General features: G+C 37.2%; 3 protein-coding genes across 3 annotated transcripts; 2 read left to right on the top strand and 1 right to left on the bottom strand.

The window, feature by feature from the left end:
• The first annotated feature begins 3396 nt into the window (after positions 1-3396).
• On the top strand, positions 3397-29105 carry tbc1d2b (TBC1 domain family, member 2B). Its single transcript, XM_073831718.1, has 13 exons — positions 3397-3749; positions 7627-7771; positions 13166-13331; positions 16565-16737; positions 17217-17440; positions 20196-20585; positions 21419-21529; positions 21718-21914; positions 23635-24129; positions 24212-24329; positions 24813-24998; positions 25242-25363; positions 27438-29105. The coding sequence occupies exons 1-13, from the start codon at positions 3411-3413 to the stop codon at positions 27631-27633; spliced, it is 2862 nt and encodes a 953-aa protein (XP_073687819.1). The 5' UTR covers positions 3397-3410; the 3' UTR covers positions 27634-29105.
• Positions 29106-34412: 5307 nt separating this feature from the next.
• Positions 34413-72882, top strand: LOC141301418 (death-associated protein kinase 2-like). The gene is made up of 3 exons (XM_073831650.1): positions 34413-34535; positions 35087-35280; positions 72657-72882. The coding sequence occupies exons 2-3, from the start codon at positions 35204-35206 to the stop codon at positions 72880-72882; spliced, it is 303 nt and encodes a 100-aa protein (XP_073687751.1). The 5' UTR covers positions 34413-34535; positions 35087-35203.
• A 24070-nt stretch (positions 72883-96952) lies between these two features.
• On the bottom strand, positions 96953-107610 carry LOC141301419 (1-acyl-sn-glycerol-3-phosphate acyltransferase epsilon-like). Its single transcript, XM_073831651.1, has 5 exons — positions 106098-107610; positions 105769-105838; positions 105506-105621; positions 105293-105382; positions 96953-97117 (listed from the first exon to the last, which is right to left on the bottom strand). The coding sequence occupies exons 1-5, from the start codon at positions 106314-106316 to the stop codon at positions 96953-96955; spliced, it is 660 nt and encodes a 219-aa protein (XP_073687752.1). The 5' UTR covers positions 106317-107610.
• Positions 107611-144179: the final 36569 nt, after the last annotated feature.

A 144179-nucleotide genomic window follows, 5' to 3' on the forward strand; every position in this document is an offset into this window, starting at 1 on the left:
CAGACGGCTGTTTACAGCGGAGAATGTCAAAATGACGGTTACGTCTGTTTGCTGCAGATTTGCTGCCAGCTTTAAAGATTTGAATCTGTTAAGACAACCGCAACAAGAATAAAAGGAAAAACATATTGGCCATTAGACGTTAGTATTTAAACTATGCGTTTACAACAAATAAATAAATAATCACCATACGTTAGCCTATATTTTGATATTTTATGTTATGTATTAAAATTCACATTTTAATTATTTATTTTATTGTTTTTGTGTTTTTTTTTGTTTTGTTTTGTTTTTTCAGCTGATGAACGATAAAAACAGCCAATCAGAATCTACTGGCTTTGCTGCTCTGATAGTTCTTGGTGAACGCGCATTTATAGCCTATGTGACTGTTTATGCAAAATAAACATTGCCCGTTTCCCATTTTTTAACATGGGTTTCTATTACTGTTTTTCCGAGGTCGAATGAACCAGTTTGTACTTTGTCTTGCGTCAGTAGTGAGTGACAGATGTCACCTTCTTCAGGAAAGCTCAGAGAGCGTCTTGTGGTGCAGGAAACCAAAGTGTTTCCCTTTCTCTTTTCATCTCAGACAAACTGTTAGAGCGGCAGCCATGGCAACCGCAGATATTTCGGCGACATGATGGAAACACGCAGTTGAACTGATTACGAGCTAAAGTTAATGTTTCATCATTCTGATAAAGTGTGAAGCCGAACATCAGATATTGAGACACGAACCTAGGCTCGGTTGTACTGAAAGTATGTCAGACTTTTTTGTCAACGGTCAAAAGCATTAAATAGTTTCAGTCACGTGAAATGAGATCCTGGTGTGATCCTGTATACAGGATCACATCAATCTTTTCTTCTCATGTATTTTAGAGGTATTATTAGGCTAATGTTTACAGTAATTCCAATAGATGGAATGATGTAGGAAAGTTTGATGTGACTGACTATATAAATGTTATTCTGACTATACTCCAGGTGGAACATTAAACATACATATCTCTGTATCATATAATCATAATATGCAAAACAAGCATATCGGTAAAATAACAAACACACAGCAGCACCTAAAGGTAAAATAAAACCATACAGCCTAATGAAATATATGACTCTTGTGCGCCGCCTAACGGTCACCCTGAGAGACAACGGAAAATATGCTTGTGATGCCGAGCAGTTTAATAATAATAATAATAATAATAATAATAATAATAATATTTTTTTTTACCCCTAGACAGGATATTAAAAATAAAGCAATCCCGTCAAATAGATGTATATGAAATATGTATGTAGGCATATTTTATGGTAATAGCTCTGTATATTTATTATTTTACCCCCAGAGAGGATATTATTAAACAATGCTCAAATATTTTAAGTTACATATCTAATGTAAATTACATGAATATTATATTAATTTTATTATATTTTATGCCAAATAATGTTTTTTTTTCTTAAGGTGATATATCATAATATACTTTGTCATATATATTAGTGTTCACACAACATTTCCCAAACTAACTACAGCAAAACCACATTTTGCCACAAGTAGATGTTTTTAAATTAATGTTCACAAATACTCCAGACATTACATTATCTGTTTATTAATATTCCAAACCATTAATTTTCCCAAATTTATATATATATATGTATATATATATATATATATATATATATTAATATGGCTTTTACAGTCTTAGTGTCACAGCATATAAGGAGGCAGAGACGGAGGTAAGTATAAAACATAAAAGGTGAGTTTATTGACAAACGGTAAGTATATTGCAGCAGGTTTTGAGGTGAGTATTCTTATCTGAGAAGTTCCAATGTCCTGGTAAATAGATCCAACAGAGGTGACAGGGAAACACAGAGTCCAAAACAGTCATGGAGATTCAGCGATCGTTAGGGATGTGATCTGTGGACCAGACACCAGTGAAATGAACAGTCCAGGTATAAGTGGAATCAGGTGTGCAATCAAAAGTCAGGTGACTGGGACCATGTGTGTGTGTGTGTGTGTGTGTGTGTGTGTGTGTGTGTGTGTGTGTGTGTGTGTGTGTGTGTGTGTGTGTGTGTGCGCGTGTGTGTGTCCAGGGGGCGTGGTTTGTGGATCTGGCTGTGGTAGGACTCTGACACTTAGTTGTTGTTGTTATTATTATTATGAATTGTGATTATTTTCATGATATTTTTCCGCCTATAATGTTTCTTATGAACCAATAGCTAAAATCTTTTTTTTTTTTTTTTGGCCAGGTCTCGAAAAAAAAAGAAAGAAAGTTAATTAATGCATTTTTTTAAAGTTGGAATATTATCCATCCATTCATATTCAAACAATTTTCCAAAATTTATATTATATTATATTGCTTTCACAGTCTTAGTTGTTGTTGTTATTATTATAATTGTTCTGCAATATAACGTTTTTTTTTGTTTGTTTATTTGCTTTTTACTAAAATAAAAATCTTTTTTTGCTGTTTGAATTGCATGTTTGAAATTTTTAATATTACTTTTTTTTTGTTAGTTTTTTTTTCATTTTTAATATTATCCATCCATTTATATTCCAAACCATTTTTCAAAACGTATGTTATATTATATAGTCTTAGTTGTTGTTGTTATTATTACTATGTATTGTGATTATTTTCATGATGTTTTCCCACCATATAATGTTTCTTATTAACCAATAATTATTAAAATAATAATTGTAATAATTTCTTTGGCTGGGTTTTGAAATAATAATAATAATAATAATAATAATAATAATAAAAAACTATGTTTTAAATTTTCTATAGTATTTTTTGAAATTTGTAATATTATCCATCCATTCATATTCCAAACTATTTTCCAAAATTTGTATTATTTTATATTATGCTTTTAGTCTTAGTTATTATGTATTGTGTTATACTATATAATTGTTTTGTTATATTTTTCTGCCATATAATGTTTTCTTTCTTTCTTTCTTTCTTTCTTTCTTTCTTTCTTTCTTTCTTTCTTTCTTTTAATAACTAAAATAAAAATCCTTTTTAGTCAGGTTTCAAAAAAACAAAACTTATACAACTATATACATATAAAATAAAATGATGACTTTGTATCTAACGTCTAAATAAATAAATAAAAATTTAATTCAAGCATTTTTTAATTTTTTATGTTTGATATTTTTAAAACCAATATTTTGTTAGAATCTGTCATTATATTATCCGTCCATTCATTTTCCAAAAAATGTATTATATTGTATTATATTATATTATGTTTCTTATGAGCTAATAACTAAAATAAAAATCCTGATTTTGGACACAAACACTTGAATATTTGAAAATTATACAGCAGAACCACATGTCCCATCATCCTCCGCGGAAGCAGCACGAGAATGGAAGTCACGTGACGTCATGCGGATGGAAACTTTGTATCCGCTGATAGAGGAGAAGAAAGTCCAGAGAAAGATGCACGAAGAGGATGACAGCGCTGCCAATCCCAGCAGGAATTCTCGGATCCTGGCGGCCAGGTCTTTCGACGTGTCCGACTGCGATGGCACGAAAGACCAGAGCGCCAAATTATGCGGCTACCTGAACAAACTGACAGGGAAAGGGCCCCTGAGAGGCTTCAAAACGCGCTGGTTTGTGTACGACCCCAGGAAATGTTACTTGTATTATTTTAAGACGCCTCAAGACGCCCTTCCATTGGGACACATTGAAATAGCGGACGCTTGTTTCAGCTACGATGTGGAGGTTGAAGAGGGGCTTTTCGAGATCCACACCGAGGGGAAGGAGTTCGTGCTGAAGGTACGTTGATTTTATACATCTGCCGAAGCTAATAAAAAGTCAAATGTATCAGATCTTTTTCCATATAAATATCAATCACATTGAAGTTATCGTCTTCATTTTTAAAGATTATTAATGCACTTAAATATTGTGAACTGTTATACTTGATGCAACAAGTGGTTACAGACCATCCTTAGACTGTCAAAAGCTTATTTTAATGTTAGAGCGTAAATTAATATTTTTTCATAATAGGTTAAATTATGCATGTACGATTTATGTGCATCATGCATGCATGCATAAATTGACTATATTGCTTTTTTAAGGGTTGTTATAGTTAACCAAAGCTAAAACCATAAATACAAATTAAAAGAAATCTAATAAAATACAATTAAAAATATAAAGTCGTACTTAAAATACGGATGAGTAAAAAAATGAAAAAAAAAAAAATTTAAAAAGCAAAAACTAAAAAAATAAATAAATAAATAAATTTATGAATGCCAGATTTTGCTATATAAGGACACATGTATGCAGAAGGCAGTGCGTCTTTACACAAAGCACACTGGCTCAGTCATTCAGCTGTTGTCAGGATACAATATAACATACTGGACTCATCAGCGCTCTAAACATTTTGCCTCATGACTGGAGAATGTAGGACTATAACAAGATTGTTGCTGTAATTGTGCTGTCTTTGCAAGCTCTGCAGCAGTTTGGTCTTTTTCGCTGGATGCAGAAAGCGGTTTATGAGGTCTAAATCTGTTTAGTAATGTCACAGGATGTTGCTTTCTCAACTTAAAGTTCATTTTTTAGAAAATGTATTTCACACTCCATGTGGTTTCAGGGCCTCAGTGTGTTTGGTTGCAGGCCCTCATGACACCGTGGTGTAGCTATTTGTTATCAGGATCTAGGTTGAAGGGAATATCTTCAAACAAATCGTCAGTCAGTGAGACGGTGCTGGCGCGAATCCCAGCATGCCTGGAGTCTGGACTGACTGAAGATGAGCCGTTTACCCCTTGACTAAATGGGTTTTTTTTATTATGGGTTTCAATATGCAAAAGGTTGCATACCATATGTAATGTAACATTGTGGTAATTTTTACGCTCATTTTTTTTTTGTTGTGTTTGGTAATTTATTTAAAACTATATTAAAAAAAGTTATGTGTGTATGTTTTTAGTCTCTGAATTAAAATCTGTGAATTCAAATTATTTATTTGAACATTTTGCAGAAACAAGTAAAAAATGTTACGGTAATAAAACTACCCTGATATCATAATAAACAAAAAACTCTGATTAAATTAACGAAATTAAAGCCTCATTTAAAATAAAACTGCTTTATAATAAAAATAATAGAAATAATAATAAAAACATCTTTCAACCAAATCAATGTCATGTGTTGCAACCAGAATGCAATAAATAAATCCAATAAATAATTAAAATCATAAATATATGCAGACATTATCTCTCTCTCTCTCTCTCTCTCTCTCTCTCTCTCTCTCTCTCTCTCTCTCTCTCTATATATATATATATATATATATATATATATATATATATATAAAATAATAATAATTATAATAGTAATAAAAACTTCTTTCAACCAAATCAAAGTCATTTGGTACAACCAAATGAATCTAATAAATAATTAAAAATAATCATAAACTTATACAGACATAATCTATATGTATAATAATAATAATAATAAAAACTTCTTTTAACCAAATTGAAGTCACGTGGTGCAACCAAAATGCAATTAATGAATCCAATAAATAATTAAAATAAATATAAACTTATACAGACATATTAATAATAATAATAATAATAATAATAATGTATTTTAACCAAATCAAAGTCATGTGGTGCAACCAGAATGCAATAAATAAATCCAATAAATAATTAAAATCATAAATATATGCAGACATTCTCTCTCTCTCTCTCTCTCTCTCTATATATATATAATAATAATAATTATAATAGTAATAAAAACTTCTTTCAACCAAATCAAAGTCATTTGGTACAACCAAAATGCAATAAATAAATCCAATAAATAATTAAAATAATCATAAACTTATACAGACTTAATCTATAATTATTAATGATAATAATAATAATAAAAACTTATTTTAACCAAATCAAAGTCATGTGGTACAACCACAATGCATATAATGAATCTAATAAATATTTAAAAATAATCATAAACTTATACAGACGTAATCTATATGTATAATAATAATAAAAACTTTTAACCAAATTGAAGTCATGTGGTGCAACCCATAGAGAAGTAATCTATAAAAATAATAATAATTTTAAAACGAATCAAAGTCATGTGGTACAACCAAAATACAATTAATAAATCTAATAAATAATTAAAATAATAAAACTTATATAGACATAATCTATAATTAATAATAACTTCTTTCAACCAAATCAGTCATGTGGTGCAACCAAAATGCAATTAATAAATCCAACAAATAATTAAAATAAACATAAACTTATACAGACTTAATCTATAATTAATAATAATTAAATAATAACTTATTTTATCCAAATCAAAGTCATGTGGTACATCAAAAATGCATATAATGAATCTAATAAATAATTAAAAATAATCATAAACTTATACAGACATAATCTATATGTATAATAATAATAATAATAAAAACTTCTTTTAACCAAATTGAAGTCACGTGGTGCAACCAAAATGCAATTAATGAATCCAATAAATAATTAAAATAAATATAAACTTATACAGACATATTAATAATATTAATAATAATAATAATAATAATGTATTTTAACCAAATCAAAGTCATGTGGTGCAACCAAAATGCAATAAATAAATCTAATAAATATTAGATTCTGATAATAATCATAAACGTATACAGACATAATCTATAATAATAATAATAATAATAATAATAATAATAATAATAATAATAAACTTATTTAAACCAAATCAGTCATGTGGTGCAACCAAAATCCAATAAATAAATCCAATAAATAATTTAAATAATCATAAACGTATACAGATTATTATTATTATTATTATTATTATTATTAGATTAATAATAATAATAGTAATAATAGTAATAAACTTCTTTCAACCAAATCAGTCATGTGGTGCAACCACAATGCAATAATTATAATAATTAAAACAATCATACCCTTATACAGACATTATATATACAGTAGTCAACATTTGAAGTGGATTAAAAAGAAGACAAGAACTGGTCTTTTGGTTTCAGGACAACTTTCATGAAAGATTTTTAACCACTTGAAATGTTGACTGCTGTATATATATTAAAATATCATATATAAAATATCATCACATTCCCTAATCAACCAATCACTTATTGAAATAAGCATAAACATTTTGTACATTTATTTACATTTTTGGGGACCATAATACTTTGCCCTGTTTAACTATTAATTATTAATACCTTGCCTTGTAATAATTTATTATATTTATTTGCAATCAATACTTTTTACACAAAATAATTTTACTGAAAAACATTTTTAAAAATGACGATTAAGATATGTGCACCAGTATATTCAAGGTTAAAGAATATGTTATTCGATTTTACTTCATCATTTTCCGATATATTAAGTATAAACTATTAGACTACTAGCTTTTTAAATTATCTTTCTTTTTTCTTTATTGTGGTCTGTCATTGACTATTTATTCAGTTGTTTTGTTTCTAAATATATTGTGTTTCTCACAGTTAAAGAGCAACTTCACCGAATCGTAAACTGGAACTGAGAACGAAACAAGCCTGGCGATTCTCAAAGGGGACAGTCACATTCACACCTGACCCTCTTCCTCCACAGACTCCTGTTAAACCACAAAACAACAGAGCAAAAATAGAGCCTTGGTTTCACACTACTTTTCATTCCCTTTCTGCGTGCAGGCACCCAACAGGCAGGTGATGCAGTACTGGCTGCAGCAGTTACAGCAGAAACGATGGGAGTTCAGCAACATGTCCGGCCACAGAGACAGCTGGTGCTCCCCCACCCCGTTTCATGCACATACGGGCCTGGTGGCCAAAGATGCAGGTGAGATATGTGGAGAAGTGAGCAGACCGTGACGAAAACACACAATACACTGACAGAAAGAAAGATAAAAATCAGCTTTGGTCATGGCTTCTATTCATAAGTGGATTTTTTGATGTTGTTATATTGTCTACCTGTAGTTTGTTGCTGCTTGTCATGTGAGGTGAGTCAGAGATCATAAATGCGCATGATTCCTCAGGCCCTGGGATATTGTTTTTCATACTTTCCAGCTTTTAGAAAGCATGTGAGTAAATATAGAGGTAAAAGGTTATCTTGTATCCGTGAGTATGTACAGATTGTACACTACTAGTTACTAGTTAAACATCAGTAAAAAGAATTACTAAATTGATGTTTAAAGTCCTGCTCAAATGACATAAAATTAGTTTACATAAGTACTGATAGAAATGGTTACATTTTTTTCTTGGTTTCTTATTTCTTTTTAATGAAGGACTATAATGGTACTTTAAACCCTCAGACAGTTTGGTGGTTTTTGCTGTATGAGAACAGCTGTAGCATTTAACATTATTTTAGAAGTCGAAAAGGCAGAACCAAAACAAAAAGCCAGTGTGCTTCCTCCTTATTACGGTCACTTAGCAAGTCTTTTTTTTTTTTAATTAAAACAAATGCACCTGTGCACCTCGATGTATTAGTCATTTAATTCAGTTAGTCAACGTAGTTGGTGTAGACATTTGTAATTGATGATAATAGTTAAAGTAAGGTAAATAATAGTAAAGCTTTTTGGTACCACAGAAACTTTTGATGCCCAGTTAATGGGAGTACAGCTATTATTAGAACTGTAAATGTGCTTTATGCCAAATTTTACCTATTAGTCAGCAACATTATTATTTCACCATAGTCAAAGAATAGTTTGTGTAGTGGTTTCTGATACTTCCTGACTGTACTTTTATTACGTGAAGGTTATAGCTAAGTATACAGGTGCATCTCAATAAATTAGAATGTCATGGAAAAGTTCATTTATTTCAGTAATTTAACTCAAATTGTGAAACTTGTGTATTAAATAAATTAATAGTTTAAGTCTTTGCCTCTTTTAATTGTGAAGAATTTAATTATAAAGAACTAATTTGTTATCTATACTTCATAAGACCAATAAAAAACATTTTTAGGGGCCGTTCACATGAAGCGTCTTTTGCGCGCGCAAGTTCGTTATTTCAAATGGAGACGCACGGCTTGCGCGCGCATATTGGAAGCGACGCGGTCGCGCTCGTTTTTTCCAGGCGCGTCCGCGCCGCATCGTTTTAAAAACATCTCAACTTTTCAGAATGTCGCAAGCGCACCGCAGGTCATGTGACATGAACTAACCAATCAGCTTCCTCACGTTTTTCCGTTACATTGAAACCTCAGCAGAAACATGGAGGAGCAGCTCATCATTGTGGTCCAGGGATTTCTTGAACTTTATGATTTGTCAAGCCCCCATTATTTTGACGCTAATAGAAGAAACAATGCATGGAGACGCATAGGCTTGAAGCTAGAGCGCAGCTGATGGTTGCTTAGAAACGGCAGACGCTTCTGGAGCGCAAGCGCCCGAGCGCTTTGTTGATAAGGAAAAAAGCGGCGCGCCTAGCGTTTTCCACGCGTTTTTAGGCGCGACATGTGAACGGCCCCTTAGTGAATTGTTGGCCTTCTGGAAAGTATGTTCATTTACTGTATATGTACGCAGAGGCTCCTTTTGCTTTAATTACTGCCTCAATTCAGCGTGGCATGAAGGTGATCAGTCTGTGGCACTGCTGAGGTGGTATGGAAGCCCAGGTTCCTTTGACAGTGGCCTTCAGCTCATCTGCATTTTTGGTCTCTTGTTTCTCATTTTCCTCTTGACAATACCCTGTAGATTCTCTATGGAGTTCAGGTCTGGTGAGTTTGCTGGCCAGTCAAATACACCAACACCATGGTCATTTAACCAACTTTTGGTGCTTTTGGCAGTGTGGGCAGGTGCCAAATCCTGCTGAAAAATCTTTAAAAAGCTGGTCAGCAGAAAGAAGCAGGAAGTGCTCTAAAATTTCTTGGTAAACGGTTGCAGTGACTTTGGTTTTCCAAAAAGGCAGTGGACCAACACCAGCAGATGACAATGCACCCCAAATCATCACAGACTGTGGAAACTTGACACTGGACTTCGAGCAACTTGGGCTATGAGCTTCTCCACCCTTCCTCCAGACTCTAGGACCTTGGTTTCCAATTGAAATAGAAAACTTGCTCTCATCTCAAAAAGAGGACTTGGACCACTGGGTAACAGTCCATTTCTTCTTCTTCTTAGCCCAGGTAAGACGCCTCTGACATTTTCTGTGGTTCAGGAGTGGCTTAACAAAAGGAATACGACAACTGTAGCCTAATTCTTTGACACGTCTGTGTGTGGTGGCTCTTGAGACCTTGACCCCAGCCTCAGTCCACTCTTTGTGAAGTTCACCAAAAATTCTTGAATCGATTTTGCTTGACAAGCCTCTCAAGGCTGCGGTTCTCTCGGTTGGTTGCGCATCTTTTTCTTCCACACTTTTTCCTTCCACTCAACTTTTAACTTTCTGTTAACATGCTTGGATACAGCACTCTGTGAACAGCCAGCTTCATTGGGAAAGAATGTTTGTGGCTTACCCTCCTTGTGAAGGGTGTCAATGATTGTCTTCTGGACAACTGTCAGATCAACAGTCTTCCCCATGATTGTGTAGCCTAGTGAACCAAACTGAGAGACCATTTTGAAGGCTCAGGAAACCTTTGCAAGTCTTTTGAGTTGATTAGCTGATTGGCATGTCACCATATTCTAATTTGTTGAGATAGTGAATTTTTGGGTTTTTGTTAAATGTGAGCCAAATCATCACAATTAAAAGAAACAAAGACTTAAACTACTTCAGTCTGTGTGCACTGAATTTATTTAATACACAAGTTTCACAATTTGAGTTGAATTACTGAAATAAACAAAGTTTTCCATGACATTCTAATTTATTGAGATGCACCTGTACTTAGTGGAGTGTTATAATGCGAAAGTTCACACAAAAATAAAAAAAAATGCTGAAAATGTAGGGCCACCCAAGATGTAGATGAGGTTTTTTTTTTATTATTGGAAGTTTTGGAGACTTTTAACATGCATCACTTGCTCACCAATGGAGTGAATGAGTAAATAGCTGTTTAAAAAAATAACACACAACTTCATTCCATCAATTAACATCTTGTGAAGTGAAAAAGTGAACTAAATGCACTGTATGTTTGTGCATTTAGTTCACTCCAGAATAAAAATTTCCTGATAATGTACTTACACTAATGTGATCCAAGATGTCCATGTCTTTCTTTCTTCAGTTAAAAAGAAGTTAAGGTTTTTGAGAAAACATTCCAGGATTTTCCTCCATATAGTGGACTTTAATGGGGATCAATGGGTTGAAGGTCCAAATTGATGTCCACTATATGGAGAAAAATCCTGGATTGTTTTCCTCAAAAACCTTCATTTATTTTCGACTGAAGAAAGAAAGGCATGAACATCTTGGATGAAATGGCGGTAAGTAAATTATCAGGAAATTTTTATTATTTAAGTGAATTAATCCTTTAAGGGATTTTAACTTTAAAACATCACGTCTGACCAAAATACAAGTCCATATTAATCTATCTTTCTTGTCCTCTCACATTAAAAATCACCAACGTATTTGTTTAGAGCTGATATGGCGGCATATAAGTACACAAATTAATATACATATATGCCGCAAGATAATTAACAAGGATAACAGGGTTGACAATTTTAGAGTATATTTAGACTTTACTTACCTTGTGCATGGATTTGCAAGGGAGTTTTTTGCTGAAGTTTCTATAAATATTTGCTTTACTATAATCAGTTCTTTACTGTACAAAATCACAGTAACAAGGTTGATCATTTAAGATTGTCCACTATGGACAAAAACACAGAGATTTACAACTAAATTAAAAACGAGTAGATTTGTGCAATATTTGTCTTTGCACTGTTCACTTTCTAAAAGGATGAGGCAATTTTGACTAGGGTTGCAAAGGGGGTGGAAAATTTCCAGTCAATTTCCATAAACCTTTCAAAAAATCCCTGGAAGATTCCAAATAATTCCTGGTAAGTTTCCAAAATTTTTGGAAGGTTTCCAAAATTTACTGGAAATGTTCTACCTTTTTGCAGCCCTAATTTAGACCAATGTAAGCAATTGTAGTTTAATTTAAAAAGGGAGATTTATAACAGGGTTGCATAACCTGGGGAAAGACCTTTAATTTCTTTTTAAAAATGCATTTTGTAAATCTAATGTAGTATACAAAAATACTTTTAAGTTTCTTTTTAATCATAATCTACATACAGTATTTATTCATACAACAAACTATCAACCGTATTACCACTGTTAGTTGGAAACACCCATTAAGAAACACTGATGAATGTTGATTTAAAAAAAATGTTCTAATGATGTCATTAAACTATTTGTCACATCAACTATTTACGATTTAAAGGAGAAGTTCTCCTCCAGGATAAAAATGTCCTGATAATGTACTTATCCCATGTCGTCCAAGATCACAAAGTCACAACGAAATTAAGGTTTTTGAGGAAAACATTTTCTCCATATAGTGGATTTCAATGGGGATCAATGGGTTGAACGTCCAAATTGCAGTTCAATACAGCTTCAAAGGGCACTACACAATCCCAGCTGAGGAATAAGGGTCTTATCCAGTGAAACGATTGGTCATTTTTTAAAACAAAAATACAAATTTAAATACATTTTAACCACAAATGCTCATCTTGCACTAGCTTTGCGATGTGTGTTTATTTTATTTTCTCCTCCAAATTTAAAATCATCTTTTTTTTTTTTTGTAAAGGGTGTTTGACTTACTTTGCACGTTCGCGTTGTAAACCCTGGGTCAGTGCTTCCGCCTACGTCACTCATGATCTTTCCAACATGATTATGTAATGCGTGAGGTCGAGCTAGTGCAAAACGAGCATTTGTGGTTAAAAAGTATAGACATTTTTATTATTGTAAGAAAACCACACATCTATTTGCTAGATAAGACCCTTATTCCTTTGAAGCTCCATTGAAACTGCAATTTGGACCTTCACATCGTTGGCCACCATCGAAATCCACTATATGGAGAAAAATCCTGGAATGTTTTCCTCAAAAACCTTAATTTCTTTGCGACTGAAGACAGAAAGTCATGAACATCCTGGATCACATGGGGGTGAGTAAATGATCTGGAAACTTTTATTCTGGAAGTGAACTTCTCCTTTAAATCAATATTTGAGCATATGTTAATGCAGGCTACAAAGGCCTTCTGCAGATTTACTAATGTGTTGAAACAAGAACACATCTTAGATTGATTACTGACACTGAGAAAAGTGCCATACTGTGACCGTTGAGATGCAAATGAATGCTGATAACTCAAACTGTGACTGTGTTGTTTTAGAAGCAATGCTCTGCGAGAAGCCCAACGAAAGCATGGAAAGTGTTCGAAGTGACTTTGCTGTGGAGATGGACGGTGATGGGCTGGTTGGGCTTCAGTCGGTGCGTAACCCTGTGGCACAACCCAACGCAGCTCTCAACTCCCTCCGACACTGGGGCTCTGAGATCAGGTAGGAGACTGGAACACTCAAACTGAGATGGACAACTATTGAGCAACGTTTTTTTAAAGCTTTTAATTGAACTGTATGTAATTGAAATCCAGCATGTAGACCAAATTTAGTCAACAAGAGAAAATAACAGTTGAACTAGGGGTGGGCATAGATTAATTTTTTTAATCTAGATTAAATCTTGGAATTAATCTAGATTAATCTAGATTAAAATGGCTAATTTGAATTCTGCTGAAGGCATTCAGAATATATGTGCTCCCCAAATAATGACTAAAAGTAAGTCTTAGAGAACGGGCCAGGTGAGATTTTACTGGGGCACAACAGATTTTCACTGGGGCACGTGCCCCAGTAAAAAGGGTCTAGCAACGCACGCACCTGCCCTGAAGCGGCTTCATAACTGCATCCATGTTTGCACGTCTCATTTGATGTGGTAATTTCACAGAAGTTGAAGACTCGTTCTCGCCCCCTACAGTGCAATTCGACTAGGTATACGTCATCCGCGCTAAAATATCAAGGTGAAAGTCATCATAGCTTACGTAGTTTAGACCCAGTTCCCAACCCAACTTTGAGAATAGACTAACGGCGATATTTTTTTATCGCCCGATAAGAGTCTCACGTTAACGCAGCACGTTAACGCCGAAAACGGCCCACCACTAATTTAAACAGCTGTTTTTTTTTTGTTGTTTTTTTTTTTGTTTAGTGATAATTGTTTATGAGTCCCTTGTTTGTCCTGAACAGTTAAACTTCCTGCTGTTCTTCAGAAAAATCCTTCAGGTCCCACAAATTATTTGGTTTTTCGTAATTTTTGTGTATTTGATCCCTTTCCAACAATGACTGCATGATTTTGAGATCCATCTTTTCACACTGAGGACAACTGAGGGACTCATGTGCAACTACTACAGAAGGTTTAAACGCTCGCTGATGCTCCAGAAGGAAAAACGATGGATTAAGAGCAAGGGGTGTAAACTTTTGAACAGAATGAAAATGTGTACATTTTTCTTATTTTGCCGAAATATCATATTTTTTCATTTAGTACTGCCCTTGAGAAGCTATAAAAGATACTTGCATGTTTCCCAGAAGACAAAATATGTTAAATTTACCCTGAATTTAAATTCCGAAAGTTCAGTGAGCATTTGAACCTTCTGTAATAGTTGCATATGAGTCCCTCATTTGTCCTCAGTGTGAAAAGATGGATTTCAAAAATCATACCGTCATTGTTGGAAAGGGTTTAAATACAGAAGAATTCTGAAAAACCAAATCATTTGTTGGACCTGAAGGATTTTTCTGAAGAACAGTGGACAGTTTAACTGTTCAGGACAAATAAGGGACTCATGAACAACTATCACTAAACCAAAAACACAGCAGTGGATCATTAAGGTAACAACACAGTATTAAGAATCAAGCGTATGTAAACTTTTGAACAGGATCATTTTTATAAATGCAACTATTATTTTTTTCTTGTGGAATATATGTAAACATCTTTTATGTAAAATCATATTCAAGGCAGTACTAAATTAAAAAAATACATGCGTAAGAGCCCTCTTATTTTGGTCAAATAATTAACATTTTGCAGATTCTGCAAGGTGTATGTAAACTTTTGACTTAAACTGTAAGTGCTGGTTGCAGCTTAAAGGGATAGTTCAACCAAAAATTTAAATTACCCCATGATTTACTCACTCTCAAGCCATCATATTTGTACATGACTTCCTTCTTTCAGACAAATACAGTAAGGGTTATATTTAACATAAGTCTAAGGCCTATAAATAATAAATAATGATCATTTTTGGTAACTGACTTGTTGTACTGTAAATTGCAACTGGCCAGTATGGTTAAGTATTTTGCGTATTGTGATTGAGACAAAAAAAAGTCACTTTTAATACTCTTTATTTATGCACTTCTAATACTAAATAGGCAAAATTACTGGTACATCTGTATCTTGATTTAGGATTATTCATATTTAACTACTTTTCCTAACCACTGCCATGTGTGAACTCCTTTTCAAACTTTCCAAAAGACTTTGGCCGCATCTGCTTGGATGACGTACCGCTGAAGCTGGCCAAAGGACTGAATCTGGATTCAGGCAGAGATAAAAAACTAAAATATCTGGAAATGCTACAGCAGCTCCATGTTAGCTTTTTAGAGGCTGGCAATATAATACTTTGACCCTTTATGTAAATAGAAATGTCATGTGAGTAAGGTGAAAAAAAAAAACGTAATCACAGAATATGCCGACAGCAAAACAAATGTAACACGTCCGTCATATGGGTACATGAGTGGAATTTTTTTACCACCTCAAGGTTTTGATTTAACTCATATGGACATCTGACAAAAGTAGTAGCAAGTTCAATCTTTGGCCATATACTGGTACAAATTACATGAACTATATTGCCAAAAGTATTGGGATACCCCCTCTAATGAACAGGTTTGACCACTATAGTAATTTCCATGGGTACAAATCCTAATGTTTAAACATATAATATTATTCTAGGGGATTGTGTTCTTCTAATTTGATAGCAACAGCTTTGACAGGACCCTTTTCTATTCTAACACGACAATGCCTCTGTGTATAAGGCAAGGTTAAAAAAAGAAATGATTGATTCAGTCAGTGTGGAAATCCTAATCCCAGCTAAACATCAGGAGTGACATTAAATGCAGACTTTGAGCCAAAACCTTATCAACAAACACCAATAACTTGTAACTGTGGGTACAGTCGTCTTTGACACTTCCAAAACGGTTGAAATGAGAGATGGAAATACAGTTTATAAATGCATGAATTGTTTCCATCTTTGTTGCCACAGTTTTGGAAGTGCCTTTTTCTGTTCTAAAGAAGGGGTGTCCCGATACTTTTGTCCATATAGTGTATGTACAAGTCATTGGTGTTTGGGGATGAGTTTTTGCCTCAAGGTCTGCATTTAAAATCACACCAGAGGTGTTCAGCTGAGAGTAGGACTTTGCTTTCTGCAGACCAGTCAAGTTCTTCCACACTGACTGAATTAATCATTTCTTTTTGAACCTCGCCTTATACACAAAGGCAGTGCCATGTTAGAATTAAAGAGGGTCCTGTCAAAACACACAATCCCCTCGAATATCATTATATGCTTAAACATAAAGATTTGTACTCATGGAAATTACTTAATTAGTCAAACCTGTTCATTAGAAGGGGTGTGCCAATACTTTTGGCAATGTAGTGGATATTGAATGATAACATTTTCTTTGTTTCTCCAACCGTTTATCAGAAATAGCATGTCTCACCTGCGGCCCAGCCGAGGAGGAGAAAACAGACGCAGTGTGTTTTACACAGCCAACAGTGAGGACTGGGAGATGGTGGATCCTCCATCTAAAGACACACCAGAGCAAAAACCTTCACCTGACGGCCAGCGAAGAGAAAGCCCATCTCACTTTCAGCGATGTAAGATGATCCTTCAGACATGTTAGTGACACACAAATGTGACCCTGGACCACAAAACCAGGACCACAGAACGGGTATATTTCTAGCAATAGCCAAAAATACATTCATTGTATGGGTCAAAATTATAGATATTTTTTTTATGACCAAAAATCATTAGGGTATTAAGTAAATATCATGTTCCATAAAGATATTTTGTAAATTTCCTACCGTATATATATCAAAACTTCATTTTGATTAGTAATATGCATTGCTAAGAACTTCATTTGGACAACTTTAAAGGCGATTTTCTCAGTATTTCGATTTTTTTTTGCACTCTCAGATTCCAGATTTTCAGATAGGACAAATATCCTATCCTAACAAACCATGTATCAATGGAAAGCTTATTTATTCAGCTTTCAGCTTTCAAAAATTTGACCCTTATGACTGGTTTTGTGGTCCTCTGACACTGTGTCTGTCTTGTCACCCCTGACTGTCCACAGACTCCATTGGCTCAGCGTTCACGTTTGACTTCCGCAACCCGAGAATGAAACGGCCCTTTCACATGGGCTCTGGGAAAACCAACCGCAGCGCAGAGAGCTCGCCGGTTGAATGTAACGGGACCAAGACCTCCGAACTGCAGCTTCGCATTCAGAGCCAGGAGGAGGAGATCAACCACTTGCAGGAGCAAGAGAACCAGCTCAGAGAAGAACTCTCCAGTCAGAAGGTACGATGTGAATAAATCAGGTAGGGACCAAGTTTTTAAAACCATGAAGGTACTCTTAAGCATCATCCTTAAAGGTTATATACTGTATTTTGTGTTTAAGGAAGTTGGTGTTAGTATAAAATGTTAATTTGTAATCCCGTCCTCATTCTCGACATGTTCCGTAAGTATTTGCTTGTAGGATGGCAGCCTATACAGTAAATATGTGTCTGCAATTATTTTAAGTTACTTTTTAATCCCCATGTTGTACCATGCTGACACAGTCTTACTGCAAAGGCAGGCACCAGTTCAAAACAGATATATTTATAATTTCGTAGCTGTTTGCTGATAGTTCCTCATTTAATGTAATACGTATACATGGGTATTTCCCATGTGCAAGTGAATGCTGACACAGTGTTTGATCGTTTTAGACATTCTTTTACATTTAAAATTCAAATACTTTTCTTATATACACCTTCAAGCTTTAAGCCATATATTTCTGTGTGCTTTTCTATAAAGGTGTCAGCACATCTAAAGCAAGAGAACCACAAAATGGGTACTGTTGTTGTGCTTTTCCCTTTAAAGTTCCTCTTTGGCTTCTGGCTGTGGTTTTAACACATTAACAACTCTAGACAATGAATATGTATAACTTATATAAACAATACTATGTGTTTGTTCGTGATTAAAACATTGATAATATTTTATTAACATGGATTCTTTACGATTTGCATATTCCCCAAAATGTGTTCAGTTACTCACTCAATTAGGTGTGATGAGACTGTTCCTTAATGACTGAAAATACTGTAATGTTTTATTAAAACATGCTGAGAATCTTACTAAAACTTTAACTGAGACAAATATATATCAAAAAGAAAACAAAAAACTAAAATTGATCCAGAGCCAACAAACTGAGCAATGGGTCTTTCTTTGTACCTACATTTCAGTTCCTTCTCATAGTTCAGGTTGCATCATGTGCAGACTTTTGAAACTGTTTAAATGTATTTTTACAAGGTAAATGGAATGTTTGAATAATGGTTAACTTTATTTGATCTCCAGGTTTCTGTTTTGCTATATCAGTTTGGTGATAATTCACCAGTCTATAAAGATAAATTACATTTGATAGCTGAAGGTTATCAAAACGTTCTCCAAAATATTGATCTGATTAGCTATACAATACCATCCTGAGAAACTTACTAAAACTTTACCCTTAAAAAAAAACATGCTGAGAAAATTATCTTTCAAAAATGAAAGCTAAAGTTTGATTCAGAGCCAACAAACTGAGCAATGGGTGTTTTTTTGTATCTGCATTTCGGTTCCTTGTCTTAGTTCAGGTTGCATCATGTGCAGACTTAAAAAAAAAACACACAATTAATGCATTTTTACCAAGTTAATGTTTAGGTAGAATAATGGTTAACTTAATTTGATCTCCAGACTTCTTTTTTGTTATATCAGGGTTTTTGGTAATAATTCACCAGTCCATGAAGATAAATTACATTTAATAGCTGAATTTGATCAATCCCATTCTCCAAAATGTTGATCTGATTCAGTATACAATACATAATACAAAACCAGACTATTATGGGGTCAGAATGTAACACAAATTACTTCATCCCGGACGAGCCCCCAACTTATTTTGACCCTTGTTAAAGGATTAGTACAATTCCAGAACAAAACTTAGATAATTTACTCACCCCCTTGTCATCAAAGATGTTCATCTTTCTTTCTTCAGTCGTAAAGAAATTGCTTTTTGAGGCAAACATTTCAGGAATTTTCTCCATATAGTGCCCATGAGTTTGAAATTCCAAATTGCAGTTTAAATGCAGTTTCAAAGGGTTCAAAATGATCACAGCCAAGGAAGAAGGGTCTTATCTAGCGAAACGATCAGTTATTTTCTAAAAAAAATTACAATTTATACACTTAGATATCCTATCCTAACAAACCTTACATCAATGGAAAACTTATTTATTCAGCTTTCAGATGATGTATAAATCTCAATTTAAAAAAAATTGACCCTTATGACTGGTTTTGTGATCCAGGATCACAAATGATTCATTTTAACCATTGGTTACCCTTCTTACTTGGCTGGGATCGTTTAGAGCTGCAGTTAAACTGCATTTTGGACGTTTCAACTCGCGGGCACCATAGAAGTCCACTATATGAAGAAAATTCCCAAAATGTTCTCCTCAAAAAACATAATTTCTTTAAGACTGAAAAAAGAAAGACATGAACATCTTGGATGACAAGGGCCAGATGATTCGGAGGTTTGCAGCTGGTTCTAGTGCAGGAGTAGCCAACTAAAGTACATTTCTGTGTACTTTAGTTTAAATTCTGCTCCAACACACCTGCCTGTTATTTAACTTAGAACACATTGACAAGTTGGTTCAGGTGTGTTCAGTTAGGGCTTGAGCTAAACTCTGCAACAGGGTTTCTCAAATCTTGCCCTGGAGGGCCAATGCACTGCAGAGTTAAGCTCCAACCCTGATCAAACTTGATTAGCAGGCTCAGGTGTGTTTGATTAGGGTTGGAAAGAGGATCTTATGAGCCAAATTTGAGGATCCCTGCTCTACAAGATAGTAAGATAGTAGGTCTTCAGGAGCAGATTTGGCTACCACTGCAGACTTTGACCTTAGGACTATAAAGACTAACCGGTGACTACGAAGGATCCTGTTTTGTTTGATCAGCTGGTTTTTGAGTAGTTTATCCAAGTAATTGATGGGCCATTGTGCTCTGCTCAACTTTCCCAGTGCCTTGAGCTTCACGCAGTATTTTCTTCTACTAGGAGTTGGTTCATCTTCTCCAACAAACACTACGTAGCTCCCAATGCGATTGGCGTTCCACAGTGTCTTCTGGGAACATGGGGCCTCACGGTCACAACCAAGCTGAGAATGAGGTGGACAAAGCCCTGGCAGAGCGGGACACCAACATCAAAGACCTTTGTGGACACATGGAGAAGCTAGCCTTGGAGAAGGAGAGTCTTCAACAGGAGTTGAAGAGTTTGAAGAACAAAGTTGGGGAGATAAATGAACAGCTAGGCATGCTCATGGAGACCATTCAGGCCAAGGACGAAGTCATCATGAAACTTTCCCAGAGTGATAATGAAGGAACCCAGTCGGCGGAATGCAACTCACCCAGTGCAACTAGGGAACAACAAGAGTACAACATCCTGAAGGTAGCACAAGAACATTCTGATATATGTGCTTTCCAAACACTAGATCTGAATATGTATATGAATGTGTTTGTGAGATTAAAAATCAGTGGGAGCTTAGGATAAAATTTATTTGACTTTGGCAAGAGTTGCATGCAAGACCAAGACATGTCTAAGTCCAGGTTTAGTCTTAAGTGTTTTATCACAACACCAATTAAATTGTAAGATCCTTTTTGGTTGTAGTTTTATATATATTTTACAGAATATGCCCAGATAGCACATGTACGTCTACAAGATGTCTGTTAAAGATCTCTTGATCTGGAAAGCATCTGCTGTGTACAAACATCTAACAGGTGTCTGTAAGATGTCAGTTTTACATACATTCTAAACCATAAACATCTTAAAGACATCTAATAGTCATCTATATGACATCTGATATGAGATGTCCTATAGATGTCTTTTTTAGAGTGTTTGCTCATCTGCAATATGCCTTCCAGATGTAAATGCAGACGTCAAATAGCCGTCTCCGAGATGTATGTGTGCTATCATGGTACAGAGCTTCAAATGCAGATAGCACACGTACGTCTGCAAGATGTCTGTTAAAGATCTCTTGATCTGAAAAGAATCTGCTGTGTACAAATGTCTGATAGACGTCTTTTAAATGTCTTAAAGACATCTAATATATGTCTATTTGACATCTGATAGAAAACATTCAATAGGCATACTGCAGATGAGCAAACATAATACGTCTTGCAGATTTGTAAATGTGTCTTGTAAAGGGGACAGTTCTTGTTTGGTCGCTGTACATTATTTTTAGTGTCTCACCTTCAACCCTTTGGGTTTTTACATTTCTCCAGGACAGCCTTCAAGGCTACAAATCCCAAAATAACTTCTTAAACAAAGAAATTCTGGAGTTGACAGTCTTAAGAAGAAATGCTGAATCCAGAGAGAAAGCGCTGGAGGCAAAGGTCTGTGACTTTATCTACTCAGTGCACGCAAACCACCCTGAATGTTTTGTTTGCAGATTCTTTCTTATGTGCCATGTTAGCGTTTCCTTTTCCTTTTCACTAGCATTCCAGCATTTGCAAGGTTGCCTGAGCATGTTTTTGATTGCTGAGGAATCATTTTTGTTCTTCACATGTTGTGTGTTCTACAGTGCACCAGTTTGGAGGCCAAGCTGTGTCAGGTGGAGAGTAAGTACCTGGTTCTTCTACAGGAAGTGAAGACTCCAGTTTGTTCCTCTTCAGAGCAGACCCATAGCGGAGAGGTCATCACACGCTTACTAGAAGATGCACTACAAGTGGAGAGCGCAGACCATCAAGAGCACCCTATTCTCAAACCCAACGCTGTCAGGTATCATGTCACGAAAAGTAAAGTGAAAGTATTCATACTGAATTATTTCATGTTTTATGTTGCAGCCTTATGAGTCTACAGTCCATACACCATTATGACAAAGCAGAAACAGAATTGTCACAACTTTGTAAATGTATTAAAAATAAAAATCTGAAATAAGTACATTGCATAAGTATGCATACCCTTAACTCAGTACTTAGCTGAAGCACCTTTACAGCCTCAAGTCTTTTTGAGTATGATGCAATAAGCTTTGCACATCAGCATTTGGCAATTATCTGCCGTTCTTCTCACCTCTTCACCTTTCAAACTCTGTCAGCTTGGATGGGGTCTGGCAGACATTTTCAGGTTTCTCCAGAAATGTTTGATTGGGTTCAAGCCCAGGCTCTGGCTGGACCACTCAAGGACATTCATAGAGTTGTCTATAAGCTACGCTTGCTGTATGCTTGGGTTCATTGTCCTATTGGAAGGTGAACCTTCTGCCCTGAGGTTCTGAATGCTCTGCACTAGGTTTTCATTAACGCTATCTCTATATTTTGCTGTGTTGAGCTTTTCTTCTACTTTGACGAGTCCCTTAGTACCTTCTGCTGAAAGGGGGGAAATCTAAGTGCGTTTTTCTTAAAACAAGTAAAATTATCTGCCAGTGGGGTAAGTAAAATACTCTTGTTCTAAGAATGTTTTACTTAACCCACTGGCAGATAATTGCACTTGTTTTAAGAAAAACGCACTTGATTTAGTTTATTTTCCTCTGGAAACCAGACTTCATTTTGCTTATCTAGTAAATTAATCTCAATTTAAGAATTTTTAGTTAGTTTTGACTAGAAACAAGACAAAAAAAAAGTAAGACCAGCCTTTTTTTGCAGTGTGCCTGGTTTCCTTCAAACATGATGCTTGGAATTGAGGTTCATCAGACCGGAAAATCTTGTTTCTCATAGTCTGAGGGTCCTTTAGATGTTATTTAGCAAATTCCAAGTGTGTTTTCATGTGTCTTCACTGAGGAGAGGACTGAGTCTTGCCACACTGCTATAAAGCCCAGATCGGTGGAGTGTTGCAGTGATGTTTGTCCTTCTGTAGGTTTCTCCTATCTCCACATATGATCATGGAGCTCAACTAGAGTGACCATCAGGATCTTGGTCACCAGTATAACCAAAGCCCTTCACCATCAATTGCTCTAGGAAGAGTTTGGTTGTTTCAAACCTCTTTCATTAAGGGTAACAGAGACTACATGCTTCATGCTTCTAACTCTTCCCCAGATCTGTGGCTTGATGCAATCCCATCTCTGAGCTCTACAGGCAGTTTTTTTTTCAACCTCAGGGCTTGGTTTTTGTTCTGATATGCATTTTCAGCTGTTAGACATTTTATTAAGAGGTTAACTCCACTCAAAGTGTAGTAACATCTACAGTAAAAGCAATGTGCATTCCTGAGCTACATTCCCACTGTCCCAGATAAGGGTCTGAATACTTATGCAATGGAATCAGTTTTTTATTTTTAATAAATTTGCAAAGATGTTAAAAACCTGTTTTTGCTTTGCCATTGTCTATGGAGTATAGAATGATGTGGAAAAAGTAAATTAAAGCAGTTTAACATAAGGTGGCAACATAAAATGTGAAGGGAAAAAAAGAATACTTTCGCAAGGCACTGTATGTAGACATTTGTTACTGAAAATAGTTGGGTCTTGCTTGCAAATCATATAACCAGTAATACTGTTTTCTTTCGCATTTAGTGAGTACGACGTTTATGGCTTCAAAACTGTCCCAGAGGAGGAGGACGATGAGGAGAAACTTGAAGCAAAAAAGAGAGCGCTAGACCTGAAGTCCCTCTCCCTGACAGACCAGGAGACCTCGGTCCGAGTAAAATGGGACAACTACCTGGCCATCACCATGAACCGAGAGATGGTTCGATCTCCAGAGCTCAAGGCGCTGATGCGAAGTGGAGTTCCTCATAACCACCGTTCCAAGGTGTGGACCTGGTGCGTGAACTTCCATGTGAAGAAGATGCGTGACGCCCTGCCGAAAGACTATTACCAGAACCTTCTGTCCACAGTGAACGAAAAACCAAACCCGGCCTGCAAGCAAATAGAGCTGGATCTTCTCCGGACGCTTCCTAACAACAAGCACTATTGCTCTCCTGACTCGGACGGCATCCAGAAACTCAGGAACGTGCTTCTGGCTTTCTCCTGGAGGAATCCAGATATCGGCTACTGCCAAGGCCTCAACAGGTAGCAGCTCCAAACAATTCCAGCTCTGAAGTTCATTGGTGGGATGTTTGTGTTGCTTCATGTCTACTTCTGATTGTTTCAGGCTGGCAGCTATTGCTCTTCTGTATTTGGACCAAGAAGATGCTTTCTGGTGTCTCGTGGCCATCGTGGAGGTTTTCATGCCACGTGACTATTACACTAAAACGCTGCTAGGCTCACAGGTATTGCTTCAAGATTGTTCACAGTCAAAAAAAAGCTCTGGCAGTTGGAGCACGGGGCTTTGGGAATGTCTTTGTTTGCTGGATATGACTCAGTAGCAGCAGGCTAACTGCACATCTCTTTTCTAATTTGTCATCTGTCACAATGACTTTGAGTTTTCAGGCTCTGTTCCATCGACAAGGCATTAACATGCTTGTTGAACTAGCTTTACCACATTTTGGCTTTATGCAACATGAACGCTGTCATGTTTTACCTTTTTTGGGTTATGTTTTTGGGTGCTAACCACATGTTCGTACGCAGAGTAACTCGCCAAGGGCTTTTCCATTTAAACCACATTATTGGCACACTCCTAGTTAGGGCTTTTCATTGCTGACATGTGACTGCAGTAGGGTCCAAATCTAGCTTTTTGCTAGACCTGCCTATGATGAAATATACTGGCCATAAGTCCTTGTTTGTTTGTTGATTGTATCTTGTTTTTGATATAGGTTGATCAACGTGTGTTGAAGGACCTGATGTATGAGAAGTTACCCAGGCTTCTTGCTCATTTTGAGCATTATAAGGTTGACACTTCTCTCATCACCTTCAACTGGTTCCTGGTTGTGTTTGTGGACAGCGTAGTCAGTGACATCCTTTTCAAAATCTGGGATGCTTTTCTTTATGAGGGACCCAAGGTATGGAGAATTATGTAGACATGTTCTTTCAACTTAGTTTATATAAACACAAAACAGGTGACTTAAGAGATTTACTGACTAATCTAAAATGAGCATTGTAAATCCTCAGACACTTAGATAATACTTTAATGCTCGTCATTCTTAGTATTAATTTCTGTAATGAGTCATATTAGTCTGGTTGTTTTAGGCTGGCGGTACTCCTGGTGTGCTGACATGTTTTGATGTCTCTTTTTACCTTGGCAGATCATTTTCAGATTTGCTCTCGCACTCTTCAAATACAAAGAAGAGGAATTTCTAAAGCTCCAGGATACCATGACCATTTTCAAGTACCTTCGGTACTTCACGCGTACAATCTTGGATGCAAGGTTTGTGCTTCTAGTGTAAGGGATAGGGTTAGACAATTTATAATGACTATTTATTTATTTATTTATTTAACATATTTTAACTTGTTAGTAGTAATAATAATAATTATTAAATACCTAATATTCTATTAGTATCATTAATTTATATTATGCATTTTATTTTATGAAATATTTAGTAATTTAATTTTTTGTGGTTTGATTCATCAGGGTTGGGAAAACAACTTGATGCATGCCAGCTGCTTTAATAATAAAATTATGTAATATTATTAATGCAGTACACAATATCTTTTTTTATATTTTGGGAACATTTTAGATGTAATTTTAGTTATTTTATTTTTATCTTTTTATTGCAATTTGCAGTTTGATTCATTAAAGTTGGGAAACTTTTTTGCAATTATCAATTAAACTCTTTTTTTTTTTAAATTCATTTATTTATGTATAATTGAATAATATCTTAAACTTATTATTAGTAATACTAATATTATTAAATATTTGTAATAATAATAACGAATTGGCTAACTTTAGTTGTTTGTATTATTATTAATACATTGAATAATATCGTATTATTAATTAAAAACGTATTATTAATAATATTATTATAAAATATTTGTATTAATAATGAATAAGAAAAGATAATTTTGCTATTGTTGTTATTAATTTAATTATTATATTATTACTAAACTAAATCTTATCTTAAACTTATTAATAATATTATTACATATTTGAAATAATGCATAAGCAAACAGATATTGCTTTTATTTATTTATTTGCTGATTTATATATAATAAATGTAGAAATATCCTAAACATATTATTATTAAATATTTATAGTAGTAGTAATAATAATAATAATAATAATAATAATAATAATGCATAAGCCAACATAAATATATATATTTTTTTGTATTATTATTATTATTATTATTATTATTATTATTATTATTATTAATAATATTTAGAATAAATAGAATAATATCTTAAACGTATTATTATTATTCATATTTAATAAATATTTGTAATGCATAGTCAAACATATTTTTGTTTTTATTTATAATCACAATTTAATATCTTAAACTTATTAAACATTTGTAATTAATAATGCATAAGCAAATGGATATTAATAATAATAAATATTTGTAATGCAGAAGCAAACTAATTTTTTTCCTGTTGTTATTTATAATAGTAATAAATTGAATATCTTAAACGTGTTATTAAATATTTGTAATTAATAATGGATAAGCAAATAGATATTTTTGTTTTTATTATTATTGTTTATTATTATTTATAATGAATAATATCTTAAACGTATTATTATTAATATTAATGAATGTAATGCATAAGAAAACAGTTTTTTATGTCATTAATTATAATAATAAATTGAATATCTTAAACTTATTAAATATTTATAATTAATAATGCATGAGCAAACATTGTTTATAATTATTATGTATAATAAACTGAATATCTTAAACTTTTTCTTAATATTAATAAATATTTGTAATGATGCATAAGCAGACAGATTTTCCTTATTCTTATTCTTAGTTATAATAATAATAATAATAATAATAATAATAATAAATTAAATATATTAAACTTATTAAATATTTGTAATTAAATGCATAAGCAAATGGATTGCAATGGATTGTTTTTTGTTGTTATCATTTATAATATTTTTGTTGCTATCATTATCATTAATTATAATAATACATTGAATGTCTTAAACTTATTATTAATAATATAAATAAATATTATGTTGTTGTTGTTGTTGTTGTTGTTGTTATTATTATAAATAAAATGTCTTAAACTTATGAAATATTTGTAATAATGCATAAGCAAACAGATATTTTTGTTGTTTTTATTATTATTTGTATTATTATTATTATTATTATTATTATTATTATTATTATTTATAATAAATGTAATAATATCTTAAACTCATTATTATTATTATTATTAATAATATTATTACATATTTGTAATAATTAATAATGCATAAGCAACCTTTTCACAGGAACACTACTATTAATGATTTTTTAATTATCAGCTAATGTGTTCTATATGATCTTGCGTCTTCACAGGAAGTTGATGAGCATGGCCTTTGTAGACATGAACCCATTCCCACTGAGGCAGATCCAGAACCGCCGCACATTCCACCTGGAGAAGGTCCGCCTAGAGCTCACCGAACTGGAAGCCATCCGCCAGACCTTCCTGCGGGAGAGAGACACCACCCTGGATGGCCGCACGCTCATCAGTGACGACGAGGAGGACAGCTGAACAAAGCCAATAAGGGGCCAGACCTGCAAAGCAGATTAGCCAATCACAACGTGTCTTATACTCTTCAATGCATTTCAACAAACAAACTGTGACTTCAAAAGACCAAAGAACAGTATTCCTTGTATTCCAGTATATCTTTTTTCATGGTCCTGTCCAGTATTGTCCATCCATTTGTACATTGACTAAAATCAGTATTAAAGTAACTAAAGTTCTTTGCATTTTGGTGCGGATTGGATCAAATGCGGAAGTGTCCAAATTTTGGTACACACTCACATTATGCTGGACATACTGGGATGTACGATCCTGCCGCACTTATTCAAACTTCATTTGTTTACGTACTCTTAGTAATCATATCAGTACTTGTATTTTATTGTAAGATCATTTGATATAAATCAATTCACGTTTACGAGGCTTGCCCTCTTTCTAAACGTTCGGTACTTTGACTCGGTTTAATCACTTCCACTAAATTCACTGTCCAATCACAGAGTGGAAAACACACATAGTGTGTTAGATCTATTTAACAGTACTTCCTGTCTGCTCAGGACATGACCAAACCGTGCCATATCACATAACTTTTTAACATGTTTCACAAGCGATAGCTGTTATGTATTTAGGTTCTAGAAGCAAAATGCACATTTGCTGTCTCTTGAGCTGTCTCCTTTATTGTTTAAATTCATTTTCAGGCGTTTCTGTTGTTTCTACACTCTTCTATTTTAAACACAATAATCTAAAATCCACAGTCAACCCCGAAGCTGCTCAAAATGAAGATGATAATGTGGAAAATGTGAGTGTTTTTTGTTTGTCAACGGTTCCAAAGTGTGTTTTATGTTGTTACTGAAATTCACTTCAGATTTAAAATGCAGAAACAACCCATAAAGGCCTAATGAGGGAATGTGTGTCTGAATTACTAGCACTTTTCTTAACTTTCAATGTTCAACTTTGTCATTTCAAAGTCATCTGTTACATCCACTTCACATTTAGTACAGTTATTAGATCTTTTACTCCATTTCAGCGTATTTTATCACCTGCTAGTGTGACTGCAAATGTCAGGATGAGCAAAAATGTAAAACTGATGGTGTTTGGTTTTACTATGAGAGCCGGTCTCTCATAATGGCCATGTTTTTGCAATCAGATTTCGTCTCCCGCACTGCCCTTATAAAATAAATGTATTATTCATCTTTGAAATATGTTATTTTAAGTCAAACAAGACTAATATGGACATATTTTTCACAATTTACCATTTCAGATAATATTTAGCTATCGAGTATGTTATGTGAGCTATAGCAGTTTTTGTGTCTTCAGTGAGTAAGCTATGATTTCAAACCGTCTTTGATGCTGTTGCACAGGCCTTTATGTGTATACAAAATGATTGTATTATTTGTAATGTTTCTGAACTCTGAAACTTGTGTTATGACATAATCTTCCATTTCTTTACTTATGCATGATCATCCAATAAATTTCTATTGCATACAGTTGTTTCAAGTTAGTTTGTGTAGTTTTTATGCATCTCAATAGCCTCCTCAATAAACTACAACTGTTACAAATGCCTTTCTACTTGAAAACAATGTTTTACAGGAAATACTGTAAAAAGATACTGCAGCACAACAATGGAGAGGGGTAAGCATATCTTAAATCCTTCCTGTTATTGTGATGTTATATAATATTAAATCCTACAGCATGTAAAATATACTGTTCATGCACAGGCAGTATGTAAAACACCCATATTATTTGTGACCCTGGACTACAAAACCAGGCATAAATAGAACAGGTATATTTGTAGCAATAGCCAACAATACTGTACATTTGTATGGGTCAAAATGTATGCCAAAAATCATTGGGATATTAAGTAAAGATCATATTCCATGAAGATATTTCGTAAATTTCCAACTGTAAATATTTTAAATAGGCCTACTTATTTCTCGATTAGTTATATGCATTGCTAGGAACTTCATTTGGACAACTTTAAAGGCACCCTCAGATACCAGATATTCAAATAGTTGCATCTCGGGCAAATATTGTCATATCCTAACAAACCATACGTCAATGGAAAGCTTATTTATTCAGCTTGTCAGAATACATAATTGATTTGTGTGGTTCAGTGTCACATTTGTCTCATACAGATTACCGTGTCCAGCAGATGGCGGTAATAGCGCAAACATAATGGGTAAAACACAAGCAACAGAGTAAAAGCAATAAAGTAAATCATGTTTTATTTTTACAGACAGTAGCCTAAATTCACAGCGTGCTCTATCAAATCCTTCAAATCAGTTGATAACCGGGTTTGACCGAATCACTAAAGGAACCGAGTCAAATGAGTCATTCGCGAATCGGACATGACTGCTGTTCATTAAGAAATATAGAAAGTCCGACTCTTTCCTCAATTTGGTTCTTTCGAACAGTTTGAACGGTCAGCAATATAAAGTAAATTATGTTTTTAATATCCCAGACCTCAACATTCACAGTGTGTTCTTCAAGTTAAACCGGATCAAATGAACGAGTCATTCGCGAATCGGACATGAAATAAAGCTAAAATAAATAAATAAGTAAATAAATCTATATTATTCGAGATATATATATAAGTCCGACACTTTTCTCAATTTGGTTCTTTTGAACAGTTTGAACAGTTTGCAACAGAGAGTAGGCTAAATTATAGAGTTAATAAAGTAAACTATGTTTTTAATATCCCAGACTCCAACATTCACAATGTGTTATCCTGTTAAATCCTTCAAATTAGTTGATAACTGGGTAAAGAATCACTGTAAAGGAACCGAATAAAATGAACGAGTCATTCGCGAATCGGACATGAAATAAAGATAAAATAAATAAGTAAATAAATCGATAAAATATATTATTCGAGATATATATAGAGAGAGAGAGGTGAAAAAGAGTCTTATTTTGCTGGTCCTAGTCTGCATATTACAATCAACAGCCTGCATGTCACTTTCCAACCTAAAACCCCGCCCCCTTGGGGCGATCTCAGTCAGATTGAAAATCGCCCCAGCCGGTCTCATAGAGTTATATTGTGAGATTTTTTTTTTTTTTTTCACATTTTGAACCCTACAATGCATTTCAATGGGCACCGGGAGGGCTCGCCCCAACGTGATTTCGTAATACGCACTGATGCGTGCTCGAAGATGTACAGCACGCACGCGTAACGAGACGTCTGAATGCATTGGCCATGCTTTCAATGGAGAGGGAACTTGTGAGGAACATGCCTGATTTTAATGAGAGGGTAATTGATCACTTTGCCTGCTTAAAAGAGAGGCGAACAAAATTTCAATACAAGTGATGTGTGTTGTTAAATGTTGCATTGTTTATGTTATTACGGTCGTAGCCGGCTATGAGGTCACCGAGATCCGGACCTCGGTCATTTTTTATATTCAAAAATAAAATGTCAAGCTCTTTGAATGATTATTTAGCCGTTTAAACCACCTCATATCACATAACTGTTTGCAATTCATGTTGCTGCGAGAAGCTAGCGCAGTGAATCGGCCTTGAGAACGCGTTGAGTGAGAGCGCGGGTGCAGCAGCCTCCGTTTGTTGCCAGATCCACCTATTATACGTGTTTTTTGACTCGTTTGTCCAATTTAGTGTGACACTTTGGGACGTTTATAAAGTGGAAAGTTGAACGTTAGTTTTATGCCAGTGTCATTATTCTAACGTTATTTGTATAACTTGTTATAAAATAAAAATTCCCTCAGCTAAAAGAAAACCGAACTTTCCATGTAAAACATTATCCTGAATAAAAAATCTTTCACAATCATCTACATGTCTGTCTATTTTGAAGTTTAGGCTATATGTAGTGCATTTGTGGGTGTTATTATAGCACAATTCTTAACACCTTACTTTGGACCTCACTAATTTTCAAACCCTGGTTACGGCCTTATGTTATAAGTTGTATTCTTCAAATGTTGAATTTTAAATAGTTGTATTGATTGCATATTGGCAGCCAAATTTATACTGAATATGTTCTGAAAAGTATGATTAATTACAGTTTTAATAAGAGAAATAAAAAGTCTTTAATTGTAAAGCAGTATTGCTTTTTTTTTTTTTACTCTTAGAGGGCAAACTAGTTGATGACAATGTGTCTCTTGATGGCCATGGTGGAAGTGTTTCAGTGTATTTGAGACCATTGCGATAAATTTAATATAGCTATTCAAAATACTGTACAGTTTGTACAATTCATGCCTGATGTTGCCATCTAGGAACAGGGAAACCAAATCAAACAATGTAATGTAATGCTGTAAAGTTGGCTATCTGAATTTTATCATAATTTTACCCATTAAAGCGGTTATCTTTACCATCATCGGAACAGTTGCCCCCCCAGAGATATTTGTCAGGAGCCGCCACTGTATATATATATATATATATATATATATATATATATATATCCTATATATGAAAGAGAGTCTTTTCTCAATTTGGTTCTTTCGAACAGTTTGAACAGTTTGCAACAGAGAGTAGGCAAAATTATAGAGTTAATAAAGTAAACTATGTTTTTAATATCCCAGACTCCAACATTCACAATGTGTTATCCTGTCAAATCCTTCAAATTAGTTGATAACTGGGTACAGAATCACTGTAAAGGAACCGAATAAAATGAACGAGTCATTCGCGCATCGGACTGATGTGTTTAAAAATAATGACGGAAAGTACGACTCTTTCCTCAATTCTATTCTTTTGAACAGTTTGCAATAAAGTGTAAATTATAAAGTTAATAAAGTAAATTTTAATATCCTAGACCTCAGCATTTACAGCGTGTTCAGTCAAATCCTTCAAATTAGTTTATAACCGATTTGACCGAATCACTGGAACCGAGTCAAATGAGTCATTCGCGAATTGGACATGACTGCTGTTCATTAAGAAATATAGAAAGTCCGACTCTTTCCTTAATTCTGTTCTTTCGAACAGTTTGAACAGTTTGCAATAAAGAGAATTATTTTACTGGTGAGAATTATCCCAGACCTCAACATTCACAGAGTGTTCTTCAAGTTAGTTGAACTCATGAAATGAATGAGTCATTCGCGAATCGGACTTAAAATAAAGCTAGAAAGAAAGAAAGAAAGAAAGAAAGAAAGAAAGAAAATATATTTATTCGAAAACTTTTGAAACAAAATAATTGTGTCTTGGCTATAATGAAAGAAAGTCTGACACTTTTCTCAATTCGGTTCTTTCGAACAGTTTGAACAGCTTGCAATAGACAGTAAATTATATAGTTTATAAATATGCTTTTAATATCCCAGACCCCAGCATTAATAACGTTTTCTCCCGTCAAATCCTTCAAATTAGTTGATAACCGGGTTTGACCGAATCACTGACCGAATCAAATGAATAGTCATTCGCGAATTGGACATGTCTGATGTGTTTAATACTAAAAGAAAGTCTGACTCATTCCTCAATTCGGTTCTTTCGAACAGTTTGCAACAGAGTTTAGGCTAAATTATAGAGTTAATAAAGTAAATTATGTTTTTCATAATATCATAGACCTCAACATTCACAACGAGTTCTGTGAACCGAATCAAATTAAATGAATGAATGTTTAAAAAGTAATGAAAGAAAGTCCGAGTCTTTTCTCAATTCGAATCTTTTGAACAGTTTGCAATAAAGAGTAAATTATAGAGTTAATCAAGTCAATTTTAATATCCTAGACCTCAGCATTTACAGCGTCTTCTGTCAAATCCTTAATTAGTTTATAACCGATTTGACCGAATCAGGAACCGAATCAAATGAACGAGTCATTCGCGAATTGGACATGACGATGCATGAAGGAAAGTCTGACTCTTTCCTTAAATCGATTCTTTCGAAAAGTTTGAACAGTTTGCAATAGACTACATTATAGAGTTAATGAAGTAAATTATGCTTTTAATATCCCACCAGCATTCACAGCGTTAACCGGGTTTGACCATGCACTTTAATAGAACCGAATCAACGACTCATTCGTGGATCGGACATGAATGACGTGTTCAGTATTGAAAGCAAGTCCGAATCTTTCAGTTCGATTCTTTCGAACATTTTGCACAGTTTGTTTCAAATCAATATTTAATGTACATTTGTAACATTTCTGCTATTACAATAACTTTCAAAGTCTCCACTATCAAAACTTGGCTGTCCGAAACTTGATTTTCCGAAAAACAGTACCTATAGTGTAAGTTTACATGGCTTATGTCATTTTAAGTAACAAATGTGATGTTAAAAAAATAAAAAATTTTGTCGACTGTTAGTCTGTTTCACACAGATGAAACAGCTGCTTACCATGTCCAGCAGATGGCGATACTAGTGCAAACATAATGGATCAAACACAAGCAGAGAGTACATTATAGAGTATATAAAGTAAATTATGTATATCTATCTATCTATCTATCTATCTATCTATCTATCTATCTATCTATCTATCTATCTATCTATCTATCTATCTATCTATCTATCTATCTATCTATCTATCTATCTATCTATCTGTCTGTCTATCTGTCTGTCTAAATACGTCTTCATCTTGTCCAAGTATTAGCTCGATTTAAGTGTTAACATGCTGGATGAAGCCCAAATAAAATCGAGTCGGTACGTTTTCAGTCAGACTTAATTACTGCTTTAATTCGAATGAAATCATATTTTGAAGTGCATTTTGATTTGAATAATCGATTTAATTATTTCCTAAACGACTCTACACCGAGATGTTATTGGTTTGAACCGTTCAACTGATTAATGAAAAGAATTGCCAATCTGACATCACCGCTGCGCTCAACAGGTGGCGCGGGAGCGAGCTCGAGATTGACAACATAAACGCGTGCACTCCTCCAGTCTCCAGTTCAACAGCGCGACTCGACGAGAGACGCGCTCAAACCCGGGAATATGCTATACATTTCAGCGGTATACAGTGAAGTACGTGTTATTTCCTAAAAGAAAAGGTAAGACGACCCACATTTTCATATTAATTTAAAGTGTCAAAGTTTGTCCGTCTTCTAGTTCAGTGTGGCTTGTTAAACTTGTGAGCAATGATATAGGAAGAGATATGGTGTGAAATGTTTCTCATTATGTTGCGGTTAGTTATATGTAGCCTACTTAGACCTGAAAGGTAAATATTTATCATGATAATATAAATTGAATAATAAGTGAAGTCAGTGTGTGATGAAACAAATAGCCTACTGCTCAGGGTGTTTGGCACTTTTTCCCTGGCAGAAGTTCATAGACAGCTCAATTTCATCCTCATTTTCTTTTGAAGAAAGTAATTTGATCACTTTTAATGAGTTGATACATCAATTTGATCCTTTTGCCTGGTTCCTTCATACCTTGCATCATCTCCAGTAAGCAAAACTGTATATTTTGTGACCTTGCATTGCCTTATACAGTACGTCCAAACAAGAAAGATGCAATACATGCTCTCACACCTTCTTGGAAGTGAAGGAATGTAGTGCAGCATGCTGGAACAAGTGCTTATGTGTGTGTCTTTGACTTTCAGAGCTGCACTCTACCAATCCACGGAACTTTCCCTGAGCGTGTGTGCTTCACGAGGGACACCTTAAGACAGATTTGACCTGCTGTCCCCCCTGTTTACCCTGAGACACAATCATCATCAATGAGGACATTAGGAATGGCAGTGTTCAAGCAACAAAAAGTGGAGGACTTCTATGATATCGGTGAAGAACTTGGAAGGTAAGTGATATAATGGGTTGCCTGAGGATGTTTTGTAATCGCTTCTAGTTTTTGTTGGTTGTTGACTTGCCGGTAAGGTACATGGACCGTCCCCTGAGGGTATTTACAGGACAGGTTAACAGCTGGTAAGCTAGAGTTTGGGAACAAAAAGGTTTTACCTGACAAGTGACAAGATTCTCTGATTTTTTTATGGCAGTGGATGATAACAAAATGCATGCAAGATATTATATCAAAACTGTATTGGGTATAGTTCAACTTATAATGAACCTTCATGTTGATTCAATAGTGTTTTTCTTCTGAAGAACACAAAAGAAGATATTTTGATTATTTAGAGTTCCATGAAGAACCTTTAACATGGAACTTTTCTGTTCTACAAAAGGTTCTTTATGGAAAAAAAGGTTCTTTGAGGAACCAAAGTTTGTTCTTCTATGGCATTGTTGCAAAAACCCTTTTTTTGAACCGTTATTTTTTAGGACTGTCAGTAGGGTCCGATATGGTTTTGGACCCCATTGACTTTCATTTTATGGACAAACAAAACACAGATCATTTGTGAATTCCTTTAACATATCATATTTTTATAATAATCTTAAAAACGACATACCAGTCAAAAGTTTTTGAACAGTAAGATTTTTATGTTTTTTTTTTTAAAGAAATCTCTTCTGCTCACTAAACTTGCGTTTATTTGATCCAAACACAGCAAAACACTAAAATTTAGAAATATTTTTACTATTTAAAACAACTGTTTTCTATTTGAATATGTAATTTTTTCCTGTGGTTTCCAAGTGAAATTTTTAGCATCATTACTCCAGTCACATAATCCTTCAGAAATCATTCTAATATTCTGATTTGCTGCTTAAAAACATTTATTATTATTAATATTATTATGCTGCAGAGTATAATTTTTTTCAGGTATCTTTGATGAATAGAAAGTTCAGAAGAATGGCATTTTCTGAAATAGAAATCTTTTGTAACATAAGATCACTTTTGATCAATTTAAAGCGTCCTTGCTAAATAAAAGTATTAATTTCTATAATTTCTTGAAAAACCCCTTATCCTTAGATCTTTCTGTTAATCAAAGATTAATAAGTCTGTTAAGTCTGTTTTAAATATTGATAATAATAGTAATAAAAATCAGCATATTAGAATGATTTCTGAAGGATCATGTTTCACTAAAGTCTGGAGCAATGATGCTGAAAATTCAGCTTTGATCACAGGAATAAATTACATTTTAAAATATATTCAAATAGAAAGTAAAATATTTTAAATAGTAAAAATTTTTTACAATATTACTGCATTTGCTGTATTTTGGATCAAATAAATGCAGGCTTGGTGAGCAGAAGAGAACTGTTAAAAAAACGTTTGACTGCTAGTGTATTAGCTGTAAAACATAGGAATGATCTACAGTACTCTGAACAAAAACGTGAGGGCCCCCCACCCTCTTTTCCCTTGGCACCGGTTCTCATTCTTGAGTCATGTTTTGTTCTCTCTTACAAAGCGCACTCCCCTTAAAAGCTGTCCCAACAGGCAAGCCTAACACTTAATAATGCGCAAAAACTGTTATAATAACAGCATTTCAACCATTTCAGCATTTTAGCAAAAGGAAGTTGCAAATCCATCCAGAAAGGAAGTGCTAAACTGTGTGAATGTTCAGGAAAGATGTAGTCTCACACCCAGGTGACTGCCGTGTCTCTCCCCTGGCGATAGGTTGCAGGTGAAAGTCACCCTTTGGCACTTATCTGTCATCGGTTTCGCTTATAAAAACTTGGATATGTTCAAGAAAGGCTGTAAAACTGTTTTCAGGGCAGCTTGTAAAAGCATCCTCCTGTAATCCGGAAAGGCTGGTCCCTTTTTGTCACTGACGCCTCCTAGGTGAGGTACTGTGGGATACGGCAGAAGGACAGATGCTGGTTATTGTTTGCGATATGTAACAGGCTCCGCCATCTGCCTGGATGGCTTTGTGTCCCACTCAAAGGCACAGTTTCTATGACACACCCTGGATTAGATGAGATACCTGACCTCCCCTGCAGGACTGTAACTGAGAACGGGATTGATAGCGCTGTGCATTCACAGGGAGTTACTTTATATTAATGAAGGACCAGCTTTGTTTGTTCAATCCCTTAATGCAACTAGAATTTAGGCTACATTTTTTGAAGAACTCAACACTTTCTAAAAATAAATAGCACATATTGGGTAAAATGTCTTTTTTGTGTCACTGAACAGCTGTCCGAAGAAAATGTAAGTGGTGTTTGCTTATAAAAAAGTAGACAAAACATACTTATAGTGTTGGTAGGTGGGGCTTTACTGTTCTAAAGGCCTGTTTAAAACTATCATGATAGCTACAGTTGAGGTCAAAAGTTTACATACACCTTGCGGAATCTGCAAAATGTTAATTATTTTACCAACATAAGAGGGATGATGTAAAATGCATTATATTTTTAATTTAATACTGACCTGAATAAGATATTTCACATAAAAGACGTTTACATATAGTCCACAAGAGAAAATAATAGTTGAGTTTGTATAAATGACCCCGTTCAAAAGTTTCCATACGCTTGATTCTCAATCCTTGTTTGTCCTGAACAGTTAATCTGTCTGCTATTCTTCAGAAAAATCCTTTAGGTCCCACAAATTCTTTGGTTTTTCAGCATTTTTGTGTAGTTGAACCCTTTCCAACAATGACTGTATGATTTTGAGATCCATCTTTTCACACTGAGGACAACTAAGGGACTCAAATGCAATTATAACAGAAAGTTCAAACTCTTACTGATGCTCCAGAAGGAAAAACGATGCATTAAGAACCGGGGGGTGAAAACCTTTTGAATTTGAAGATCAGGGTAAATGTTACTTATTTTGTCTTTAGGGAAACATGTAAGTATCTTCTGTAGCTTCTGAAGGGCAGTTCTAAATGGAAGAAGAAAAAAAAAAAAAGAAAAAAAAAAAAAAAAAAATATATATATATATATATATATATATATATATATTTAGTCAAAATAAGAAAAATGTACACATTCATTCTGTTCAAAAGTTTTCACACCCGACTCTTAATGCATCGTGTTTCCTTCTGAAGCATCAGTGAGCGTTTGAACCTTCTGTAATGGTTGCATTTGAGTCCTTCAGTTGTCCTCAGTGTGAAAAGATCTCAAGATCATACAGTCAGTATTGAAAAGGGTTCAAATACACAAAATGCTGAAAAAAACAGAGAATTTGTGGGATCTGAAAGATTTTTCTGAAGATCAGCAGGTAGTTTAACTGTTCAGGACAAACAAGGGACTCATGAACAACTATCACTAAACAAACATACAAAAAAAAAACACAGTTGTGGATCATTCAGGTACCAACACTGTATTAAGAATCAAGTGTGTGTAAACTTTTGAACAGGGGCATTTTAATAAATTTATAACACTTTTATGAGTGTTAGTGTCACAAACGGGACGACCAAGAGTGAGGATCCAAATGCAAGGCTTTATTTTGATGATCGTAGACAGGCAGACAGGGTCGAAAACACCAGCAAACATGAACAGCGAAGATAATCCAATAGCGTAATCCAATAAACAAGCGTGGGTCAAAATCCAGGTGGGCAGTCCAAATGAAACAATGAAATGAAAACAAGAAACTAGAAAACTATGACTAAGACTGGGAAAACAAAAACAGAACTATGGCTAGGGAAAACAACAAGGAGACTGGGAAAACCTGGGAGCAAGGAAAAGCGCTTGGTAAAGTCCGCAAATGCAAATCAATACTTCGCGATGTGTGTGTGTGATGAGCTGGCTTTTATGTCTGATAAACAGGAAGTAACCATAGAGGCAGCAGAGGGAGCAGCAACAGTCAGTGGGGGTAAGGGCTCCCTCTGCTGGCCTGGCGTGACATAGCCCCCCCCCAAGGAGCGGCTTCCAGACGCTCCAAAAAACAACAGGAGGAAACAGTCCAGGGGAGCGGTGGGGGGGCCAGGAGACTGAGGCAGAACAGGTTGGGCAAAGGCCCTCCAGAGCAGGGCAGGAGATTCAGGAGCCCTCCAGGGCAGGGCTGGAGGCAGAGCAGTCCTTTGAGGTGGAGCAAGAGTCTTAGGAGCCCTCCAGGGCGGAGCAGGAGGCTTAGCGACCCTCCGGGGCAGAGCAGGAAGCGTAGAAGCCCTCCAGGGCGGAGCCGAAGGCGGAGCAAGGGGTTTAGGAACCCTCCAGGGCGGAGCAGGAGGCGGAGCGGCCCTCCAGGGCAGAGCAGGAGGCGCAGGAGCCCTCCAGGGCGGAGCAGGAGGCGCAGGAACCCTCCAGGGCGGAGCAGAAGGCGCAGGAGCCCTCCAGGGCGGAGCAGGAGGCGCAGGAGCCCTCCAGGGCGAATCAGGAGGCGCAGGAGCCCTCCAGGGCGGAACAGGAGGCGCAGGAGCCCTCCAGGGCAGAACAGGAGGCGCAGGAGCCCTCCAGGGCGGAGCAGGAGGCGCAGGAGCCCTCCAGGGCGAATCAGGAGGCGCAGGAGCCCTCCAGGGCGGAACAGGAGGCGCATTATGGACTGGGACCTGGGGAGAACAGAGATAGAGGAGGCAGACAGAGCAAGGAGAGAAGTAGAGAGTTCATGGGAGAACGTGGCCTCCATAGCCGTGACCAGGCAGACGAGAACTTCAGGAACGACTTTCGTGGCAGTTCCTGGGCAGACAGAGACTTCTGGAACGGCCCCAGACGCCAAGACAGAGATGACAGGGAACCTAGGCGGTGCAGGCAGAGCAGGGAGTCTTGGCGGGGCAGACAGAGCAAGGGACCTTGGCGGAGCAGACAGAGCAAGGAGTCTTGGCGGAACAGGCAGAGCAAGGAACCTTGGCGGAGCAGGTAGAGCAAGGAGTACTGGCGGTGCTGGCAGAGCAGGGAGCACAGGCGATGCGGGCAGAGCGTGAAGCCTTGGCTGAGCGGGCAGAGCGTGAAGCCTTGGCGGAGCGGGCAGAGCGTGAAGCCTTGGCGGAGCGGGCAGAGCGTGAAGCCTTGGCGGAGCGGGCAGAGCGTGAAGCCTTGGCGGAGCGGGCAGAGCGTGAAGCCTTGGCGGAGCGGGCAGAGCGTGAAGCCTTGGCGGAGCGGGCAGAGCGTGAAGCCTTGGCGGAGCGGGCAGAGCGTGAAGCCTTGGCGGAGCGGGCAGAGCGCGAAGTTCCGCTATGTACGCCACCTCCGAAAGAGGTATAGGCGCAGCGGACATGCCTGTAGATGAGGTCTCCAGAACAAACTTGTGGGCAGACTCATGGGCCGAAGAGGCAACTGGGGCGCAGTGTGCAGCCCACACACTCAAAATGGCGATAGCCATAACAGGTAACACAGTTGGCAGAGGAATGCCCTCCGGGTCATTGGGCGTGGGGCTTGGGAGCGTTGGCTCTGTGTGACTTGGGAGCATTGGTTCTGCATGGCTTGGCAGCGTTGGCTCTGCATGGCTTGGGAGCGTTGGCTCTGCATGGCTTGGGAGCGTTGGCTCTGCATGGCTTGGGAGCGTTGGCTCTGCATGGCTTGGGAGCGTTGGCTCTGCATGGCTTGGGAGCGTTGGCTCTGCATGGCTTGGGAGCGTTGGCTCTGCATGGCTTGGGAGCGTTGGCTCTGCATGGCTTGGGAGTGAAGGCTCTGGATGCTCAGGGGAGATGTGACTTGGCAGTGAAGAAGTAGCTATGACCTGACTCGTCATGACAAGAGCAGCAGTGACTTGATTTGGCGTGAGAGGGACAGCTGTGGCTTGGCTTGGCTCGGAGGGAACAGCTGCTTGACTTGGCCTGACAGGAACAGCAGCTGTATCTTGACTTGTCCTGGCAGGGACAGTGACTGTGACGTGACTTGACTCGGCAGGGACAGCAGCTGTAACTTGACTTGACTTGGTAGGAACGGCAGCTGGTGCAGGTTCGAGAGAAGCAGATATGACGTTCACAGGCGATGGCTTGGTTGACGTGGCGTGAGCAGACGCTGGCTTGGTTGACGTGGCGCTAGCAGACGCTGGCTTGGCTGATGTGGCGCTAGCAGACGCTGGCTTGGCTGATGTGGGGTGAGCAGACGTTGGCTCGGCTGACAGTAAGGGACCAGCCGAACGAGCTGACAGCAGTGGTGGGTCCTCCAAGCTAGACATTAGTCTCTGATACGTCCTGGAAGGGTGAGAGTCTGACGCTGTAGCCACCCTGTTAATAACAGCCTCAGGTATGGCGGCCATTTTGTGTGCCAGCACGGGCGTGGCGGTCATCTTGGGTGCAGGCTCTGGCGTGGCGGCCCTCTTTGCAGCAGGCTCTGGCGTGGCGGCCATCTTTGCAACAGGCTCTGGCGTGGCGGCCATCTTTGCAGCAGGCTCAGGCGTGGCGGCCATCTTAGCAGCAGGCTCTGGCGTGGCGACCATCTTAGCAGCAGGCTCTGGCGTGGCGGCCATCTTTGCAGCAGGCTCTGGCGTGGTGGCCATTCTGACCGGGAACTCAGGAACGGAAGCCATCTTATGAACGTGCTTTGGAACGGCGGCCATCTTGTGAGCAGGGTCTGGAAGAGCGGCCATTTTGCGAACAGGATCAGGAAGGGCGGCCATCTTGGGTGCAGTCTCAGGAAAGGCGGCCATCTTATGAGCTGACTCGGGAAGGACAGCCATCTTGGAAGCAGGCTTTGGGACGGCGGCCATCTTGTGAACTGGCTTGGGGGTGGCAGCCATCTTGTGAACAGGCTTGGGGATGGCGGCCATCTTGTGATCGGGCCTTGGGGTGGCAGCCATCTTGTGAGAGAAGTCAGACGTGGTAGATTTCTTGTGAGCTGGGTCCAATCGGGTGACCATCTTGAATGCGGACTCAGGAAGGATGGTCATTCCGAAAGCTGATTCGGGAAAGGCGGCCATTTTGTGAACAGGTTTAGGGAAGGTAGCCATCTTGTGAAGGGGCTCCTGAAAGGCAGACATCTTATGAACAGGCTTTGAACTAGCAGACATCTTGTGCTTTGGCTCTGGGCTAGTAGACATCTTGTGCTGTGGCTCGAAGCTAGCAGACGTCCTGTGCTGTGGCTCGAAGCTAGCAGACATCTTGTGCTGTGGCTCGAAGCTAGCAGACATCTTGTGCTGTGGCTCGGGGCTAGCAGACATCTTGTGCTGTGGCTCAGGACTAGCAAACATCTTGTGCTGTGGTTCTGGGCTAGCAGACATCTTGTGCTGAGGCTCGGGGCTAGCAGACATCTTGTGCTGAGGCTCTAGGCTGGCAGACATTTTGTGCTGTGACCTTTTGAGTATACCCACAGTGAATGGAGAGCCACAAAACGATAACACAAAGTCAATGAATTGTGCGAGGGTCCAACTCGGGTCCTCATCGGGTAAACTCAGGCTGATATCAGTGTCCAACCCGCTCCAAAAACATTCCTTTAACATCGATTCGTTACAAGGTGCCAGGTGACTGTACGTAAGAAATTCCTCAACATAACATTCGATGGGACGGCCATCTTGAAAAATGGAACAGAGTGAACTTACGGGGTCTGTTGAGCTCATTCTTGGAGGGTACTTCTGCTGGTGGGTAAAGCCGCTGGATCCGGGTGTGGCGAAGTATTCTGTCACAAACGGGACGACCAAGAGTGAGGATCCAAATGCAAGGCTTTATTTTGATGATCGTAGACAGGCAGACAGGGTCGAAAACACCAGCAAACATGAACAGCGAAGATAATCCAATAGCGTAATCCAATAAACAAGCGTGGGTCAAAATCCAGGTGGGCAGTCCAAATGAAACAATGAAATGAAAACAAGAAACTAGAAAACTATGACTAAGACTGGGAAAACAAAAACAGAACTATGGCTAGGGAAAACAACAAGGAGACTGGGAAAACCTGGGAGCAAGGAAAAGCGCTTGGTAAAGTCCACAAATGCAAATCAATACTTCGCGATGTGTGTGTGTGATGAGCTGGCTTTTATGTCTGATAAACAGGAAGTAACCATAGAGGCAGCAGAGGGAGCAGCAACAGTCAGTGGGGGTAAGGGCTCCCTCTGCTGGCCTGGCGTGACAGTTAGTATGCTGCATGGCAGCTCACTAGGTTTTAGAACACAGCATTATTAGGTTTAACACCTATACGAAGTATACATTTAATAGCCTAAATATGAGCTAATACAGTAGTAATTTTTACAACAGAGGGCATACAATACAATAAACCTCATTTTGCTGAGAAGACTACAGCGCAAAGTCCAACAGCTAAAGGTTATTGGCTTAGCAATGTGTGTTAAAAGCAATCCAGTCTTCTGCATACTCAAAAAGCCTAGAAGTTAGTGCTCCTTTGGTAATGTTTTGGTTTCCTTGTTTCAAAACGATGCCCACGTCCCCACAGACATGTCATGGAGTATCAGATGCGTTTGAGGTGGAAATACTCACACACTGTCACGTATCTTGCGTGTGAAAGAGGAAATGGCTCATGTGTGGTTTCACAGAGCTGTGTGTGATGATCTGTAACACATTAGCAGCTGCAAACATGTCTATCAGAAAAGGACAGCGGATGAAGGAAAGAATAAAGAGACTTACAGTAAACGCAAAGAATTGTTCACACTCACAAACTCCCACCAGCGTTCATGTTCTGTGTGGGAGTGGCTGTCACACCACCGCATGAATCACCTGCTTCAAAGCAAAGGTTGACAGTGTGGGACAAATGAGACCCTTTTACGCAGCCACTTTGTTCCCTGGAGGTGGGGGCTTTGTTGCTGACAGGAGCTTTATTCCGAGATGATTGGAATCTCTGTAATGGACTGATGACAGTGTACAAGTTGGCTGTGTTTGTCTGAGTCACTGTACATGTTTGTTACAGCAAATTTAATTCTAAGATATGTTGATGTAACTCCAAAGTTTTTGTAGCACACTGAAAAAAAAATTTGTTATGACATGCTCCAATAATCTTCCCGAAACTTCCAGAAATCATTTTTACATACTTTTTCATAGTTGCCATTAATAACCACCTTAAAGAAATAGTTCACCCAAAAATGAAAATCACCCCATGATTTACTCACCCTCATGCCATCCTAGATGTATATGACTTTCTTTTTTCAGACGAATACAATCTGAGTTATATTTAAAAATGTCCTGGCTTTTCCAATCTTTATAATGACAGTAAATGGGTGTTGAGATTTTGAAATCTAATAAAGTGCGTCCATCCATCATAAAAAAATGCTCCACATGGCCCTGGAGGTTAATAAAGGCCATTTGAAGTTAATTGATGTGTTTTTGTAAGACAAATATCCATATTTAAAACTTTATAAACCGCAATATCTAGCTTCCGCTAACTGACGTACACGCGTTTCAGTGGATTACGTAGGATGTAGGAATAGCTCCGGTGAGAATATTCTAGTCTTACGAGAACCAAGTTTTGTTTACAGCAAAGGAAAATCAGTCTGCCTTAGGCTTACATCAAAATCTTCTGTCATTTTTCTTTACAAATCCTTGTTTTGTACTTCTGTTTCATGAATGGTGTTTTGTTTTGCCTTATCCTCTGCGCTTCTGCATTTGTCACTTCTCACCGGAGCTTACACTACGCCTTCGTCCTACGTCATCTGCTGGAATGTCACTCTCGCGTGAATCCGCGTACGACAGCTAGCAGAAGCTACAGATTACAGTTATAAAGTTGTAAATATGAATATTTTTCTTACACAAGCACATGGATTCGCTTCAGAAGGCCTTTATTAACCCCCAGAGTTGTGTGGAGTAATTTTTATGATGGATGGATGCACTTTTTTAGACTTCAAAATCTTAACACCCATTCACTGCCATTGTAAAGCTTCAAAAAGCCAGGACATGTTTAATATAACTCTGATTGTATTTGTCTGAAAGAAAAAAGGCATATACGCCTAGGATGGCTTGAAGGTGAGTAAGTCATAGGGCAATTTTCATTTTTGGGTGAACTATTGCTTTAACTTTTTAATTATGGCTGTATTGAGAATACTTTCACAATATGACATGGCCTTGAGTTCCTATTGCTGTTTCATAGTGGTTTCTATGTAAATAATGATTAAAAATTATAAAATAATTTTTATTTTAGATATTTTTTACTTTGCATATTTCATTCATTAAAGGGATAGTTCACCCAAAAATGAAAATTCAATGTTTATCTGCTTGCCCCCAGGGCATCCAAGATGTAGGTGACTTTGTTTCTTCAGTAGAACATAAACAAAGATTTTTAACTCAAACCGTTGCAGTCTGTCAGTCATAAAAAGGCAGTTAATGGGACCCACGGCTTTGAGAGTCAAAAAACATACACAGACAAAACCAATTGTAACTCTGCAGCTTGTGATGATACATTGAGGTCTTAACACACGAAACAATTGGTCTGTGCAAGAAACTGAACAGTATTTATATTATTTTTTCCTCTAATCCACCGCAATGTTCAACTGTCCTGAACATGTTCACAATAGCCGGCGCGTGAAGCGTCAACATTCTCGTGTATACGTCACTCATTGTTTACACAGTGCAGAGAGATTGTGGGTATGACGGCTACTAAAAATGCTAACTACTTGTGCTTATCCTGATTGTTGCAACCGATTAAATACTGAAAGATTATGTTTGCTTGCACAAAGTGATCCAGGAGTTTTGACTTTTCATCTTTTTTTAACTTTTGAGCCTGATCGATTGAAGTTATTGTTGCTTGTTCTTTGTCACGCGCCAGCTGTTGTGAACGTAGTAGATCAGAGGTAAAAAATTATATAAATACTGTTTGGTTTCTTGCACAGACCGATCGTTTTGTGTCTTAACACTTCAATGTATCATCACAAGCCGCAGGGTTTAATTTAGTTTTTTGTGTGTATGTTTTTTTTTTTTTTTTTGACTCTCAAAGCCGTGGTTCCCATTGACTACCATTGTATGACTGACAGACTGCAGACTGGTTTGAGTTATAAATCTTTGTTTGTGTTCTACTGAAGAAACAAAGTCACCTACATCTTAGATGCCCTGCGGGTAAGCAGATAAACATCAAATTTAAATTTTTGGCTGAACTATGTCTTTAATTAACTTGATCTCTAATATTTTAGTATGATGTTTTGTCCAAACTGGCGGAAGAATGCGGATGTTCAAGAACTGTTATTGGAATCAAACATCATAAAAATCATTTGGCTCTTGGCATCATTGCTATCACATGTATTTTAGACCATAGTTGTGCAATCACCCATAGTTTCAAAATAGTACAACCCCCCGCATTGTTTTCTTTGAAGTACTGAGCAATGCAGCTCTTATCACTAATGTCAGAAAATGATATTATTTTAGATGCAAATGTATGACTAAAAATGAAATGTACCCTTTTAACACTGTCTAAAAGTCCTAAGTCAAATTTTTTACTTCTGTGAAGTTTTACATTCGTATTTTCAACATGTGACTTCCAAGGACATATGACATATATGACGTAATGGCCTAATTCATGAAACATTAGCATAACCTCATTGCATGAAGGCAACAGTTTACAGAGCAATTATTTTACAAACATTTTATACAGAAAACTGAGCCGTTTGTACACTAAAAGGAGGTTGGCTTATGTTTTAGAAAAATTCAGTTTTTCTACTTCGAAATTTTGTTTAATTTAATGTGTTACTTGACATTTCTTTGTAATTAATTTATACATTTTTAGTGTTTTTTTTATTTTTTATCAAGCACATTGATCAGATTGTACTTTTGTCATTTACTGTGACGTTAAATTAAAAGATTAGCTCACTTCCAGAATAAATATTTCCTGATAATTTACTCAGCTCCATGTCATTCAAGATGTCATGTCTTTTTTTTTTTCAGTGGAAAAGAAATTAAGGTTTCTGAGGAAAACATTCCAGAATTTTTCTCTATATAATGGACTTCAATGGGTATCAACAATTTGAAGGTCCAAATTGCAGTTTCAGTGCAGCCTCAAGGGGCTCTACACAATTAGCCTTTTTCGCAAAAATCGGAAATTACGTCAGTGCAGGGTAAAGTCAGTTCCGCTATAGGTCTGCGCCTATTATATTAATATGCTCTTGTCTCAAATAATGCCTTTTACCTTTTCTTTTTTGTCTGCTTTCCAAGTTGTTGTTATATGATCAACAAAGAAACAACATTTTACTTGTTTGAAATTTATATGGGCACTCAGACCGCTGACTCGTCAATATTATATGCGCAACATAGCGCCAGCTATAGTTTCTGTTCTCCATCTCCAGTATATTTAAGTGTATTTTCTCAATTTACTCAGTCATTCCCTCAAATCACTACATCATGGTAAATTATGACAGCATTTGACAGCATTTATATCCAAATGCACATTTCCCCAAGAATAAATTAAACGATTCTGAGTCCGGATGATGCATAAACTCAATACAACAACGTAATCCAGATCCAAAAGGAATAAAGCCATTAATCGGAGTCATCTCTTGTTTAGTATTATATTATTATGTATATCCCTGGGCACATTATACAACGTACATTTACACCGTAAAATGAATAATGCAAAGGAGAGCAAGTAGAAAATACAATATTACTTTAATAATAATAATAATAACAATATTAATCGCGAAAAAAATGATGTGAAGAGTCATAATGCACAGCCAGCACCAAATAGACAGAACGGCAAAACTCAAAACTGTACTGGATTGTAAATTCTAACATTCATAATTAAATAAACATAGCATTTGTGATGACCAGAAGCTGACACAAAGTTTTTAAAGAAATGTTTGCTATTTTTAGAGTAAAACACCGGTATATATCATAGTATCATATATCTATTTTGTAAAAATAGACTTTGATTCCCGAATTTACGCTTGTTAAGTGCGGCCGCTGCTGTCACCGGAAAAACTTTTACCCTGCAAGCGCCAATCCGGAAGCCAGAAACACGGAAGTGTGAAAAAGGCTAATTAGGGTCTTATCTAGCAAAACAGTCGGCCATAGTATGGATTCTGCGAAACGCAGAAAATAATGCGGAGTTCATTCATAAAAACAGAATTAGCGTGGAATGCCATGGAATTCGTACATTTTTGAATGAAAAAATCAAAGTAGGTCTGTCACTTAATTCGAATCGTGTTATAGGCTAGACTAGTGTCTGTGAATATTAAAACGCAAAAAGACATTTTAAATATGAGTCCCACATGTCCTGCTTGCCTCTGTAATGGTGGAGACGTGGCTTTGTTTACATCGCAGAACAGCAGCAGTTCAATTTAATTTATCAAGTAAGGAGAGTCGAGCTGACAAGAAGAGTGAGGTGATAAAGACAAGACAATGGCAGAACAAACTGAATGCAAAAGCGCCTGTTTGGAATTATTTTGGATTTTGAAATGCCTGTTGTCTTTTTTCGTTTATCTAAGGTAATTTTGGAAGTACTTTTTAAACATTCATTTTAGGGATGCTCATATTGACCGTTTAACCGTTAACCGACAGTAAGAATTTTAACCGATTATTACTATCAGTTAAACGGTTTAAAAGGGTTTTTTTCTATTCTTTTTTTTTTTTACATTTGCTGCATGGTGAAAGAAATAATGCTATTTGTAAGTTATCTGTTTACTCACGTGCGCATGTCGACACGTGCAGTGTGGCTGTACAGACATATTTTGCTTCACCTTTACTTAGTAAACTGATGTAGTATATGCAACTCAATGGCAAGTGGCGTTATTGGGTTATCAGAGAATGAATCCGTGAGTGAATGTATTCAAATTCTGAATGAATTATAGTCTAGAAAGTGCGCAATAGGCGCTCCCGTTACAATCACTGGAAAGCTATCACTCATCCTAGAGTAGTTCATCGCAATCTCATAAACTTATTAAAAAGTAATAAAATAACCTTTACACTGCACAATTAATCTCTTATTTATATAATGCCAACACTTTCTTTGTTTTAATAAGAGAGTTCGCGAAAGTAGTTTCAGCAAAACTGAAACCGGCACTTTGGTTGGTGAGTGGATTGTAACATAGCCTCCTCTGATTGGCCACAGTGATAATCAAATCAACATACATGTCTGTGATTGGCTATTGCTGAACGCTGTAAAACACGCGCTTCTCCTCACGCATATGACAGTGGATGGAAGTCCCGAACCGCAAATTGAAAGGGTTTTTGTGGTGTGTTTTTTCGCGGATCTAAGAGTTAACAGGCAGTGGTCCTGCCTATCCGTACAGCATGTGGACATGTTAAAAACTAGGCACACTGAGGTATTGGCTGGCCTGCTATATATTTTTATGTCCGACGAGAAGAATAAGACCGGTACAGTTCTTCAAAGCGCATAAAAGGATTCAGTGTGTTTTAGTTTTGTCATCTTAATTAGGTAGTTATTTAATTTATACATATTTAGTGTAGGCCTATTTATATTATTCTTTTTTTTTTTCATTCAGATTTTCTCTGTTCTCAGAACCGCTGCTGATGCGTGATAATTTAAGTATATGTCAATACAGTTTTTGTTGTTGCTCTGTATGCTGCTGTTTGCACGTTAAAATAAAACATTTGCTTGTATTTTTAATGTATCATCACAGATACTCGTGCATTTTATTTTTATTTTAAACTAATTTATTATTCTAATTTTATCAGTTAACGGTTAATGTTCGGATAACGAGCAGCGGTTGTCGGTCAGGAAAATTAACCGAAATGAGCATCCCTAATTCATTTCTTATTTATTTGGTTCCACATTGTTTTCTGCTTTTTACTTTATTTAAACTATTCTTTTTTGCTAATAAACGTTGTGTTTCTTCTTTATTTGGCTCCACAGTGTTTGCTGATTTTCAGTTTTGTATGCTATTATACTTTGTGCGGCCTAAGTAATTTCTCATTTTACATTAGGCATATATTGTGCTGTATTTTTATTAATTTTGTTAATAAACGTTCAATGAGTTTGACTTGTATTTTGTTGTTGCTTGAATTGAATCGTTGGTGAATTGCCAATTTGAAAGTGAAAGTAAAATTCGCACAGCGCTTAAAGCTATTTAAAAGAGAAGGAAAAGGAAGAAATAGCGAAAACTTAATGAAATAAATGGTTTTTATTATATAGAGAGTAAAGTACTGAAAAAAAGGTACCGTTAGATACCGTACTGGTTAAAATGTCAAAGCTTCTCAACCCTATTCGTCTGTGTACGTTGGTTTAAAAAGGTAGGGTAAGGCAAAAAAAATCGTATCTTACCTTATTTTAAATCTTATTTTCTCCTTAAATTCATAATCATCCAACATTGTTGTTGTATCTTTTTTTTTTTTACTTTCTTTGCATGTTCGCTTTGTAAACACTGGGTTGGTACTTCCGCCTTTGTCTTGCGTTACCTTTTCAACGTAATGTGTGAAGTCAAGCTAGTGCAAGATGAGCATTTGTGGTTAAAAAGCATATCAATTTTAAATTAGTTTTACAAAATGACCATTTCATTAGACCCTTAGACCCTTATTCCTTGGCTGGGATCGTGTAGAGCCCTTTGAAGCTGCATTGAAACAGCATTTTAGACTTTCAACCCATTGAAGTCCACTATATGGAGAAAAATCCTGGAATGTTTTCCTCAAAAACCTTAAATTCTTTTCGACTGAAGAAAGCAAGACATTAACATAGGGGTGAGCACATTATCAGGACTTTTCTATTCTGGAAGTGAACTAATCCTTTAAGATCTATAAGATCCAGTCAGTTTATATCGTGCTGTAAAGACACAGATACCAGTTCCAGCTAGTTTGTTAGTTGACAGGTAAGATAGAGGAAGAGCACTTATGTAACACATTATACATAGTGATCCTGTTACATTGCCTAACTGTGCTTTTGAGTCAGCGGGTTTTGGCAAATCTGTCTCTTTCATAAGCAAATCTATATTTGGTTAATGCATTCAGTTTATATAGATCTCACATGTGCTACTGAGCTCATGCCCTCCATTTAAAATGTTTTGTTTAGCTAGTTTTATAAGAGAAAAAGCAACTCATGCCATCTTCCCTTCACTGTTTTGAGGTTAAGCAATAGGAGGAAGTGTTGAAAGCCACCGAAGATGTTGCATTTTTTAGAGTTGATGTGGGTATGTTGTGTATGTTTTTTTGACAAGCCTCTTGATGCAATTGGATAGATGGCATTTTATAAATATATGTATTGTGTGTCTGTCTTTTTAAAAAGATTTTGCAAATCATCCCCATAGCAACAGACTACACGCACAACTGTTGGTTGTACCATATGTTTGTGGTCTGTATCTTTATTGGCTATTCGCTTATCTGTGAGTCATCGTATGCTCTATATACAGGGCTGTCGTCATGGGGACAACCAGTGGACAAGAGGGACACATTAATGTCAATAATGTCCCCACCCATAAATCTGTTGTTCCAGGCCTCCTAATTTGATTAGGATATTAATAGAGAATCTTTTCAAACTTTTTCTGCCATGTCAGAGTGAAAGTAACTTTATGAGTCACAGAGCAATGCGACACTTCGGTGACTAATACTATTAGTAATCAGCCTGCACATTTGATAACACACTAGTCTAAGATGTTTTTGACTCATATTTCAGTAAGTCATGTAAGACGATACAGCTGCCTGCAGACTTTAGTCAGAGTGGACGTCATATATAATTTGAAGTAAGCAGAAACAAGGCTGTAAAGGGCATAGTGTACTGTTAGATACTTAAGGCTTGATTGTTCAAGTGCTGAAAATATTCCTTTACATTTTCAGTGGGCAAAAAATTGCAGAAAATGCTTTGTAAATATTTTAACGAGACTTAATGGCCTTAAGACATTATAACCTATATAATGATATAATAATATCACCTGGGCCAAATATTTGGGCCTTATATTTGTCAATATTGGCAAATGTTGCGTAAAATAAGTGAATTTTATTTGATAAATTTTGTATTTAAGTCATTTGCTATAATTGAATTGTATTATGTATACACTACTGTTCAAAAACGCTCACCAAGGCTGCATTTATTTGATCAAAATAAAAACAGTAATATTGTGAAATATTAGTGCAATTTAAATAACTGTTTTCTATTAAAATATATTTTAACATTTAATTTATTCCTTCTTGTTGCTCAACAATATTATTATAAATGTTGAAAATGGTTGTGGTCAAAAGAAGAGCATTTATTTTTCAATTTAAATTGTTATCAAATTAATGCATCTTTGATTAATAAAAGTATCAATTTCTTTCACTTTCAAAAAGTCTTATCAATTTCAAGTTGTATATACGCTACCAGTCAAAAGGTTTTGAACAGTAAAATTTGTAATGTTTTTTAAAGAAGTCTCTTCTGCTCACCAAGCCTGCATTTATTTGATCCAAAATACAGCAAAAACAGTACAATTTTTAAATATTTTTACTATTTAAAATAACTTAATTTATTCCTGTGGTTTCAAAACTGAATTTTTTAGCATCATTACTCCACTGTGTCTCAGTGTCCCACGATCTTTCAGAAATCATTCTAATATGCTGGTTTGCTGTTCAAGAAACATTTATTATTATTATTATTATTATTATTATTATTATCAATATTTGAAACAGTTGAATACATTTCAGGATTCTTTGATTCTTTGAATATTAATTAAGTTTGGACTCAGTTTCAATGGTTATATTAAATTTTCTTAATCAAAACACATGTCTACTTAAAGGTGCCATAGAATGCATTGATACAATATTTTAAATTGTTCTCTGATATCTAGATAGAAGGTATATGGCTTAGGTAAGGACAAAAATTCTCCAGAAATGGTTTTACAGGCCCATGTACAACCCTAGGATTTGTCCCTTGAATGAAATGGTCTGTTATTGCCTTATTTGGAAGGTTCATGAATAATAATGATGAGCTCTGCTCTGATTGGATGTTTCACAGAGCTGCTAGCTCTCACACAGCAGGAAACACATGGAGGAAAATATATATTTAGTTACGGAGCTCGAGCCGCTATTAATATGTGGGGCACTGAAACTGTCGTGTTGAACACAATAACTTTTTAGTTTCACTTTTGAGATCGTTGATCGCATGTGCTCTGTGTAACGCTATACTACAGCGGCAGTATTTACCACATTTGACAAGTTTAGATGCTGTCAGCATTGATTAGGATCTGCAAATCATTCACCATCGTCTGCGCAGTCATCTCTCCTTACTCTGTTTATGTGGTAAGTGAAATCTTACGTACTCCAGTGTAACAGGCTAGCGCTAGCAAGAAGCTAACCGTGTCCCTTTAGTGGCTCGCCTTATTTTATTAGATCGCCTTATTTGTTTTCTGTGCCTTTCTGAATACAAACACCAACCCATCCCTGCACTTAACATCTCCTGCACAACCTGGAACATAACAATTATCGCCGTGATCTGTCATTTTCGCTATTGTCCTCGCTTTGTTTTTCGACAATAGCCTAGCTGTAGAACTTGTGATGATTGGGCTATGAAACGGTTGGGGGCGTAACTATTAAAGATCGCGATTATTACGCAATAGTCGGTGTTATGTTGGAATTGACCTATTTTTCAGTGGTCTTTTGCAAACACCAGATTTATATAAGAAGGAGGAAACGATGGTGTTTGAGACTCACAGCTGTTATTATTCAACTATGCCAAGATAAAAACAGTTTTCCATTCTATGGCACCTTTAACTGAAAGCATGAAACTTAAACTCAAAACAATATAACAGCAATTTAATAAAAGTTTAACAAAAATTACACTTTTAGGGCCCTATGAAATAAGTTTTTTAGTGTTGTTGTTTCTCAATCTAGGTTTGTTTTTTCCCAAATTCTGTTTACCATCTTAACTTTCTGGATTCCATTTTAATTATTTAGTTAAATTGTAAAAATCAAAACTTTTTTCTACTAAACGTATTATTATTTTCTTTGCTTTTTTCCAGAAATGCTGTGTTGTATTTTTTTCCTTAAAGAATAATGTTTTTATTAATAATTTTATTATTAGTAGTAGTAATAGTACTAGCATTACCTTGAGTAATATATTTCTGTCACAGTTTCTTCAAGTTAAACCATTTTTTTTGACGGGTTACTGTGAAGAGCTTTACGTTTCTGTTTGTATATGATATAACGATAGTTTTTCTCAACTGAAATGGTAAAATCCTTATGAAGTGACTCTCAGAGCAGTTCTAGAGATTAAATGTATGTTTTCATGTGCATTTTAATATGTGTGGTAAACAAAACTGCGCGTCTGCCATTTTCATATAGTATTTTTACAGCTTCATATTCACAGGTGCTAGTCCATATCACATTATGATTTAACTGTGCTGACATACTTTTAATTTTTTCATTAAAAAAATGGCAAATTCTGTGACATTTATGACTGGATTCCACTATTCCATTCACGTTTTCCTTAAAGTATAAATCATGAGGCCCTATTATGTTTAATGAATGAGTCCCACAGCTTTGTTTTTATTTGCCTTTCAATATTGTCTACTACTCTCTTCCCTTTGAAAAGTTTTGATTTAATATTTTCAAGAATCCAATTCTTTCAAAGCTCAAGGCCAGATATGTAGGTGTCTGACTGCTGAAGTGAATGACAGGTGCTATTGATCCCCACACTGAGCTGATCCAGAGGTATCTGGGTAAAGTTGGCTATTTTGAGCATGGGCTGTTGTAGTCCTCACAAAATTCCCAGTGCAATTATAGCAATTCAAGTTTGACAAAACAAAAAGTTAATTTTAGCAAAAGAGTTGGAGGGACGCTGATCTGTCGTAACATCAACGCACATTCCTTTCATTCCTCCCCCCACTGCTGTTTTGCCCAAACAAGATGCTTTAATGAAGCGTCTGTTAATGTTTTATTCGCAAAAAAATCATCTGTCCAAAGTGCCGAAAAGCAAGTATTCGGCAGCTGTGAATTGAAGGAGTTGAAAAGCTGTTATGATAGATGGTGTGGGAGGAATGACAGTCTGTGTTCAGTTTGAGAGGATCTCGCTGGCAGGATTTCAAAGAAGTGACATCCATAATGCAATAATGTTTTATTGTTTTTATACAAAATGGATACTTCCGGTCCTGAAAGCTGATTGGTCAATGAAATACGCATATTTTCCGTTGTGGTGGAAATAAAAACACACACTCTGTTGTTTTAAACTTTCTATTTAACTGAGACCTAGCCCTGATAAAGAATGCATTAACATCTGTTCCATCCTGTTGTCAGAGCAAAGGACACGCTTTTTCATATATACACATATGGACACAATGAAACTCAGTGTCATAATTACCCCTCTGGACCTGCATTTGAATATTGGACTGGCGCCGTTCGGTCAAGCGCAAGGCCCTCCGGCTAATAACCAGCAGCTGTTGGGAGTGGAAGGTCCACTGAGACATCCAGCCGTCGAAAACACGAGCGAGCTTAGAACAGACACTAGTGGCACGCCTGCAATGGGATGCCTCTGTCTTCCTTCAGATTTACTGTAAATCACACTTCCGACAAAGCGTGCAATACAACTTCAAAACAAACCATCTTGAAAGCTTTTTGAATGGAACATCTGTTTGTGAAGCAGTTGTTTTGTTTAAAATGAATGTCTTGTGAGTCAGTCGTCATCAGTGAGTGTTTAAGTGTGGCCACGTTTACCGTTATTCAGTACATTTTCAAGTCATTTTAATTAAATTTCATGCTTTTGGGAACTTCACATGAGGGTGAAAGATTTCCCAATGCAGATTGTGCAGCAGGTTCAAGTTGGTTATGTGGATTTGCCTTGTTTGACTAAAAGAAAGCTGCTTGATTTGAAAATGACATTTGTGTGAGCTGTGCTTCATACATATTGCTCACTTGACCACACCTTATTTGTCTCTAAGTGATATTGTCATATTGCCTGAGTGAAATGTGAAACATGAGATAGTAACAGTTACTGTATGACAAATATAATACATGAAATATGTTTCTTGCTGTTATTGTTTACAAAATATTCCTGTATTAATCAGAATATGGCGCTATTTAGATTATGTAAGCGTTATGTAAGTAAATTTACAAGCACAATCAGATTCAGGCTAGCTGTTTGTATAATTTCTTGAAATCTGCATAAAACAGCTGGAATATTCCTGTATTAATCAGAGTTTTGCGGCATAAACACCTTATTCTGAATATCCACATAACTGAGTATTAATTTACAACTGTGTATGTCCAAGCAAAGATAATTTTTGGACTTTACATATGTACAGCTCGAAAAATTGAGATGTACAATAATGCCTAACCAGAATAGACTTTAATCAGAATATTGTGTGCTATGTACAGTCAAGCCCCAAATTATTCATACCCCTGGCAAATTCTGACTTGAAGTTACTTTTATTCAGCCAGCAAGTTTTTTTTTTTTATTTTATTAGAAATGACACAGACGTCATCATTGTGAAAAAAAATATTACTTATCTTTTATTTACATTTGAACAAAAAGTGGCATGTTCAAAATTATTCATACCCTTTTTCAATAATCAGTAGAAACGCCTTTATTGGCTATTACAGAAATGAAATGCTTCCTATAACTGCTGACCAGCTTTTTGCATGTCTCCACTGGTATTTTTGCCCATTCATCTTTAGCCATGAGCTCCAACTCTTTCAGGTTGGAGGGTCTCCTTGCCATCACCCTGATCTTTAGCTCCCTCCACAGATTCTCAATTGGATTTAAGTCAGGACTCTGGCTGGGCCACTGCAAAACGTTAATGTTTCTGTCAGCTAACCATTTCTTCACCACTTTTGCTGTGTTTTGGGTCGTTGTCATGCTGAAATGTCCACTGGTGCCCAAGGCCAAGTTTCTCTGGAGACTGCCTGTTGTTGTTGTTGTTGAGAATTTTGATGTTTTGCTCCTTTTTCATCGTGCTGTTTACTGTGATTAGGTTCCTTGGTCCACTGACTGAAAAACACCCCCAAAACATTAGGTTCCCACCACCATGTTTGATAGTGGGGATGGTGTTTTTAGGGTTGAAGGCTTTTCCTTTTTTACGCCAAATGAAGGCTACATCATTGTGATCATCTGACCATAAAGCAGAAGACCAGAAGTCTTTTTTCTTTGTCCAGATGAGCATTTGCAAAGGCCAAGCGGGCTTTTGTGTGTCTTACCTGGAGAAGTGGTGTCCTCCTTGGTCTGCGTCCATGGAACCCAGCGGTGTGCAGTGTCCGTTGGACTGTCTGCCTTGAGATGTTGCCACCAGCAGAGCCCAGATTCATCAGGATGGCCTTGGTGGTGATCCTTGGATTCTTTTTTACCTCTCTCACTATCCTCCTGGCCAGCACAGGTGTCACTTTTGGCTTCTGACCGTGCCCTCTGAGATTTTTCACAGTGCGGAACGTCTTGTATTTTTTAATAATACTTTGCACTGTAGCCACTGGAACTTCAAAACATTTAGATATGATCTTATAGCCCTTTCCTGACTTGTGAGCAGCCACAATGCGCAGCCGCAGGTCCTCAGTGGAAAATTACTTACGTACAGCTTGAAAAGTTGAGATGTACAATAGTGTTGGGCGATTTGCTCAATTTTCATATCGTCCTAGCCTCTGAGATCGCCAATACACGATACTATCGTGCTAATTTATTTAAATAATATGTAAATGTCTCAATATGTAATAAATTCCTTATTCGTTTTGTAAGGGTAGTGCATGTGACGTGTGACACAGTTGTGCGTGTACAGAGCGCTGACGGTAGTTCTGTATAGGGATGCACCAATCCGAATTGGCCGAGATTGCTTGCGCGTTTTGTCAGTAAAGCCGGTTCTGTAATCAGCGGTAAATGCCATCAGGTGCGTGATTTCACGTTGAGCCGTATATACTACACACAGCCGTTGTTCACTGACGAGCTGCGCACATTCACACTAATAATGAACATGGATTTGTGCAGCTCGTCGGTAAACAACGGCTGTGTGTAGTATACAAAAATTAGCATATTGTGACAAAGTTCATTATTTTCTGTAATGTACTGATAAACATTAGACTTTCATATATTTTAGATTCATTACACACAACTGAAGGTCAGGAGAGTTGGCAGGCCAATTGAGCACAGTAATACCATGGTCAGTAAACCATTTACCAGTGGTTTTGGCACTGTGAGCAGGTGCCAGGTCGTGCTGAAAAATGAAACCTCATCTCCATAGAGCTTTTCAGCAGATGAAAGCATGAAGTGCTCCAAAATCTCCTGATAGCTAGCTGCATTGACCCTGCCCTTGATAAAACACAGTGGACCAACACCAGCAGCTGGCATGGCACCCCAGACCATCACTGACTGTGGGTACTTGACACTGGACTTCAGGCATTTTGGCATTCAGGCAGGTCCCCCAAGGTCTGGAATCAGTCCTTCTCCACAATCTTCCTCAGGGTCCGGTCACCTCTTCTCGTTGTGCAGCGTTTTCTGGCACACTTTTTCCTTCCCACAGACTTCCCACTGAGGTGCCTTGATACAGCACTCTGGGAACAGCCTATTCGTTCAGAAATTTCTTTCTGTGTCTTACCCTCTTGCTTGAGGGTGTCAATGATGGCCTTCTGGACAGCAGTCAGGTCGGCAGTCTTACCCATGATTGTGGTTTTGAGTAATGAACCAGGCTGGGAGTTTTTAAAAGCCTCAGGAATCTTTTGCAGTTGTTTAGAGTTAATTAGTTGATTCAGATGATTAGGTTAATAGCTCGTTTAGAGAACCTTTTCATGATATGCTAATTTTTTGAGATAGGAATTTTGGGTTTTCATGAGCTGTTTGCCAAAATAATCAATATTAAAACAATAAAAGGCTTGAACTACTTCAGTTGTGTGTAATGAATCTAAAATATATGAAAGTCTGTTTATGAAATGTTTATCAGTACATTACAGAAAATAATGAACTTTATCACAATATGCTAATTTTTTGAAAAGGACCTGTATATGGCTCAACGTGAAATCACGCACCTGATGGCATTTACCGCTGATTACAGAACCGGCTTTACTGACAAAATGCGCAAGCATCTCGGCCGATTCGGATCGGTGCATCCCTAGTTCTGTTCAAGTTTACTTTCGGTTTCATTATCTGCTCTCTTCACGGAGCGGTAAATGTGCGTGCGTGAATGTAAATGAATGTATCTTTCTTTACCCGTCATATTGCGATAATGCTTCCGCTATATGTCTGTTCTTTTCATCAGTTCATGCTGTAGTTCAGTTCATATAGAATGTGGAGAAGCGATGCTCGTGTAATTCACATGCATATGTTTAGCGCCATTTTATCGCATCATAATTCTAGTTAACGCATACAGATGTTACTGAGGTGAATGTTTATGTTTACTATATACAGACAGATTCTAAAATATAGTATTTATTTCAGCCTAGACCACATATTACTACCTCTGTTATCCTAATGACTGTCTACACTTAAGTCTACACTTAATCTATGTACACTGTATGATGTATAAATGTCTTACCCATTTTCACTGCACACATCTGCGGCGCTATCTACTCTATGCTTGTGTTTATACCACGACAAGTTTCTGAGGCATCCTAGAATCGACTCTCCACGCTGCATCGCTAAAGTTAGGTGCCTTTTTGACGGATAATGATAATAATCGTCTTACTTTCGTCAAAGGCATCAGCAACAGGCGATATCTCTGACTATTGTCGATACACGATACTATCGTCTATCAGCACAACCCTAATGTACAATAATAACCAGAATAAATCTTAATCAGAATATGTTGTGCTACGTATATGATTCGCTTCACACATACTGTATGTTGCCTGCACCGTCATGTGTTGTGAATTAAGATTATGTTATTCTGGCCTGTGGAGATAAAATATCCAGCTAATGTGATAAATGGAAAGAAAACTTGAGACGCTGAGTTGTTTTGGTCTGGGCTTGTGTTCTCCTGTGGTTCTGGGAGAGACTGAGACGTCCCTCCAGCTACACATTCCAGTTCAGACTGTTTTGGTTTTCCACGTCTGTGCTGTGTGTGTATGTGTAGGGGAAAACCTCTTATCTTATAGGCCCCACTGAGCACATTGTGGACAGCCCGACCCTTTTTTCCAGGCGGAGAACTAGCAGTGTTTGGCATCCTCGTATCTCTGTGGGTTATAGGTTGTTAAACAAACATGGTTATTGATGTGGCCAATAGTCCCTACTGATTTAGCAATCAAACATATTCAGTTGTACTTGCCAAAGGCACTGAACCGTAATGCAATTCTTCTCTTGATTTTATTGCGTTATGTGAATAGAAAACCGCATTAGACACAGTGAGAAAAATGTCCTCTGAGTGAAATAAAAGTTGTTTTTGTTAAATCAGTGTTTCTTGTCCTAGCAGACACATCTCTCTGTCTTTATTATGTCTGCGATTTTGCAATAAAACAAACAGAAAGGTCAGGCAAATTGCCCTTGGCTTTGAGGCCGTGTGCCTTCTGGAAACTAAAGAAAATTTCATTTCTGTGGCGAAAGAAGGAAAGCAAAGTAGAAATAAAATAGAAATAAACTTGACTGTGGATGAATCGATGAATTGTCAAAATTCACTCCAAAATAAAATGAAAAAAAAAATCTAATTTTAATGATAAAATTATTTGAATTGTGAACTTTCCATGAAAGTCATTCTCCTGTTAAATTTCTCATTACTGTAATTTGTCTGGAAATTTTATGTTTGAGTACTTTTTCAATCTCATTATTGTTAGTGATGTTTTTTTTTACAGTTGGTTCTGATGTAGTACAGTATTTTTATGCTGTTTTATGATGTTTTTTTTATTTAAATCAGCATAATTTAATATATTACACCAAAAAGTACCCTATAAATATTTTACAATTACATTTGTTTCCCTTTGTTAATGAAAATTACATTTTATTGCATTATGATAATGTGAAATATAGGGACATCATAGGAAAAATGTGTCAAAAGTCATCTTCATTTTATTTAATATTTATATATTATATATATATATATATATATTATAAGTATGTTTAATTTTTATAAAATAAATAAAAATTATATACCGGCTTCTCCCAAAAAGCTAATAAGACAATGTACAAGAGGCATCATTGTGGAAAAAAAATATTTCTCAGCCTTTGTTTACATTTGAACAAAAAGTGGCATGCTTAGAATTATTTATACCCTTCTCAATAATCATAGAAAAGCCTTTATTGGCTATTACAGCAATCAAAAGCTTCCTATAATTGCTGACTAGCTTTCTGCATGTCTCCACTGGTATTTTTGCCCATTCATCTTTAGCGATGAGCTCCAACTCTTTCAGGTTGGAGGGTCTCCTTGCCATCACCCTGATCTTTAGCTCCCTCCACAGATTCTCAATTGGATTTAAGTCAGGACTCTGGCTGGGCCACTGCAAAACGTTATTGTTTTTGTCTGCTAACCATTTCTTCGCCACTTTTGCTGTGTTTTGGGTTGTTGTCGTGCTGAAATGTCCACTGGTGCCCAAGGCCAAGTTTCTCTGTTGTTGTTGTTGTTGTTGAGAATTTTGATGTATTGCTCCTTTTTCATGGTGCTGTTTGCTGTGATTAGGTTCCCTGGTCCACCGGCTGAAAAACACCCCCAAAACATTAGGTTCCCACCACCATGTTTGACAGTGGGGATGGTGTTCTTAGGGTTGAAGGCTTCTTCTTTTTATGCCAAATGAAGGATACATCATTGTGGTCAAACAATTCAATTTTTGTTTCATCTAACCATAAAACAGAAGACCAGAAGTCTTCTTCTTTGTCCAGATGAGCATTTGCAAAGGCCAAGCGGGCTTTTGTGTGCCTTATCTGGAGAAGTGGTGTCTTGTATTTTTTAATAATACTTTGCACTGTAGCCACTGGAACTTCAAAACATTTAGATATGGTCTTATAGCCCTTTCCTGACTTGTGAGCAGCCACAATGCGCAGCCGCAGGTCCTCAGTGAGCTCCTTTGTCTTAGCCACGACTGTCCACAAACCAACAGCAGAGAGCTTCTGTTTTTCACCTGTTGAGTTGATTAAAACAGCTGTCCCCAATGAATCAGGGTAATTAGGATGCTTTAGAACAGCTTGGACTATTTGGAATGGTATAGAACTTTGGATTTTCCCATAGACTGTGACAGTTTGCAAAGGGTATGAATATTTTTGGACATGCCATTTTTTGTTCAAATGTAAATAAAAGCTAAGAAATATTTTTTTCCACAATGATGCCTCTTTTACATCATCTTATTATCTTTTGGGAGAAGCCTGTGTCATTTCCGGTCAAAAAAAAACTTTAAAGTAACTTTAAGTCAGAATTTTAAGTCAGAACCAGGGGTATGAATAATTTCGGGCTTGACTGTGTATATATATATATATATATATATATATATATATATATATATATATATGTGTTGTATTATTATTAATTTTATAATTTATATTTGCTTACATTTATATTTATCAATCTGTAGCACTGCCCATCATCACAGAAAACACCAACAGGTAGAAGAGGAGTAGGGTGGCATCTAAAATTAGCCCAGCTCCTCTGATACACAGACATATATACACTGCCTATCACAGTCTTATGGAAGCTCTCAGTGGGGCTTCATGTGAAACACAGGAAATAACTGGCTGCAATCATGGTCTAATCATCTGCTCGCTGTGCATAATCCACACGGCCTATTCTCACAGCACATTCACAACTCAAGGCATGAACAAGAACAGCAGGCGACAAACACAACTTCAGTCCGCAGCATCGTATTTTTATATACTTCCCATGTGAGATCAGAAAAAAGGGAAGATAAACGCGGAAGTACAGTCCTTTGAAGAATCAAAGACCCACAAAGCTGTTGCAAGGTATTCTTATCTATAACTGAACCAACAGTCAACACAAAACGTTTAATGTAACTTTTAATAGCATGTGACACAGTCGTCTATTTCCAAAGTCTGCTAAAAGACATGCCTACAGATGAAGATGTTTAGAAATCTTGCTAAACATCCTGTGCATTTCACTGTGAACACATCACCCCTTGTTTTTCTTTTCCCCCTCATCCTGCTGTCTGTTATTCCCTAATCCCTCTTGTCTGTGACGGTACAGTTCGTCTGGCATGAGCGACCAGAGGAGTTGGACAGTGTTTTCTGGTCACAGCTGATAATAAGCCGGGCCAAATGTGCATTCGCAGACGTGAGGCATGATGTCAAGCACGGCCCGATTAGTCAGTTGACAAGCAGTCCGTCTAGATTGGCGTTCTTGTAAGACTCATAGTCGGATATAATCGTGATTCAGAGACACTTCCTAAATCTGTTGACTTCATGTGCTGCTTGTCCATGTGCATCAGGAATGTTTTTTTGTATTATGATGAAGAAAGGAGGTTAAACTTACAGCCTGTCTGTTATATTTAGAATGATCTGTCTGTCTTTGCTGCTGTACTTTTTTAAGACTGTTTTTATATGTAAATGAGCTCAGTTATGACTGGCCAAAGCCATTATATAATACCGTACAAAAGGAGGTCACTAAGATTTTTACCAAATAAAGAAATTTTCACCACAGAAATAATTATTAAATTAAATGAATGTGTAAAAAATAAATAAATATTATTCAGTAAGGATGCATTCAGTTTACCAGAAGTGACAGCAAAGTCATTTATAATATTCAGAAATGTTAAAAAAATAAAAAATAAATAAAAATAAATCTATAAATAAATAAATTAATTAAATTCATAAAATAAATGTATTGTGAGAGAGAAAAAAAATCACAATTGTATTAATTAAGGATGCAATACATTTACCAAAAGAGACATTTATATTATTCAGAAATCTAAAAAAAAAGATTTCTGTTTCAAATAGTTATTCTGAACTTTCTGTTAATCAACAAATAAATAAAAAATAAGAAAATAAATTAAGTTAATAATCAATTTAAAAAAATACTAAAATAATTAATTAATAAAGTTAAAACAATAAAAAAGTGTGATAAAATGTCTATTATTTATATAGTTTTTATTTTTATTTTTTATTCTGTGGTGGAAATAATCTTTCAAATTATCCAGTAAGGATGCATTCAATTTACAAAAAGAGACAGTAAAGACATTTATAATATTCAGAAATTATTCTGAACATTCTATTAATCAACAAATAAATAAAAAATAATAAATAAATAAATTATTTAATAATCAATTTAAAAAAATAAAAAATTAATTAATAAAATTAATACAATAAAAAAGTGTGATTAAAAAGTCACAATTATATTTTTCATTTTTTTATTCTGTGGTGGAAATAATCTTCCATATGATTCAGTAATGCCGAGTTCAGACTAGGGCTGCAACAACGAATCGATAAAATCGATAAAAATCGATTACTAAAAGCGTTGGCAACGAATTTCATAATCGATTCGTTGTGTCGCACGACGCAGAGACATTTGGTTGTTATTATATATATTTAAAAAAAAAATTGAGCGTAGAGCGGAGTGGACACATTCGGTCTCTCTCCCGCACTGATGCCAGCAGAGTTCGGCACCTCATAAGCTGTGTTTCCATCCAAAAATGCGAATTTAACTTATGCGCAAAACATTTGAGCATAAAGCACCGTTTCTACATTATATATATATGCTGCCCCGATTTATATCAAACATGTTTGATATTTAAGCCTACTTTGGCTAGCGTACTTTCACAGCAGCCAATGCTCGATCGCAAAACAGCTGGTGTACGGGTCGTTGGATAGTGGAGATGGAGAAAACTCCTTCTATAGTTTTTGTAACACTGTCTGTCTGTATAATGTGTCGAAAACATACCACAACCGTGAGGAGAAAGAGGAGCTCTGCTGAGGTGAAATCGTCTCAGTTTTGAATAGGGCTGTGACGGTGGCACGTTGTTTTTTTATATAGGCTATAGCCTACACTTCAGTCAGCTAACAAGCAGCCTGAAAACGCTAAAATAAATCAAAGAAATAATATATTTAATTAAGAAAGTAGCCTAAGAGTATTAAATAGGCTATTAAACAAACATTCCTTGTAAAAATGTCCGACAGCTCATCAATTTTTGGCCGACTGAATTTCCAGTCCGACTGTCTTTTTTTCTCTTTCTCTTCCTCATTACACAGCTGCTGATTTTAATAGCAAAGTGATTACATTTATTTTCGTTCCTTTAGTTTATAAAGTTAATTTAGAGATATATTTGGAACACTTTTTGTTTTTTAAATTCAAGTTTTTGTTTTTTAAAGTTATACCTAGCGGCAGACAGATCAAAAGCCTGCTTAATTCATCGCGATTTAAATTTAAATCCATTGATATAAAAAACTTAAAACATATCACAATATTAGTTTAATCATTCAATCAATATAAATCCAAAGTTTGAGCGGAGAGAAGCGCGCTTTGCAGCGCATGGAGACGCCAGTGCAATGTGGAATTTCTTTTTTGCTCATAAAGGTAAGAGTAATTTACCACCCGGGCCGGAACTGTAAAGGGTCTAGCTTAGTTTGTGTGTACTAACAGTATCAACAAAATGTGCTCTTAAAGAAAACAAACAGAATACGCTTGATATCTCTGGTTTAAACAGGAGCGCTTCACAATAATTAACCGAAACCCAGGTAATTGCCTCACAAACACAATATCTATAGAAAGCTTTAAATTATTATTTTACTATAAAACGAAATAATTAAAATCGAAAACAAAACTCTTTCATTAGCTAATCCATAAAGATGCATTAGGCATTAATGAGCAGATGGCAGGATCGTCAATTTCATCTTTGCAACACTGAATCAGAAAATACTAGTTTATTAATAAGTAATTTGAATATTTTCTTAATTTTTGCCTTGACACATTCATGGTAATTACTTTTGCTGGGGCTTTGAGGCCAGTTTTGCGTGCATTTGAATGCGGAACTCTTCCAGCTGGTCGCTGCTGATGGCAGGACACTAAACACCGCCATGGCAGAATGAATGTAGCAGAAAGTTAGTCAAGTTATCCCGTTCCAGCGGGCAAAGTCACATGACTTTTTTAATGCGCACTGAGGAATTTAATTTGAGAGGCTTCTTGATGGGAAATGCCGCATGTACACCACAGCAAGCCGCTGTCTTGACGGATAGTAATTTTAGTTTATTTAGTCTATATTTGGCAGATGTAAAGCATACATGTGTATGTTTTTTGTGTTAGTCCATTTTTATTTTATTATTATTATTATTATTATTATAACAGTTCAAGGAGCAACATGTTCGTGCACTTTCTAAAGATTTTAGTTTTGTTTTTGAATAAAGGGTTGTAAATCCCTTTTTTTTATCCGATTCATCGATTAATCGAAAAAATAATCGACAGATTAATCGATTATTAAAATAATCGTTAGTTGCAGCCCTAGTTCAGACTGCATGATTTTAGCCCCGAATTTGACTTTCCGACAGGTTTTGAGAAATCGCCGACAAATGCCCGAAATCACAGGCAAATCGGTGCTCGTTCACTCGAGTGACAATCACACAGTGTGAACTATCAAAGATGCGATCTGAGAGAATCGCCGACGTGTCGCCGACACCCGGGAGATATTTGGCATGCTAAATATCTGGACCTATCGGTGATTCAAAATCATGCCGTGTGAAAGGTGATCTGACTGAAAATAACCTACAGCCAATAAGACAGCAACATCCAGGCCAGCGGGAAGTTGGGGGAGGAGTTATGAAGGTATAGACCACTATACCAACAAGCATTTCTTCGCCTTCTTTTTTTTTTTCGCTGCAAATGAGTGCACATGCAATTTGTATGACAAGCTTCTTGCGAGCTACCATTTTTTTTATAATAATCCCAGTCTCACGTGAGAACTTGCACGCCTGACCTCGCGTTGTTTCCATGTCACTTCTCGCGTGTGTTTGGTTGTGAGACGTAGTTTGTGGACCGGGACAAGGTTGTCAGTGATTTCTATTGTAAAGTCATGCAGTGTGAAATCCCCTGTCGCCGATCCATCGTGCATTGTGAACACAGCAGCGACGGAATGCTACCCCAGATAGTCATGCAGTGTGAAAACATCTGTGACGCGATTGCTTTGAAAATCGTGCAGTCTGAACTCAGCATAAGGATGCATTAAATTTACCAAAAGAAACAGTAACTACATTTATAATATTCAGAAATGTAAAAAAAAAAAAAAAAAAAAGATTTCTGTTTCAAAACTGTTTCAAACTTTCTATTAATCAACAAATAAATAAAAAAATAAGAAAATAAATAAATTAATTAATTAATTAAATAATCAATTTTAAAAATAATTTAAAAAATACTAAAATAAATACTAAAATTAATCAAATAAAAATATTGTGAGATAAAAATCACAATTATATTTTTAATTAAATTTTAATTAAATTAATAAATGAATTCATTTAATTTAATAATTAAATAAAAAAAATATAAAATAATAAATTATAAAATTAGTTTAAAAAAAATTAAAATAAAAAATCCAAACAAACAAAAAAAATGCATAAATGTTTTCACACAATTTTTTTTTTACATTGATAATAATAATAAATGTTTCTTGAGCAGTGTCACATGATTTCTGAAGGATCATGTGACACTGAAGACTGGAGTAATGATGCTAAAAATGTTTTTACTGTATTTTTGGTCAAATAAATGCAGCCTTGATGAGCATAAGAGACTTTCAAAACCATTAAAAATAAAAATCTCACAGACTCAAACTTTAAAAACTATATATATATATATATATATATATATATATATATATATATATATACTGTTTTAGCAGCTGTTACATTTTGCATTTAAAGGTTTGTTCACTAAGATGCTTGTCAACAAGTCATTATATTAAATGATAACATGGTTGTTAAGCCAAGATCATGGTGATTTATTGCCCTATGTTTGAATGAATGAGTGATAGATTCTGTCTATGATTGGTTGGAGTATGTCTACATGCTACATTTTAAAAGAGCAAGGAAGATTCCTGTTTTTTTATTGTATGACCCCCTTCAAAACCTTTTCAACTTTCCTTCTGAACTGAAATCATGAATCGGTATCTGTGCATCCCTACTTTAATTTATCCTTTCTAACCTTCTGTCTTTCTGTCTACACAAACCAGCAGATAACATGCGCAGCATGTGTCGAGAGATATTGTTTGAAATGTTCAAAGCGTGTGTGAGGAAGCAAAAGCGTCTTTGACACAGAAGCGGTGGGTGGGTGGCATTCCTCTTCTGTCTCTCTCCTCTCTGAGAGCGTTTTCCTCCCACACCGTGACCCCAGTTGCCGTGCGCTTCCCTGCGGCAGGATTTCCTCTCAGGCTCTCGCTATGCAAGAAATGTTCTGTTCTGAGCTTCTTTAGGGAGCTCGAGTACAAACTATCCTTGTAGACAGATTGCAACATTAAAGATCCAACTCATAATTGATTCTTCAGTTCAACAGCACAAACCCAGTGGGTTTCACGGGATAAAAGCTAAGTTACTAATACTGAATATGCATTGATATGTGAAAGTGGATGTATGCAGTGTTGCAACAGAGTCTCTGTAATTAAACTGCAACATGTGGTGATTTATGCAGCTTATAGAGCTAAATAGAGACTATACTTAGACTGACACTCATTTGGCTCCAGTTAAGTGTTTTCTCTTGTTTCTAATGTGACTGCCAGTTGGTGTCGAAGGATTTCAGGCATTTCCGTTTACATGTAAGGAAAATAAGCATCTTTTGCTTTTAAAGAAACTATGTCTTAGTGGTATGTGGCCCACTTGTGCAATGACGAAGTACACTCTGTGTTCAGGTTTCAAGGCATGTGACATAAAACAGCATTTTAACTTGTAACACACCGTTTCCCAATACTATATACTAAATAATTAAAGTGCTTGAAGTTGAATTTGATTTTTGAAATTTAATGCCTGGAAAACCCTTAGAAATAGCAATATTCCTAAAGAAGTTCTTTAAGAATTCTTGAATTATTGCAAGCACATACCTTTTTTCGCAAAATTAATGCAATTCAAAAAAACATAATCCCTTTTTCACTTATTTCTGGTGATGTCAGAAAACTAGCGAGCTAAGCCAGTAGTAGTACTGACAGTGTCGTGCAAACATGGCTGAAGATGTGCAAAGAGAAACAGATGAACCAAATCAATTGAGTCATTTAACCTGGAACCGCTCTGATTAATTTAAACTCGTGACTGTAATCGTTCATTTCAAGCCATTCACTAGCAAAAACCAGATCAAATTAAGAGCCGTTTATTTTCTAATTTCAACATTGCTTGTAATGATTTGAAAAAGCATGAAGTGATGGATGAAACAGGGCTTTTCAAAGCTTATCGCGAATCATTTGTTTCAGATTAGGACTTCAAATCGCGTATTGTGAATCATTTGATTTACATCAGAACTTTGCATATTGCGAATCATTTAAATCAGATCGGAACTTCAAATCATGTATAGCATATCATTTGATTTAGATTGGAACTTTACTTATTGCAAATCATTTGATTCATATCGGGACTTCAGAGCCCATATCGCAAATAATTTGATTGAGATCGGGACTTTAAATCACGTGTAGCTAATCATTTGATTCAGATTGGGACCTCATATTGCATATCGCGAATCATTTGATTCAGATCGGGGCTTCAGAGCGCATATCGCAAATCATTTGATTCAGATCGGGGCTTCAGAGCGCATATCGCAAATCATTTGATTCAGATCGGGGCTTCAGAGCGCATATCACAAATCATTTGATTCAGATCGGGGCTTCAGAGCGCATATCACAAATTATTTGATTGAGATCGGGACTTTAAATCACGTGTAGCTAATCATTTGATTCAGATTGGGACCTCATATTGCATATCGCGAATCATTTGATTCAGATCGGGGCTTCAGAGCGCATATCGCAAATCATTTGATTCAGATCGGGGCTTCAGAGCGCATATCACAAATCATTTGATTCAGATCGGGACTTCAGAGTGCATATAGCGAATCATTTGATTCAGATCGGGGCTTAAATCATGTATCGCGAATCATTTGATTCAGATCGGAACTTTAGAGAGCATATCACAAATTATTTGATTCAGATCGGGACTTCAGAGCGCATATCGCAAATCATTTGTTTCAGATCAGGACTTCAGAGTGCGTATAGTGAGTCATTTGATTCAGATTGGGGCTTAAATCATGTATCGCAAATTATTTGATTCAGATCGGAACTTTAGAGAGCATATCACAAATTATTTGATTCATATCGGGACTTCAGAGTGCATATCGCAAATCATTTGATTCAGATCAGGACTTCAGAGTGCATATAGCGAATAATTTGATTCAGATCGGGGCTTAAATCATGTATCGCGAATCATTTGATTCAGATCGGGGCTTAAATCATGTATCGCGAATTATTTGATTCAGATCGGAACTTTAGAGAGCATATCACAAATTATTTGATTCAGATCGGGACTTCAGAGTGCATATAGCGAATCATTTGATTCAGATCAGGACTTCAGAGTGCATATAGCGAATAATTTGATTCAGATCGGGGCTTAAATCATGTATCGCGAATCATTTGATTCAGATCGGGGCTTAAATCATGTATCGCGAATTATTTGATTCAGATCGGAACTTTAGAGAGCATATCACAAATTATTTGATTCAGATCGGGACTTCAGAGCGCATATCGCAAATCATTTGATTCAGATCAGGACTTCAGAGTGCATATAGCGAATCATTTGATTCAGATCGGGGCTTAAATCATGTATCGCGAATCATTTGATTCAGATCGGAACTTTAGAGAGCATATCACAAATTATTTGATTCAGATCGGGACTTCAGAGTGCATATAGCGAATCATTTGATTCAGATCGGGGCTTAAATCATGTATCGGAAATCATTTGATTCAGATCGGAACTTTAGAGAGCATATCACAAATTATTTGATTCAGATCGGGACTTCAGAGTGCATATAGCGAATCATTTGATTCAGATCGGGGCTTAAATCATGTATCGGAAATCATTTGATTCAGATCGGGACTTTAGAGAGCATATCGCAAATCATTTGATTCAGATCGGGACTTCAAAACGCATATTGTGAATCAGTTGATTTAGATCAGAACTTTGCATATTGCGAAGCATTTGTTTCAGATCTGGACTTCAGAGTGCATATCGCAAATCATTTGTTTCAGATCTGGACTTCAGAGTGCATATTGCAGATTATTTGATTCAGATCAGGACTTCAGAGTGCATATTACAAATCATTTGTTTCAGATCTGGACTTCAGAGTGCATATTGCAAATCATTTGATTCAGATCAGGACTTTAGAGAGCATATCACAAATCATGTGATTCAGATCGGGACTTCAGATTGCATATTGCGAATCATTTGATTCAGATCAGGACTTCAGAGTGCATATTGCAAATCATTTGATTCAGATCGCCTGTCGTGAATCAGACTTCGCATATCGCGAATCATTTGATTCAGATCGGAACTTGGCGTATTGTGAATAATTTGATTCAGATCGCGACTTCGGAGTGTGTATCGAAAATCATTTAAATTAGTTCATGACGGGTTCGTAAATCATTTCTTAAATTGAATGATTCAAATCCAATGATTGGTGATACACACTCTGGGTTTGCGGATCATTTGCTTTAGATCAGAACAGATAAAAAGAAAGAAAATATACACAAATACCTTAAGAAAATTAACTGTGGGTTTACTGAAGTAAAAGTGTACTAGTATAATTTGTAATACTTTAGCAGTGATAATTTGCATGTGCTTCACTTTATTTTTGTATTAGTATATTTTTATTTATCTGGTTATCTTTTTATTAATTTGAAAGAGAATACATTGTTTGATAAGAGATCTCTGATTGATGTCCTTGAAAATCTAAAAAAAAAAGTAGTTATTGAAACGTCCTTGAAAGTCCTGGAATTTCATTTTACAGTATCTGTACGAACCTTGTTATTTATATAAAATGTTATTTATTGAATAATAATATTTCATAAACAACAACAGTCATCTTAAAAGTTGTTCAGTCAAAAGTACAAAGGCAACACTCTGATATACAGCATTAATGTTACATAAAATATAACATGATGAGATTTTCCTCTCAGCCAAAACTATTTGCTCTGGAACAAATACTAGATTAATGAGACCAAAGACTGCCCACTAGATTTACCCAAAACAAATGATATCTAATTTTTAACCACTATGGAAACATCAGAGCCAGCTGTAAATTCAAGATCTGGTTGCTCTCGGTGGGTTCATGAGTGCTTACATCTCCAAAAATGTTAAAGCAAATTTTCAAATAGACATGATCTTTTTTAACAAATCACACATTTAAGTCTAAACAAGTACATTCTCACCTAGAAATTTTTAAAACTACATTCTGTGACACAAAAATAGTAATACCACCACAAGCAGAGTAATACAAATGGTAAAACACTTTGAGTTCTGTTATCACTAGAATATCGCACTACTCTCAGCTAGTCAGATTTGAGGACCACAAAAGAACTGTTGTATATACACTGTAAAATTGTGTATAGTTTTAACAGTAAAAGACTGTGAAAATTGTGCAGTCGATTATTTTCTAATCCGAATTTGTTTGTGTTAATCCCCTGGAATGTTTTAATCCTGCAACACTGACAGATACAATGTGGCAGCTTTTTGTACTATTGCATTATTAGCCGTATCCTGGGAAGAAGAATGTTAAATGTGATTACTCAGATCATTCATCAACCAGCTTATTATGCAGAACTGAATGTTTTTCTCTGTCTTTCTCTCTCTTTTATTCAGTGGGCAGTTTGCTATTGTGAAGCGCTGTAAGGAGAAGAGTACGGGTGTGGAATATGCTGCAAAGTTCATCAAGAAGCGGCAAAGTCGGGCGAGCCGGAGAGGCGTTCGACGAGAGGAGATCGAGAGAGAGGTGGACATCCTACAGGAGCTCCAGCATCCCAACAACATCATGCTACACGACGTTTACGAGAACCGCACTGACGTGGTGCTCATCCTGGAGCTGTGAGTGAGAATATGTCCTCCCACGCCGTTTGTGGAGAGCTACAATTACCCACACGCACAGCTGTCCTCACTCTATAGGGATCATATCCTGAACCTATGCATCTGCTTCCCTAAGCCAAACTCAACGCATTATGTCCAAAAAAAGACAGTTTAATTTAGGTTTTACATGATCACTTCCGTGTTATCTCTATGGAAGCCTGTTTTTAACACAGGATAAAAAATAAAACAAAGATAATAACGACTTATCTCACAATTCTGACTTTTATCTCACAATTTAGATTTTTTTTTGCAATTCTGAGAAATATATCTAGATATAAAGAAATCTATACTTGAGAAATATATAAACATACAATTGTGAGAAATACACTCAAAATTTTGACTTTTTACTCAAAATTGTAAGATACAAACTTGCAATTGTGAGTTATAAAGGCATAATCGAGTTTATATTATAATGTGAGTTTATATCTCGCAATTCTGACTTGCAGTTGTCAGTTAAAATGTCAAAATTGCGAGACAGAAACCTGCAGTTGCCAGAAATAGTCAGAATTGCAATTGTTTTTTTCTCGCAACTGTGAGTTTATATCTCGCAATATTCACTTTTTTCTTGCAATTCTGAGAAATATATCTAGATATAAAAAAAATCTATAAATACAAACTCAGAAAATACTTTTTTACTCAAAATTACGAGATATAAACTTGCAATTTATAATGTCAAAATTGCGAGATAGAAACTCACAATAGCGAGTTATAAAGCCATAATTGCGAGATATAGACTTGCAGTTGCCAGAAATAAAGTCAGAATTGCAATTCTTTTTTTTTTCTCTTGCAATTGTGAGTTTATGTTTTGCAATTCTGAGGAATATATCTAGATATAAAAAAAAACTATATCTGAGAAATATATAAACATTGTATGTTGAATGACTTTACTTAAATTTGCGCCATAGAAACTTGCAATTGTTAGTTATAATGTCAAAATTGTGAGATAGAAACTCACAATTGCAAGTTATAAAGCTATAATTGCGAGATTTGTACTCCCAGTTGCCAGAAATAGTCAGAATTGCAATTCTGTTTTTATCTCACAAATTCTGACCATTTTTATCGCAATTCTGACCTTTTTTCTTGCAGTTCTGAGAAATATATCTAGATACAAAGAAATTTGTATCAAAAAAATATATAGAAAAAACAGAACTGTAAGATATAAACTCAGAATTTTGACTTTTTACTCAAAATTATTAGATATTAACTTGCAACTGTGAGTTATAATGTCAAAATGACAAATTATAAAGCCATAATTGCAAGATACAAACCCTCAATAGCCAGAAATTTAGTTGGAATTGAAATTCTGATTTTTTTTTCTTGCAATTCTGAGAAATATATCTAGATAAAGAAATCTATATCTGAGAAATATAAAAATATAGAACTGTGAGATATAAACTTAGAATTTTGACTTCACTCAAAATTGTGAGATATTAACTTGCAAATGTGAGTTATAATGTGAAAATTTCATATTATAAAGCCATAATTGCAAGATGCAAACTCTCACTTGCCATAAATAAAGTCGGAATTACAATTACAAGAAAATTATCTAAATATAAAGAAATCTATATCTGAGAGATATATAAACATGGAATTGTGAGATATAAAAAATGTTTTACTCAAATTTGCAAGATATAAACTTGCAATTGAGTTATAATTTCAAAATTGCGAGATAGAAACTCTTGCCAGAAATAGTCAGAATTGCAATTCTTTTTTTTTTCTCGCAATGTGAGTTTAAATCTCGCAATTCTGACTTTTTTCTCACAAATATATCTAGATATAAACAAATCTATATCTGAGAAATATATAAACAGAATTGTGAGATATAAACTCAAAATTGTGAAACAGAAACTCACAATTGCGAGTTACAATGACATAATTGCGAAAATAACATCAGAATTTTTATATCTTGCAATTCTGACCTCTTTCTCACAATTGTTTATATACTGCAGATATAGAGATATAAGTTCACATTTGTGAGTTAAAGGGGCTATATGCAACTTTTCCCCGAAATAAACGTAACAATAGCCTTTTTATTTGACCATTTATGACTCAAACATCTTCTGATGAGCATACTGACACCTTGTCAGCTCACAGTGGTTGCACATTTAAGCCTGTATCCTATTTTTGCTATTTTCTGTCGGGTCGGATTTTTCGCGTGCTGTCTGCGGATGTGACATCAAGCACGTTCATGTTAAACGTTTCAGATCACTCTGCCACCACCGCTAGTCAGCAATTAGCCTATTATTGCAAACAAACTTAGTTTCTCAAACAATATATGTATTAGACTTTTCTTACCTCTGTAAACATAATGTTGACTTCTTTGCAGGGGATGACTTGTGAAGTTCGCACGTACGAGCGCACGCTGCGAGAGCGAGCAGAAAGGAAGAGCAGTTCCGTTTTTTGGCCACAGGTGTCAGTCGCGAGTTTAAATTTCAGAAAATTGCATATAGCCCCTTTAATAATTCCAGTTCTGAAGAAAAAAGGTCAGCTCTCAATTCTGTCATTTTCTTACAGTTGCTAGTTTATATTTCACAATTCTGACTTTAGAACTTGCAACTGGAGGTTGCATCCTGTGGATAAAGAGATATGAATTGACAAATACGTGTTATAAAGTCCAATTCTGAAGATAAAAACTCAGCTCACAGTTCTTTCATTTTCTCATTATTGCTAGATTATATCTTTAAGTTCTGACTATAACTGGGATAAGACGTGTGATGTAAACTCACAATTGCGGGTAAAAAGTCAGAATTGCAAGATAAAAAGTAACAAGTACCTTTTTTGTTTTTTTTATTCAGTGGCGGAAAGAACCTTCCATATATATCTGACCCTAACTAGAACTACTTACTGCACCTTTAAGATTTCCTAATGCACAGTAAATGAAAAATCCATCAAAATATTAGCTGAACTTGAAGGCCATTTGCGGAAATGTAGTAGGAAACCCATTAAAACTATACCAAGCAGATATTACCTTCACATCAATGCAAGCTACTGCTTTATTTCAAGTGCCAGTCCTCAAATGACTTTGCTGTTTAGTTGACTAATGCCTGCCGCCCGCGTCCAAGAGCTCTTACTCACTGCTGTTTGAACCAGTAGTTCTCCACCTCACTCTCTTAAGACTTTCTCAAAAGAATGCATACCATCTAGCACTGCTCTATAACAGCTGCTTCAACTACCATTGAACATAACAAACATCTAATTCATTGGTTGAGGTGCATTAGTGGGCATCCCAGTTCACATATTCTCCATCCTAAATAGTATGTGGCATTAGGATTAGTGCATCCCAAATCATTGTATGTTGTAAATATTATGCAAAAAGTGCCAAGATGGCATATTACTTCCACTGGATTTTCATACTTTTATGGCTATTACTCACAACCCCTTGTGTTATTGAATGGGGGCAGTTCAAGCTACCACGCTATCTATTTTTAAAGTATGAACCTTACTGTCTAGTGGTCTGTTGGTCTGTATGTTTGTCATTCTCTGAATGTGTAGGGGAAGCTGTAGTAAATGTCAGTGCTCTAGAGTTGCTGGGAGGCCCGGCTCAGGTTTACTCTGTCTGTAATGTGTGCATGGGAGCATAGAAGCTCAATTAGGACTAATTGTGGCCTGAATCCAGTCAGAACTGTGACTGAATGGACTGACTGTGACTGTCAGCTGCTCTGCATTTTAAATGATCTTTCTGGATCAAATACTCTGGCTACAAAAGGAGACATAGTGTACTTGTTCAGTTGAGCTGATATGCGACTAAACTGAAATTGTGTGAGTGTATGGGAAAGAGATGTCTGCAGAGCTACGATGAAGTGATAAAAAGAGCTGTACTAAGCTGTTTTAGGCACTGCTGTGGTTAAATGTCACAGAGGAAGTCTAATGTTTTTGAGATGAACATCTCTGTATGTGCGAGATAAACCAAGTGCACTTTTAAAAAGGCATTTTTGTTTAGACTAATAAGAGATTTTAGATTTATAGATTTTAACAATGATTTTAGGATTGAGATGATATTTTACTCAACTAATTAAATTACTATATATATATGTATACATGTACAGTCAAGCCCGAAATTATTCATACCCCTGGCAAAATGACATAGACGGAAATTATTCACACATAAAAATTATTACTCATCTTTTATTTACATTTGAACAAAAAGTGGCGTTTCCAAAATTATTCATACCCTTCTCAATAATCAATAGAAAAGCCTTTATTGGCTATTACAGCAATCAAACGCTTTCTATAATTGCTGACCAGCTTTTTGCATGTCTCCACTGGTATTTTTGCCCATTCATCTTTAGCGATGAGCTCCAACTCTTTCAGGTTGGAGGGTCTCCTTTCCATCACCCTGATCTTTAGCTCCCTCCACAGATTCTCAATTGGATTTAAGTCAGGACTCTGTCTGGGCCACTGAAAAACGTTAATGTTTCTGTCAGCTAACCATTTCTTCACCACTTCTGCTGTGTGTTTTGGGTCATTGTCGTGCTGAAATGAAAAATATTTTAAGCTATTTTTATGCTTAGAATTTTTTTTTCTCATCTTTATTAGAAATATACACAATTTAATATGGTGCAATATCCAATTATTTAAAAAAAAAGTGAAAGTCACATATAAATAAATAAATATTAAGCAGCTAAATTAATTAATCAGATAAATAAGTAAATATTAATTAAATAAAAAATAAATAGATACATATTTGTTATAGAAAAATGCTTTATTATTACCTCAAATTATTTTAACCGATACAGCAGCATATTTTAAGCTATTTTTATGCATTTTCCCATCATGGAATAGAAATATACATAAATATACATAATTTAATTGCAGTATACAATGTCTAATTATAAAAAAGTGAAAATATCACAGGGAAAGAAAACATATTAAGTATCAATAAATATTATATACATAATATTACACAATATAAATATTACACTGATAAATAAGTAAATAAAAATGTTTTTAGAACAAAAAATGTTTAAGCTATTTTTTAATTATTTATTAATTATTATTTTTTTTTAATTTTAAAAATTTTACTGTTCTTTATTATTACAATATTGTGTATATATATATTAATTATATTAATATATTACATTAATTATATTAATATAATATATATATATATATATATATATATATATTAGTGGTGGGCCGTTATCGGCGTTAACGTGCTGCGTTAACGTGAAACTCTTATCGCGCGATAAAAAAAATATCGCCGTTAATCTATTCTCAAAATTGGGTTGGGAGCTGGGTCTAAACTACGCAAGCTATGATGACTTTCACCTTGATAGTTTAACGCGGATGTATACCGAAGACTATAGAATATGTTCGCGCGTTTACGTCTCCTCCGCCAAAACACAGACGGGATCACGTAGTCCTCCATTCATAAAAACCGAATCTACTATAGCGCGAAATGCCACGTAAATTCGTCGTTTTTTGGATTCATAAATCAAATGTTGGTCAGTCACTTAATTCAAATCGCGATATGGACTAGTGTATGTGAAAACTGAAATGCAAAAAGACCGTTTTAATATGAATCCGATATGTTCCGTTTGCCTAGCTGTATGTATGCATTGCGGAGACGAGCTTTTACTACACGCATACTGAAACACACGTGACGCTCCCGGTGATTTTTGGCATTTTCATCTCACATGAACAGATAAACTCAATCTCCCAAACTGCTGTGAGTGTCACTTTTACCGTTTCATTTGAGAAACCTAGCATCATATCATACTGTATGATACAGAAACTTCAAGGCAACCTGTCAAAATAAAAGTACGGTGTAACATGTAATGGGCTGGGTAGGTGTTGACGTTAAAAAAACACAATCTAATAGGTAGAAAAAATAATTTCATTGTTAGTTAGTTAGTAAACAAGTACATCTAATTGAACATAATTTATTTTCACCAACAAATGATCATAGAACAGCTTTATGAGCTTTATGATCCATTCTCAAAGACTTTAAGTCATTATTTGGGTAGCACACATATTCTGAATGCCTTCAGCAGAATTCAAATCAGCCATTTTAATCTAGATTAATCTAGATTAATTCCAAGATTTAATCTAGATTAATCTAGATTAAAAAAATTAATCTATGCCCACCCCTAATATATATATATATATACACACAATACTATTTAGGACGGACGCAGCTTGTCTGAAAGCTAGTTGCTGCTCCAGTATAATCCGTCCGCGGAATCTCATCCAGTGAGAAACTTTCCGCAGTGCAAAACTAAGTGCGATTAAAATGCGTTAAATTTTAACACGTTATTTTTGTGTAATTAATTAATCTAAATTAACGCGTTAAAGTCCCGGCCCTAATATATATACATGTACTTCTGCGTAAAAGGCTGTGTGATGTGCGCATTGCAGTTAAATACACAGACACGCACAGGCATGGATATCTGCGTGCATAGTCTTCGGTTAAACTGCGTTGCTTTTAGAAGCGTCAATTCAGTTGTTGCATATAGTTTAATGTCTTCATTCCGGGATTATCAAAGTAAATTATACCTCAAATTTGAGATTTTACAAGGTTCTAGCAACGGCCCTGCCCTGAATCAAACCCGGCGGCTTCATAGCTGCATCCATGTTAACATGTCTCGTATGATGTGGTTATTTCACAGTAGGCATACACACAGGTTCGAAGATTCGTTCTCGCCCCCTACAGTGCAATTCGGCTAGGTATACATCCGCGCTAAAATATCAAGGTAAAAGTCATCATAGCTTGCGTAGTATAGACCCATCTCCCAACCCAACTTTGAGAATAGATTAACGGCGATATTTTTTTTAACGCCAGATAAGAGTCCACCACTAATATTATATATACAGATATAAAACATGCTAGGGCTGGTTTAAAAAAAAAAATAGATTTCTCTATTTTACTAGATTCTTATTTTTATGAACCAATATCTTAAATCTCAATGAATCTTGCTGTTTTCAGTTCATGAATTAACAGTAGTGCGCCAATAAGCACTAAAGCTCTGTGCTTTGTTACTTTCAACATGAAAAAGTCTCAGATTTCAAATTCTGTGTATTTCATTAGGAAATTCAAGCAATACATACTGTTATGGTGCTTAATGTGCATATCAAATGCATAGCAAAAGATTTGTCATGACAGTTTCGTTTTTGTTCTGTAACCAGTGCTCCGTAGTTGTTGCATATAATGTCTTTATTTCGGGATTATCAAAGTAAATTATAACTCAAATTTGAGATTTTACACGGGCACAGCAGATTTTCACTGGGGCACGTGCCCCAGTAAAAAGGGTCTAGCAACGCACGCACCTTCCCTGAAGCGGCTTTATAACTGCATCCATGTTTGCACGTCTCATTTGATGTGGTCATTTCACAGAAGTTGAAGACTCGTTCTCGCCTCCTACAGTGCAATTCGACTAGGTATACGTCATCCGCGCTAAAATATCAAGGTGAAAGTCATCATAGTTTACGTAGTTTAGACCCAGCTCCCAACCCAACTTTGAGAATAGATTAACGGCTATATTTTTTTTAATCGCCCGATAAGAGTCTCAAGTTAACGCAGCACGTTAACGCCGATAACGGGCCACCACTAATACACACACACACACACACACACACACACACACACACACACACACACATTGGGTTTACATGTTTTATGGGGACATTCCATAGGCGTAATGGTTTTCATACTGTACTACACCTAAACCTAGCCCTCACAGGAGATTGTGCATACTTTTACTTCATCAAAAAAACTCATTGTGCATGATTTATAAGCCATGGGGACCTGAGAAATGTCCCCACAAGGTCAAAATCTACTGGTATTCCTATCCTTGTGGGGACATTTGGTCCCCACAACGTGATGAATACCAGGTACACACACACGCACGCACGCACGCACGTTAATTTTTAACACATTTGTGTTATGTCTATTTTAGCACATTTTGTGTTGTTTTGTGTTAAATGTGTGTTAAAAACGAAAAAGAAAAAAGAAAATATCCAACACAGTGTGTCTAACACAAAATGCGTTAAATATCAGCCAATGGTTACAGGTGAAGGTGCAATGTAGGGCTGCTCGATTTTGGCAAAAATCATAATCACGATTATTTTGGTCAATATTGTAATCATGATTATTTAAACGATTATGACAGGCTCCAAAACTTTACATAGTGATTAATTTAAAGATAGCAATACAGCGAGAAAAAGATACAAATAAAAAAAAAAACAGTGCTTTAAAAATAATGAATTTTATGCATGTCTAAAGTAGTCTAACAATACTACAGAAATTGAATTTGAATGTAAAATAAAACAAGGTCTTCACTCTAATAGTTAAACATGCTTTGTTTCTTATTAAAGTGCCCCTATTATGCCTTTTCAAATATGATATTTCATGTAGTGTGTCATGTAGCTGTATGTGAACATAAACTATCTGCAAAGTTGTGACGCCGACAGTACACTATAAATGAAGTTTTTGTTTAACAAAAAAAAAAGAGTCGGCTCACATTCGCCTAAACGAGTCGTCAGCAATTCGAATCTTTTTCTGTAACGGCTACACGTCACGAGCTACACATTTGCGTAATGTCCGCCCACGTTCAATTTCGCGAACAACTTGCCCGCCCACAAACAGTAGGCCTACCATTTTCACGTCGTTTAACGTTACATCATGTCAAGAAGATGCCCTGCGCTGTGAGAGTGAATTTGTTTTATATGCCCTTCCGAAAGATGAAACTACCAAGAATGAGTGGTTAACATTAATTTTTTCAACACCTCAGCAGTCCGATTCCAATCTTGTTTTGTGTTCGCGTCATTTTACTGATGACTGCTTTTCCTATCTTGGGGAGTAACGTTACAACGCGAGATTCACCAAACGCTTGGTTTTAAAAAATGGATCAGTGCCCAGTTTATTTGGACCGGCTTGCTCCTCTGAACTTCTACCTGTAAGTATGGTTAATAATTGATGATTATATTTTCTAGCAATCGTTCAAAATACGTCTTTGTGTACGTTATGGTGTGTAACAACCCCGCACATGTGTTGGTAACCGGCTAACTTGCGTTTCTGTAGTTCTGTTGTTCAGCTGTGAGTGCAATGTAGTCTAAAAATTGTGATTGATGCAGCTTGACTGTCTGTCTGCCTTATTAGTTTAAGTAATGATAATGATAAACGATGGCTTAACGCAGTGTTATGCATTATACAATGTTGAAGTTCACAACGTAGAGGTGTGCCCGGTTCGCTTACAAAAGCAAATTGCAAGCACTTTCCACAGTTATAATATGACACCCACTGAGAAACGTCCTGCTCCAGTCGTGCTTGCAAAACAGTTTCTTGTCGATGTGCCACTTCAACCATTTCATCGTCAGACTCCGGCTCGAATTGATAGGGTAAAATCGAGGCTATCTTTTCTATGCATTAACAGGTCTCCACAGCTTTCATTCAGTTATGCCAATGGGCGTTTCGTTTTGCACTGAAGCGGTAGACCAATCCAAAAGGACTGCACCATCTGACCAATCACAGCGGTGAGGGCTCACTGAAAGGAGGGGTTTAAAGAGACTGATTCTTCGAACTGCTTCCCACGAGTCGTTTACGAATCATTTAGAAACGGGGTAAGATTAAACCTAATTTTGGAGAAAACTAAAGTGTTTTTTGAACTTGCATACATGTAAACCTGTTTTAAGAGACTATTACAACAATATTAACTACCTTTAACATGGCATAATAGGGGCACTTTAAAACTAAAAACGTCCTTCATTCAAGAGCAGTGAGTGATGTTTCTTGTATAAAACGTATTTTTACGTTTTATTCATGTTAGTCGCAGAGACGCCAAAAGGAATATTATGTGTTGCCGCTTTAACCACACGGACCCATTATACTGTTACGCACGGATTTTCATTCTCAACTGTTTATGTTCATTTAAAGGGTTAGTTCGAGCATTTAAGACATGAAGTTGTATGCAATCCTTATCGTCACTATAGTGTACACACTGACCCACACTGCGTTCACCTCCCTGGTCAGAGTTCTGGCCGCTGGAAGTTTTTCAAGAAAGTAGTCACGGTTAGTTTCCGGGGCCTCAAAACTGTGCGTTTTTACGTGAAAAAAATATATGCGTTTCAAAGCTTGATTAATTTACATCACAAAAAACACTCCTGTTTACCCATACCTCAGTTTTAATCGGCACTATATTCTTCCCGTTTCCATCAATCCGCGCTGCTGTCAGTTCGCACGTTCCGATCAGCTGTTCCATTACACACTCAAATGACAACGACGTAAAAAGTAGAAAATTAACAATGGTGCGAACTTGTAAATTCCCAGGTTGTGACCACAAGAATGTGCAGGGATCGCCGTTCAGATTCCATCGTTTTCCTGTTTCTGATATAGTTATGAGACAGCTTTGGCTGGTTGCCATCGGCTACTCTGCGGGAGCTAAAATATCCAGTATCAAGGATTTTCGTGTGTGCGCTCACTTCAGCGAAGACGATTACATCCCCAACCAAGGAGGAAAAATCAAAAAACGGATTTTAAAGAGTTCTGCTGTACCAGTACCACAGGTAAGCTCTATTTACTAACTTTATGTCGCATACGACAGGTTTATTTTGAAGCTAACGTCGGTTTTTAGGCTAACGTTACACTGAGAATATTCTAACCGGGGCAGTGATAGCATCGACAATAATCGACTGTCTATGTGGTGAGAAAATCGGCAAATGTCATAACTAATGAATTTAATTGAATCTATATAACACAACAAAATATGATGCTTTGCTATATTTGTTATTGTCTGTAACTATGCGGAACATGTGTCGGTATCATCGTGTTTATAAGTGTGCTTGAAGTCACATACAGGTAGGTCTAAACCAAGTAACTCCAACTCCGGTCATCGTGAGCTACATTCCTGCAGCTCGATGTTTTCCTATGACAGGACACCTTTCTCAAATGAGACATTCTGTACAAGCCTTCTAATTACCCGTTGATTTGAGTCAGGTGTGTTGCATCAGAGAAAAACTAAAACCAGCAAGACAGTAGCTCACGAGGACTGGAGATCCCATGTCTAAACTGTACAGTAAACAATCTGATGTTTAGACTCCTGTGGAAATCACGTGAAACGAGGTCTAATATAAAAATATATATATCGTCTGTTCCGTCTGACATTGTGCTAAAATTGGTTATCATCATCAGAAGTTTCGTAGTCAGACATGTTGTCAGCGAGTCGCGCTATCAACAGCTGATCGGAACGTGCGAACTGACAGCAGCGCGGATTGATAGAAACGGAAAGAATATAGTGCCGATTAAAACTGAGGTATGATTTTTGTCAGGAGTGTTTTTTGTGATGTAAATTAATCAAGCTTTGAAACGCATATATTTTTTTCACGTAAAAACGCACAGTTTTGAGGCCCCGGAAACTAACCCTGACTACTTTCTTGAAAAACTTCCAGCGGCCAGAACTCTGACCAGGGGGGTGAACGCAGTGTGGGTCAGTGTGTATACACTATAGTGCTGATAAGGATTGCATACAACTTCATGTCTTAAATGCTCGAACTATCCCTTTAAGACATAACTGACAAGAGTTTACATGAATAATCACCAAGCCCCTCATTTTGAAACATTTTTGCGTGTATTTGACCGTTTAGGTGCGCACCTTGAGCTAAAAGATAACTTTCATGTCCGTGTTCCGCTCCGTCTCTGAGCGCATTAACAAAAGGACAGCGCAAGTTTTCTTACGTGCTATTAAAAACACAACATCAATAAAACATTAACAAATCAATCACGTCCCATTTTATGAACGCCACCTTACATGATTTAGCTGATTTGCATGTGAAAATTTGGCGAAAGCGCACTACCGGTAAAAGGGCAGAATGGGGCGCAATAATCGTTTCATCTCGATTACTGCTTTTTCATGATCGTTTGAAGCAGAAATCGAAATCGAAACCGAATTTCGATTAATTGCACAGCCCTAGTGCAATGGAACATGGGATGTGTTGTCTGGGGTGATGTGGGAAAGTCAATGTAAAGAGCTGGCGACCTCCGGTGGTGAGCAGACAGAAGGACACGGGCAGAGTTTGTTACATAAACACATTCTCATTCACTAAGACACAATTTGCTCTGTGATGAACTTGTAATGCAAAACCCTAAACACAAGAAAGGTAAATTTAAGCACAACTGCAACACATTTGTCGTCGTTAACACCAGTGGTTCCCAACCATTTTTCCTCGGGGAAAACACTTATGCATATGATTATATACATGGGCGACAACTTTTTCGGATGTAAGCATTAAAACAACGCCCTACCGTATTGCAGAACATCGCAGCTGTCAATTAAAGCGTTGCACTTCTGCTCGGGCCGATGGGCCCTGACTTTTTTTTTTTTTTTTTTTTTTTTTACACTCCTAGGCCTGTAGTTCATAGCTCAGACCTGGGCTGGCATCAGGCCTGTTTTAGGCCTCTCCTTATTTTTTTATTTTAGACATCCATCAACTATGGTGAAGAAAAAAAAAATCTGAGCTGGTGGAAACAACACAAGACTTCACTTTCGTGACTGGCTCGGACTGCGTTTAGTGCCCTTCAGCGCAGCTGGAAGAGATCAGATGGGCAAACTATGTCTTGCAAATGTGAATGCAGATGCCAAATAGACATATCCATGATGTACGTGTGCTATCAGGGAAACTAGTGTATTCTGAGTCAGTGTCGCAAAGATCCTGACCTGCAATCTCCTTTTTGGACACGCTATTAGAGAGAAATCCATCTTTACGGATTACATAATTAAAGAGTTTTTGTTTTTGATTTGTTTTATTCCGGTAAGTAATAATTTAAAGCTTTCTATAGATACAGTATTTTTATCATGTCTGTGAGGCATGCATTTCGCTTTATTTTTGTTAAGCGCTCTTGTTCAAGAACGAGACCCCAGAAAGCACATCATTTCTGTTTTCTTTATTTTATAAAAACACTGTAATGTTTTTTTGATGTATTACTCTTTCCTTTGTGAGCGAAAATGACGGATAATTTTAAATTGTTGTAAATTTTAAAGTTATCGCACTGGCGCCTTGATGTCCTGAATTCTGACAAGTGTTTATAATTGTTTGAAATCAACAGATATGTCTGTGATTGGCTACATTGCTCAACGCTAAAAACAAACAAACAAACAAAAAAAAAAAAACACATTGTATAGTCAATTGCTTTGAAAGATCAGGGTGATGGCAAGGAGACTCTCCAACCTGAAATAGCTGGAGCTCATCGCTAAAGATGAAAGGGCAAAAATACCACTGGAGACATGCAAAAACCTGGTCAGCAATTATCTGAAGCGTTTGATTGCTGTAACAGCCAAAAAAGGCTTTTCTATTGACAGGGTTCCTGCAGATTTGAAGAAGTGTAATTTAAGACTTTTTAAGACCTTTTTAATATCACCTTATACGAAATTTAAGACCTAAACCTGTAATGTAAATACACATTATATCACATACATATGTAATATTTAATGTGTTTAATGTAAAAAGAAAACTAAATTTCCTCGCTGTCATGAATGATGTTTATTACCACAATATACAGTCAACTTTCATATCAGGAGACATTATTCCACACAAAATATCCTCACAAAAGTACCACATCACTGAGATTTTAGTGGTGTAAACAATTTTTTCTGAAGTAATATTTTTTTAGTGTTCTATCAGCTTTTACATGAATCTGAGTTTTTTTTACATTTATAAGGACCTATTTTTTTTTTTACTTTTTAAATATATGCTTCACTTTTCATGTCAACTGATTACAATTTATTGATAAATTCTATATAGCGGTTACCATTAAAATAAACAAACTACACTACAAAACTACAATTGCAAAAAATATGAGATTTATGTTTTAAATACATTTATGAATATACAAATAAGAAATGTTGGGGGGAAAAGCATACTTTTAAACATACTAAACTACCAGTAGGTGGCGGTAAGTCACCAATCGAGTGAGCATTAAGTGTTTCATACAAATGATTCCTTCAAAAAATGCTGAATCATTCAGTAACATTCGTCAGTGTTGCTTGGAGAATGTGCTATACTTCTACTGTGATCCTTGTTTGGAACTATTTTCGTTGGTGAAACAGGACAAAACAGTAAATATATTGTGTTTAAAATGTAAGTAACTTAAGAACTACTTGACTAACTACATGTTTATTGAACTAAAATCAATGTAACATTTGCAATCATGAGAATATTCCGCAAAATAGCTCCCTATGTTACTGACCTATATCACGTTATAAATAAACTACACATTTTGAAAATGTACCTCTGTGTTTCTTCTGAGTTTCTTTAGGTGTGCTGTTTTGACCTTGATACCAGAAATACATTATCAATCGCTGTTTACGTTGCATGTATTAAAATCAGAACAAATAATTCTTGAGTTTCTATGCCTTGATGGTAATTTATTTTTTAATTTTTTTAAGTTTTAATCAGGCTGTTCGTCTGGTTGGGCAAGTAAAAAAAAAAAAAAAAAAAAAATTCTGCTGGTGTTACCTATATTTAGGGGCCAAGCACCGAAGGTGCGTAGGCACCTATTGTTTAACTTTTGAACCGTGAGCCATAAAATCTAAATTCTGATGGGTCAGAATCCTTGGGTCATACTGAGTCGAATGAACACCACATTTCAAAAATCTTTAGGTTAAGTTTTTTTTTCAATAACTTATTGTTTGTAAAACCTACTTTTTCGAACTCGTCCTAGACAGTTTGTCCGATTTTCACCAAAATTGGCTCAGACCATCTTCAGACCATGCAGGCAAAAAGTTATGGAATTCAAGTTGATTGGACAAACCATTCTCAAATAACGCGCTAATTAATTCTACGAAAAGCGTTCAAAAATGGAACTGAGGCCATATCTCCGCAAGGCTTTGGAATATTGAGACCAAACTTGGTGTGTGTTATAACAAGCATGACAGGAAGCTACATGCAGTGTGGTCAGGAGATATAAAAATTGGCTATTTTTGCTTATAACTTCTTAGTGATTTGGCCAAAGATCTCAAAACTCGTCCCGTTAGATTCGGAGGAGCATGCCGAGTCGAACCATATCCAATTTTCCCATGTCACCCATTTTGGGTGTCGGCCATTTTGAATTTAGCTTTAAAATGCTGTATCTTGAGAACGGATTAACGTATCGTTTCGACAATAATTACAAAAATGTTCGGCACCATGCCCTGAATGTACATAAAAATTTTGGGGCCAAAAGTTATAACAAAATTTCGAAAAATGTTAATAACTTCTGAAGAAAATGGCTTATTGTAATAAAAGTGATCTCAAAATATTCCTTGGGTCAGGCCGAGAACATTGAGTGCGTTTACATGGACCCTCTTAATGCGATTATAATGAGATTTTGGCAATATTGCGATTAAACTTTTCCTCATGTAAACGCAATACTTCGATTATAATAATGCGATTAAGCTCATAATCGCAGCAAGCATAATCGTATTAACATAGGTGGCGCACGCCGATTTTAATCGAAGTATACCGGCATGTAAACACGTATTGCCGCTTTGACCAGAGTGCGCATGCGCTCGTGACTTACACGAATGACGTGCCACCTACTTGCAGACAGGGACTGCTCTACAAAGGGGCTAGGGGGCTATAGCCCCATTAGAATTTTTAATATCTCGATTTAGCCCCCCAACCAGCTGAGATAGAGGAGTACTGCTGTCTCGTGCTGTTTGTCACAATATCCTTACACACGCGTCATGTGAGCGCAGTTTCGTCCATTAGGCTACATTTAATCCATTACATCATCACTAAGATTGAGACGTGCCGTTCATTTAATTTTTAATATAAGTGTAAAGTATACACAGTTGAATTACGCATTCATATGAATTGTGTTAATGTTGAGCGCACAACCCAGTCTCACGGAGCGCATGGTGCTGTCCAGCTTTGAAGTCTTTCCTTTGCATGTAACAGTTTTTTTCGTTGCTTTGTGTATAGAGCCCTGAATAGGCCTAAAATCTAGCCCAGCTCTTGGCAGAATTCTTGGTAATAGACTGGCCAGACTCCGACCCAAGATCGTCTTTTTGGCCACTTCTCCCAAAACATTTTTTTTTAGCTATTAAAATAGTTCAGTTTTGTATATAGGCCAAATGACAATGTAATTATATTTCGTTTCAGTTTTTTTTTAAGTTAATTTAGAAAAAAGTTTAAAGCATTTTTTTCCGTTAAATATAGGCTAAGTTTCTTTTCTTTTCTTTTTTTTTAAGAAGCGACCAGCGGCAGATGGTGAGTTCATATGCTTGATCAATTTAGCTTTCTTAAATCATCACGACTTGCCTAAAATAAAATCTATAGATATTAAAGAGTTCAAGCATATCAAATGTTAGTTTTAAACGTTTAACCTGTATGTGCTCTGTTATTAGACTCATATTCTATCGTCTGTGCGGAGAGTGGAGGCTAAACGCTCGCTTTACTGGACATGAAGGAGCAAGTGTAATCACTTGCATTGCAAACATCTTAAAATACGCTGACTTTTTTACACGTAAAGGTAAGAGTAATAGCTATTATTCGTAACTGTTAAGGATTTATGTATATTTGCGTGCCCTCAAAAACAATACCAACAAATTGATGTGCTTTTTCTATAAAAAAAAATGGAATGGGCTCTCTTCTTCAGGAACAGGAATCTTTAGGCAATCGTGAGGCAAATGCGTTAGCCTTGATTGCGGATTTTTGGAACTCCTAAAAAAAATGCGCTGAAGGCGCGCTCACTGCTGCCCGTCGGGCTCGGGCTGGAATGCAGGGCTTGTTTTAAGTTTGTGTCTATTTTTTTCGTTCGTGTCAGTTTTAAATATAATTTAAAAGGCCGTTTTAAATAAAATTTAAATTATAGGCTACTTCTGTTAAATATGGTGTGTAGGCTACCAGAGCTGCTTTTCTTTAAAAAGAAAAAGACACAATTTCTTCATTAAGTAACTTTTACGATATTTACACGAATATCGATTATTTTCTTAGCACCCCCACATATTGTACTAGCCCCCCGTTAGCCCAGTTAGAGAAAATATTCTGGCGCCTGTCTGTAGATTAGAAACGACGATGGCGAAAAAGGCGACACACTTTTAGGGAGCTTAGGAAACTGGACTTTGCGCGATATGAACATAATGCAATTCATTGACGGACAATAGGAATAATAGGAATAATGGAAATTCCATGTAAACCGGAGTGAAGAACTTTGCTCTTGACATGTAAACATCATAATGCGATTAAGTCCTTACTCTGATTATTGGAAATAATCGCATTATTCTTGCCCATGTAAACGTAGTCATTGATACCAATTATGCCAAAATTGGCCTAACTTCCTGTTCGCCATTTTGAATAATGTAGAAAACCTACTTTTTTCGAACTCCTCCTAGACCGTTAGTCGGATTTTCACCAAATTTGACTCGGATCATCTTCAGACCATGCTGACAAAAAGTTATGGATTACGTGTCGATATTCGAAATCGTTTTAATTTAACGCATCAACAAATTTGCAGGTAAGATGCTAAAGCGCATCGGAAGCTGTATCTCTGCACAGCTTTGAGATATTTGCAAGAAATTTTGGTATGTGGCATAACCACCTGACACTGATTACACCACATCAATTTGGTAGCAGTGCCACCTATTGGTCAAGAGTAATGAAGCATTCATTAACCATTAGTTTTAAAATGAACAAAAATACTAATAGCTGTAGATAGCATTAGCCTATTGTAATGAAACTGGTCTCAAAATATTCCTTGGGTCATGCTGACAACATAGATTATGCCACAGTTGGCCAAACTCCCTGTCCGCCATTTTGATTTATGTTGAAAAGCTACTTTTTCGAACTAGTCCTAGACCGTTCGTCCGATTTTCACCAAAATCTAGTCAGATCTTCATCAGACTGTGCTGACAAAAAGTGATGGATTTCATGATGATAGATGAAACCATTTTCGTATAGCGCCTCTACAAATTTTAGTCTTGATGCCAAAACGACTCTGAGGCTTTATTTCTGCAAAGCTTTGACATAATGACACCAAACTTGTGTACATTTGTCACCTCACACTAAACACACCACATGGATTTGATAACAGCGCCACCTGTTGGTCAAACGTAATAAGCATTAAATCATATCAGTAGGCGTTCTACATAATCTTTCTGTAATTTTCACTAAAATCCTCTTAAAATTGCTTCCTTTTCCTTACTGTTGCAGTTGGTCTGCTGTTCCTGCCATCCTTAGCTCCTCATTTTCCGCTTCGTGTGCTTGGCCCCGTAATTGCTGCTTGCAGCTATATTTGTTACTATAATTATTGAGAACATTATATACAGAAAAAAGGCAGTTCGACCTGTTTTCTGCTACTGCGATTCTGACTGATGAGTAACTACCGCAAGGGAAGAAAAAATAAAAGATTGTCCAATGATTGTAAACAGTCATTAGGTCCGTCAGACTTAAGATATTTTAGCGATAATGTGACCAAAAATATTTAAGACCCATCGAAACTGAATTTAAGACATTTTAAGACTTTTAAGGACCCGCTGGAACCCTGATTGATCATTGAGAAGGGTATGAATTATTTTGGACATGCCACTTTTTGTAAATATATTTTTCACAATTATGCCTCTTGTACATCATCTTATTATCTTCTGGGAGAAGATAATCAAAAGAAAAAATTGCTGGATAAATTAAAGTAACTTTACGTCAGATTTTGCCAGGGGTATGAATATTTTTCGGGCTTGACTGTATATGACCCCCCATACATACATACATACACACACACACACACACACACACACACACACACACACACACACACACACACACACACACACACACACACACACACACACACACACACACACACACACACTAAATACATTCAGTATAAGTACCAATGCAGAATAAACAACTGTAATGACTAACAAAAATATTCCTATTATTTCATTACTCCTTTAATATATTTAGCACATTATTCATATAATAAAATTCTATATGAATATTCTACTTTTCTGCCACAATGCCATGGCTACTGTCACTGTGATTCATAAATTGAAATGCCTTCTAACTGGATCTAGGTCTGGGCGATATGGCCAAAAAAATTAAATCCCCGATTTTTTCACAAAAAAATCCAATTAGCAATTTAAATCGGTTTTTTTACCCCCTACTACTTTCAGCATGTAAAGAAACCCCAGCTTTTCCATAATATATCTGGGCACCATATATTTTGCAATATACAGTCGTGGCCAAAAGTTGAGAATTACATAAATATTGGAAATTGGAAAAGTTGCTGCTTAAGTTTTTATAATAGCAATTTGCATACACTCCAGAATGTTATGAAGAGTGATCAGATGAATTGCATAGTCCTTCTTTGGCATGAAAATTAACTTAATCCTGAAAAAAACTTTCCACTGCTTTGTTAAGAAGGCTTCAGGGCGTCCAAGAAAGTCCAGCAAGCGCCAGGATCGTCTCCTAAAGAGGATTCAGCTGCGGGATCGGAGTGCCACCAGTGCAGAGCTTGCTCAGGAATGGCAGCAGGCAGGTGTGAGAGCATCTGCACGCACAGTGAGGCCAAGACTTTTGGAAGATGGCCTAGTGTCAAGAAGGGCAGCAAAGAAGCCACTTCGCTCCAAAAAACAAACAAACATCGGGGACAGATTGATCTTCTGCAAAAAGTATGGCGAATGGACTGCTGGGGACTAGGGCAAAGACATATTCTCAGATGAAGCCTCTTTCCGATTGTTTGGGGCATCTGGAAAAAGGCTTGTCCGGAGAAGAAAAGGTGAGCGCTACCATCAGTCCTGTGTCAAGCAAACAGTAAAGCATCCTGAGACCATTCATGTGTGGGGTTGCTTCTCATCCAAGGGAGTGGGCTCACTCACAATTTTGCCCAAAAACACAGCCATGAATAAAGATTGGTACCAAAACACCCTCCAACAGCAACTTCTTCCAACAATCCAACAACAGTTTGGTGAAGAACAATGCATTTTCCAGCACGATGGAGCACCGTGCCATAAGGCAAAAGTGATAACTAAGTGGCTCAGGGACCAAAACGTCGACATTTTGGGTCCATGGCCTGGAAACTCCCCAGATCTTAATCCCATTGAGAACTTGTGGTCAATCCTCAAAAGGCGGGTGAACAAACAAAAACCCACTAATTCTGACAAACTCCAAGAAGTGATTATGAAAGAATGTGTTGCTATCAGTCAGGATTTGGTCCAGAAGTTGATTGAGAGCATGCCCAGTCGAATTGCAGAGGTCCTGAAAAAGAAGGGCCAACACAGCAAATACTGACTCTCTAAATACTGTAAATGTCATGTAATTGTCGATAAAAGCCTTTGAAACGTATGAAGTGCTTGTAATTATATTTTAGTACATCACAGAAACAACTGAAACAAAGATCTAAAAGCAGTTGAGCAGCAAACTTTTTGAAAACTAATATTTGTGTCATTCTCAAAACTTTTGGCCACGACATTACATTGCAGGTGCATCAGTGAACACTTTCCACCAAGCCCCATTCTTATCATATCGCACACACTGAATGTTTGTAAGAAAATAAATCTGAAAATATATATTTTCATGCTTTTCTCTTGCAGTTGTATCGTATATAAAAACATACAATTTTTAATACAGAAATATGAAATGATTTAAATAACTGAAAAGATTTGCCAGCAGGTGGCGGCAAGACACTGATTTAATTACTGAATCAGATCATTCATTTGATTAGTTCGAACTGCTGATTCATTCAGAATAAAGCAAGTGAATGTCTTTATGAAAGGGAAATTGGATCATTTCACACTAGATTAGTTTAAAAACACATGTTCATTCATAAACTAAACTGTGTTTGAATGGAGATGCCAGTGTTTCCCACACATAGACGAATCATTACCGACTGTCACATATTGCATTTCGTTATTCTTTTGTACGCTATTTAAAACACGCAGCGAATTCGTTCAACTTTCCTTTCCCTTCTCTCTCTTCATCACTCACGCGTCTCGAGCGTGTCTCTCCCTAACACACACACACACACACACACAGATTAAAAAGTGCTATAAAATATTTCATATTCTGAATACAATAGTTTCAATGTGTTGATTTTTACTGTAAGTCCCGACCCTTAGCAAACGCGATTGCGCCTTCTTTATAAAGTTAACTAGTCCCAAGTTTGCGGTAAAATGTAGGCTAGCCTAGTTGGATCCTAGTAGCCTTTAGAATCTTTACTTAGGAAGCCCGGCAGAATAAGGTGACCTAACAAAAGTTGCAGACTGTGCGGCAAGTAGGCTGTTGTATATGGTGCTAAATTAATGTAATAAAGTTCTGTGTAACCAATTATTAACAGTCTTTTTTTATTATTAACCTTTAGGAATTCCCTCTAGGGGCTCCAATCGTTCTTTTCATCTGGAACCCCCCCGGACAAAATTGGGCCCGATTACGTGGTTTCAGACTCGATCGGAATCGGACGTTACCTCCCGATCAGGACTCGAATATATATGTATATATCATAGGTTGCGTTAACCGAAAATTTTTGATGCAATGACAAAAAAATTTGAAGGCCGTCCGTCACTTTGACACAGAGGGTGATCTAGTGTAATTATTAGCTGTAATTCCCACCCCTGTCCAGTTGGTCGTGAGTGCGCTCCAGTGTGGCAACAGAGCACTTGCTCCAGAACTAAAACAAAACTGTTAACTGTTAAATTAAAATGACGGATAATAATGAATTATGACAGAATTTTAACGACCCTGTCTTTCAAAATGGCGGGCAATGTAACAGTCTAACGCAACCTCTGGTATATATATTTTGATTATTTTTTAACACATCTATAGTTTAAGGTGGCACAGAGTTAGACCTCTTGGCTCCACACAGAAACACAGCAAACACTGTGGCACTTTTTTTTATTTGTTTCCAAGCCTGCCGGGTATTTTAAATTGAGGTGCTATTTGTTTTAATATAAGATTTTTTTTTTAGATTTACTGCTGCACTTAAGTCCAGAAGTGAAGAATTTATGTAATTTATTACTTGATTGTTCAAGCTACCTCAAAGAAGTGCTCTGTTTGTTAACAGAGTTGTTGAATATTAAAATAAGATGAATTAAATGAAAAAAATAAGGAACATCCTGGATCTGTTTCTTCACTCTTCTTTTTTTATGTATTATATAAGTATTGGATCGGGACTCGGTATGAGTAGATACTCAATCAACTGACTTGAACTCGGATTTGAGGGAAAAAAATACCTGATCGGGACATCCCTAATGCAAACTACACTAATCTAACTTAAAAATGATTAACAGGCAGGCAGTCAAAGGAAAGGAAAGGAAAGCATGTAGTTTCTTGAATGCAATGGCTTAGAATCCAGAAGTGACATGCATGGCATGTTGTTACCACTAGAATAACCTACCGAGCCAAAACACAATAAACTAATTTAACCTCTTCCAATGCCCATTTTTACAAAATATAGACTCTTCTGGGAATCTATGCTCTGGTCTCAAGAGACCAAATCAATCATTTCGGATCCAAAAGCATCCAAATTGTTCTGATGTTGCTAGAGAAGGAGTATAGTGGGAAGTGTCTGGTTCCCACAGTGATGTTCAGTGGTAGTAAAGCTCTAATATAGGGATGTATAATGCTGAAGGTGTGAGAGAGTTTTGCTTTATGCTTGATGTAATAAAAAAAAAAAAACTGAAACTGAAGGTGCTACCCTTCCCTCATTCCCTGCATTATTAGGCATTTTTTCCAGCATGACCATAAAGATATTGATTCTCCCAAGTCGAAAATCCTTCAGTGGACATGTATTTCAACCAAACTTAACACTCTAGAACAGCTATGGGGGACTCTGTAGAGACGAGTTGAGCAAAACTCCCCATTACAGAACAGGGCATTTAAGGTGGCTGTCCTCCAGGTGCTCCCCTTGTCAAATGCAGAAATGTTAATTCATGCATTTATGACCTCAAGGATATATTATTGTAATGCTTTATTGGGTGGTCGTTCATCTAAACAAAATTGGCTAATGTAGTTATTTTACAGAAAATATTGGCATACATTGTTGTTTTTATTAAGTATATTTTTATTACATTTTAATTTTGCCATCTTTCCATGAATTATATTAGTGATCATTAAGAAAATACATCTTTAATATTTATTCAGATGGGGGTGTATTTTATGCTGTGCACTGTATATATGTGTGTGTGTCAATATTAGCAGGGCATTAAAACAGAACGGTAATTAAACGGCTCTAATGCACAATTGTATTCAGACAGACCATGGTTTGTGTATTGTAGGAGCTAGGCGGCATATGATGTAGTGTAATGATAAAGTAGTGGGGTCTCATTTCTTAGTGGAATATTTTCATCCCTATCCCTTGACACTCTGTTTCATGGAACAATGGGAAGGCGTAGGGGTAGGTAAAGGGGTATAAAGTAGAATTGGGATTTGGATCCTCTGAAGGAGACCATTATTGAGCTCATTCTGACTAAACGACAGTGAATACTGCTGAAAAGATTTTTTTTACTGCTTTCATCATGACTGTTATTGGCTACAATACTCAACACTCTAAAAACATGCTGTATATACAAATCTCGACCTCAACCCTTAAATCAAAGTAGACCTATTTTAAAATCAAAGCAAAAGTTTGCATTCCAGATTTCCAGAGATATATCAAATAATAGTGAATGTCATGTTTTCAAATATTGCATAGAAGTGAATTTTGTTGTTTGGTGTTGTTCACTATATTCTAAATCATCCTGAATAACAGCTGATAATCAATAAATAACACCATAATAATATAAAGAAACACAATGTTAAATAACTAATGATTGATGATTTTTTTAAGTCAACATGAAATTAAAATTTACTCTATTTTCTAAATGCGTACTACTTTCAGACTTTTTTTATTTGACCTTGTGAATACTTAAATCAAAATGTTATAACTGGATCTCCCAGTGAAATTACTTGTGTCATGCGCCTCTGGTGACGCATGCAGCACTTCTCCAATAGTCTGCTTAAACCCCACCTCTGCAAGCTTGAATTTATGTAGAATGTTGAAAGTGCAAAATCATCCAACAGAAAACCCCTTGCCCTATTTTTTCCAATAACCTGTTACACTCAAATGCAAGTCACAGTACGGAGAACAGCTGTTACTACTTCTGTTTCATAGTGACTTTAGTACAAAAGTACATATCTGAGAGGTGGCTTTGTAAAGAAGAAACAATACCTTCTTTAGCAGCAAAAGCCTGACTGTCATTGATAACTTTCTGGAGCTCAGGGTTGTAGCGGGTTCCCTCTGGAAAGATGACAAGATACATCTGTATGAAAAAAAATATTGGTCATTCGGTTTGAGTCATAAAACTGCAGAACTCAGAATCTAAGTGAATTATGAGTCCATCACAGTCAGTAATAGATTCTAGGGATTCTAAGTAATTTCTCAGTTCCATCATGGAGTAAAAATACAAGACTTCAGGAATATCAAATATGGGGAGCAATACAGAATCCCATCTCCTTGTTGATGAAAGGGAAAGGGCTTGGCTCCAACCCACAGTATGACAGGAACATTTATGACACAGCTGGATAGCTCAAATAGTGTCATGGGTAGTGATCAACCGATATTGTTTTTTAATGCCGATATTGTTTTTTAATGATTTAAAATCATTTGAAATTGGGTTAAAATGTGTAAAATAAACATTTTTATACTTTTGATGATTAAGTATTTTTCACAAATAAATAAATATTTAATAAAAATATAATTAAAAAGGAAGTTAACACTGTAACCAACCGGGCACACAGTATTCTGGGAAGTTGTGCGCATTGAGAATCCAATTTTTTTTCTCAAAAAAAGCCAAGATAACACTAACTTTATATACAACACAGTGAAAATGACATGAATTTGGCAGTGGGATATGGATAATGGAAATATTTGAACTATTTGAAAATAAATGAACAAATAAATAATAGGATAAAAAAACATAAAAAAAAGTGCTGATAAGTTCAAACTCAAATCAATATCTATTATCTCCTGAATATTACTGGTGAACTGATCAAAAAGTTGGCTACTGTTCACTAGGGCTGTCCCCGAATAGTCGAAGATTCGATGCATCGATATGCGGAGCCTGATTCGACCACCGATCTCACAGTCGAATCTTCGCGGGTGAAACGAGCATCATACCATTTTGCCAATATGGGGGTGCTCAATGTCTGATTGCACACAGAACTACTGGTTTTGTACGGTTATATTAAGTTATATACAGCCTTTGATTATGATAATGCAGTAAAAACAAAAGTGAAAAGAAAGAAGCGTTCAATAAATATTTTTAACGTGTTTGTGAATAAATCCAACCACCCCTGTGACTAATTTAATTTTCACTTTCCCTGATGCATGACGAGATGAGGACCATCTTGACGGCAGGGATGGCGGCGATCACACCGAACGCGTTTTTGCAGTTGGAGGCGCCTCTTTTGAATGGTTTTCTGTTGGCAGTGAGCGTTCTGCACGCTGTTTATGCGCCCCCGGCGCCTCACGTTTTCGCCGCCTGCTGCGCCTCGCATTTTGCAGGAGCGCTCTGAGCGCCTGAAGTTGAAAAAAAAATCAACTCTGAGCGGAAAAACGCCCAACGTCATTCGCGTTATTTTCCATTGTCCAATCGAATGAATGGAGAGGCGGGCCTTCTGTTGTGATGGCGAAAGTTTACCGTTGCTTAAAAAGTCCGGAGACTCCAAGAAATGGAGGAGAAACCTTTGGTGTCTATCGTGGGTAACCCGGAGCTGTATTATTTAGGGTTTCTGCTAATATGACAGTTTACTTAACAGCAAAAAAATAAGATTTTAGAGCGCTCGCGCTATAATCCTTTGAATTGACTGACAGGACAGCTGTTTTGGTCGTTGCTTAGCAACATAAAAAAAACGCAGCACACTGCTCTTTCATTAAGGCCGCGATCACACCGAACGCGTCTTTTAAGCCTCGTTCAGACTGTCAGCCCAAATCCGATTTTGTCTAGATCTGGATGGAATCAGATTTGAATAACTGACTGTCCACACAGTCATATCGCAACTGTTCAAATCTGATTTGTGTGTCCATAAGCGTTCTTTCGTTTTACGGAATGTGCGTTGGTTTCTATGGCAATGCCGTTGCGTTATTATGCCAACGCTAAAAACAATAACAGCATTACAGTTTGCAATACAGATGCTGTCTTGCGATATGACAACGTTGCCGTTATATTTCGTCTTCTAAAGCAGCGGCAGAAACGCAGGAAGCTGGAATGTGCGACTTTATTCTGTGCTGCCGTCTCCGCTGGTTTCAAAACTCCAAGAGGTGCGTATACTAGCTGTATATTGTCTTTTCCCGCTTGATTTGCAGTTCGCAACACAAGCTTGTTTCTGCAAAGACTTTTATGTTTTCCACAAAAACGTCTGACGTGTTTACGTTTTATGTGGCATGAAAACGTGAAAAAGCAGAAATCCGATTTGAATAGGATTCCAAACCACATACGAATGAAGCTCGAAACGGATTTGACCAAATCAGATTTCATGTAGTTCTTTGCTGTTCAGACTACCTAAATATGATCGGATTTCAATCGGATTTGCATACAAATCGGATTTGGGCTGACAGTCTGAACGAGGCTTTAGTTCTAAAAACGCGAGGCGCACAGCACTGCCTTTTTTGGTGACTTTAATAAAAGAGCAGTGTGCTGCGTTTTTTTTATGTTGCTAAGCAACGACCAAAACAGCTGTCCTGTCAGTCAAATCAAAGGATTATAGCGCGAGCGCTCTAAAATCTTAGTTTTTTTGCTGTTAAGTAAACTGTCATATTAGCAGAAACCCTAAATAATACAGCTCCGGGTTACCTACGATAGACACCAAAGGTTTCTCCTCTAATTCTTGCAGTCTCCGGACTTTTTAAGCAACGGTAAACTTGTCACCACAACAGAAGGCCCGCCTCTCCATTCATTCGATTGGACAATGGAAAAGAACGCGAATGACGTTGGGCGTTTTTCCGCTCAGAGTTGATTTTTTTTCAACTTCAGGCGCTCAGAGCGCTCCTGCAAAAACGCGAGGCGCAGCAGGCGGCGAAAACGCGAGGCGCCGGGGGCGCATAAACAGCGCGCAGAACGCTCACTGCCAACAGAAAACCATTCAAAAGAGGCGCCTCCAACTGCAAAAACGCGTTCGGTGTGATCGCGGCCTAAAGCCTCGTTCAGACTGTCAGCCCAAATCCGATTTGTATGCAAATCCGATTGAAATCCGATCATAGTTAGGTAGTCTGAACAGCAACGAACTACATGAAATCTGATTTGGTCAAATCCGTTTCGAGCTTCATTCGTATGTGGTTTGGAATCCTATTCAAATCGGATTTCTGCTTTTTCACGTTTTCATGCCACATAAAACGTAAACACGTCAGACGTTTTTGTGGAAAACATAACAAAAGTCTTTGCAGAAACAAGCTTGTGTTGCGAACTGCAAATCAAGCGGGAAAAGACAATATACTGTCACGTATCTGGTCTATCTCATCATGAACTCTTGCACACACATTCTGGACTTCAATCCCCATAAGCCACTGCACCAATCACTGCACACAGCTGCTCCTCGTTTCCCACTGAACTGATTGCTGCATACACCTGTTTATCATTTACCCACATGCATTTAAGCCACTCACACACACAGCCACCTTGCGAAGTCTTATCGTTCCATATGGTCGTAATTCTAAGCGTTTCTCTCTGTGTTGGATTATCTGTGTATGACTCTGGACTGTGTACCCCGTTGACGATTCCTGCTTCCTGCCATTGCGACCATTGCCTGTCTATTGAACTGTTTCCCGGATTACCTACGTTGTTCCTGTTTTCTGGTGATTATTCTGACCTGTTGACGATTCTAAATAAATGCTGCAAATGGATCCGCACGTCTCTGACTCTCCTTGTGACAGAAGACTTCGCCACTACAAGGATCCAGCAGCGAGTATGGTGTCATCCGGTTCCAGCACGAACACCACTGTACAGATCATGCGTCTCAAGCAGGATGAGCGGACTATTGAGGAGTATGCTATGGACTTCATCGAATTAGCTAATCAGTCGACTATGGAGGAGCAGTGCCTGATGATTTTCTTTCGGGGAGGACTCTTAGAGCCATTGGCTTCCCTCATGCCAATGTGTGAACCTGGCTGGACTCTGCAATATTATATAGATCTTGCTCTTTTGTTGTGTGGCTCTCCTTTTACTGTGGGTATTGTGGAAGAGAACCATCTTCCCACTGTAAGTTCCAGCTCAGAGCCACAGCATAAGATGGCCGCCCCTCCCGAGCCTGTTCACAAGATGGCCACTAGCCCAGAATCACAACACCCACATTTCACCACGGCTTGGCAAAGATTCACATCCAGCCTAGAGGACCCACCACTACTGTCAGCACGAACAGTCGGTCTCTTACGGTCAGCACCTGCCAAAGCAGCGACCTCATATCCTGAGTCAAGCCAAAACACGACCGCACAGTCTGAGCGCCCTCCAGTGACTGCGCCGCCAGAGCGCCCTCCAGTGACCGCTCGCTCAGAGCCTGCTCTTCCAGAGTCTCCGCTGGAGACGCCCAGCCCTCCTGAATCTCCGCTGGGGTCGTCCAGTTCTCCAGAGCCCGCTTCACAAGAGCGTCGTCCAGAGCCCGCTTCACAAGAGCGTCGTCCAGAGCCCGCTTCACAAGAGCGTCGTCCAGAGCCCGCTTCACAAGAGCGTCGTCCAGAGCCCGCTCCTCAAGACAGCCTTCCAGAGACTCCGCTGGTTCAGCCCAGCCTTCCAGAGCCTCCGCTGGTTCAGCCCAGCCTTCCAGAGACTCCGCTGGTTCCGCCCAGCCTTCCAGAGACTCCGCTGGTTCCGCCCAGCCTTCCAGAGACTCCGCTGGTTCGGCCCAGCCTTCCAGAGACTCCGCTGGTTCAGCCCTGCCTTCCAGAGACTCCGCTGGTTCGGCCCAGCCTTCCAGAGCCTCCTCTGGTTCGGCCCAGCCTTCCAGAGACTCCGCTGGTTCCATCCAGTCGTCCTGAGATTCCTGTCTGCCCGGTTCTGGTCACGGAGCTCATGCATGGACTGTTCCCACCCACCCTCCCTGCTGCTCCAGTCCCGCCACCTCTGTCTCCTGACAGTCCCTCTGCTCACCCACATCCCACCTTCGGTGCAGAGGATTTGCCGTGGGACTGCCAGTCTCCATCGGTGTCCAGACTGAGGGATCCCTCACCATCACCTCCAGTCTCAGAGTCCTGGACTCCACCTCGGCCCTCCGACCCTGCGGCTCCACCCCGGCTCTGTGCTCCCTCGTCTCCATTGTCGGCCGTCGGCCCACCAGCTCCTCCGGGCTCCATCGTCTCTCCGGCTCCGCCCCGGTCAGTCGTCGCCCCACCTTCGCCTCTGGACTCTACTCCTCCGGCTGCGCCTCGTCACTCCGTCCTGCCGGCTCTGTGGACCTCCTCCCTCCCGTGGGCACAGCCTCGATCCTCTGTCACTCCGGCTCCGCTGCGTACCTCCGGACCTCCATCTCCGCCGGGGTCGCCAGAGCCTTGGGCTCCGCCTTGGCCCTCCGGATCCTCGGTGTCACCTAGGACCATCGACTCTCCGGTTCCGCCTCGGGCTCCACCGGCTCCACCTCCGTCGGTCGGCCCCATGCAGGAGCCAACCCTTCCCCCACCATGGCTTCTCCCTCCGTCGGCTCCGCCTCAGTTCGTGGTTCCAGTACCCCTACATGGACCTGGCCCTCCATCCCTCCCCCTGTTCCGCCTCCGCTCCACCACCCTCCAGGTTGTATTATGTGGTTAGAGCGTCTGGAAGCCGCTCCTTGGGGAGGGGCTCTGTCACGTATCTGGTCTATCTCATCATGAACTCTTGCACACACATTCTGGACTTCAATCCCCATAAGCCACTGCACCAATCACTGCACACAGCTGCTCCTCGTTTCCCACTGAACTGATTGCTGCATACACCTGTTTATCATTTACCCACATGCATTTAAGCCACTCACACACACAGCCACCTTGCGAAGTCTTATCGTTCCATATGGTCGTAATTCTAAGCGTTTCTCTCTGTGTTGGATTATCTGTGTATGACTCTGGACTGTGTACCCCGTTGACTATTCCTGCTTCCTGCCATTGCGACCATTGCCTGTCTATTGAACTGTTTCCCGGATTACCTACGTTGTTCCTGTTTTCTGGTGATTATTCTGGCCTGTTGACGATTCTAAATAAATGCTGCAAATGGATCCGCACGTCTCTGACTCTCCTTGTGACATATACAGCTAGTATACGCACCTCTTTGAGTTTTGATACCAGCAGAGACGGCAGCACAGAATAATGTCGCCCAATCCAGCTTCCTGCGTTTCTGCCGCTGCTTTAGAAGACAAAATATAATCCAGCGCGACGGCAACGTTGTCATATCGCAAGACAGCATCTATATTGCAAACTGTAATGCTGTTATTGTTTTTAGCGTTGGCATAATAACGCAACGGCATTGCCATAGAAACCAACGCACATTCCGTAAAACGAAAGAACGCTTATGGACACACAAATCGGATTTGAACAGTTGCGATATGACTGTGTGGACAGTCAGTTATTCAAATCTGATTCCATCCAGATCTAGACAAAATCGGATTTGGGCTGACAGTCTGAACGAGGCTTAAAAGTCACCAAAAAAGGCAGTACTGTGCGCCTCGCGTTTTTAGAACTAAAAGACGCGTTCTGTGTTTTTATTTAAACCTAAATAAGTTTGTCTGTCAGTTGGCAGGCAGTTTTGGTCGCTTATAAAATAAAATAAAAATAGTTTTACCCTCCTGCTGACTATAGTGTCGTGCCCCTCCCAACCCATTCACACACGCACATAAGCCTAGATGATTCGACTATCGGTCGACTATAGAAAGATTCGAAAATTCTGATTCGACTATGAAAATTCATAGTCGGGGACAGCCCTACTGTTCACATGCATTTTACTACTATATATTGTAGTACTATAGTAATAATTTAGTACTTTTTCCTGTTTTATTGTTGGTTTCCTCTTTTCTGATCATTTGGAATGAGGACAAAAAGACAAAAAAAATGTGCAAATAAGTTCAAACATTCATTCAATATTTCTTATTTCCTGAATGTTACTGATGAACTGATCAAAAAGTTGGCTACTGTTCACATGCATTTTACTACTATATAGTGTGGTAATACAGTAATAATTTTGTACTTTCTACTGTTTTATTGTTGGTTTCCTCTTTTCTGATCATTTGGAATAAGGATAAAAAGACAAAAAAATGTGCAAATAAGTTCAAACATTCATTTAACATTTATTATTTCCTGAATATTACTGATAAACTGATCAAAAAGAAGGCTACTGTTAACAAGCATTTTCCTAATTTATAGTGTAGTAATATAGTAATAATTTAATACTTTATCCTGTTTTATTGTTGGTTTCCTTTTTTCTGATCATTCGGAATGAGGATAAAAAGACAAAAAAAGTGCAAATAAGTTCAAACATCCATTCAATATCTATTATTTCCTGAATATTACTGATGAACTGATCAAAAAGTTGGCTACTGTTCACATGTGTTTTACTGCTATATAGTATAGTAATACAGTAAGAATTTAATACTTTCTCCTGTTTTATTGTTGATTTCCTCTTTTCTTGGAATTTGGAATGAGGTTAAAAACACAAAACGTAACATACAGACGTGTAAATAAGGGGTAAGAGATTTATTCAGCATATGGTGTAGATGATGACACTGATTATCACGAGAGTGTTTTTTAAAGTGCATGAACTCACACTAGACTAGGCTAGACTAGTCAGCGTTGATGTTGTTTGATAATGTAAATGTTTTTTGCTCGTTTTCTGTAGCTGCTTTTTGAATACCTAAGGAAATGTAAGAATTATAATTAGCAATTTACAATGTTCCTATTAAATTGTCATGATGTTAAATTAAATCATATTAAAACTGCTTTGAGCCTTATGCTGGAGTTCACTTTCCGTCAACGAAACTAAGTAAGTAAATAATTAAAGGAATTAGCACAATAATATTTTGCGACCTCACAGGTAGATGACAGGAAGATATGAAAATTGAGCATAATCGCCCAACGCTAATGTCCACATATTAAAAAAATTACAGTGGCTGTAGCTTTGTATCATAGAGAAATGGGCAAATATTAAAGATTAGGTGGACATTTGAATTAAATACTGAGTCAATATTATGCACAGATTAGACTGAGCGGTAAAGTGTGAAAACAATTGTCAGGACATTGGCAGAGAACTTGAGCACCACAGATATATGGCTGCCCACTGGTGTGTGTGTGTATGTGTGTGTGTGTGTGTGTGTGTGTGTGTGTGTGTGTGTGTGTGTGTGTGTGTTCACTACTGTGTGTGTGTGCACTTGAATGGGTTACATGCTTTCCTTTCCTTTTCCTTAGACATATGACTACACATTACATAAAATAACTGTCAAGAACTGCTTTCTGGATTTTCAGTCAGTGAGTGCTATGGATATATACTCACAGGTGTACCCATTTTGTTCTGAGATAATAACTTCTTCTTCATGGCTTTCTCATCAAAGTTGGCACTTCTCTTCACATACACACCTCCATGCTGTGAATCACATCAATCATAGTCACAAATCACAAACATACAACAGGTGCTATTAATGTAACATGCAGAATAAACGTTTTTGTAAATTGTTTATAAAACCATTCATGTACATGTGTACACTACCTGTGAGAAATACCATCCATACAAAGGAAGCCACTTCAGACCATCTTTCAGGACATATCTTACATGTCCAAGTGCATTTTGTCGAATGGCTAACATGTCAGCAATAATCCAGTCAGCTGCAATGGAGAATATAACACTACAAATGGTACAGTGATGCTGTCAGATACCATGCTACTGAGATATACAATGTGGTACTATATTATTTACATGGTCTGCATCCCAACTATTTTGGAACATTTATAGGTAAGAGCATCGAGACTTACCTGTGGATTGATGGTTTGACAGGTAAACCACATTCTCCTTCTTCTTTGGAATGTCCCCATAAATGACAATCTGGACAGATATTTCCATGAATAATTCAATACATTAGACAACAAATTAAAAAATTAGAACAAGAATTAATCATAATTAAACGTATGAACTAGTGGTAAATTTAAACACTATATAAGGTTTGGTTAATGCCAATGTTACATAGACATGTAAGAAGGGGGCCCGTTGTTTTCAGTTGAAAAAAAACATTTAGAAGTTACATGTAGTTAGTGAAGAAAAAGCTTTTAAAAAAAAAGCACTAAAATAAAAAAGTCATACTAACCTCCACTCCCGTGTAATTTTCAAAGAAGAACAGGACCATACTCTGATACAGTGAATACACACGGTCATCCACAGTGTGATAAAGTCTGGAAGGCAGCACAGTGGACAACAGCCGCCAGACGCTCCAGGACAGCAGGTAAGCAGGAGCGGTGCCCAGCATCACCGCCGCTGGAAGCCAGTACCGCAAGGAGTACGTGTGCACTACTAGAGACAGCAGCATTTTGACAGGACAATGACTTAAGCTAGTCTGATCCCTATACACCTGCAACTCAAATTAAGTCAGTTTCCCCAGTGACCCTTCCCGACATGCATCTATCTTTTTACCCAGTTCAGTCGGTTTCAGTTGTTAATCACCCAATAACTGTGCAAATAATTTCGGTCAAGGAGGAAAAAAAAGTTCATAAAAAATTTCACGCTGCTCGTCTTCCGGAAATTTCCTCCAGGTTTAAGCATGTCATCCCCATTAATGCAGCGCACTTCCTTTACTGTATTTCTGGTCTAATAATGCACAAATCATAAAACTGAAAGATTAAACAGACATAAACTTTGGCTGCTACACCTTGCGAAGAGTATACTCTAAATTTACTTACAAAAAATGACTAGAAGCAGATGCAATTCACTTACTACACCTCCAGAGGACACTTCACTGACATAAAAAAAACCTAAGCTGATTTAAGCATGAACACCAAATTTACAACATTCTCATTTATACCATAACAACATATAAACAAACGCGTCTTACAAATAAAACCTGCCACATTGCTCGCTCTTAAAAGTCACACACGACTTCCAGCCTCCATGTTTCAGTACTGTCATCAGCCACATGCTTGTATCATGCTCGCTGATTGGCTGAAGCACGAGTTCCGGTGTTACGAAATTTTCGGCGAAAGGTCTTTGCCTACATGCAGAGAGTAACTCAAGAACTCGATTATTACTACTTTTATTATTACTGAGAGTTTCAATTTATTAAAACACTGAATCATGTTCTCTGCATCAACAAATTATTTTATAATTAATGTCTGATGAATTTTTCCTGTAAATATATAATTTTCCTATCCAAATGTAGATTCTAAATAAAAAAAGTATTTCCGCACTAATCCAAGTAGGGCTCGCTGCAGCCTGCGGTGGACATCCAACCCCGCCCACATCCAAATGTGACGTCAGACACCGCGCCCACGTCAATGCGTCATCGTGTGACTCCCCTCCCCATCGGTAGCCTTAAAGCAGTGCATTTCAAAATACTTCACGAAATTTGTCCATGTAAAGTAGCTCTTTCTAAATTCATGGACATTGATAATACCTGCAGTTTCTGTAACACACATGAGGAAGACTTGTGTCATTTGTTTTATAATTGTGAATTGTCTCTAAGTTTTTGGTCTGATGTTACCACCTTTCTTTTTCTGCAAAGAAATTTTTATTATATGCTTTCTTTTAAAGATGTTATCTGTACTTATTCTCATAACAGTAAAATGATTGAGTACATTGTTAACTTTGACATTTTGCAAGGCAAATATTATATTCATAAACAGAAATTTGCTAAATGCATACCAAAATGTAATTTATTTTTATCAGAAATAGAAGTTTTGAAAAAGTCTTTAAAACAAATGAATACATTTGTTGTTACATTTCATGGATAACTTTTTTTCTGGTTATGCTCCAACAATATAATTTTTGTATATGTAAGGGAAAAGGAAGAAAATTTGAACTATTGTTTAGTTGTTTCTAGGTTTTAATTTAGTTTTTATTTATTTATTTACTTTTTATTTATACGTTTATTTACAGATCTGGCCATTTAAAATGCGCGCGGGAAGTAAAGTGGTCTCGCGTGACGCCGGTGTATTCCAAAGGAACACGGAAAATACAATGACATAGGAAAGACATGATCAGTAGGGGGCAGTCATGTAACGCACTGGACTGGAGCAGGCTGAAAACATTGCTGCAAACTAAAAGGTACGGTAACCTGGAGGGGACACCTTCGGTTCACTTATGTTTGTCGTGGCCACACAAATGAATTCGTAGGAACGTCATATTACTTTTTGTCATTGCCACGAGATATTAATTCCTGGGAATGTCATATTATGTCGTGGCCACAAGATTATTTTGTCGAGGTAATGACATCCTTATGTTTAATGCATAAACAAACCTGCGTAACCATAACCCAGGATTATCAGAGATAGGTTTATTAATATTTTTTATTTTGAGTTAAGAAATGTTTTTATTAATTGTTATAGAAATTAATGCAATATTAAGTTATATATTAACAATAGGCAATGCTGTATATGCGAATGTCTGTGCGCGATGTAGACAGCATTCAAAAGTTTATCAAGAATTTATTACATATAAGTACTTCAAATTAAATAGCCCTGCAAGAAACATTTTATGCATCCTTAAGTCTTATCCATTAATTGATCCTTTTTTTCTGTAATAAATGTATTATTCGTTTATATTCAGTATGTCCCCCTTAATTTCGATCTCTTAACATTCCGAATCTAAATGATAAATGCTGACATGCCATGAAAGCTTTGATTATACTATATGGCATATATTCATTTTTAGTCTAATTATAACCTATATAGTGTTTCATTGTCGAGTGAATCATTCACGTTCCATTTGTAAATCGTATGGTCACACACGGGCATTAATACAATCATAAAGTCAAAACTTTATTGGCATAATTGTAGTTCACAATATTTGCTAAATATATGCCAAATAGCATATATAAAGTTATTTAGGTTAAGCGATTCACAATAAAGAAAAAAGTAGATAGCTCTAAATCACTTATTATTTATTCTTATTATAGGTTATTATTATTTCAATACCTGGTTAGGGCTATTTATTTTTAACGCCTGACAATTATGCCAATTACGTTTTGACTTTTTGATTGTATTTATCCCCGTGTGTGACGATACATGATGTTTTCATTTACAAATGAAACTACGTGAATGATTCATTTCTCAGTAAAACAGTTTAATATTTATATAGTCTAGTCTGTTAATTAGACTAAACAAAATAAAATATGTTCAATTCATATTTTATATGTTCAATTCTTTAGTTAAGAGAAGGAATGTAGGCCTATTTTACTGTGTGACGATAAATTATTTCCAAATGAAACTATGTGAATGATTCACTCTTCAGTTATTTGTCTATTAGTTAGACTAAATAAAATACAATATATGTTAAATTTAACCTTTAAACTGCATTCCAGTAAAAACCCCAGTCATAGCACCTTTACAGTATCATTTACATTCAGAATGTTATGTAACGAGATCAAAATGAAGGAAAAAATAACGAATACAAACGAATAATACAAATATAATGGGAAAAAAAGAAGGTCAGTCAATGGACAAGATTGTGGGATGCATGAAATGTTTCTTGCAGGGCTATTTAATTTGAAGTTGGCCAACATGTAATACATGTAAACACTTGTGAAAGCTGTCTACATTGCGCACAGACAGCATTAGCATATACAGCATCGCCTGTATAATTATTTAATATTGTATTAATTTCTATAACAATTAATATAGGCAAACAATTTCTTAACTCAAAACGAAATATCTCAAATAATTCTGGGTTACTAATGTCACACAGGTTGGTTTATTCATTAAACTCGTGGCCACGAGAAATGCATGTTGAGCAAAAATACATTTCACGAAAATAATATAAAGATTACAAAACAAAGAAAACAAATGGAATGAGGGATAAGCTTTAAAGTTCACGTAAAAGCCAAATATTAAGCGGCATCCTTCATGTTTTCTTTAATCAGCATATACTTAACATTTTTGAATTATATTCACCTTCTGTTTTTATGACAATACATTTTGAATTTTGAATTCTTATTTTTTTTTTTTTAGAAAAACGTCAGAACACCGGTCTCAAAAGTAGAAGCGAAAGTCTTGTTTCCACCAGCGCGGAATTTTTTTTATTCACCGTAATTGATGGATGTCTAAAACAAAAATAAGGAGAATCCTAAAACATATATATTTCTTAAAATAATAACATCTGAACTTCATACACAACAATACGGCAACGACTTTACAACAGGACACATTGTTTTATTTTAATTTTATTTTTTAGCTTGTACACCAATGGATTTCTGATGTCGGGATATTTCAGACTGCATCTCCACAGCTTAATCACTTTAGTATTAAACATACGGGTCAGGAGGCGGGTCGGGTACAATATTTATTTTTTTTATTCTGCGGTCCGAGTTGCTGGTGGGTTATTTGAAAACGGTCGGGTTCGGGTTGTTTATCCACTGACCCGCGTGTCAGGTTGGACACTAATGTTTTGAAAAAAGTGGAGCGTGTGAGGAAAGCTTTCCCCTTCTCCCTGGCATGCATTTGAATGCTGAATTCGAAATGCAACTGAATGCAGTCGGAATCCGCCCCCAGCACCCCCAAGTCTCCAAATGTTGATTACAACAAGGCAACAGACAGCATTCAACACCCCACCCCACCTCCACTCTGCCATTCATAAACATTTCGCTCTTTATACTGCATGCCGCTTAACTCTGATGCCTCATTAACGGCTACTTTTCAGAAAACTGAAAAAAAAAAAAATACACTTCCCTTTGGTTTCCCAGAACAGACTTAAGCCTAGTTCCAGGCTAAAATGATGTAAATCGGAGCTGTTTAAAGATGAAGAAAAAAAAAAAAAACTTACTGATCGTTGGTCGGAGATTCAACCCGCAGTTCGTGACTGGAAGCTGTTAAGAGACAGACTTAATGAACTTCTCCGAAATAGAAGAACTACTTTTCCACTTAAAAAAAAAAGAAAAAGAAAAAAAGGTGGAAAAAAATTGCATAACTCACTGGAGCACTTTTGATACTTAACAATTGTTGTATTCGTTGTCAGTCATATAGGCTAAGCTTTATTGTTTTGAAAAGTGAGCCTTCTGTTTATTTGTCTAAATTATTTTCTATATTAGGATATAATACTAGGCTAGTATTTATGGACATTAGGCCAAATCTACATGGGTTTCTTCCCTTTCACTTCAATTAGTTTTTAAGAAAAAAGAAAAAAAAAACTGCATGGGCAGTGCGTCATAATAATGTACGGCATCAAAATGTAAGAACAAATCTAAAGACAATAATAATAATAATAATAATAATAATAATAATAATAATAATAATAATAATAATAATAATAACAATAATAATAATAAAATTAATTATTAACACTCCTAAAAGTACAGTATAGTGCTCAGATACACTTACGGTAGGTGACCTAACCCTAGTTGATACTTTATTTCAACTTTTCAATTATTTCATTAATTAACTAATAAACAAATGCCTTTCCGATATGATATAAGTGAAAAGGGAGACGATTTTGAAAATGATTTCACCAAAAGGCGGATGCGAACTCGGGTCTCCCGCGTCAAAAACGATATGTTACTCGTATTATCACTAACGCCACTGAAAATGTTGCAGTATAGCCGTCTTTTGTAATATTTGTAAATATGGAGTATTTGCATTGTGTAAAAACATTAAATAAAAGGCACCAGACTACAGAAAATGGCATATACTAAAGTATTTATTTTTCTGGGGGAGGACCCACCCACATTTATTTTGCTTCCGACGCCCATGCTTGATGATGAAGTATAGTCTACAGGATATAACAATAAAGTGCTTTTCCAGTCCCGATTCCACAAGGTTTTATTCCGCATCCACGCGCTCCCGCTATATTAACTATATTATTCGCCCGCTGCCCGCTTAGAATAAATTTCTAAGCACCAAAATCGCAAAAACAAATCAAAATAATAATAGTAATAATACTAATAAATAAATTAATTAATTTTTAACTCTATAAAAACTGTAGTTTATATTTATCCTCTCCATTTCTATTCCTCTCTACTCAAATTAATTGTCAGTGTATCTAAAATTGTGTATCTTAGAAAAAGAAAAAGAGGAACTACCTCTTAAACATGCATATCTTAATTTGATGTTGCTTTAAAACGCTGAAATATATAATGTATTTTATTCTGAAGGTGAAAGTGGTCCAGTTATTTAACTGCCTGCGGCGCCGTCAGGATCACGTTTTTTTCCCCTTTTAATTAAGTGGATACAGCTTACAATACTCGTTCAAGAGTAAGGGATTGCTCAAAACTATGCTATTTTACATATTTCTGTTATTTGTGTACAATCACAACGAAAAAACAGATGTGTATGCTATTTGTAAAAAAAAAAAATGTAAACAAGATGCTGGTTCAAGGGCGCGTCACAGAAATTGCCTACAATTCTGCATATAGGCTTGCTACTTATTAATTTTATTTTATTTCGTTTTGTTAAATTATTATTCATTAAGAAATTTATATTTCGCATATGGGCATTTTTATTTATTTTACATACAGCTTTTTTGGGTTTTCTCTGTGCATAAGATCTGCGCATGATGTTCTGATGTTTATGCTGCTTTTTGCTTGTGTACAATTAACCCCTCAAAACGAATTTAACTGTTATTAATGTGTCACAGCCACGTTTCAATTTAAATGTAATTTAACACAATCTTGTCGTTAATAATAACTAAACGCGTCGGTTGTCGTTTGGAAAAAAAAACAGAAATTAACATTTCTATTTTCAATGCAGTCTAATAAAAGTTCAACAGGAAAAAAATGAAAGAAAATAATAATAAAACTGCTCCTGCTTATGAATAAATTTTTGCTTGATGATGAAGTATCTAAATAGTCTATAGGATATAACAAAGTGCTTTTCCAGTCCCGCTTCCACGAGGTTTTATTCCGCATCCACCCGCTCCGCGCTATATTAACTATATTATTCGCCCGCGGCCCGCTTAGAATAAATTTCTAAGCACCAAAATCGCAAAAATACTGTAGTTTCTATTTATCCTTCCCATTTCTATCTGTCTCTACTCAAATTAATTGTCAGTGTATCTAAAATTGTGTATCTTAGAAAAAGAAAAAGACGAACTACCTCTTAAACATGCATATCTTAATTTGATGTTGCTTTAAAACGCTGAAATATATAGCCTAATGTATTTTATTCTGAAGGTGAAAGTTGTCGAGTAATTTAACTGCCCGCGGCGCCGTCAGGATCACTTGATTTTTTTCCCCTTAATAAAGTGGATACAGCTTACAATACTCGTTCAAGAGTACGGCATTGCTTAAAACTATGATATTTTACATATTTCTGTTATTTGTGTACAATCACAATAAAAATAAAAAAAAATTAAAAAAAAACGCGTAGGCTATTTGTAAAAAAAAAAAAATGGAAACAAGATGCTGGTTTAAGGGCGCATCACAGAAATTGCCTAAAATTCTGCATATAGGCTTGCTACTTATTAATTTGTTAAATTATTATTCATTCAGAAAAGAAAAACATATATTTCTTATGTGGGCCTATTTTATTTATTATTATATATAGGTTTATTGGGTTTTTCTCTGTGCATAAACTCTGCACATGAGGTTCTGATGTTTATGCTGCTTCTTGCTTGTGTATAATTAATCCCTGAAAACGAATTTAGCGGTTTACGTCAGTTGTCGGTTGGAGAAATAAAATAACCGAAATTAACATTTCTGTTTCCGATGCAGTCTAATAAATGTTCGTCAGGAAAACAAAGAAAGAAAACAAAATAACAATACAACTGCACCTGCTTATGAATAGGCTATCTTTTTGCTATTGGTTTGAACCATAATTTCAGTAAAGAGGAATCATTGAACTATTGTACTGGTATTTGTGACCAACGCCCCCTAGAGCTGGCCATGGTGTTTGGCTACAGAATGTTGTTCCTTGCGCCACCTGGTGGATATTATATGAAGTGCAACAACGTTGTAAAAAAATCTAAAAAAGCCGCTGCGGCAGGACGCGTGCCCACGCGTGCCGAATTGCAGGCTGCCGCGTGAAAATAGACGCATTTTTAATGGCCAGATCTGTATTTATTTTTTTCTCTATATGGTATTAGTTTATTTTTTTTATTTGTTTTTTTTTTTGTTCCCCCCCCCCCCCTCTTATGTATACAGATTAAGCTTGTATTTTGTGTATCTGGATTTCTATTTCAATATTTTTGTAATGTTCAATTATTCTTTAATAAAATAAAAAAATAAAAAGAATCCCGATGATGTACGCATGTGCAAGAATGGCGGAAGTATGTTGTATCGGGGTTGTAAACAAAACAGTTATTAAATAAAACAAATTAAACCTAAGTCACCTTTCATATGGAACTAATTACATTCGAACAGCTGGTAAAACGCTTGCTTTGGTTGATTACAGTTAGGAAAATGGTAAATGGTAATAAAACATTTAAACCTTACCCTATTTGTTTGTGTAATGACATAAATTCACGTTTATTATAATCGATTTTGACATAGCTTAGACAAGATCAGATTTAGATGGACAATTAAGTTTTGTTATTATAAAATTAACACAGCATATTTTCATTTTCATCTAATTCTCTAAAGATATGTATACAAATGTGAACATTGCTAATCATATTATCACTATTTTAATATGTGTTAATACTATTTAATATGTTGGATGTGTGACGTGTTTGAACATGGGCGTGGCGTCTGGCGTTACACTTGGATGTGGGCGGGGTTGGATGTCCACCGCAGGCTGCAGCAAGATGCTCAGCAATCCAGTACTGGTCTTATGATTAACAGTGTTTTTCTCTTACTGATCTGTCATACTTGTTTCCATGAGTTTCAATTTTTTTAATTATAAATTTGACAGGATTTGCTTGTGTGAATTGGTGCTTAATCCAGTTTTTTCATACCCAAAAATCATGGCCCACCCATAGGCTTTTAGTAAAATTCATACGTTTACTCAATTCAGGTGTAAAACATAAAACAACTGACAGAACATACATTGTATGTCTATAATAACACATATAGCAACAACTAATAGGTATAACAAAAAATTGAATGAAATGAAAATTTAAAATGTACTATTGTAAAAGTCGTTTTATGTCTGCTTTAATAAACTTAAATTGTAACTATATTTTATAACTTTATACTCCACATCTACATTTTGCTCCTCCTTCCTTTCTTCCATATCTTACTTGAATTTCCTAACTGCATACTTTACATTTTCTGCAATATAGTCAACATGTAGCACATTTAGCAAAGTGGGCAAGCAATGTCACAAGAATAACTACCAATTTTATTCTTTGAATTTTAATCCATGTTAACTGCAGTAACAAATAATATAAGTAATGTCAAAATAATAATTGTTAACATTTAGTGAACAACCTTATAAGTTCTAGGTTATTATAACTGCCCACTTTACCTGATTTTACCCTATAGCAAAATCTGTCACGTAAGAGGAATGAGGTCAGGGTCCAAGATGCAGGGAAGAAATAAATTTAATAATAAACACAAAATAAACAAACGAGCAAACAAACCAAAAGGCCAACACGACACAACACGACTATAATCAAAGATCAAAAATAAACAGAACTGAAGCACAATCTAGAGCCGGATCAAAACATAGAGAACACACACACACACGAAGACAATGCAGCCAGAATGAGTAGTGGGAAATGAGAGTTCTTATAGACCAGATAATTGTGAGCAGGTGTGAGTGTAATCAGTGCTAATGACAAGACAGGAGTGTACAATTAGGGAAGTGCAGTGGAGGGAAGGGAAAACAGCGACCTCAGGTGGCTGAGGGAAACCCCACAGCCCAGATCATGACAAAATCTATATATATTGCAACTTGTTGCCAGGATATACATTGTCATTTATGCAGCTGAAGGATGCTTTTTTTCTAAAGTGACATACACTGCATACTTACTTTTCTTGGGAAAAAAAAATCAGGAAATTTCAGGTTGGTCCTATTTAAATCAAATATGTCTAAATTCATATATTTTTGTTTAAATTCTGTGTAATGTAATTACCGTTCTTATCTCCATTAATAAGAGTGAAATTTTTGTTGTAAATATGTATATCGAAATAAAAACAGCTGGGACCAGCCAAGATTTTGACCACCAGCATCTTCCAGTTCCTGGCTCCTTCCAACTGTCCGATCTTCACAAGTGAAGTGGCCCTTCTCTGCCCCTGCTCAGATGAACAACATAACTTTAGTTGATGTTATGAGAAATGTGGAGTTGGTAGATGTTCTTTTGAGCTCAACTGCTGCAGCCAAACATTTCAGCACTTGGTTTTGCTTTCTGAAGCCCTGGGCTAGTTTACCTTTAGTTTGTTTTGCAAAGGCTTTTTCTCTCTTGTTGACTTTCCTGTCTGGGTGGGCTCTTCATACACACCCACTACTGTTTCTGTGCTTGATCTAACTTCTCTTCCTACAGGGGGGCTGATATCCTTTGAAATTTAGTTTGCCACCAGTCGCTGGACTTCACTTGACTGACTTGACTTACTCCTTAAAAGGTATTGGCCAATACAAGGTCGCTGCTCTCACTCTGTCAGGCACTTTTTCTTTCCTTGGTGTATATTCAGGCCCCTTATAGGTGTTATTTTCTCCCAGCCACATTGGGTAAACCTGAAGCTTTTTACTGGGTTCTTTTAGTGTGGTGACTTCTTGTGCAGTACTTGCCTTCTCTATATTAATTTAATTTCCAATGTCATTAACAACATAATCCGTCAGTCTTCCACCCCCACTCTCATCGACACCAGGGGGGTATTCCAGAAAGCAGGTTATGTGGCATACCTGGGTATGTTTAAGGGTGAGTAAGTTTCAGTTCCAAAACCAGAGGTAACTTTCAGGGTATGTAAATAGTAGGGCCGGGACTCGATTAAAATTTTTTAATCTAATTAATTAGAGGCTTTGTAATTAATTAATCGAAATTAATCGCATTTTAATTGCATGTAAATATTTGAACCTGAGAACAGTGAGAATTAAGATTTTTACATGGATTTTTAGTATACCATTGAATAATGAATACATAAGCTTAAGCAACAAAATATTGTTTATTTTTGTTCAACCAAGTCCAACAGACCAGTGCAATATTGCCATTAAGTGTAGCAAGAGGCACGTTCTTTAACGAGTCTTTCATTCCGAGAACTCTGCTCTTGTGTTTGCTTAATTATGCATTTAAACGTTAATGACCAAACCTAATATTATAAATGTTGCTGCACATGGAATATAACGCGGATAACATTAAAAAAAAAGTTTTTATCAGGTTACACACTGATTATTTACATCACTCAAACCCCTTTCTCTACCTGTCCGTTGGTCGCGTATATCCTCCATGTTTGTAGTTTTTTAACACTTTTTATGCGTGTTTGTAGTTCTAATCGAATCCTCGTTCACGGCGCAGTGTGTTGCGGGCAATATTAGCAGTTAAGAGTGTGCATTGATCGTTAAGTAGTAGACCATCCGGGAATCTTTGGAATACTTTTTAAACATACTACGATTTGGGACATACAATACTATTTAGGATGGACGCAGCTTCTTTGGTATAAGTTCTTTGGCTTGTCTGAACGCTAGTTTGTGCTCCAGTATAATCGGTCCGCCGAATCTCATCCAGTGAGAAACGTTCCGCGGTGCAAAACTTAGCAAAACTTTTTCTTAGCGTCTGTTTCCATGGTGACTCATCGATTTCATCACTCTGTTGAGAATGTCTTGCATGTTAACCAGGAACACACTCGGTGTTGAATGAACTTACTCCTGAACACGTTTTTAGAACAAGCACACCTCAAATATGCAAGGTTTGGGTTAATCAACCAAGAGTTCTGGGTTTAGCAGATGGTAAGTTAACCTTGCTTTCTGGAATACACCCCAGTGATATTATTCCTTTGATTCTTTTCGTAGTAGTGGGTAACTCTATATACTGCTTTTGCAATGGAGACTGCTGACAAGGGTAGCCAGCCCCTGCCTGCTCTGAGTTTGGTCTCCTTTCCCTTGTTATCAGCTCTTTTTTTCTTACAAGTCACTGGATGCATCCAGATACACTAATTTAAACCCATCGGACATGATGGAAGTGGACACTAGGAGCCCTTTGGAAGTAGATTTATCTAATTTGGAATTCAGTACTCATTTTGCATTGTAGTGCACATGCCAACTGTGTTTGTGCCTCCACTTCTGAAGATGAACAACTTAGAGGCAACTCAAGCAGGTACAAATATACACAATCACTTTAATAAGTCATAAGTAATAATTACCAACTAGTTTTGAAGCACTGTTCAGACATACTGCTCACTAGTGATAGAAAACTGACTCCTAATAGCCCTACAGTTCGGATCGTCTCTGCCACAGTTACTGTGTCCAAAATCGTTCAATTGTTCACCTTTTCTTTAAAACCTACAGTTCCTTGCAAAAGTATTCATTTTTAGATTAGATTAGATTCAACTTTATTGTCATTACACATGTACATGTACAAGTACAAGGCAACGAAATGCAGTTTAGGTCTAACCAGGAGTACAATAAGCAGCAAGTGCAGGATATAGGTATAATTTATAAGTGCACTAATGGGAGATATGTACAGGGAGAAACTATGGAAATTATTTACAGATGAAAGTATTGTGGACATAATTTACAGGCGCTATTAACAAGTAGAATGTACAAATAGAGGAGCATAGTATGCAGGTTGTTGTTAACTATAATCAGGTATTGCAGATTGATACGGACATAATATGGTAGCTGATTACTAAAGCAGGAATTACCAATTAATACTTTACAAATGTATAGATACATATCAAAAATTTACAAAATGTATATGTGCAATGTAAATGTGCATTTACAAATAGATATGTACAGTGTAGTGCAACAGATTAAGTAGTGCAATGGTAATGGGGAGACTGTAGGGGTGTGTGGGGTGGGGGGACAAAGGTGTCAGTGGGGGGCAGAGTTCAATAAGGAGACAGCTCTGGTAAAGAAGCTGTTACTCAGTCTGCTGGTTCTAGACTTTGGGCATCTGAAGCGCCTGGAGAGAAAGGAGAGAAAACAGTTTGTGGGCGGGGTGAGAGGAATCCTTAAGAATGCTGCGTGCTCGACGCAAACAGTGTTTCTTCTGAAGGTCCTCAATGGATGGGAGTGGAGTCCCAATGATGCTTTGGGCAGTTTTCACCACCCGCTGCAGTGCCTTACGCTCCACAACAGAGCAGCTTCCGTACCAGACTCCTGTGACCCAGTTCGCAAGGATGCTTTCTATCGTGCAGTGATAGAAGTTCACCAGGATGGCTGAGGACAGCTGGTTTTTCTTAAGTGTTCTCAAGAAGAAGAGGCGCTGGTGAGCCTTCTTGACCAGGCTGGAGGTGTTGGTATTGTAGTCCAGGATAGGTCCTCTGAAATGTCCTCTGAAATTCATACCCCTTCATAATTCTTTTTTACATTTTATGTTGCTGCCTTATATTAAACTGCTTTAAATTACTTTTTTTCCACATCAATTTACACTCCACACACCATAATGGCAAAGCAAAAAGCAGAACCTCAGACTGGACAGAAGGTTCACCTTTCAATGACCCTAAAGCCCTGTGCACTACAAGCGACATGCAGCGACAAAGCAACGTGATCCCATTCATTTCAGTGGACAGCTGGCGATTTCTGGCGACAAAGGTGAAAGAGGCCGTTGGTGACGCGACAAAGTTCAGAATCCTTTAACTTTATGCAAATGAAGAGCAACTTTCGGGAGCGACAGCCAATAGGAAAGAAGACGGTTGAGCTCATGTGATCATTCTCCTCTCAGCTGTAGATAAACATATGCAATGGAAAAAAAAGTAGGCTCTGCTTCTCATTCATTTTTGTTTGTATGTACGTATTTAATTTATATCATATTTGGTCTTTTGCCTCCAGAATGTTTGTAATTAGCGGCAGGAAACCATTATTCACTGTCAAGGTCAACTAGCAACCTCATCGCCAACCCCTGGCAACAAAAGTGTGAACGCAGTTTAAGCACACAGCAAAAGTAGCTTATAGACAACTCTGTGAATATTCTTGAGTGGCCCAGCCAGAGCCTGGCCTTGAACTTAATCAAACATTTCTGGAGAAACCTGAAAAAGTCTGCCAGACCCCATCCAGAACTTGAGAGGTGAAGAGATGAGGTGTAGAATGGCAGATAATTTGCAAATCTTGTTGCATCAAACCAGAAAGACTTGAGGCTGTAAAGTTAAGGTTATGAATACTTATGAAATGTACTTATTTAATTTTTTTTTTTATTAAATGTATTTGTGCCAATTCTGTTTTTGCTTTGCCATTATGGTGCATGAAGTGTAGATTCATGTGGAAAAAAAGTAATTTAACAAGACAGCAACATAAAAAGTGGAAAAAAAATGAAGGGGTTTGAAAACTTTCGCAAGGCATTGTATATAGTGCATGTCAGTGAAGTGCACTATATCAGGAAGACGTAAATTAAATTAAATGATTGACGTTTATTAATATAACATCAATATTAATATCAATAAAGGTTATTTTGGTTTTCCATAAGCAGAAATCCTAACTAGTCAAATTTTGGTGTTTTTCATAGTCAGTATTAAGGTCTCTTTACCATCCTAAGTTTGTAGCAGTGACCTTAATTCTCCTACCTGCAAGGTGCATGTGCAATAATTGTTTACGTTTATTGAACACAAAAATATACAATAAATAGTGCAGATCATCATATTTTCAATAAGGATTTTTTATACTTTGACCATTGTTTGTTGCTATAAAATGAAAAATAAAATAACTGGCTAAAAATATTGATGTTAATTGAGAGTGATATCACTACATGGAAAAAAAAAATAAGTAAAATGTGACATATAAAAGTGCAGTTTTGTTGCTATTAGCAGAAGCAGTTTTTTTTTAATACAGTCAACTTGTCAAGATTTTATTATCAATAATTCCTTATTACTGTATCTGTTTGTTAAAACAATTTATAATTTGAATGGCCTACTCTTTACCACCTTTGCATTTACTTGAAGGATGCTTTTATTTTTTACAGTCACAGTTTCATTTTATTAAATAAAACACACACACAGGAACATAAAAGACATAACTGACAAAATCATAACATGACAAGTTAAAACGCTACTCTACTTAAGTTGGCAAACACACATAATACAGTAGAAATATTAAATAATAGTAAATACACAGATAAAAAAAAATACTGTTTATCACATTCCAGGGATCTTCATTCCAAGACATAGTTTTTGTATGGGAGCAGTGTGAGATGTGTGACACAGTCTGAAAAGAATAAAAACATCAGTCTTATATAAAATAGGGATGGTTCGGCACTTTCAATGTCCAATATTGTAATCTTGAGCATATACTAATAACAACACCAATTTAATACCAGTACTGTTTTTTCCTTTATCAGTTGAGAATATAGCTCATTATCATTATAAATAAATAGAAACACACACACATCCCACTGCTAAATCTGGTAAAAACCTAACAATATAAAAACTGCAATTACAAAACTATTTTATTTAAATGACAACAGATGTGATAGATACAATAAATATGTACTAAATTTTTAATGTAGTCTTTTATTATTATTTTATAAAACTATCATAGTATGAAAGGCTTTTACACAGAGACGCATAAAGGAACTTATGCTCATCCATGTTGGCAGTCAGTGGTTTCAAATTTAGGCATTTAGGCAATTTTTTTTCCTGGGGCCTGTTTCCAGAATACAGTTGCATATTTTGGGCTTCTTAGTATTTGGCATCCATAGAAATAAATGGTAACACTTTAGAATACGGTATCATTAATAATTAACTAGACAGGAAAAAAATGACTAATGCACTACTAACATTATAGTAACTACTTTTAACTAATAATAAATTCTGATTAACGAATCAGTAAATAATAGTGCTCAGTTGTAAGTGGTAGTTCACTATTAGCTAATCAGTACCTACTATATTTTTCATATCTCCCAGAGAACTTAGAAGAATTACTATATACATGTTCATAATTAATGTAAATAATGCAAAATGTATAATTAGTCCTAAAGTAAAGATCATGGTAACGCACTAATAATGATTCAAGTATTACCAATTCCATTAGAAGGAGTCACTTATTATTTTAATCTGTATTCTATAGTAAACATCATGATAACTCCTTAGTATTGACTAAAGTCATTAAAAACTATTGAGGTTTTTGTAAGGTTCTGGATAGTAATACTTCCGATGGCTTTACTTATCTTCACTTTAGAATACGGATCCAAATAATTAGTAATTCTTTTAGAAGGATGTAGTAACACTTGAGTCATTATTATCCAAAACCTTATATATATACTTCAAAAGCTTACAATGATTTCAGTTATTACTAGGGAGTTACCATGATCTTCACTTTAGAATACTGATCCAAATAATTAGTAATCCATTCTGAAGTATTTGGTAATTCTTGAGTCATGTACTAGTGGGTTACCATGATCTTTACTTTAGAATTAATTAAACATTTTGCATCATTCACATTAATTATGAACCTTTACAGTCATGTGAAAAAGTTAGGACATCCTACTGAATTCCATGGTTTTCTGTATGTATGATAACAACAGTCAGTCACTGCTAATCAAATGCCTTTTATTAACTGATCATCGGCAAGTGTGAGGACCTCCATAAAAGCAGAAGTTTTGGCAGTTTGGCTGGTCTGGAGCCTTCGTGTCTATGTTAACACAATGCCAAGGAGGTAAGACATTAGTGATGACGTTTATTCACAAGTGGAAGACATTCAAAACAGACACCAATTCTCCCAGGAGTGGATGTCCCAGCAAATTCTCCCCAAGATCGGACTGTGTAACGCTCTGAAAAATGGCAGCTACAGCCCTTTCTAAGTGTACTGTCATGAAAGTTCATGACAGTACACTCAGAAAAATATGGGACAAGTCTGGCATGTTTGGAAGGCTTGGCAGAAGAAAGCCTCTTCTATCTAATAAAAAAAATGACAGCATGTTTTAGGTTTGCAAAGTTGCATCTGAACAAACCATAAGACTTGTAGAACACATCAATTTGCTTTGAACAGACGAGACTAAAGTGGAGATGTTTGGCCATAATACACAGCACCATATTTGGTGAAAACCTATAATGAACATAATAGCAAAAACACCTCATACCAAAAGTCACACATGCTGTTGAAGGGCTATTGGTTTTGGGCTTGTTTTTTTAGCCAGGACCGGGGCACCTCACATTCAATAAGTCGACCATGAACTCTTCTGTATACCAAAGCATTCTAGAGCCAAATGTGAAGACGTCTATCCAACAGCTAAAGATTTGCCAACACTGGGTCGTGCGACAGGACAATGATCACAAGCACACCAGCAAATCTGCAACAGAACGGCTGGAAAAGAAAAGAATCAAGGTGTTGCAACAGCCCAGTCAAAGTCCAGACCTCATCCTGACTCAAATGCTCTTGTGAGAGTGAGCATAAACAAATGCCCACAAACCTCAGTAACATTAGAAGAGTGGGGCAAAATTCCTCAAGAATGTGAGGGACTAATCATGTCATATAGAAAATGATTACTTCAAGTTATTGCTGCTAAAAGTGGATCTATATATAAACATAGGGTGTCCTAACTTTCCCAATGAAACACCCAATGTATTTCACAAGATAGCCCAACAACAGTTGCTCAATTACAACATATACGTCAAGCCTGTTTTAGCATATGTATATTGTGTTACTCTTGAATATAATTGTGTCAACAATTCTTTTTGTTTTCTGTATTTTACAAAGATGTTAAATTTGTAATTTAGTAAAATGAAGTAATGCCTCATTCAAACACTGCAGATTTTCAGGTCAGGGAACTCTAAAATCCAGTCTAACACCGATTGTTATCATTAAAGTCACCTGAAATTCAGTGATGTTTTCCAACAAATTATCTCTAAATATTAAAAAATCTAATTTATTAATTTTAGTGGTAAAAAAATATACCCTAAGAATTGATCAAAAAATACAATTTAGTCTAATGAGGTACCTCAAGTGACTTTGATTTGGACAGAACAAGCTAATTACGTGAGCAGTAAAATACACCAATCTACTGGTATAATAAAAAAGGTTAGTTAGGCCATCTTGTAGCTACAGAGTGTAAGCTTTACTATAGTCAGCACAGTAAATAAACACATAGAATTACCATTAATTTCATGTTAACCGAAGGATGGTTTGTACTTCAATGGTTCTTTGTGCCATTTCATAATAAAAGTATCTATATTGTTAACAGACTGTTATTTTCATATTACAACATAACAATAATAGTTCTGTAATGCCCCAGTTGTGTAAGATACATACCAAAAATATTACATTAACTTGTTTTTGTGTACTTTTTAAACACATTAGTTTTGAGAGTGTATGATTTATCGTGCATGTTTATTTTTTTAGTTTTTAAGTTAGAGTTTTAAGACGCTCTTTGTTCATATAAGTCAATATTTCTGTGAATTTGGTTGATTTAATAAATGTAGCTTTTAAACTCTTCTAAACGTAAATTTATATAAGATATGAGATGCACAATCATTTCTTAATTATTTTCTGTCTACATTCGTACATTCTATTCTACATAACTGTCACGGTCTGGCTGAGATGAGGAGTGGAGATTGAGCAGGAGAACCGGATAGAATGAAATGTAAACAGTTTATTAAAAGAAACACTGAAATACAAACAAATAAACAAAAACCAGGAGCATCAAATGAGAACATGTCACGTTAACGACAGACCAGGGGTAGTGAGCAGACACAGACTTAAATACTCTGAAGACAGGGTGTGGTTATAAACTGGCTAACAAGGCTAACGAGGGGGACATACAAATATGGGCAAGACGAAACCAAAAGGAGGAGAACAAGGATTAAACCATATAAACTAGAAACATAGGGGGGAAAAAACACTGGGAAAACAGAACAAGACAGGACAAAATACTGACAATATCGCTTTTCTTTTTATTCAATTGTTAAAATGATTTATCATTTGTAAGTCGCTTCAGATAAAAGTGTATGCAACACCATTAAAATCCAAAAAAATTGTACTTGGAGAAAAGGATCACGAGTGAGACAACCTTTTATTTCAACAATATTTTGATAAATATACATTCATACATTAAAGTAGTGAAGAAAACTCAAATTGCCCTTAGTTTTAAAGATTGGATAATTTAATTTGTTAAAATACAGGGGACCCATTGATCCTTACTTTTTAATTTTAACAAAGATGTTGATTTATCTTTAGATTCCAGTGCAATGATCTGCTTAAAATTAACCAAGGCTAACTAAGGCTTTACAACTTTTTACATGGTTTTGTTTTTACAACAAATGTTTTTTAAGAAATTAAACAGTACAATTAGATTCTAACCTTTTTTTATTTTAACAATGCTGTGCAGTGTAGCAGCAAATGCACCCTAACCACTATTTTTAACTATCGACTTTATATTATTTATCTGTTTAAAACATTTCAGCAAATTTACTAACGGTCTAGTAAGTTATATTGGATAAAGTGTGTATATATCTTTTTCATAGGATAGCTGGTAAATAAAACAGCCCTACCCATTGGTCTGGACAATGGGGAGTTGTGTTTTTATGTAAATATTGTCACATCCTTGTTTGTTTCATACCTACAGGGTTCTACCTACATCCGCAATTTAGTATTTAAATAAGGTTTAAGAGTCACATAGTTAACAGCAGAAGACTCACACATTTCTGTAGTTTTCACAGCATTATTACTGTAAAATGAACAAATCCATACTGTAGAATATGAATACAGTATGTTGCTGTAAATCGGCAATGCATCATGGGTAAAAATACAACCGTGGGAAATTCTACAGTAAAATTATATTTTCCTGTGAATCATAGTACAGTAGTTGTGATCGGCATTTTTCTCTCATCTGGATTAACCGACGTAATGGCCGTATTTTTTCCAATTTGACCTCAGAAAGGTAAAGTTGCTCTTTATTTTTCCATTTTTTGTCATTATTGTTATATTTACAGTTTTCACTCAAGATGTTAACCTTTAACCTTCAGAGAGCGGGAGAGATAGAGAGTCGACCTTGAGAGGGAGCGGTGGAACCGGGCGGGAATCCACATTAACCAATAAGTGTTGGTGTATTATTCCAAAAAGCATTACATTTTGATATATTTCAAGGCATGGCACCATTTTATTGCTAAAGTCATTATTTCGGTAAAGAACTGACATGGCTGTATAACATTTTTTTGGAAGTACGTCTGTGTGTGTGTTTGTGGAATAGCCGTTTGAAGCCACATGTGTTTTTCTCTTGCTAAATACTGTGCGATGATTATTGCTTTAAAACGGACGAAAATGCAGAAACAGGTAAGGCCGTGTTCACAATTGGCGTCTTTTTTGACAAGAAAAAGTTAACAGGCGCGCTTTTTTAGTTACAAAAAAATCTGGACGTGTTTTGCAGCAGAGAGCGTCTTTTTGTTGCTATAACAACAGCAGCAACGTAGCCTATGTGTGGAGCAGAAATGTCGATAAAAAAGGAAGCTGGCTCTTTTCTTTTTTGACATTTTTGACTTTTATTTGATAGGGCAGTATTTAGACAGGAAGCAAAGTGGGAGAGAAAGAGGGGGGACTGGATCGGGAAAGGTCTGCGAGCCGGGACTCGAAAAAGGGACGCCTGAAGCTCAACGGTTCTACTGTACATATCGATGTGCAGCTCAAGAAGCTAGCAATGCTGCACGTCGGTTTTTAAAGTTAACGGGGAGGCGAATCCGGTTCACAACAATAAAATAAAAGTCTACATAATGGCACCTTTCCCATTTTTCTTGTTGTTATAGAAACGACAGGTCTAGCTGCTCGCTTGTCATTGGTCAGATCTAAAAAAAAAAAGCGCTTGACGTAGGGCGTTTTCTTTAGAAAAGTTAAACTTTTTTCAACTTGAAAAGACGCTCTGACCTGCAGAAAAAGACGCCGGCGGTGGCGTTAAAAAAACAGCTCAGGACTTTTTTGAAAAGACTGTTTACTCCATAGGATTATAATGTAGAACAGACGCTGGCAGTTTGAAAAAATACGCCAATTGTGAACACGGCCTAAGGCGTTAAAACTGCAAGACATTTTTCATAGGACTAAGTTATTAACATATCCGCATTCACAATGCATCGATTGTCTTTCGGATATTATAATACATTACAATACAGGGCTCGCAAAATCGCTAGCCCAATGTCCCGGGATTGTTGTGTTTTCCAGTCGGGCTACCAAAATGTTTCACCAGCCTGCGCTCGACGGGCTATTTTAAAGAAGAGGGCTCCTGCAGGTCCTTAAAAACTCCTCAATTCAGTGCACATTTAAGACCGTACAAAGTTTTTAATATGTTAAAACAGTATAAGAAAAGTCTTAATTATAATTGCTTAAAGGGATAGTTCACCCAAAAATGAAAATTTGATGTTTATCTGCTTACCCCCAATGCATCCAAGATGTAGGTTACTTTGTTTCCTCAGAAAAACACAAACGAAGATTTTTAACGAAAACCGGTGCAGTCTGCCAGCCTTATCATGGACATGGATGGGCACCAAACCTTTAAAAGTAAACAAAAACATGCACAGACAAATCCAAATTACACCCTGCGGCTCGTGATGATACATTGATGTCCTAAGACATGAAACGATCGTTTTTTGTGAGAAACTGAACAGTATTTATATCATTTTTTTTACCTTTAATACACAGCCACGTCCATCTGTAATGTGCACGAGTTTGGCATCAGTCACGTCACATGAGCACGCGCTCTGTCGTAGAATACTCAAACGCCGGAAGCGATCTGTCGCATGTATACGACACTCATTGTTTACACAGAGCACAGAGATTGTGGGTATAGCGGCTATTCAAAATGGTAATTACTTGCGCGTATCCTGATTGTTTAAACCGATTTAAAGCTAAAAGATTACATTAGTTTGTGCAAACTCATCCGGGACTTTTCACTGATTTCCCCTTACGGCGTTTGCGTATTCTACCCCAGAGCGCGTGCTCATGTGACGTGACTGATGCCAAACTCGTGCCATTGACAGATGGACGTGGCTGTGTATCAAAGGTAAAAAATGATATAAATACTGTTCAGTTTCTCACAAAAATCGATCATTTCGTGTCTTAAAGGAGAACTCCGGTGTGATTTTGACCTGAAGTGTATTGAATCATGATACCAAGTGTGAACGTACCTTGCATATCTCATCTCGGTTTGTGTCCAGCTGTCCGAAATCTGGGGTCAGTTAGCCGATGCTCACAACAGGTTGTCAGTGAGAGTCAACAGGGCATCGGAATGTAAATAAATCACTGTTTTACGCCATTTACGAGGCACAAAGTAGCTCCACACTTCATTGGTAGACTTCCAAGGGCCCTGACATTTAAAACGAGACATTGAGAACTCAGAAAAAGCACCGGTAATTTATTTAGAAGAAGATTTATACAGACAGTACCTGGAAAAGAAAATCTGGTCGCCGCCATCCTGAACTTAGTCACGATAAGTCGAGTGTTGAGCACCAAGGAATTTATCAGGTTATCAACGTATCAGGTTGTAGTTTCCTTCGTGCTCGACACTCGACTTATCGTGACTACATTTAAGATGGCGGCGACCGGTCTGTTCCTGGTGGAAAATGTCTGTATAAATCTACTTGTAAATAAAATACTGGTGCTTTTTCTGAGTTCTCAAAGTCTCGTTTTAAATGTCAGGGCCCTTGGAAGTCTACCAATGAAGTGTGGAGCTACTTTGTGCCTCGTAAATGGCGTAAAACAGTGATTTATTTACATGGCTATTCCGATGCCCTGTTGACTCTCACTGACAACCTGTTGTGAGCATCGGCTAACTGACCCCAGATTTCGGACAGCTGGACACAAACCGAGATGAGATATGCAAGGTACGTTCACACTCGGTATCATGATTCAATACACTTCAGGTCAAAATCACACCGGAGTTCTCCTTTAAGACATCAATGTATCATCAAGAGCCACAGGGTGTGATTTGGATTTGTCTGTGCATGTTTTTGTTTACTTTTAAAGGTCCATGTCCATGATAAGGCTGGCAGACTGCACCGGTTTTTGTTAAAAATCTTTGTTTGTGTTTTTCTGAGGAAACAAAGTAACCTACATCTTGGATGCATTGGGGATAAACAGATAAACAACAAATTTTCATTTTTGGGTGAACTATTCTTCATTACACTAAACCTACATCTTGCTACTTGTGCACCCCCATCCCCCCTACCTGTTACTTTTAGAAGAAACCTACGCTCTCTCTCAACCTCCCATCTTTCTTCCTCAATATCCTCCTCTCTTCCCTCTCCTACCCACTTCACATCCCTGGATACTAATGCAGCAACCGACACGTTATGTTCCACTCTTACTTCTTGCCTAGATGATATATGCCCTCTCTCCTCCAGGCCAGCACGGGCTGCTCTTTCCAACCCTTGGCTATCCGATGTTCTTCGTGAGCATCGGTCCAAATTTAGGGCAGCTGAGAGAAAATGGCACAAATCTAAAGATCCATCTGACTTGAGTATGTATCAGTCTCTGCTTTCATCCTTCTCTACCCAAGTCCATACTGCCAAATCTTCATACTTCCACAACAAGATCAACAATGCTCCGGACACACGCAACCTTTTCAAAACTTTTAATTCACTGCTCTGTCCCCCTCCACCACCTCCCACCACTTCTATAACAGCTGATGATTTTGCCACATTTTTTACAGACAAAACTACATCTATCAGTAATAAGTTCTCAGCTCCACATATACAGGAACTAAAACTGACCACACCCACGGCTGAAACTCCCCTCTTCTCCTTCCATCCCCATTCTGAGGCAGAAGTAACCAAACTTCTCCTCTCCAGCCATCCGACGACATGTCCTTTAGACCCCATCCCCTCACACCTTCTCCAAGCAATCTCCCCTACAATCCTACCAGCGCTCACACACATCATCAACACATCTCTTCTCACAGGCACTTTCCCCACTACATTTAAGCAGGCCCGGGTAACCCCACTGCTCAAAAAACCTACACTTAACACTTCACTCATAGACAACTATAGACCTGTCTCTCTCCTTCTGTTCATAGCAAAAACATTGGAACGAGCTGTTTTCAACAAGCTATCTTTATTTCTCACACAGAACAACCTATTGGATGCTAACCAGTCAGGGTTCAGGAGTGGCCATTCAACTGAGACGGCACTACTGTCTGTCACTGAAGCCTTGCGGATTGCAAAAGCTGATTCCAAATCATCAGTACTCATCTTGCTGGACCTATCTGCAGCATTTGACACGGTAAATCACCAGATTCTTCTGTCTACCCTCTCATCGTTGGGCATCACAGGGACTTCACTTTGCTGGTTCAAATCCTATCTCTCTGGCAGGTCTTTCAGAGTGGCCTGGGGAGGGGAGGTTTCCAAAACTCATCAACTGGTCACTGGGGTTCCTCAGGGATCAGTTCTTGGACCCCTCCTCTTCTCCATATATACCACATCTCTGGGCCCCATCATACAGGCACATGGCTTCTCCTACCATTGCTATGCTGATGACACACAGCTCTATCTTTCTTTCAAACCAGATGATCCATCAGTAGCTGCAAGGATCTCTGGCTGCCTGGCAGATATCTCTGCATGGATGAAGGAACACCATCTTCAGCTCAATCTAGCTAAAACTGAGCTCCTTGTCTTTCCTGCCACTCCAACTTTACAACATGACTTCTCCATCCAGTTAGGTTCATCAACAATTACCCCATCGACTTCAGCCAGAAATCTTGGTGTAATCTTTGATGACCAATTGACTTTTAAAGACCACATAGCTAAAACTGCTCGATCCTGCAGGTTTGCATTGCGCAACATCAGAAAGATCAGGCCCTTCCTAACAGAGCATGCTGCACAACTCCTCGTCCAGGCCCTGGTCATTTCCAGGCTGGACTACTGCAATGCTCTTTTAGCTGGTCTTCCAGCATGTACAATCAGGCCTCTACAAATGATTCAGAATGCAGCAGCACGGCTCGTCTTCAATGAGCCCAAGAAGGCCCATGTCACACCTCTCTTCATATCCCTGCACTGGCTACCGGTTACGGCTCGCATCAAATTCAAGACACTGATGCTGGCCTATAGGACAGCCACCGGCTCATCACCTGCCTACCTCCATTCACTACTACGCATCTACACTCCCTCCAGAAGTCTGAGATCCTCTAGTGAAAGACGCCTTATTGTACCACCACAGAGAGGCACGAAATCACTTTCCAAAACATTCTCCTTCAACGTCCCTGCCTGGTGGAATGATCTTCCCACCCCCATCCGGAACGCAGACTCCATTACTGTCTTCAAGCGACTGCTGAAAACCCACCTTTTTCGACACTATCTGACTCAATTAAAAAAAAAAAAAAAAAAAAAAAAAAAAAAATTTCCTCTCTTTCCTGATCTTCCCTTTCTAGCCCGTACTCATCTAACAACGCCTGTCATACGGTATTTTTGAGCACTTCCTATGTTGATCTGCCTCCTTAGGATGAATCACTTGTTGTATTCCCAATTGTAAGTCGCTTTGGATAAAAGCGTCTGCTAAATGAATAAATGTAAATGTAAATGTAAACTATCCCTTTAAGGTCTTTTACAGTTAGGGACAAAAAGAAAAGAATCGCGATAGGGCTGGATTAACCTTCAAAAGGCAATGATAAATGCGTGCTGCATGTTTCAAAGTCAAAATGCAGCACGGATGTCTTTTTATGAATGTATCTGAAGGGAACCGACTGTTCTCAGAATCGTGTTGATGGCATTTTCATTTAATCTTAAACCTAAACCTTAAATTAAACATATAGGCCTGGTTTCACAGACAGGACTTAGACTTAACCAGGATTAGGCCATAGTTCAATTAGGACATTAAAGTAATTTTTATAAACATGCTTACAAAAAAACATTACTGGTGTGCATCTTAAGACTAAAACAAAGGCACAGATATATTTTAAGATCAATCAGTGCAATTTTATTTCAGTTGAAACAACTTAGATATACATTTTAGTCTAGAACTAGGCTTAAACTTGTCTGTGAAACCGGGGATAATGCCTGATAAATCGGCGGTGCAGCTTTGTGTACAGCCGTTTCTAGGGAAACCGTAATATTTCAGCGCTCCTGAAGCACCCCCTCGTGACAGAGAATGAATTTTAATTTCCAATACATTTTTTTCCCCAGCTGTTTATGGTCAAATTATTAGTTATTGACCCATGTTTTTATGCAGAAAACACAGAGTTGTAAATGTGAAAATGTTAATGTGCCTTCTAAATATCTAAACAATTAAGCCAGTAACATTTATATTTTAAATAAATATAATAAATTATATACTTGATTTATCTCTTGTAATGGTATAAAGGCTGAAATACCATTGTATAAGAATTTTTTTTGTGAAAAACTTTATCTGAACTGCATGTCATTTTATGGCTTAATATGTTACCGTAAGTTGTCCAACCCCACTCATACTGTGCTTATTTTACTTGTGCAGCTTTTAAAAATTATCATAAATTGTCAATAAATTTATATTTAAAAAAATCTGCAGATACCCTGTAAATAGTGAAATAAAATTCCTTCCTTGATATTTGTGTAATGAAAATATTTTTGATGATATGTAGACCCCTATCTGATTTTCTATATTTTAAAATATAATGAAGCTGTCAGTTTTGCTTATAAACTTACACATTAATAACTTTTTTTTTTTTTTTTTTTTTTTTTTTTCTCAATATATTTATTAACTTTTTAACAACATATATTACACACACACCAGGAACCAAAATACAAAAATACAAAATGCAGTATAGACATATTGATGTCTTCGCATCATTACAACATAGCATATCTAAATTTGTACAGGACTCACATCCTCAAGACTAATGAATAAAAAAAAAAAAAAAAATAAATAAATAAATAAATAAATAAATAAAAAAAATATAAAAAAATAAAAAACACATATACAAACTATTAAGGCCTCCTAATACAAATACATCCTATAATCTCACATATCTTCAATTATCTCCTTAAACATGTCACTATCCTCCTTCTCTATGAAGGATCTAAAGGGATTCCAAACATCTTCAAATGTCTTACCCTTTCCTTTAATAATATATGTTATTTTCTCCATTGACATATTCAGTACCATCTCCCTGAGCCACCTTTTTATGCTGGGTGGTTCTAGATTCTTCCAATGTAAAGCAATGAGGCGTTTAGCTTGCAAGATACACATAGAAATAAAGATACGTTCCTTTGACTTAAGCTTAGGATACAAATGCAGTAGAAAAATCCTTGGTCCAAAAGGAAGACTGACATTTGTTATTTTACCAATCATATTATGCACTTCTTTCCAGAATTTCGATATTTCTTCACATTCCCATATACAATGAAAATAGGTACCTTTACAAACATTACACTTGGGACATGTATCTGGTATATTTTCATTAAATTTGTTTAATAATACTGGAGTGATGTATACTCTCATGAGCCAATTATATTGCAACAACCTTAATCTTGTATTAACTGTTTGTACTTGAGCATCTTGACAAATCTCACTCCATTCATCTGGTGTGATCTCCTCGTTAACATCCTTACTCCATGCTCCTAAACGAGAGCTAGAAGACTCCGGGGAGCCCTCTACCAACATATTATACAGAAGTGAAATCCGACCTTTATCATAACAATCTTTGGTGACTACTCTTTCCAAAACTGATAATGGTGGTATATTTCCAGTATTTTTTTGAAATGATAAAATGAAACTTCTTATCTGTAAGTACCTAAAAAAATGACTTTTAGGTATATCAAATGTATTACTCAATTCTTGAAATGACATAAGATTGTCTTCCTCATATAAATCTTTTATACTTTTAATACCTTTTTCTGCCCACATCTTAAAACCTACATCTACTTTTCCGGGACTAAACTTAGGATTTCCCCATATTGGACAGTAGCGAGACATCTCACTTATATAGGAGATATTCAAATATTTCTGCGTCTCATGCCATACCCTTACCATATTTAAAACCATTGGATTCGTAACATTACCCTTCATTTTCTGTAAAATTTTACGATCCGAATCATATAAATATGATTCCAAGGGTATTTTATTCAAAATAGAGTTTTTTTCCATTTCTACCCATACGGGTTGTTCATTAGATGTTGAGAAGAAAAACATAATAGATCTTAACTGGGCAGCAGCATAATACCATTTAAAATTAGGGCATTGAAGCCCACCCCTATCAAATGGCAAATATAAAAGAGATAATCTAATTCTGGATCTTCTATTGTTCCATATGAATTTAATAATTAACTTTTTAAGTCTAGAAAACAGATTACTAGGAGGTGTGATTGGAATATTCTGAAATAGGTACAAAAATTTAGGTAAAATATTCATTTTTAAAATATTAATTCTTCCTATTAAAGACAACGGTAAAGAAGCCCATCTTTCAACCAGCGTCACTGTATTCTCAAAAATTGAATTATAATTTTTTGTTACTATGTCTTCCAGTTTTGGAGTAATTTTAATTCCCAAATATGTGAAAATTTCCACATTGTTAAACATATCTACCTTACTGATAGGACTTTTCCTTTCTTCTTCATTCAGCAACATAACTGAAGATTTTGAATTATTGATCCGATACCCTGAGATTTTCCCAAATGTCTCTATAATTTGAATTAAAGCCGGAATGGTTGAGTCTAATTTCTTTAAAAATAATATGACGTCGTCAGCAAATAGCGCTATTTTATGTTCACTGCCAAACATTTCTATACCTTTTATATTACTTTCTTTTCTGATAGCAATTGCCAAGGGTTCAATAGCCATCAGAAATAGGAGAGGGGAAAGAGGCGATCCCTGTCTACATCCCCTAGAAATATTAAATGATTTTGATATAAAGTTATTAGTTAAGACCTCTGTCGAAGGATTCTGGTACAACAATTTAACCCATTTGCAGTATTTTTCTCCAAATCCAAACCGAATTAAAACATCAAACAGAAAGTCCCATTCCACCCTGTCGAATGCCTTTTCTGCATCTAGTGCTAGTAATGCAGTATCTTTTTCCCCCTTTTGTTGATGCAGAATATTAAGCACTCTTCTTACATTATGACATCCTTGTCTATTTATCATAAAACCATTCTGATCCATCCCTATGACGTAAGATGCTACAGTTTCTAATCTTCTTGCCAATATTTTGCTCAGGATTTTAGTGTCTGAATTGAGTAAACTTATAGGTCGAAAATTTTCACATTTATTGTTAGGTTTTCCTGGTTTAGGCAATAGGGTAATTATAGCTTCATTCAAAGACATAGGAAGTTTATTCTCCGCAAAGGCTTCTACTAGCATGTCTAACATAGGTCTTACTAGTTTATCTTTAAATTTTTTATATATATCTATGGGTAGACCATCAGGTCCCGCCGCCTTCCCCGCTTTCATCAGATCGATCGCCTCTACCACTTCTTGTAAAGTGATGTCTTTTCCTATTTCATCTTTATGTTCTTCTGGTATACTAGGTAACTCCAAATTATCCAAAAAAGTTTTTTGTATTTCTGAACCCGAGGTACATTCAGAATTATACAGTTTCATATAATATGATCTAAATGAATTATTAATTTCTTGTGGGTCAACAATGATATTACCATCTGACTCTTCAATCGAATCTACAGCCCTCTCCATTTGCTTTTTTTTTATTTGCCACGCCAACACTTTACCTGTCTTTTCGCCTTGATCATAAAATGTTTGTTTCAGCTTTAATAACTTAGCTACAGTTTTATTTGCAGAAAGTGTATTATATTTAGATCGAAGCATTAATAACTGTTTATGTTTATCTGCACATATCGAATCACTATGATATACTTCATTTTCCAGCTCTTTGATCTCTTTTTCCAAATCTTGTAACTCCTGTCGAGATTTTTTACTTTTAGAACTACAAAAACTAATAATTTGTCCCCGAATAAAACATTTAAATCCCTCCCACCGAATTCCTGCTGAAGTTTCAAATTGATTTGTTTCAAAATAATTGTCAATTTGATTGCCCAAGAACTCTACAAATGACGTATCCTTAAGCCAACTTTGCTGGAATCGCCATTTAGGGGGATCTTTAACTAATTTTGAATCGACATACGACAAAGACACTGGTGCATGATCAGAAATGACAATACTAAGGTATTGACAATCTTTACATTTTGAAAGCAATTGGGCTGACACAAGAAAGTAGTCTATTCTAGAGTAAGTTTGGTGTGTTGCCGAATAGCATGAATATGCAGTCTGTTTTGGGTTAAAATGCCTCCATATATCCACTAGTTTAAGCTCTCCTATAAAATGTAAAATCTGTTTTCTAGAATTCACATGTGCGTTATCAACTCCCGTAGATCTATCTTTTTCTGGATCAAGTGTACAATTCATATCCCCTGCCATTATAACCTGACCTGGTAATGAAGCCACCATCAGAAATATGTTGCTATAAAATTTAGAGTCATCCTTATTAGGGCCATAGATATTTACTAAATTTATTATCTCTGTTACCAATCTTCCCTGAATAATCACAAATCTGCCAGCTGGGTCCTTAATAACATTATTTACTTGAAATGGCACAGCTTTATGTATTAATGTAATTACCCCTCTGGCTTGTGTAGTAAAACATGCCGAGAATACCTGTCCTTGCCACCTTCTTTCAATTTTGATCACTTCCTCCTTAGTCATATGTGACTCTTGCAAGAATACCACATTTGCATGTATCTGCTTAATTCGAGTCATCACTTGTTTAATCTTTTTTAGTTTCCCCAGCCCCCTGCAATTCCATGATAAAAGCCTAATCCCTCCTGTCTGTGACATTTTTTGTTTTTATCATCCTCATTACCTTGAACCATGTATTTGCCAAAATATAAGAGGCCAAACCTAAAATAACTAAAACAAAACTAATAACATAAAATATGAACTTACCCCAGCATTTTCCATGCTTTACTGGTACCATCTGTATCAGTAACCCCCTTCCCTACACTCGACTTCTTAATGGTCTTCTCCTACTTGTTCGGTTGTTCAAAAAAAAATAAATGAACACCAACACCTCTATCCATCGTTACCGTTTCAACCCTCTTATCCACTTTTATACCCACATATTTTCACCAAGCCATGACTTGTCCAATAAAATACTATTACCTCTAAAAAAAAAAGAAAAGAAAAAGAAATACGCTGACAATCTGTCAGTCTTATATCTCCAAGTAACATCTTTCCAACTATACGCATTATATTAACCTAATATCTTCAAACTATTATCTTAAAATAAAGTCAAACTTTCACTTCGTCGTTTCTTTTTTCAAATATTATAGCAAAAGCGCCCTCTTCTGAACCTTAAATGAATTAACTTAAACGTCAAATACTTAACTTGTTACCCTTATTAAAACAAAATTAAATATCTGCTTTGGACGAATATACAACCTACAGACAAAGAAAATAAACTTCAATTTTTACATTTAGTCCTCAGTACCTCGCATTAATACCTCAGTTTACTTGTTCTCAATTTGTTGCATCTCTTTATCCATTTCTTCTGGACTCGATACCTCAGTTCACTTGTCCTCGACCTGCTGCATAAATTTCTCCACTTCTTCTGGACTGTTCATAATCACAGTACGGTCTCCATGTGTAAGAAGCAATCGAGCAGGAAATATTACTCTGTGTCGGTTGATTCCTTTGTCACGCAATTTTTGACGGATAGCATCGTACTTTCTTTGTTGCCTGTGAAGCTCTGCCGACAAATCCGGAAAAAAACGAAGATTGGAACCTTTGTATGCAATTGCTCCCTTGCTCTTTGCAGCCTTTAGAACATGTTCCTTCTGTTTGAAATTGAGGAACTTCATTATGACAGTCCTCGGCTGCACTTTACCATCTTGTCCGCTTTTTTGACCTGAGCTGGGTATTCGATGGGCTCTCTCTATTATCAATGGCGTAACGCTTTCTCCCAACTCCAAAATCTCTGGTAGAAACTTTTCCAGAAAAGCACACGTATCCGATCCCTCTTCTTTCTCCGGCAAGCCAACCAACCTAAGATTATTCCTCCTACTTCTGTTCTCCAAGTCAATTACCTTATCAGCCATTGATTTCATCTGTTTTTCCAGCGTATCATTTCTGACCTTCAGTTGGATGATTTCGTCCTCTGTCCCTGAAATTCGTTCCTCCACCTCTGTCAATCTCACTTTGACATCCACGACCGCCGAAAGAATTTCGTCCACCTTGCCGCTCACTTGTCTTTCCATTGATTTAAAGGCCTTCATCATCTCCGCGTTACTAGGATTCTCGTTTGAGGCCTCACCACCTTCATCGTCCGTCTCCTCGTGCTCGCTCAGGCTTTCAGGTTCGGATGGCATAATTTGCGATTCCGCTTCCAATTTCCCTTTATTTTTGATCTTTTTCTTCGACGGCATTGTTTTAGTAATCGCTTTAGCTATTCCACCAACTTAAATTAAGTATCTTAAGTGGGTTTATAAGGATTAATTCTAGCCTAATGCACGAGGGTTGAAATCTGCGACTTGTCACGCCACAGCCATAACCGGAAGTCCACACATTAATAACTTTTTATTTTATTTTATTTACTGCAGGGAAGGACACTCCAGCCCAGGACAATGATGCCAGCTCATGTCCATCTCAGGAAAGAAAAACGGATTCATGCTGAACGCCACATGCAGAAACCAGAATTATTGCATCCCATTTGTAGTGCATGGAGCCCATCAGACATGAAATAACTAGTTATATTCCTTAAATAACTTCCTCCCCGATCTGCGATTAACACCTATTCGCTATGAACCAGACCTCTGGCTACTATCCAACTCATCCCCCCACCATCAAGATAAGACTCTTTACAGCCTACAGGAATGCAGGGAGATACACTCTCCTTATTCAGACATACAGTCCCACATACAGTTATATAGAAATGTACACGTATCAATGTGTTACCTTTTCTTATATTTTTGTTTCTGTTATGTATGTCTGTCTCAAACATTAATCCGCAATAGGTGAATTATTGTGTGTGCTACGACTAGGCCTGCAGCGATGCGTCGATGATGTTGACGTCAAATCCAGTAGTCGACACATCACGCCCACTCACCAGACGCATGTGGGTGACCAAAACAAAGCAGCATGGATAACTAAACTCTGTCCACTTCTCAGGTTCAGCAGCCTGCACTCCCAAGCAATACATGTCATCAGAAACAGGGCTCGACATTAATGCTTGTCCGGGACAAGTGGATTTTGTGAATGGGCAAGTGAAGGAGAATGTTACTTGCTCGACCGGACAAGTAACCTAATACATCAATAACAAACAATAACTAGCGTAGCACCGAAACTTTGGTGAGAATGATTCTGAGTGTATTAATTACAGTGTAAACGGTGACTGAAAATGGACAGTATCAAGGATCAAGCTTGTGCAGCCTATCTGACTCACGGAAATTTGAAAACTAATAGGCATAACTGTCAGGATTATGTCTGTGTCTTGTCCTGTTCTGTTCTGTTTCCCAAGTGTTTTTCCCCTCTTGTTTCTAGTTCAATTGGTTTAGTCTGTTCTCCCCCTTTTGGGTTAGTCCTTTTGGTTCCTTCTATGCCCATATTTGTATTTCCCCCTCGTTATCTTGTTAGCTTGTTTGTGACCACACCCCTGTTTCAGTGTATTTAAGAGTCTGTGTGTTCACTTCCCATTTGTCCGTCTATGCTAACTGTTACCTCTGTTTGCTTTGTTCATATGTCTACCTTATACTCCCGGTTTTGTTTTGTTTGTATTAGTTACTGTGTTTTATTTAATAAATCTTTATTCATTCATCTACTCCGGTACTCCTCATCATTCTCCACTCCTCAACCCCGCCTGGATCGTGACAGATAGACGGACCTAAACAGAAGATGAGTCGGGCTGAGGCAGCTTTGAGGAGACTGCGGCAAGGTGGCCGTGAGTTGGAACGATATGTGGAGGATTTCATCGAGCTCTCCCATCAGGTAGGCTGGCACGAGGCTGCTCTTGGTGCTGTGTTTGTTCTGGGGCTGGATGATGAGACCATTCGCTGCGATCTTCCCTCTTGTAATTTCCCCTTGATCGAGCTAATAAACCTGATTCTCTATTTGAATGGATCCGATTTTGAAGTCGAAGAATTTTCAAATTCTGGTCGGTCTCATCTTCCAGTCCCCTCACAGACACAGCACATCGCGCCAGCCTGCCATAAACCGAGAACCTCCACATACCGCTCCAACGGATCGGACCGCCAGCCCAGTCTCCTATCCCCAGTCATCCTCCAAAGCTCCGCTGCTGTCCTCAGCCCGATGCGGCCGGCCTCCTCTCCGCGCTCTCATCTACCGGCCTCCGCCCAGCGCTCTAGTCTGCTGGCTGCCACGCCAGCTCACAAGATGGCTGCCACGCAAGCTCACAAGATGGCCGCCGCCAAGCCTGAGTCCCCGGCCAAGATGGCCGCCGCCAAGCCTGAGTCCCCGGCCAAGATGGCCGCCGCCAAGCCTGAGTCCCCGGCCAAGATGGCCGCCGCCAAGCCTGAGTCCCCGGCCAAGATGGCCGCCGCCAAGCCTGAGTCCCCGGCCAAGATGGCCGCCGCCAAGCCTGAGTCCCCGGCCAAGATGGCCGCCGCCAAGCCTGAGTCCCCGGCCAAGATGGCCGCCGCCAAGCCTGAGTCCCCGGCCAAGATGGCCGCCGCCAAGCCTGAGTCTCCACTGGTTCCGCCCAGCCTTCCAGAGTCTCCGCTGGTTCCGCCCAGCCTTCCAGAGTCTCCGCTGGTTCCGCCCAGCCTTCCAGAGTCTCCGCTGGTTCCGCCCAGCCCTCCAGTGACCGCGCCGCCCGAGCGCCCTCCAGTGACCGCGCCGCCAGAGCGCCCTCCAGTGACCGCGCCGCCAGAGCGCCCTCCAGTGACCGCGCCGCCAGAGCGCCCTCCAGTGACTGCGCCGCCAGAGCGCCCTCCAGTGACTGCGCCGCCAGAGCGCCCTCCAGTGACTGCGCCGCCAGAGCGCCCTCCAGTGACTGCGCCGCCAGAGCGCCCTCCAGTGACTGCGCCGCCAGAGCGCCCTCCAGTGACCGCTCGCCCAGAGCTAACTCATTCTGTGTCTTCGCTGGAGACGCCCAGCCTTCCTGAATCCCCGCTGGGGTCGTCCAGCCGTCCAGAGCCCGCTCCTCAAGAGCGCCGTCCAGAGCCCGCTCCTCAAGAGCGCCGTCCTGAGCCCGCTCCTCCAGAGCGCCGTCCAGAGCCTTCGCTGGCCCCGTCCAGCCGTCCGGAGTCTCAGCTGGTCTCTTCCTGCCGGCCAGTGTCTCAGCTGGTTCCGTCCAGCCGTCCAGAGTATCCCCCCTATGAACTGCTGAACCTCCCCAAGAAAATTTTGGGGGGGGGCTACATACCCCGAGTCCACGTGGCCTGGCCGAGGACCGAGGCCAGGGCCACGGGGACTGCTCAGCCACGGCCACCTAAACTGCCAGTCCGGCCATGGCCTCCTGACCCACCATGGCCACCCGAACTACCTGTCCGGCCGTGGCCGCCTGACCCGCCATGGCCGCTCGAACTGCCTGTCCGGCCATGGCCGCCTGACCCGCCATGGCCGCTCGAACTGCCTGTCCGGCCGTGGCCGCCTGACCCGCCATGGCCGCTCGAACTGCCTGTCCGGCCATGGCCGCCTGACCCGCCATGGCTTCCTGTTCCGCCCTGGAGACCACCTCTGTATCCTGTATCCCTACCTAGCGGTCTCCAGGGCGCCCACCCTCCCTCCCCTATGGATGTTATTAGGCGCGAGACGCGCCTTCGGGGGAGGGGGGGGGGTAATGTCAGGATTATGTCTGTGTCTTGTCCTGTTCTGTTCTGTTTCCCAAGTGTTTTTCCCCTCTTGTTTCTAGTTCAATTGGTTTAGTCTGTTCTCCCCCTTTTGGGTTAGTCCTTTTGGTTCCTTCTATGCCCATATTTGTATTTCCCCCTCGTTATCTTGTTAGCTTGTTTGTGACCACACCCCTGTTTCAGTGTATTTAAGAGTCTGTGTGTTCACTTCCCATTTGTCCGTCTATGCTAACTGTTACCTCTGTTTGCTTTGTTCATATGTCTACCTTATACTCCCGGTTTTGTTTTGTTTGTATTAGTTACTGTGTTTTATTTAATAAATCTTTATTCATTCATCTACTCCGGTACTCCTCATCATTCTCCACTCCTCAACCCCGCCTGGATCGTGACAATAACAGCATACACAAAAAACAAACATACTGCGGTGGAAAAAAAGATAAATATTGTATAACATATTATATAGGTAAGCAACATTACGATTGCAAACGTGACATTGATTTTATACAGCAATAGTTCAATAAACTAGTATTTAATATTAACTAATATTAACTGACTTACATTTTTAGACAAATCACTGACCGTTTTTGTTAACGAAATAAGCAGCAGAACAGTCGCAAACCTGACAAACACACAGCGGTGTTTCAATACTGAATGATTTAGCATTTAATGAATGAGGTGAGTCAGTGAACGAACTGTTTGAATCCGTCTATGGTTGAATCCGTGATTCATTTATTAAGACAGTGACTTACTGCCACCTATTGGTGGTTCGTTTCATATTTAAAAGTAATGCATTTTTTTTTCAACATTTTAAATTTATATGTTAAAAAAGTACAACATTAATCTTATAACATTATGTATTTGCAGTTTTACTGTGTAAATGCATTTTTTGGAACCTCTTATCTTCATTAAACAGTCTAAGTAAATACATTTGCATTTTCGATGCAGACTGGGTTTTTCCTGTGCAGTGAAAAGATGGAGTTTGTTGATATGGATTTAATCTGAATGGTAACCATACAGAGTCTAGTTATTCTAATTGAATGTATTGATACAATTTCAGAATTTAATATAAATGACACATTTAGTAAGGTTAGATAAATAAAGTTAAAAAGTGTCCTAGAATCAATTTAAGGCAAATATCACAAATATTCTGATTAAAGTAAGACCTTATAGAGCAGTGATGAGACTATTGCTTCAGAAAAGATTAATTTACGGCAAAAAAAGGCTCTTTTTTGCCTTGGACAAGTAATTTTTTTACTCGGACAAGTGAATGTCTGATTTACTTGTCCGAAGGAAAAGCACATGTCAAAGCTTAATGTCAAGCCCTGTCATCAGAAAACAACTCGCCGTCCTACCTCAAAGGTGTGGGAATATTTAAACACAGCCAGAAACGTAACGGTATAGTTATATGCAGTCTTTGCAAGATGGAGCTAGCATACCACACCAGCACAACTTCCTTTTGGGAGCATCTTTTAGGAGGAAACTGCTAACTATGTAAAAAAAAAAAAAAAAAAAAAAGATAAATCATCTAATTAGTCATTAGAACAGTCGACTATTCGATAAAATAATCGTCAGAATAATCGTTTTAAAAATAATCGTTTACCCCCATCACTAGCTACGACTCCCACATTTAGAATCACTCATTCAACCGAGATGATACATAGATCATGTTTGGTGTCTATGAGCTGCATTTATGATCTCCTAAATGTTAATGTTTGTTATCGTAATAACTCCTTGCTTGATTGGTATTATTGAACTTTTGGAAGTTTTTTGGCGAAACAACCAATCAGCTTCCACATGCAAAACACCATGGTGGAATACAAAGACTTTCAATCTTCCCTCCAAACCTCAGATCAACCAGATTGGACAAGATCCAACTGTGGGCGTGAATGACCTACAGGTTTAAAAGTCACACACACTCTTCTCTTCCTCTCTCTCTTCCCTTCTCCTCGACTCGGACATATGTCATCCCGCACCTCCCCCATGTCCATGGGGGAGAGGGGGCTCACCTAACATTGGAGATGAGGCCTAAAGTACTCACCCTTCTTTGAAGCCATGCGGCCTAACTCTCAAGGAACTGGAAAAGGACTTTCTGAACTGAACACATACAGAACCAATGCACAACAACAAGAGCTTGCAAATATCCGTTCTTTCTACAAACGTAGATAGCTGCGTTTAAGGTGTTTTATGAAAAACGATTTCAGGTTGTTCAGAACCGTTCATTCCTGTACCATGCAAATCTCTCTCTCTCTCTCTCTCTCTCTCTCTCTCTCTCTCTCTCTCTCTCTCTCTCCTGCGTTCTGTCTATTTGTGTTTTATGTACGTTGTCTATGTGCGATCGTTTGTAAGTAGAATAGCTTAATAAACAACCATATATTCACATATGATTCTCTGTGTTGAATGCTTACATTACAATAGTCACTTAAACTGTTTCGATCTCATATTGCTACCTTAAGCTCTATTTTGTTCAATTGTTTTAACTCCGTTCTGATTAGTAAAACACGTTGCTGTGATGACGATCTGACGTAAGAG

The sequence above is a fragment of the Garra rufa genome, chromosome 25 (genome assembly GCF_049309525.1).
Source record: "Garra rufa chromosome 25, GarRuf1.0, whole genome shotgun sequence".
Lineage (NCBI taxonomy): Eukaryota > Metazoa > Chordata > Actinopteri > Cypriniformes > Cyprinidae > Garra > Garra rufa.

Bases quoted from the DNA above. Each gene is read 5' to 3' on its own strand.
- LOC141301418 (XM_073831650.1), top strand. From the start codon at position 35,204: ATGAGGACATTAGGAATGGCAGTGTTCAAGCAACAAAAAGTGGAGGAC. The intron at 35,281-72,656 runs GTAAGTGATATA...TCTTTTATTCAG, and splicing joins ATCGGTGAAGAACTTGGAAG to TGGGCAGTTTGCTATTGTGA.
- LOC141301419 (XM_073831651.1), bottom strand. From the start codon at position 106,316: ATGCTGCTGTCTCTAGTAGTGCACACGTACTCCTTGCGGTACTGGCTT. The intron at 105,839-106,097 runs GTTAGTATGACT...ATATCTGTCCAG, and splicing joins AAAATTACACGGGAGTGGAG to ATTGTCATTTATGGGGACAT. The intron at 105,622-105,768 runs GTAAGTCTCGAT...TCTCCATTGCAG, and splicing joins GTCAAACCATCAATCCACAG to CTGACTGGATTATTGCTGAC.
- tbc1d2b (XM_073831718.1), top strand. From the start codon at position 3,411: ATGCACGAAGAGGATGACAGCGCTGCCAATCCCAGCAGGAATTCTCGG. The intron at 17,441-20,195 runs GTACGATGTGAA...TTCTTCTACTAG, and splicing joins AAGAACTCTCCAGTCAGAAG to GAGTTGGTTCATCTTCTCCA. The intron at 24,130-24,211 runs GTAGCAGCTCCA...TGATTGTTTCAG, and splicing joins TACTGCCAAGGCCTCAACAG to GCTGGCAGCTATTGCTCTTC.